The sequence below is a fragment of the Malania oleifera genome, chromosome 4, assembly GCF_029873635.1.
Source record: "Malania oleifera isolate guangnan ecotype guangnan chromosome 4, ASM2987363v1, whole genome shotgun sequence".
Lineage (NCBI taxonomy): Eukaryota > Viridiplantae > Streptophyta > Magnoliopsida > Santalales > Ximeniaceae > Malania > Malania oleifera.
The window spans coordinates 109,691,909-109,836,087 of NC_080420.1; the positions used below are offsets into that span (position 1 = coordinate 109,691,909).

Below are 144,179 nucleotides of genomic sequence, written 5' to 3' on the forward strand. Positions count from 1 at the left end.
ATGATATTAATGACCTTTATATAATCAATTAATTACACTACAACTAATAATTTACAAGTTAAACAACAACAATAACAATAATAATAATAAGCTATTCACTTCCTACACTGGAAAAGTTTTTTTTTTTTTTTTGGGGTACCCAAGGGACCAACTGTTGTTCAAATGTCCTATTATCAAAGAACATCCATGAAAAAAACGAACTCTTAAGATGTCAAGAAATTTTAGTAAATAGTTGGAGGGGCTAAGCTGAATTGTTTCTCTTGATATATAAAAGCAAAGATGGAATCATAAGCAAACTTATACTAGCTACTGTCATCTACTTTGTATGAAATAAGAAAGTCTATACTATACTTCACTAATTTAGAATACTAAAGAGTTGTGGAAAATAATTCAAGATGTTAAGTTAACATTGTTGTTATATTGTTGTTATTATTGTAGTTGTTTGCTGCTAGGAATCACACTATGTCAACTACTTTGTCCTTCAATCATGGCCACCTGAGAAGAAACAAATAAAATGGCTTGAAGGACTCAAGTTGTACTTTAAGAGATCACTTAAATTCCTAAATTAAAGAAGGGGAGATTCAAATTACAACAGTAAATGTGAATGAATGAAAATGAGATGCTTACCTTCCCTGTGATCCCCTTTTTATAGTAACGAGGACAAACATTTCTTCACCTTGACATTTATGAGGTGCCATTATGTCTAAGGGGGGTTACACGCAACTCATGGGTTGCTAATAACTCATGGGTGGTTAGACAAACTATCAATTGTAGCCATCATAACTGCATTAGGGATAATTGATTATTAAGTTGGAGTGATGCGAGATATCCAATGTTACCCAGGGCCGATCTTGTGACTGCCCGCCTCTATGTACCTATTTGTCAAACTTAGGCGTCATAGTTTTGGTTGTATTAATTATTATTATTCAACTTGAAAATTATTTCTTGTAGTGCAATTAATTGATAATATAGTGATCATTAATATTATTATTTTTTATTATTATGAATAATAATTATTAATATTATACACATATTATTATGTGTTATATTTTATTATTATGTTATTATTATACTTTCTTTATAAATATTTTTTATTAGTTAATATTTTTAGTAATCCTTTATTTTTCATTTTTAATATTATACACATATAATTATATTAACATAATCATTCTACTATTGTATATGCACATAGTACACATATAATTATACATTATAGATACATGCCCATTATCTCCTCTTTGTGCTGCCCCCCACCCCTCCCCATTACACACACACACACACACATATATATATTATCTCCCTCTCCCCCACTACTACCTTACTCCCCGTCCCCGAATGCGGTAAGGTACTCATTAGGCATTCCTTCTAATAGCTCAATCCTTTCGTCATACTATTTTAATTTTGATTTAAGAAATTAATTGAATTTACTTAATAATACTGTTTAGCTTTCCATATCGTTATGGTTTTAACAAAAAAAATATTTATAGTTGATTAATACCTTTATACCGATTCTTTCATGTAAAATTTAGAATCTATTAAATAAATAATATTAAATTAAAATTAAAATTTATAAAAATATTAGAAGACCTACTAACTAAATACAAAAACATACTTTTCAATTGTGTAAATTGAAATTTTTCTATAATCGTACCTTTCATAATAGATAGGCTATAAGATCACCAAGACACTAAATACAAAATCATACTTGTCACTTTTCACTTTTCACTTTTCACTTGTGCCATTCAAAGCTCATGGTGTCCACGAGTCCACATGAGAACGTGACACCTGGCATCCCTATGCTTACTTCACCAATCCCCTACACGATTCCCATGGAGTCCCTCCTCTTACTGCACCTCCATACTCACCAATCGCGGCATCACCATCACCGGGGGGCCCCTGTGCCCCACGCCGCACAAGCAGAAACGACATTGACCTTCTGTTCTTTTCGTTGAAGAGAAACTCTCTAGTGACTTTTCGGAGTTTTTACAGGCTGGATGTGCGATTATTCAATTGTTTAATCAAATTTCTTCTCTCATTGCGCACTAGACTTTCTGTCTGTTTCTATTTTCAATTGTTTCATCATTTTAATCAATCGCTGCACAATTTTCCATTATTGGGTTTGTGACATTGTCGTCAAATGGGTTCTATATATAGAATCCAAAGAAATCCAAACTGAACCCACAACCCTCGTCGGCAAACCGCATTCTCTTTTTCTCTTGCTTCACTGATCGTTTTCACTATATATAAATTTAGCTGTTCAATGCATGCGAACAGCATTGCTTGACACGCTTTTATTTTCCAGTTTTGTGCATCGTGGTTGCGTTCTTTTTTCTTTTTTATTTCTTGATCTTTTTCGCAAATGGGTGTTGTTGAAATTTCGAAGAACTCAACTACGATTTGCGCTCCGTTGATGAGTCAATCCGTCGAGCAGATGGTCAGTGACATGTACCAGGCAAAGGCGCAAGGCGCCGATGTAGCTGAGATCAGACTGGACTATATAAAGAACTTCCAGCCTCGCCGAGACCTTGAAATCCTTCTCAGAAATAAGCCACTGCCGGTGATAATCGTTTATAGGTATATAATAACTTCGTGTACAGTTCTTGGAAGTTTCTGCTTTGATGGAGTTCAATCTAGGGGGGTTTTAATTTAGTTATTGGGATTTGAACGGTATTTGGATTTCATTATTGCTCATAGGCTGTTGTTAATAGCGTTCTAGTCTTGGGGTTGACCATCTAATTAAGATAGCGCTTTGGTACTTAAGCGGAGACTGGTAGAGAGGCAGATTTATTATCCAAATACTGTAATGTGTTAAATCAAATTCCTTAAACCAGTATCCCATACCATTAGTAGGTCCATTGGTTTCCATAGCTTATACCGACCCCAACCAGGATACTACGCGGGTTATGAATTTGGGAATGAGGCAGTGTCGCGCTCAGATAATGAGGATGAGGATGTCATAGGAACAGAGATGAGAAAATAAGACAATCCTTGAGAAGCTTAAGTGTCACGTGGCATGTGAGGGAGTGTTTAATGCTTAAGGACCTAAGATTTTGATCTATAAAAGAATCAAATGATCTAGGTTGATTACAGTGAATATAAACAGAGGAAGGAAGAGAAAGAGGAAGGATGAGAGTATTGAATCGGTTCTGTTGGCCCAAGTACTGACTCAAGGGGGAGGCGGGTGAGTTAGGTTGATGTCAACTAAATTAATTTGCTCAAACGAGAAAGTTCCAACAAGTATGGCATAAATGATGCGGAAAATTTAGGATAGAGACAGGAGAGACAAAACATTATAGTGGTTTAGCCTAAAGGAGTCTGCGTCCATTCCTTAAGGAATCACCATGAGATTTCTAATTGTCCCAACATGTTTCACGGTAAAGATAAAATCAAGCTTATGTTAAAGTTCTCACCAACTACTAAGGAAATACTCCTCATGCAAGGTTTTTAAACACAATACAAAGACTACCTATCCTCGCGCATTGTTTATTTGAGTACAGCAATTCACAGAGTCCTATTATAAAAAATATTCTGCTTGCAAAGGACTCAAGTCCTGTTACATGAATTAACCTTACAAAAGGTTTATTATGCAAATGTAAGCACAAGTCAAAAACCTGATCAAGCTCAAAAGTTGAGTTAATCGTTTGTTTGCACGGCCACTCTCTGCATTATAGCCATTGGATAGACAAGGCAGAGAGTGCCTTCCAACATTCAATTGGTCAATCCAAGAACTATCTTCAAAATAAAACTTCAACACAAGAATGGAGATTTAAGGTGCTCCAATAATATAATTAAAGTCTAACTTAAAAATAAGTAAAATCAAATAAAAGATATTGACCAATCAAAAACTTTTCCAGATTGACTAGAAATATTCTATGGCATAATTAGATCGTCTCCTTGATTTAGGCAAAATAAGTACTGGAAAAATAAATGTTTATGCAAGGAATTAAAATCATTGGCTGATAGAAATAGAATCAAGCCTAAAGTCAAAGACGGTCCCCTATGTGTAAAGTTTCCACTTTCCACCAGCCATTAGATTTAAGACTAAGATTGATAGAAAAAGATTCAACTTGATTGCCCAATAGAAGTGAACTTCATTAAAATTTGGGATGTTTCAAGATATTATGTTCGAGCCTTAATAAATGTGACTAAGCAACATTTCATGATAACATAAAACTAAGGTAAACCAAAGCAATTTCTAAATTGAAAGGAGTAAAGATGCACAAGACTAAGATCAAATTAAGCACTTTCTGAATTCAAAAAATTATCTAATATTAAATGCTTGCAAGTTTATACTATTAAGTACATAGAAGTATTGGATTTGGAATCATCAAAAAAATTTTGGTTGAAAAAGAAGAGTATTATAAAGAAAGAATGTATAAGATTGGAGAATAAGAAATCCTCTAATAAAGAACAAAATAGACAAATTAGAAAAACCAAAAAATAAATATGAACAGCCAACCAGTCCCGCTGAATTGGAACCATCGAAATTAATACATAAGTTCAACATTCATCCCCTTTTGATGATGACAAACCCCCTTCTAAATTTGGTCATGGAAATTTGATTCGACAACAGGAGTTTCATGAGAACTATAATATATTTCAAATTTCCATATAAGCCTAAAATTTCCAAAGTCATGATTTCCTCCTTTTTGACCCTATGGGTAGGAAAGTACTTGTGCCCTCAATAAGACATAATCTGTTATCTCTTCGATTTTAATGCTTCGGTTGATTTAGGTATTTTTTTGATAAGTAGTAAGGACTGCTTCATGGGCTTGGTTGTCAGTAAGGTTTCTTCAGCGTTTAAATGGTGGGCATTATTGGACTGGAAATAATTGGAATGCAGATTTGGTTTTAAATTCAAGGGGTTTTGATTTTTATGAAAGGAAGTGGATTGGAAGGAGGAACACTAAAGGAATTATTTATGGGCCTAGGGGTATAATGCTCATAGATTGTTTGGACAAAGCTTTAAGCAATTGGTGTGATACCCATCCCCTTTAGGCCACGGTAAATTTAAATTACTTTGATAAATTTGCATTGTCTTTTTTGCTTTGTTTTGCATTAAACAAGTTCATACTAATCATGTTATTCATTATTTAAGTTGTGTTAACTGATATTGGAAATTCTATTTGATTTATTAGTGGTAGGAGGGGGCTTAGATGAAAGGAAATTATGAGGGATATGCTAAAACATAAACAACATAAGAGTTGGGGCGTAGAGATTAAAAAAAAAAAAAAGAAAAAGAAAAAAGATGGAGCATGCTGAAACCAGGTGTTACACATACACGCTACAAACTAGCAGCAGCCACCTGGCAGCTTCATAGACCAGCAGCCGACACCTGTCAGAGAGATGGCAGCGCTGCAGGACCCTTGTCGCCACCAGCTGCTGCAGTCCTGCCATGTTTCCAGTCTAGAAGGGGACATTTGGAAGGCAGCTGGCAGCAAGTAGCTGCTGTCTTGACCATTCCAGCCCTGCAAAGCAGCCACAACACACAAAATACCACAAACTCTTGCTCTAAACCCAAGTTCTGGAGAGAGAGAGAGAGAGAGAGAGAGAGAGAGAGAGAGAGAGAGAGAGAGAGAGAGGGCTCCCCATAAAATTCAGAAGGAAACTTAGTTTGAAGAAGCTGAAAATCAAAGTAGGTGTATTTTTTGTTTATTCATCTGGGGGTTTTGGGTATTGAAAGGGAATAGGGGGTAGAAACTTGCATAGAATTGCATCCTAGTTAGAGAGATTTAAACTTGTTATTTCTACTTACTTGATATGGCTACACCTACATATATGTTCCCTTTGGTTACAGTGGCTGCATATTTAGTTTAGTTGGAAAATTTTCATGTGATAGATATTTGTCTTGTAAGGATGATGGTTTTACTTGCTATGGCATAGCGTGTGTTTGTGTGCTGATTGAATTGCTATTATGTAAAATAGCTGACACTTTGTGAACTGTTTGAGGCTGTGATGTTGTGGGATTTGAGCAAGTAGGGATTGTGTCTCCACTGGGTGAAAAGCCCTTCCCTAATCCTAAACCTCTAGAGGATACTTCTGCATTAAGGGATGGTTGACCAAGCTGCAATTTGGCAGTTGTTTGAGATAAAATGTGCATTTAGTTGGGATGGTGTTCTTATGTTGACAAAACAAAGTGGAAATGCATGCTATTTGGATGTTTTGTGATGGTAACTTTAGATGAAGAGATTGCTTAGAATAAAAAGTATGTTCATGCACCTTATGATTATGCATGCATATAAGAAATCATATCTTAATTATTGAAATTCTTATTTGAATAAGGGGGAATTAAGAATGTCTACTGAGCTCGTTGTTGCTCACCTTATTCATTAAGAATTTCAGGTTCGAACTGAAGGAGAGCTCCACTTGTTAAGTTTTCCAAGAGACTGTCATTTTTGACATGTATTACTGTTGATAGGAAGGTGATAGAAATACTAAGCATGTGTTTTGTTGGTGGTTATGTATGAAAAACTAGGAAGTGTGAAAAATGTTGTATGTAAAATACAACCCGATGTAAAGAGCTTTTCATTGGAAGTAAAACGTTTTTTGTTGCTTTATGAATTATATGTATGTATCTTGTATTTTCGACAAGCATTCACTCTTAATGGGTCTCTAACTTGTTTCAAATGATGATTTTGTAAAATAAATTCTTGCCTAGGCCTAGTGCCTCCATCGGATTTCAGATGAAGTCACAGCCGGTCATGTGCCATAAATAGGGACGTGACAGTTTGGGGCTTAAGGGATTATGACTAATGATAGATCTTTCGGTTGAAACTTTTGTAGTTTTTTTCTTTGGAAATTTTGCCAACTCAAAAGCTCTCTATAATATAAAGAAGTGGGATTCAACATTCTTAATATTTTTTTAATCACTCAAGAAATTGGAAATTTCGTAAGATTGAGACGAACAATTCTTGTTCATCTAGAATCCATGAAAACATCACCTTTTCTCTTTAGATATATTGTTGCCATCTAAGTTGTCGCCGAGATTTGATTAATGAGGAAGTATTTTTGACACTTCTTGATCCCCTTGGTATATATATATTTTGGATAGCAAAATTTCCACGAAAGACTAAAAATGTGTAAAAGATGGAGGATATGGCATGGTTTGCAAAACAAAATAATTACAATAATTTTGCCTTCCAATCCCTTCAAAGATTGGACAGCGATAACTCGCCCAAAACCCTTAAAGAGTGAGCCTAGAATGAAGCAAGAGAAATAACTGCCAAAGCAAAAGAGAGAAGTCTTCTGATCCTTGAAAATTGTTGTATTCCTCTTGGAGCAATAGAGTCTAGAAGGTGGGATACAGTACACAAATCCATAATGGCCTCCCTCTTCCACTCTTCCCAAACCTTAAAATCTCAACATAAAAAAATCAGAAACATTTTGCGAGGTCCCACATCTTGGAAAAATTAAAAAACAAAGCATTTTGAAGATGTCTTGGTACTCAGCAATGAAGAAAAGGTGTGCGTTAGCCTCATTTGACTCCTGGCGCAGCATAGAAACATTTGGGCTGCGGGCCTTGGAAGGTCTCCTTATCTGTAGCAAGTCATTTGTATTATTGTTATTGAGAGCCAGAGTCCATGAATCTTAAAAGGAACCTTTGCCTGCTAAACAATTCAAAGGACTAGGACATAAATGTTTTAGAAGATAAGTAAAGAAAGACTTAGAAGACAAAGACCATGAAGAATCCCCAATCAAAACCTAGACATCTCTCTCGTAATAGGAATAGAAGAATCCAACACACCTGGTATGAGAGTAAGTTCATCAACCTCTCTTTCATTCGTTCATTGAAAAAATGGAAGTCCCATGAAATAGAATATGCAGCATTGTGGAAATGTGGCATATTTGCGGTCTTGTGGGGATTATAGTTGGAGCGTAATGCACAAATTTTTATGGGAAAAAAGTTAAATTGGGTACTAGTGTGGGAAAATATTCAGTATATGGCCTCTTTGTGGGGTGTCAGGTTTGGAATTTTCGGAGGTGCTAGCTTTTCAGATTTACATAGAGATTGGAAGAAGATGCTGGCTTGATGCTTCTTTGCTCATTCTTGCTTTTAGTTTTTTACTTCTTGTTTGTCCTAGAATTTTCTCAAAAGATGTTTTATCCCCCCCCTCTTGTAAATTCTTTCACTATCAATGAAGTCTTCTTTTGTTTTTGCTTTTGTTTTTGTTTTTTGTTTTAAATGATAATGCTAAATAATTAAAGTAACGGGTAACACTGCCCTTGAAGTTGGAACATTGGTGTCTTATGCTCCTAGCTTGGTAAGGTGGAATTCAAACTTGTAATGAGCTTCCGCACAAGTTTCTTCCAAACAAAGCGACTATCAACTTCAATGTGTTTCATCTGCTTGTGGAAGAATGGTTGGGGGCAATATGAATAGCAACTTGATTATAACACATCAACTCCATTGGCTATTAATGTGGGAAACTAAGCTCTTTCATTATGTTCTTTAGCCAAACAAGCTAACATATAGTGCTATGAAACAATTGTCTAACTTGGCATTTGACTAAGCCACCACAATTTGTTTCTTAGTCTTCCAGGATACCAATTACCAAATTACCATCAATAAAAACACAGTATTCGGTTTTGGATCTTGTACTGTTGGAAAGTGACCTAGCCTAGCATTGTCCCAAAACATGAGTGTGACCCCAATCATGATATAAAAGACCTCTCCCAGTCCATCTTTGAGACATCTCAATATACAAATGACTGCAACCACTTGTTATCGGACTCAGAGAATAAGAAAGTGGCCCACACTTGCTGTGAAAGATATATTTGGCTGAGTGACTGTTAAGTATGTCAATTTTTCAACAAGTCTTCAGTATCCTCTAGGTTAATCTACAAAAAATTGATCTCCATACAAGATTTGGATGCTTTTATACCCAATAATTTCAATGGCCTTATATCTTTCTTTGGATATGTCTATTTTCATCTCTGCAGTTCCATTTTGTTGTGGTGTGTGGGAAGCAATATGACTAATAAAGCATGCTAGAGTACTCATATGGGTAATGAATTGGGTGCTGAAGTACTCCTTAGCATTACCATAACAAAGCATGCGATTGGTGAATCAAACTAAGTCTTTATTTTGAAAGAAGGGATAAAAGTACAAAATAAAGCCAACTTTGATGCAACATAAAAAGGCTTACTGCCTGTTCAGTGACTTGAGAAGCAAAACATGATGATGCTTTCCCAAACAAGATTCATGGTCAAGACTGGACACAAAACTCAAAGTAAGAACCAATTGCGCAAACTTTTTCAAAGAAGTATGACCAAGGTGACAATGGATTTGAAGAGATGTAGCGGCATTATTGCATGCAATAGAGTAATATGGCAACTCAAAGTATTAAAGCCCACCAACCTCATAACCTCCACCAAACACACTCGTCCTCAAATCTTGAAGAACAATAGAATCTGGAAATAAGGTTACAAAACAATTCAATGATTTCTAATCTTACTAATTGATATGAGGTTAAAAGGGAATTTAGGAATATATATAGTAGTGGATTCATTAGCAAGGGTAACTTGAGGTAAGTTTTTTATATATTCGAAGGTAGAGAAAAAGGTGGTTATACTTGTCATATGATCAATGGAAGCAGAGTCTATGACCCAAGGACTAGTGAGAGAGATTCTACAATAACAAGCCTTAAGTCCCATTATAGGGGTCGGCTATAAGAATCCTTTTCCGCCAATTTATATGATCGAGGGCATTTTCTTTGCGTAACTTAAGATCTATTAAGTTCTGTCTCACTAGCTCATTCCAATTTATTTTAGGTCTACCTCTTCTTCTTTTAGCACCATTTACAATGACTAGCTTGCTGCTCCTTACTGGTGCACTAGTTGGCCTACGTTTCCAATGCCCAAACCACCTAAACTAGCCCTCCCTTATTGTATCTTCTATTGTTGTTATACCTAACTTATTGCAAATACGTTCATTCCTTAATTTATTCATTAATGTTATACCACTCATCCACCTTAGCATGCACATTTCGGCCAATTTCACTTTTTGAATGTGTTTTTTCTTAGTTGCCTAACATTCTGATCCATAAAGCATGATTGATCTTGTACCCATCCTATAGAACTTTCCTTTAAATTTTAATGGTACTCAACGATTGCATACATGCTTGACACACTCCTCCATTTTACTCAACTTGCTTTAATTCTATGTAATAGATCCTCTTCAATTTTCTCCCTTAGCTTGCATAATAGATCCAATATTGAAGTCTATCAATGCAGTTGATTTCTGGATGATCAAGTTTAATCTTGTCTTCAATATTCCTCCTTACATGACTAAAATTACATTTCATATGTTTTGTCTTATTTTTACTTATCCTAAAACATTTAGACTCTAAAATTGTTCTCCTAAGTTCCAACTTAAATTTTACCCACTCTTACTTTCATCAACCAAAACAATATCATTTGCAAACAACGTACACCATGTGATTTCCTTTTGGATGTACCTGGTAAGTTCAATAATCACTAAAGCAAGCAGATAGAGACTTAAAATAGAAACTTGATGCACATCTATTGTGATTCGAAATTGTCTAGACTGTCCTCTTGTAGTCCTAGTGCTAGTCGCCTAGTCATTACTCTATCATACATATCCTTAATGATATCCATATATTTGATGCATAGTGCATACTCCCTTCTTTTCTAAAACCCACCATAGAACTTCTTTGGGTTACTCTATCATATGCTTTCTCTAAGTCAATAAAAACCATATGCAAGTCCCTCTTCTTTTCTTTGAACTTTTCTGTTGATCTTCTTAGTAGGTAAAAAGCTTTTGTTGTTGATCTCCTAGGCATAAAAGCAAATTGATTTTCAGAGACCTTCATATATATTTTTATTTTTTGTACAATTACCCTTTCTTAAAATTTTTTCTCACGATTCATAAGTTTAATTCTATGATAGTTATTACAATGTGAAGAGACGCTTGTTGGGTGGGATGCTTGATAGCGTGGGAACCTCAAACTCTCCTTTGAGACACATTGTATGCTGTTCACCAGTGGCTGAACAAGCAGGGGTGGAATCTGTGATTACTTATGAGGGAAACATACTCCTGAGGTTTATGGACTCTATCCTATCACCCACAAACAAAATCAATCGCTGATGCACTGATATAGCAGTGATACTTCACTAATACAGCCTCCAAACACATCACAAACACACTGATACAGCAGTGGCAGCCCCAATTACCAGAAGCAAACAGCCTCTAACAGCAGTAACAAAGTGCTGCTAGTGAAGAACTATGAAAGTTGGATCTTGGGACTAAAATCCATGACCACGACTTGATATCATGGTTTATAGAGGATTTCAAAACATGTAGGAACAAGTGGGATGAAAAACAAGCCTCATGCGCTGGTGCGTGGGGCTGTCAGCCTTCAGCCAGCATATGAGGGCCACCTGCGATGGGATTTCTGGAGGCTTCAGATCCGTGGTGTCTGTGGGCAACTATGATGCTGGTGTTTCAAAAATTCAAGGGGGTTATTATGGTTCTGAACTGGCAGTGCTATCCTGAAATTTTCCTGCATCTGGATGTGTTTTACGTTGATTGCTGAAGCTGTTTCAGGTATGTGGTGGTGTAAAGAACATGCAAGGACTATAGGGTTTTAAGGCTTGGTTTGCTGGTGGCTGCGGCACTTAGGGTTAAGCTCTTGGGAACCTGCGCTGATACCATGTTGGGACTGTTTAGTAAAAGGATACCATATTTGGAAAACCTAGAACAGTGAATAGGTTTCCCTCTCTATTTAAAATGTGTGCCATGTACACTATAATGACCATCGTACCCTTACTAGCTCATGCTTACTAGCATATCAGTAACACATAACAATAATGCTAAATAACAAGTAACCAGTAACAAATCCCACTGTATTTCCAAAAACTTACCCATCTTCATTAATTTAATCACCATCTAGTCATTGACCCTCCCAAATCTAGTTTTACGAGTGAATCTCCCCTATAGCCCAAACACTCAAGACAAACCATGTGCAGTCCATTTCGCTGCCTCCAATGAAACCCTAACTGGAGATTACATACTGAGTTTCTCTCTAACAGAATCATAAACAGACCCTTTCCCAGTTTCTCTAGTCGTACATCAAAAAATTTCCTTCAAGATGAACAGTATGGCAAATACAATTGTCTCTCATGGTGGACAATAGCCATGGCTAAACAAAGAAGGAGAAGGGAACAAATCTTTCAAGAGAGGAGAGGGGGGATAGTGAGAACATCACCTCTTTGTCTGTGGCTGGTAATAACAGCTCGTTTGGTTTCCGGAATATCTATTCCTTGGACTAAGATGGAATATAGTGAAAATTTTGAGAATGTAGGTAATAGCTACTTTTTATATCTTCCTAATTATTTCATTCAGCATGTAATAAGAAAGGAATAGACATTCTCATGTCGAAAAAAGTGAATAGTTAGTCCTTGTTTATCCCTTGTTATGGGACTCATAGAAAGTTTCACATTGTTATTTGATTTATGATATCAACATAAATTTTTGTATAATTAATTGTAACTAGCCTATTGTAATCAATCTATTCTTAGGAATATACAATCTGCAAACCATTTGTAAGGTATATGCCCTTTATACTTGAAATTGTTGAACAGCTTGATGTACATGGTTGCCCATCTACTAACTGCTGAAGCTTTTAGGTACAGTGTTGTCTTAACAAAGTATCAGAGCTCTAGCTGTAGGAGATCCTGGCTCCAACTCTTCTTATCCATGTTCTTCCCTGTTCCATCCATTGTGGGGCACTTGTTTTGTTTGTGTTCATTTCCTTGTTCAAGTTCATTTGTTTGCCTCTTCTTGTGTGAGATGGGGTCACACATAAGGGGGAAACATTTAATAGCTTAATATAAATTATTGGCCTACCATCCAAGAGCCTATGATTTTAGGTAAAGCGGCGACATAACCGTAATTAACTTGCAGAAATTATATTTTCTTGATGATTTATTTTGTGGCTGATATATTAGAACCAATTATATGATTGATTCCTATCATTTTCGCTTGCCCGACATTTGTGAGATCAGAAAGTTATTACTTTCTGGCTCTGGTGGGTGCAACATCATACTGCTTGTTATGCTTGTCATACTTATTTAAAGTTCTCTCATATTTTTCCTGATTGGGCGTTTGAAGCTAAAGTGATTATTAAAGGATAATTTTCCTCATTCCCCCTCTTAAATTCACTCTGAACTTGCTACAGTAATTTCTTTGCAGGAATTATTTTATTCCTTTTCAAGTTCAAAGCTTGTATGGTAGGTCTCTTGGGTCACATTGGGTATATTGTTAGATTTTGTTCTTATCATCCATGTGCAGATATGTTGTAGTGACTGGTGAATCAATTGTCTACCCTTTCCTGTGTAACATTCATGTTTCTTTTCATTGTGATCTGATAGGCATCTCTACCTAAAAATCTATGTAACTGAAGTTAATAACTAGACATGGGATGAGGAGAACATGCAAAAGTTAAACTATGAGAATAGTGTGGACAAAGCATGTAAAGAATGACTTGGCATTGGTCATCTCTTCTTATTTTTCTCCTCCTTTGTGCTTGCTGTAACTGAGCTGCTTACGTATCCTAGGAAAACTAATTATCATTTTATAATTAATTTCTGTAGGACCCTACTTAGCAGGATGGCAAGCTTTATTATCTTTTTTATTGGATTGAGGCGACACTTTTTCTCAGATGATGAACTAACCGGCACATTTCATAATTTAGAAAACACTGTGACTGTTGTAGTATAGATGTCTTGCAAGGTTCAAATATCAAATTTCAATTAAGTTAAATTTGTGTCTCCCTTTCCAGGCCAAAACAGGAAGGTGGTGAGTATGAGGGTGATGATAATTCTCGTCTGGAAGCACTTCATTTAGCGAAAAATCTGGGGGCCGATTATGTCGAGTTTGAGCTTAAGGTAGTGCTTAAATATTATTTTTGAAAATAACTGCATAATTTGATTGCAGCATTTGAAATTATATTCCCTCATATTCTTCCAAATATTTGAATTTCTTGCTCTCTTCTAAGGCACTCTTAACTACTTAACAAGAACAAAGATCTTATTGTGTATAACATAAAATTTAAAATTTGTGTTGGTAACTGTTTGAGTTGACAGTACTTTACTGGCTATAGTTTGCAGTATACACAGTCAAAAGGAAAAAAAGATGTTCAATGTCAGTGAAATATTAGTGAAGTTCTGAAGATATGTAGTATAAATGTACCGTGTTTTTTCTTGTCGCTTTTCAGTACATTAATGAAGTGCATTAAGAATACTTCCTCGAAGGTCCATTTTCAAGCATCATTTACAAATTCTTTTGTATTTCAAGTTTTCATTTGGTTTTGATATGAAAGGGAGCCTGGGTGCAATGGTAAAGTTGTCGCTGTGGGTTTTGCTGAGTGGAAACAGCCTCTTGCTTTATGCAAGGTAAGGCTGTGTACTATAGACTCATTGTAGTCTGCCCTCTCATTGGACGCCGCATATGTGGGAGTTTTGTGCACTGGGCTGCATTTTTTTTTTTTTTTTGGGTTTTTGATATGTGGCTATCCTTTTCAAAATTTGCTATCCTTTTGTATTTTAAATTTTCTTTTGGTTCCAATGAGTGGTTATCTTTTTCCACAACCAAAATTTACTGTATAGTGCTTCTATATATATATACTATAATAGGCATACCACTCGCATTATATATGTCAGTTTGACATTGACGATGGATACACGAGAGGACTTTAAACTCTACGATTCAATGAGAATTATTTATTTATTTTTGCATGGGGTCTAAGAATGTCTTTTCTAATGTACAAAACAATATGGATGAAGTATTTTTTTTTGGATAGAAAAGGAATATGAGAAAAGGTTACAGAAAAGAGGGCAAAAAGTCCTCAAATGTAAAGAGTGAAGAAAAGAATAAACACAATCAGCTCAATAATGCTTCCCAATTGTAGTTTACATCCTCAAAGCAGCAACCTTTGAAACAATCTGCACATGCCAAATACTGGACCCTGTCCCAACTTCAATCTAGTGAGTCTCTTTCCACAAAATATTTGAGCATTCTGCTGCAGTGCATTGAGGCACTTCTTTGCATTGTAAGCAAGTCATTTGAACCAAATTCCCTTTAAAACAGCAAAAAGAGAATCCATCTACAACCTCATGACATCTGTACCCTTCCAAAAACCAACATAAGAAATGCTCAAAACTCCTCAACTTCAGACACACCCGAACGTCACCTAGAACTCCAAATAATCTATACAGAAGTCCCAAGCTAATGAAAATTGTAGAAACAAATGGGGAGCATTCTTGGAATACTTCCACAAAAAAAGCACACATCTGGAGACAAAGCCTTAGAAAGCATATTACTCTGCAGCAGCTTGTTGCTGTTAGCTTTATAAAGTGCCACTAGCTAAATGAACACCTTTATTTTAGGTGGGACTTTAGTCTCCCATATTTTCTGATAAAGAGAAAATAACACATCAGCCATAACCAGGTGTCGAAACTGAGCTCGAGTGGCCCCCATTTGGTTGCCAAGAATTTTTGGTGAGTAATATAAAACAAATAAGTACGATGAAACAAACCGTTGGTTCCCTTACTTACCCTTTTTTGTTTATAAAACAGAATCACCACTTCATTTTAGTTTTTGAAAAGGTAAAATAAAATAAAAATCTTTTTTAAAAAGAGATTTGGTCGAGGAGTACCATTGTGAATAGGGAAGATAGACTTTTAAGCTTTCTTTGAATGAGGTTTAAAAGATCTAGCACCCTAAAGCACCCATTCTAAGAATGTTTACTGCACTCATCTTATGTGAATGTTTGTGTCTTCCATTTTGAAGTTCAAATTTTGAGAAAAATGTTGGGAATTAGTGAAAAAAATCGACTTGCAGCATATGCTGGTTGACCACTTGCAGAGGGCTGGTTGACCGCCTACTGCAATTTCCTTTTGTTGTTAATTTTTTTAAAAATTAAACTTTTGGCCCTTAACCCCTTTTGAAAAGGTTTTCATAGAGTTTATACAGAGGCCTTTGCCCCGAAACTATACTACTTTCATACCCTTTCAAAAACGTCAAACATGCACACAAAAACAAAGTAAAGAGAAAAGAAGAAGAAAGGAAAAACTTCATTTTTAGAAGTTGTGGCTGAGTCCACCAAAGTAGATTGCCTACATATCCTTTATGGGGGAATCAAGCCACTTGTAGTTCACCAAAACATTTTCAAAAAGAATTTTGAGTGAACATTTTGTGTTGAAAAACCCTCTGTTTTTGGTTAGAAAACTTTGATTTTTCAATGAAAACTCTATAAAACAGAGATTAAGATCGAGTTAAACTTTAAGAAGACTCACTTTTCCAATCCTCAAGCCACTTCATGTGATTACTTTGAAAAATGTTGTTTGCTTGTTTAAACTTGAAAAAGTTGTGGATTTTTTGTTGGGAGAACCAAAAACTCGCTTTGAAACTTGACTTAAAAAGTTTTGTAGAACATCCAAAAGCTGCATCATGGATGTATGACTCCAAAGTTTGGTGTGGAATTTTGGAAAAATTTAAAAACTCATGTGAAATCCATTTGAAACCATTTTTGAAATTAAACTTGGTTTTTTATGGAAAAACCATGAAATCTTCAGCAAATTAACACTTAGACTCGATCAATCACACTCCAAAGAATGTCTAGACTCAAAAAGATATGAAATCCTGAAGAAAACCAAGAGAAAATGCAAAAATATGTACTCTCAGGATCTGGCGGTTAACTGTTCCCCCAGAGGGTCAATTGACAGTCTAGCAGCTCAATGGATACATTTTCAAACGTAGAGGGGGGGATCGACCGCGCCTGTAGGCCGGTTGACCATGTGCATGCAACTTTTGAGAAAACATGCATTTTTTGAACTTTCAATCATATATATATTTTTTTCATGAAATCAAAATTCTAACATGCTCTAAACATCCCTAGCATTCATGATCTACATATGGAAATATAGAAAACATGATGAATTGAACCTTAAAAAACAAACATGCAAACATGCTTTTTCATGCAAAACTCAAATTAACACTTGAAAATGAATGAGATAGAGGGTTATAGTACTGACATTATGTTGCAGGAACCTTTGTAGATCAAGTGAGGGTCTCTTTGTATTTTACACACCCCAATTTGCAAATGAGAATGAATGAGAGAAGTATGGTCTCTCTATTCAATCTTCCAAAAAACCCCTCTATTCTATCTAAAGAAGATGAAAAAAAACTTGTCTTTTTCTCTCTCCTTACCCCCCCTTGGACGTGTACTCTTCTCTTTCTTAAGAGGTCTATTTATAGACCTGCAATGGGATGGAGAGAAAAATCCATTTGAATTTGAATTTTGAAAATTCAAATTCAAACTACCAACCACTAACTACCTACTGTCATAGTTGTTGCTTGACATGTGGCTACTCTAGAACACGTGGCATGTCTTGATCCCTCAACCAATCACGAGTAGACAAGTCAAAAATTCAAATTTTTTCTGGATCAATTGCCTACGGGAGCTAGTCAACCACTTGTGGTGGCGCCAAATGGTAGAAGAAGAAAAGGGGCCGGTTGACTGCCCGAAAGTGGCTAGTCAACCACCCTACGCTGCCTTCTATTCCTTTGTGTTTTTTGACTTAATTTTTCACATATTCAACTTGGTCAAAAAATGGCTATCAACACCAAGTGAGTAAGAAAAGGACTTAAATACTGAATCCAAAACGCACTTCCTACCATCACTCCTACTAGTGATATGACTACCCTCTTGCACAACAAGCAAAGAAGAAATCTCCTCCAACCCACAATCATTATAGTCCCTTCTAAAATGAAAATCCCATTAAAAGGAGTCGCCATCTGAAATTAAAAAGGAGGAAATTACATCATTACAGAGAGAAGAAAGATGATACAAATGAGCTAAGGAACAAGACAATGTAGAAAACCCTTCCCCACCCCAAACTTTCTCCTAAAAGCAAATGCAGAAACCTTTTCGACTCTTCCCAATTGGAAGTTTGTGAAAGGAAGAAAGAAAGAGTAAACTTCAAAAAATGAAAATCCAAGAACTTGTGGTGAGCCTTGTGGATGAGCATCGAAGACCCAATTAGCACCATCCATCCCCTGCAAGCCAAACTTAATCTTTTGCTTTGATATTTCATAGTATTATCTGTTTTTAAGTTTCTTTTTTCTGGTTTTTTCCAGAATTTTGATGGGAGATGTCTCATTCTCCTCTTTGTAAATTCTTCTCTTTTTAATGAAATCTCTTCTTTTGCTATAAAAAAAAAAAATTAAATGCAGAACTCAAAGTGGGAATTAATTGTTTTAACTTTTCTAATGAAGGATGATCAAGGTGACAATGGATTTGGAGTGTAGTAAAAGTAGTGCATGCAATAGATGGAAATAGTGATTTAAGGTGCTAAAAATCCACCAGTTTCACGTCCTTTGCCAAATGTATTCCTCGTCATCAAATCCTAAATGACTTGTTAGAAAAGAATTTTATTGAGCAGCTCATGGGTTTGGTAATCTTGCTAATTGACATAAGATTGAAGGGAAGCTTGGGAATATACAAAGCAAAAGAAATAAACGGGAGCACTGTGTGGATGCTTGTTGGAGACTATTGAGATGAACAATAACTTCAGATTAAGGGTTTCGAATGTAGCCAGTGCTGCTCAAATGCTGGCCTAGCAGTGCTCCTGGGTTTTCTTTCTTGTGAAATGACTTTCCCTCCCTCTCTCATGAATCTCCCTAGGGTTTTGAATGTAGCTGACACTGCTACAACGCTGGGCTAGCGGTGCTCCATCGCTGATGCTATACTACGATCATTTTCTGTCATGCAAAAAAAATCTTCATATCTCTCATATTGATATGGTGCTCTGTCATGTTGCTGGTAGATTTAGATGGTGGGTGTTCATTCAGTTCAGATCGAAGGGAAATCATTCGATATGAGATTGGATAAAGGGGGTAAGGTGGCAGCACTGACGTTCTTGAGAAGAATCGGCTATGCAATCGATGGGTAGTACTTTCATCGGATGCTGCAACATGGTTCTTGCGGGGATTTTTGTCTCTTGATGCAAGGTCAAGCAAGAGTGTTTAAAGTTCTCAGGTTGGTCTTGCTGAATACTGGAATGTGATACATGTGACAAAGGCAGGCAAGTTCTTGGAATTAGGGCATGGTGGCGAGGCAGGAGATACTATATATTTGTTCCTGAAGGGTGCAAAGGCGATGGATGGCTTCGATTTGGGGAAGAATTCAGTGCCCTGGGAAACTCTCTTCATCCTGTCACTAATGGTGTGGTGAGTAATAATGATTATTCATGAGTCAGGTAGTTTATGGTGCCTGTGTGATTTCCAAGGGTAAGCTTGGAGGTGGTGTGTGTTCATTGTGGGGGGAAGATGCAAGAAGGGATGAGTCCAGTGGCGGCTGAGGGGCTGAGTACTCTGGTAAAGATTCTGACTGAGGGGCTGAGTCCAGAGGCGGCGGCTAGGCTTGCTGCTTTTGCACGAAGGAGTGATGAAGATTGGATGAGTTGAGCTTGGGTCTTTGACAATAATGTTAGACCTGGGCCGGCTGTTTGAGGGCAACATAGGCCTTTTAAAGCAGATGATGGGCCTTTTGTTTAAGAAGGCCTAAAATCAAAATTTTGATCTTACTTTGGGCTTGTTTAATGAGAAAGAAAGCAATCTGGTTAAGCCTCAATTGGGCCAACCCAAAAGCTTATTCCTACTGGTTTTTACAGTTAAGATAAAAGTCAGGCTCCCAATCTGAATGCTGCCCATAGTCCTTCTAAATCCTGTGAGGCGGCAGGATTTCAGCTTTCTTTGGAGCAGAAGCAAGCTGTGACAGCATCAGTGACAGTGACTCAATCGACATCAAAGCAGACCCATGGTGGTCAAGAGTATAGAGGGGTAGCTCTGATAACATAAAACGGGAGGTAGGAATAGAAAGGTTAGTTTCTAAAGATTTTACTAATATTATTGAGGGTAATATTTTTTCCTGCTCAGAAGAAGTATGCTAGTGGGCAGGATTCTGATAATGAAATTGGGGGAAATTCATCTAAAAATATTAATTATTGTGAGAATGAAATTCATAATGAAAAGGTGGGTTAAGCGTAGTGGAGGAGCGTATTGGTGAGAGGGCTAGTATCTGCAAAGATAGTAAGAGATGGGGGGACGGTTTGGATGATGATAGTGCAGAGTAGTCACTTCGATTGTGATGGGGGCTTACTTTTGGATCAAGTTTGGGATCAAGCATGGTTATTCTTCTGATTCTTCTGCTGATCATCTCAGGGATTTATTTTATGTGAGGCCTCCTCCTTTAGAAGCCTTGGGGGCAATTAATATTTTTGAAGATGATGTTCCTAAAGAAGAACATAGGGTAAAGGATGGAATTCTGTTTTTTATGCTTTTTGGTTTTCTTCTTTTGTTTTCCCTGGGGTTTCCCAGACTTTGTTAATGAAATCCCTTTTCTCCTGATTGTACATTCTTATTCTATCTAATGAATTTCTTTTGCTATAAAGAAAAAGTCAGTCTCACACACTGGTGGGATAATGTTATATGAATGACCTATAAAAAAATTATTATGTTATGCAGCTTATGCCATAACTTTTATAGTCTTGGTTGTAGCAGGTAAGGTTATATAAATTTTTTGACTTGACATGCAACTTGGAGGGGCCCAGCTATAATAAATTACACATAATACTATAAAAGAAACTAAAATATTTTAGAAGCATCTCAAAAGTCAAAAGAGTTGTGGGGACCTTGCCCCTCCTTGCGTGAATGAAACTCCGTCAACTGGTTGAAGAGACAGATTGAAAGAGAGAAGGGCTGCACAGAGGAAGCTATTTAAGAGCGAGGACAGTTCAGGGGATCCAACCCACTTTAATGCAAATAAAGAAATTCAATATTTTTGTCACTTAAATCTTGTTAGCATGATAAACTAAAAAAAGATGTGCAAATCTTAGTTGAAATTTTATTGCCATGGTTAATTCAAACAAAAAGGTATGTGCATCTTAATTAATGTGGCTCTCTAATAATAATCTGAAAATATTATTTAAATCTTATTTGCACAATAACTCAAAACGAAAAATATATGCATATCCTAATGCAAATTTTATCTCCATGGTTAGTTCAATCAAAAAATTATGCACATCTTAATTAATATGGCTATCTAATCATAATCAGGCAATTTTTATTAAAAAAAATCATAATCAGGCAATTTTTGTCAAGAATTTGAATTGGTCAACATTGTGGGGCATGGGCACTTCACCAAATTAGGAAGCTGAGTTGGAGAATTTCCTGTTGACTCATTTAATTTACATGTGGCCACACTGCGTGGTATCTATGTCAGTTGATTGCAAAGGAAAACTCTTCTCTTTCATCATTTTAACAGTTGAAAATATCCACAAAAAACACAATAAAAAAATGTAATGGTTTGTGCACAATTTTATTCTATTTTTGGTTGTTAATCTTGGCTGATTTGCTCTTGAATCACTCTAGGTACTCCTAAGCCTGAAAAGTAGGTATGCTCTTTTTTGTTAAGACATGAATAGTCATTCAGCAGTCAATGGTGAACTTTGACAACTGGCGTCAAGGCTCACTTCTTTCTTTATCTCCTTGAAAATATTTAGTGGGTGTAGATTATTCAGTGCATTTTTTGATACAGGCGAGAAAATTTTCGGGATACTGCTTTTTGCAGTCTGTAATTCGTATTAAATTCATTCAAAAGCAAGAAATATCTTGATGACTCCTGTTCTGTTAATGATAACCACAAGAAGTGCCTTGTTCAGTTTCTTTTCTAGACTTATAGTATTATCATCCACTTTTGTGTTGCAACATATTTATTGGGAAAAAAAGTTCCAGAGATGTTCTTTTTCTAGATGTTTTCATGGCCCAAAGATTTAGTGTCCTGTACTTGACTTGTATGGTATCATTATGCAGGTAGCTCTCATAGGAGAATGCAATTCAAATCTGCATAGTGGCAGTAAAATAATAGTCTCATCCTATGCGGATGGTGTGATGCTTACAAAAGAATACCTCAGCCATCTTGTGGCACAATTGCGATCTAGTGGAGCAGATATTGTCAAACTTGTCACTAGTGCAACTAATATTTCAGAAATAGAAAGTATTTTTCATTTGCTGTCACATTGCCAGGTATGAGGTTTGATTATGGAACTTCACTCTCTTTGTTGTATCATGGAAACCTTAAGGTTGAAGTGACAAAAGAAGTTAACAGTAGAGATGTGGTATTATTTAATAATTAACGTGAACAAATAACATGAATGAATCATATAATATTTATTTCACTTTTTTTGAAGTGCAGAAATTTCAATAGAAAAGAAAATTGACAAATTAGCATATACACTAAAATCTTGCGTTTGGTTCATATAATGCAGCAAGGTGAGAATGGAGTTGCATAGGAATAGACATTCCATTCCCACGGTGACATTGGTGAAGATTCATTCATTGTTCCATGTTGGTTGGCACCAACTTTTGTAAATTGTTATGGTTGTTTTGTTCTCATCCTCTTTTCATTTCCCTAATTAAGCATGATATATATACTTAGTTATGGATTATGTGGACCATTACTGTTGTTGGCACCATATTCTGTCTTTTGATAAATAAAATGAAAAATTATCAGAAAACACGTAATTAAAGATTTTTCATTTAAAATATTTGCATGTGGGCCCACATGCGTATGTGTACACTTATGCACTGGGGCTGAAACGACATTATTTCAGGTATTAGTGAATTAAAAAATACAGGTGTGTGTTTGCGTGTGCCCCATATGCTGCTCATGCAAAGGCATGTTTCCCACGCATGTAACATATGCGTGTGTATATATATATTTATAGAAAAGAAACTTTATTCAAAGGAATATGAAAAAGATACAAAAATAGAGAACCAGCTGCCCTCAAACAGAACAAAAAAAGAAAAAAGAACATCAACTTAATAAAGCCTTATTTGGTCTATTGCAACATCTTGGAAACAGAAAACCTTAAAAAGCATTGTAAGACCAAAGAGAAGCTAAATATTAGATTTCTGCCCAAATAAACCCCACTGAAGTCCTCTTCCCAGTAAAAACTCTTGCATTTCTATCCAACTAAATACTCCACAACACTGCCCCAAGAGCACATCTCTACAACCTTTCAGCATCCTTGCTTCTTCTAGAAACCGGCAAAAGAACTACACAAAAGAGCTTCCACTGAATTTCGGACAAACACATGATTATCCAAACACCCAAAGAGAGAATTCCGTAAGTTCAAGGCAAAAGAACAATGAAGAAACAAGTGAGACTAATTCTCTGAACTACTACCACACACGTCTGGCAACAAGACTACAGAAGGTCTCCTAGTATGGAGCAGATTGTAGGTGCTAACTCTGTTAAGGAACACCAGCCAAAAAAACACCTTAATTTTAGAAGGAACTTTAACCTTCAAAACACCCAATAGATAGGAAAAACTCGAACTAATCTCTGTTAGATAAGAAAAGAAATGTTTACAAGAGAACTGCTTCGAAGAATCCAAAGACCAAACTCCAAACTCTAGCATCACTTCTACTGGAAAGATGGCTACTTTCCAACAAAATGACTAAAGAGTACGACGAATCCACCTCTCTACATTCAAATCCCTTCTAAATTGAAAATTCCAAGAAAAAGAATCTCTGTTGGAAACAAGAAAGGAGGAAATAACAGCATTATGACAGCAAGAAAGACGATATAACCAAGAAAAAGAAGATAGAGCTGATCTGGTTGTCCACCTCACCCCCCACCCCCCAGCAGGTGGGAACCCAAGGATCTTCCCAAAACCTAATTGAAAGTGATGGTGTAGTCCCAATAAGAGGGGGGGGGGGGGGGGGATGAATTGGGTATTTTAAAATTTTAATGTGTGGAAACTTGATTAATTTTGAAACTTAACTATCACGTGTTCTCACTATTTTAAATTAACACAAAATTATAATCAGCGAATGGCTATACCAATGAGCAATCCTAAATATATATAATTGAAACACAAGGCTTATTTTATTCTAGTAGATTAATATAGGTGAGTAGATATTTAACCATACAAATATAAATCTAGTGTTTAAACAATGAATATGTCAATACCAAACAATCTTCAACATCTTTAACCAAGTATATATCCTTCTTGTATTTGAACAATTAGTCAACTAAAGTGAAATTATCTCAACCAATTAAATCAATTCAGAATTTGCAATTTCAGCTGCGTTTGATTTTCAAAGGAAACTTAGACCATTCACAATATCCACAAATAACTTTAAATCATTCACAATATCTTCAAATCAATCTTAGCATTCAACAATTCCCAAATCAATTTTAATTTATGCATAGCAGATAATAATCAATTTATAATTACATTAATGGAAAGAAGAACACCCAGATTTTTTACAAGGTTCGGTGGCTTGCCTACGTCCTTGCCTCAAGCAACTCGCTGTGAGGATTTCCTTTACTCTCTCCATTCAATAGGTGGAGTTCCCTCTCTCTTTTTAGTAGGTAGAGGTACCTCTCTAGCAAGAGCATCCCTCCTGCTAGGCAATGATTCTATCCCTGAATCATCAAGTTACAATAAGCAATACAGCAGATTTTCGTACAAATAGAATACTCTCTAAGAAGAGCAAATTTGTACAATATAGAATCACTAAAAAGCTCTCAATAAGAAGATGTAATGAAGCTTAGAAGAATTCTAGGGTTTTCTGGACTGAGATATTTGAAAACGAAGAGCAGAACCAGATTTTGAATTTCAGCAAAGAAGCACGGCACACAGCAGCTATGAAAGATGAAAACAATATGTTTTTTATGCGAATTGGTTGCCCTAATACAATTAGGGTTGCCCTTAAATACATAGGTTTGAAATCTGACCATTTTCTCAAAGCTTGGAAACAATATATTCTCAAAACGGAAAGAAAGCGCGCTGTTTAAAAACTCAGCCATGAAACTTTGGTTGCCCGAGCTTGTGCCTTGGTCGCCTGAACCATTGAGAAATAAAATTTCAAAATAGACAATAGCACTTTGGTCGCCCGAGCCTACGCCTTTGGTTGCTTGAACCTGTTTGGTTGCCTAGACTATCAGTCCGGTTGGCCGAACTTACACTGTTTGGACTTTTTCACTGGCAGTACTAGTTTGGTCGCCTGACCCTAGAGTCCAGTCACCCGAACACACTAATTACAGACCAGTTTGTTCAGTTTGTTGTGAAATTCAATGTTCTTTATTTTAAAACTCATTTGTATTCTTTTGAAACATATTTCAACTTTGAAAAGACATTTTCCGAGTTTTAGAAATAGGTCTCTTAGTCCAATTTTATCCTAAGAGCTTCATACACAATCTTAGCATAGAGAAGTACTTACATGAGACTCCTAAAACAATACATATCAAATAAAAGTTAAGTCCTCATGTTCTTGAAGCTTTACCTTCATCCAAGCTTTAGCCAATCCTCATTTAGCTTTTGTTCCTCATGGCTTTTAAGCTTTAAGTATAATCCAATGTGCTTGTGAGTTATGATACCTGTAAATTTACTTGAAGCACAATTAGAATCCTTAGTTTGTTATCATCAAAACAGAGATGAAGCCTTGTTAGGCCAACATTCTCCCCCTTTTTGATGATGACAAATAAGGAGCAAAATAATAGTAGCCTTGAAAATGCTCTCGCTCACAATAAGCACAATCATCAATTAAGTAAAAAATTCAGTATTCTGCCCCTTGTGAAAATATGAGTACTAGTATGTTTTCAATATAAACATATTTTCAGTAGGAGTATATTGTCAATACAATCAGCACATTGTCGATTTTGCTTTCGGTTCATTTTACTCATATCAAGTCCAAATTTCCCAGTATAGTACACACAGCAAGTGCACATACATATAGTTCTAGTTCTCTCAATATGTTGTTCAATGCATAGAGTATGTTTTGAGTTATTCTCCCCCTTTTGACATCAGCAAAAAGGATATGCAAGAACATATACATACCATGCAGAAATTTTTCAAACATCTAGCATGCAATTTACAAGTATGACATCATTCCTTATTTATCATGCAGTTCACAAGTGTGATCTCATTCAACATTCAGCATGCAGTACACAATGATTTCATCATTCAATAGTCAACCTGCAATTCACAAGATCAGTATTGCTCAACCACAAAAGGATAATGATTTCAAATAACATAGACAGCAATATATACATCCATCATGAAGCTGTTTGGAAAACAAAAACAAACAAATATATACAACCATAGTTATAATGTTTCAAGGAATTGTTCTTAGCAACAAACAAACAACTCTCATCAAACAACTCTCATCTACTCTTCCTTAATGGCATCGTCACCATATAAGCTTCCTTCCTCCTCGTCATCGTCTCCTCTTCACTGGAACTCGCTACAATGGGAGCTTTTCCTCTAGATGAGGAACCACTACCTGTGTTGCTTTCAATGTGAGCGAGTCGCTGATCAAAGGAGCTAAAGCTGGTTTGGAAGGTCTGCTGAAGTGCATTGTACTTAGTTTCTATATCTGCATGAATTGTACTATACTGCGCATCCATATCCCGACGATAAGCAAAAAACCAAGCAGGAGCATCCGTAGTAGCACTAGACTGAGCAGGTGGTGCTTCTTGGGGTGGATCATTCCCAAGTTTAGGTTCATTTCCCGCCTCCACTTGTACATTATTTCTTGGAGGTGGATGGTTGGGGATCCAACCAAGTACACCACCATACTCATATCCCATGAGCTTTAAGGTGGTTGATGTGAAGTGATCTGAAGTTTTCCTTTTGACAAAAAGAGTGGAAGTTTGAGCTAGACCTAGGTGCTCAAAGATTAGGTTTAAAATCCCTCCATAAGGGAGTATAACCCGTCAAGTCTCTTCTTTGGCGATCATCCATTTTAGTATAAGTGTGGGAAGATTCAAACGCTTGCCTTTGTAGATACAGCACATAACGAAATAGTCTAAATAAGAGATATGGTCTTTGGACCCACTCTTAGGTAGAATGTTGTATGTTATAAGCAAGTGTATAATCTTTGCTTCTAAAGTGAATTACTTATACGATGGCGGATGACCAAACTGACTTTGCTAGGTTAGGGCAATGGCTTTGTCCATTATTTGGGTCGTATACATATCACCTTGGCTTCCTAAATTGGCATAAAATAAATGGACAAGGTTCGGATAAACCCCTTTGGGGTGATAGGAAACAGAACGATCCCAACCTAACATAGCAAACATCCTAAGAATATTTGGAAAATGTGTTTCCATGAAGTTCATTTCTAAAATCTTACCGAGAACAGGTTCGATAGTACGAAGGTGTTCATTGTATGTTTTCCTTGCCCCGGGAGTAACAAGACATCGTGTGATTTGCTCTGAGTCATCTGAACATAAAGACTTGTTTTTGTTGGCTGTTTGCTTTGTATTTGGCATGGTTTAGATTCTCAAAGCAAAGAAAAACTAAGAAATTTGAAGTAAAGTAGCAAGATCTAGGTTTTGATTCAAAGTTTTGGAGAGAAAACAAGTGGGAGAAGGCTCGAAGAAGGAAGAACGAAGCTTCAGATGAGAGAGAAAGAGGGTTTGGGCGGCTAGAGTTCTGAAAGTTAGGTTTCAAAAAACACCTTTTATATCTGCGATGTTCGGTCACCTGAACTAACTTTGGAAGTTAGAAACTCAAAAGATTATGCGTTCGGTTGCTCAAACTTATATTGGATGTTAAAAGCTCGAACACAGTTGGGGTTCGGTCGCTCGACCAATACCCTCAGGTCGTCCGAAGTGTTGAGAGTTTTGAGTTACTTAAGATTTAGTCCAGAACTCTCAACTTAACGAGCTCCTTCTTCTCAAATTATTTCCCGAGCATGCAAATCTAATTCACATCTTATTGAAATAAAACGGTCCTCTTGAAGAGGTTTCATGAATATATCGGCCCATTGTTCATTTGTGCTCACAAATTCAAGAATGATATCTTCCTTTTGCACATGATCTCTAAGGAAATGATGTCTTATGTCAATATGCTTAGTCCTTGTGTAAGATATTGGGTTTTTGGATATGTTTATGATGCTTGTGTTGTCACACTTTATAGGTACAACCTCATAATCCAAATTAAAATCTTTGAGTTATTGCTCCATATACAACGCTTGTGCACAACAACTACCTGCTGCAACATACTCAACCTCAGTAGTAGATAATGCCACAGAATTTTGTTTCTTGGAAAACAAAGATGCCAGAGATCGTCCTAAGAAGTGACATGTACAACTTGTACTCTTACGATCCATTTTGCACCCGACATAGTCCGCATCAGAGTAGTTGATCATTTCAAGTGATGTATCTTTAGGATACCATAAACCTAAGTCTATAGTACCTATCAAATACCTTAAAATTCTTTTTATAGTAATTTGATGTGATTCTTTTGGTAATGCTTGAAATCTAGCACACATACAAACGTTGAACATAATGTCTAGTCTATTGGCTGTTAAGTAGAGCAAACTACCAATCATAGCTCAGTAGTATTTGACATCTACCGGTTTTCCTTGCTCATCTCTATCAAGACTAATAGACGTGCTCATTGGGGTTCCCAATGCCTTGCCACCTTCTCTGTCAAACTTCTTGAGCAGGTCTTTTATGTATTTAGATTGGTTTATAAATGTTCTATTTTTAGCTTGTTTGATCTGAAGACCAAGAAAATATGTCAGTTCGCCCATCATGCTCATCTCAAACTCATCTTGCATGCATGTAGCAAACTCTTTGCATAAATTCTCATTTGTAGCACTGACTATGATATCATCAACATAGATTTGAATGATAAACATATCATTGTTCTTAGTTTTGATAAACATGGTACTGTCCATTTTTCCTCTCAAGAAACCATTTTCTAACAGAAAGCCGCTCGATTTTTCATGCCAAGCTCTAGGAGCTTGTTTTAATCTGTATAGGGCTTTTGTTAATCTAAATACATGGTTTGGAAAATGGACGTCTTCAAAACCAGGAGGTTGTGCTACATATACTTCTTCATTTATGTAGCCATTAAGGAATGCACTTTTCACATCCATTTGATATAGTTTGAATTTTTTATGGGATGCGTAGGCTAGTAGCATACGAATTACTTCCATTCTAGCTATAGGAGGCAGGAGCATAGGTTTCCTCAAAATCAATGCCTTCTTTTTGATTATAACCTTGTGCTACCAATCTAGCCTCGTTACAGACAACAATGTAGTTTTCATCCTTTTTATTCCTATAAACCCATTTAGTGCCAATCACAGAATGATTATCGGGTCTAGGAACTAACTTCGAAATTTTATTCCTCTCAAATTGATTTAATTCCTCTTGCATGGCTAACACCCATGAATCATCGTTGATTGCATCATTAATGTTCTTAGGTTCCTCTTGAGATAGGAACACACAATGATCACACAGGTTCTTTAGTGAAGATCTAGTGGACACCCCTCGTGACAGTTCACCAATTATTTGGTCCTTAGCGTGGTTCTTCACAAATTTCCATTCCTTAGGCAATTCAGCTTGTTCTAGAGAGTCATCATTAGATGGTTCTTTGGTTTCAATGCTGTCATCTTTGATTTCATGAATTGCTAGTTCTTCTAAACTCTTTCTTATATTGAGATCATCAATATCATTAGTTTTAGAAGAAAATGGATTAGTTTCATCAAATACGACGTGTATGGATTATACAACATATAATGTTCTTTTGTTGTACACTCTAAATGCTTTGCTATTTAGAGCATATCCTAGAAAAATTCCTTCATTTGATTTTGCATCAAATTTTCCTAGATCCCCTTTATAATTTAAGACAAAACATTTACATCCAAATACATGGAAGTATGAAATGTTCGGTCTCTTTCCTTTCCAAAGCTTGTAGGGGGTTTTATTCAGGTTAGCCCTAATGGAGACTCTGTTCATTACATAATAGGTAGTGTTCACCGCTTTAGCCCAAAAGTATTTAGGTAGGTTATGCTCATTTAGCATAGTCCTAGCCATTTCTTGTAATGATCTATTCTTTCTCTCAACAACTCCATTTTGTTGAGGTGTTCGTGGTGCTGAAAAGTTGTGAGAAATTACATTTTTGTCACAGAAGTTTTCAACATCTTTATTTTTAAACTCTCCACCTCTATCGCTTCTTATGTGTAAAATACCTTACCCTTTTTCATTTTGAAATTTCTTACATACGTTGGTGAGCATTTTACAAACCTCATCCTTGGAGGATAAGAATAACACCTTGGTGAAGCTAAAGTAGTCATCAACTATGACGAATGCGTATTGCTTTCCTCCTACGCTTTGTGTTTTAGTGGGGCCAAACAAATCTAGATGAATTAATTCCAATGGTCTTCTAGTGGAGATCTGTTGCTTCTTTTTAAAGCTTGTCTTGATTTGCTTCCCAAGCTGGCAAGCATCACAGACTTTGTCTTTTGTGAACCTTGTGCTGGGTAAACCCTTAACTAAGTTCTTTCTAGCTAACTTGGATAACAGGTCCATGCTAGTGTGTCCTAATCTCCTATGCCATAGCCTACTGGATTCATTTATAAAACATTTTACATCTTGAGATACCAGGTTTTCAAAGTTTATGCAATATACGTTCTCAACTCGGTTTGCAATGAGTAGTATTTCATGTTTTTCCATGTTTTCAACTATCCATTTGTCCTTCTTAAAGATTATGTCAAAACCTTTATCACTGAGTTGACTAATGCTAAGGAGATTATGCTTTAACTCTTCAACTAACAACACATTTTCAATTATTAAAGAGGGTCCCTTACCGATTTTGCCGATGCTGATAATTTTACCTTTAGCATTGTCTCCAAAAGTGACATGTCCACTTTGCTTTAGGGTTAACAACGTAAACTTGGACTTATCTCCTATCATGTGCCTTGAGCATCCACTGTCCAAGTACTACTTGTCTTTCAAAGGGGTGGACCTAAAACATACCTACAAAAGGATTCAAGTTCTTACTTTAGGTACCCAAACCTTCTTAGGTCCTTTTAGGTTTGTTTTAGGTGTTTCTTTGAATCTCCACACCTTTTTGGTTTTAGCATGTTTTCTTTTAAATGGACACTCAAATTTTATGTCCCTTTTTCTTATACAAGAAACATGTGGTGTGTACGTATGCATTGGTTGAGGAGGTGCTAGCATAGTTTTTAGAAGCTTTTACAAAATACCCCATGTAAAGGTTTTTTTTCTTCCTGTTTTCTATTCCATTAAATCCAATGCTTTCTTTGTCTAAGGACATCTTTTGAGACCTTACGAGTTTGTCAAAATTTTCCTTTCCTCTTGTGAAGTTGTAGATGATTTTAGATTGATCTTCTATTTTTCTTTCTAGACCGGTTATCTTTAAATCTTCCTCATTTTCACAAGTGGCCTGTAATTTCACATTTTCTAGTTCTTTTGTCAACTTGTTGATCTTACACTCGAGTTCAGCAATATATGAGTCCTTTTCCTTTTCAACAAAGTTAGTTGACCCTAGTTTGTTCAGCATTTCATTTTCGCCTTTTAATGTGGTGTTTCTTTTGGACACCCTAATAAATTTTTTATGCAGTATAAATAGCTCTGTTTGTATTTAGTGTAAGATGGCATGCTTTCACAAGATTCATCATTGGATTCAATGAATGAGTTTGAGTAAGAATTTACCTCATCATTTAACACCATGAAGCAGAGGTTTTCCACTTCCTGATCACTCTAGTCGCTTTCCGAGCTGCTTGAGCTGGAGTCATCCCAAGTCGTGGCCTTCATTGCCTTCTTCTTTTTCTTCTTAGACTCTTTCTTGAGTTGTGGACAGTCAGGTTTTATGTGACCTACCTTTTTGCAATTATAACATGTTGGGGGTTTTGCTTTAGTTTCTTTCTTGCTAGTTTCTCCTTTGTCCATTTTAGATCCTCGAAATTTTTTAGCAAATCTCTTATTCTTTTTAAAGAATCTACCTAGCCGTCTGGTGAATAAAGCTAGGTCATCATCATCCATCTCTTCATCTTCTTTGCCACTTGAGCTTTCCTTGGAAGCTTTAAGTGCAATGGATTTCTTAGATTTGCCAACTTTAGTTGATCTTTCATTAATGGTCATCTCGTATGTGAGAAGTGACCCAATGAGTTCATCTAAGGTTATGGCTTTTAGATTCCTACCTTCAGTTATAGCTGTGGCCTTGGGTTCCCAAGCAGGTAGAAGTCGATTTTCCTAATCATTTCGTAAGTTGGGTAGTTTTTCCAAAGTGCATTTAGGGAGTTTATAATGTGGGTGAACCTAGTATACATACTCGATATAGATTCTTCTATGTTCATCCTGAAGGCTTCATACTCACTGGTGAGCATGTCTATTCTGCTATCCCCAAGGTCTTAAATTTCAATTTCGACTCAAATTTCAAAGCTCTAAATGTACTGAAATTTCGATTTCAATGTCAATTTCGATTTCGATTAAAAAAAAAATGGAAATCAGTAGTAAAGCATGGAATTCTTTGTGAAACTTTAGAAATGGTTAACAAACATAATAATGTAAGTTTTAGGACTAATATATTACAAGTTAAATACATCATGTTGTGTATGAAGTGGAAAAGTTATAATATAGTATGTATATCAAACATATTTGTAAGATAATATACAGTTAACATATTTAGCTAATACAAATGAAATTCATAAATCATTTAAATGTTACTTATTATACAAATATTGACAATTTAGACATAAATGGTTAAATAAAATGCCGCGTAAAGTTTTTTTTTTTTTTTTTTTCATATAATTTCAAAAGCATTTGTAATAATATTTTGTTTCGATAAAAATAAATAAAATAAATTAAGAGAGAAATTTCACTTCACTCCTAAATATTATATTTGAATTCCAAAGACATTTCATTGTATAATTAAATTTTGACAAGTTTTGCTGAAATTTCAAGATTTTGATAAATTTTGGGATGATTCGTTGAGATTTTGATGGAAATTGTGCAAGACGGAAATCGACTACCATTTTGATTTTGAGGGTGACAGAAACCGGAAATTTTGAGGAAATTTCGACAATTTCATGGAAATTTAAGACCATGACTATCCCTAACATCTACGGTTCCCTCATAGGTTATCTCTAGTTTTTCTCAGATTTCCTTGGCAGTCTTACAGCCCATTATCCTATTAAACTCATTTGCGTCTAATGCACAATAGAGGGCATTCATTTGCGTCTAGTTTTTGACTAGTTTATCTGTAATTGTTTCGTGTCAGTCTCATTCATTTTGTTTTCTTCCTTAGGAATTTCCTTGTTCTCAATACTCTTAGAAGGAACATAGTTCCCTTGGATTACGACTTTCCAGACTCTCCAATCCATGGTTTGTAAGAATATCCTCATTCTTTGTTTCCCAAAGGTGTAATTTACATTGCAAAAGATTGGGGGTCTAGTGGAGGATCGTCCTTCACCGAATGGGGATACATTTAGGTTGACCATTGTGATCTTTGTGCAACTACCTATTAGGATATGTTACAACCTATGCTCTGATACCAATTGAAAGTGGTGGTGTGGTCCCAAGAGGGGGGGTGAATTGGGTATTTTAAAATTTTAATGTGCGGAAACTTGATAAATTTTAAAACTTAACTATCACATGCTCTCACTATTTTAAATCAACACAAAATTCTAATCAGCAAATGGCTATACCAATGAGCATATTAATCTTGTGTTTAAACAATGAATATGTCAATATCAAACAATCTTCAACAATTTTAACCAAGCATATATCCTTCTTGTATTTGAACATTAGTCAACTAAAATGAAATTATCTCAACCGATTAAATCAATTCAGAATTTGTAATTTCAGCAGCCTTTGATTTTCAAAGGAAACTTAGACCATTCACAATATCCACAAATAACTTTAATTCATTCACAATATCTTCAAATCAATCTTAGCATTCAACAATTCCCAAATCAATTTTAATTTATGCAAAACAGATAATAATCAATTTATAATTGCAGGAAAGTAAAGAGATTGAGGGAAAGAAGAACACCCAGGTTTTTTACAAGATTCGATGGCTTGCCTACGTCCTTGCATCAAGCAACCCGCTGTGAGGATTTTCTTTACTCTCTCCGTTAAATAGGTGGAGTTCCCTCTCTCTTTTAAGTAGGTAGAGATACCTCTTTATCAAGAACACCCCTCTTGCTAGGCAACGCTTCTATCCCCGAATCGTCAAGTTACAATAAGCAATACAACAGATTTTCGTACAAGCAGAATACTCTCTAAGAAGAGCAAATTTGTACAATTTAGAATCACTAAAAATTCTCAATAAGAAGATGTAACGAAGCTCAGAAGAATTCTAGGGTTTTCTGGACTGAGATATTTGAAAATGAAGAGCAAAAACTAGATTTTGAATTTCAGTAGAGAAGCACAGCGCACAGCAGCTATGAAAGATGAAGACAGTATGATTTTTGTGCGAATCAGTTGCCCTAATATGATTAGGGTTGCCCTTAAATACAAGTTTGAAATTTGACCGTTTTCTCAAAGTTAGGAAACAATATATTCTCAAAACGGAAAGAAAGCGCGCTGTTTAAAAACTCAGCCGCGAAACTTCGATCGCCCGAGCTTATGCCTCGGTCGCTCGCACCATTAAGAAATAGATTTTCAAAATAGTTAGTAGCACTTCAATCGCTAGAGCCTACGCTTCCGGTTGCTTGGACTATTAGTTCGGTTGCCCGAACTTACACTGTCTGGACTTTTTCACTGACAGTACTAGTTCGGTCGCTTGACCCTAGAGTTTGGTCGCCCGAACACACTAGTTATAGACCAGTTTGTTTAGTTTGTTGTGAAATTCAATGTTTTTTTATTTCAAAACTCATTTGTGTTCTTTTAAAACATATTTCAACTTTGAAAAGGCATTTTTTGAGTTTTAGAAATAGGTCTCTAAGTCCAATTTTATCCTAAGAGCTTCATACACAATCTTAACATAGAGAAGTACTTACATGAGACTTCTAAAACAATACATACCAAATAAAAGTTAAGTCCTCATGTTCTTGAAGCTTTATCTTCATCCAAGCTTTAGCCAATCCTCATTTAGCTTTTGTTCCTCATGGCTTTCAAGTTTTAAGCATGATCCAATGTGCTTGTGAGTTGTGATACCTGTAAATGTACTTGAAGCACAATTAAAATCCTTAGTTTGTTATCATCAAAACAGAGATGAAGCCTTGTTAGGCCAACACTAATATGGTTATTTTTTCCCAATTGAAATACAATGAACGGAATAAAAGAAGGATAAACCTAAGAAATGTACCTCCAAAGACTCAAGAGAATTTCTAACACTCCAAATAGCATCCTACCCATTAATATGTAAACCATGTTCACTTTTTAAAATAGTTCTAAAGAGAATTCACCTCCAAAGGAAGCCTCTACAACCATTTATCCAAAAGAGAGGTGTTTTTAGACACCACATTACCAAGATGCAAGATCCAATCCACCTTCTTCTTTAGATTCACAGGCCACTTCCCACCTGACCAAATGATCTCTTCTCTCTCCAACACTTGACCAAAGATAATCCCTCACAATCCTCTCTAACATATGAGCTACCCCTACCAAGATCCTAAAAAATAATAAAAAGTATAGCGAGATAGTAAAAAGGTTGCTCTGAATAAGATTCTACCACCCAAGGAAAACGAGGCTCCTTTCCACCCATCCAACCGCTTAGCCACGTTAGACACCACCAAATCCCAAAAGGCTGATGAGCGAGGCTGAGCTCCCAATGGAACTCCTAATTAGATCAAAGGCCAGTTAAACACCCCAAACCCAGCTAGGGACTTCAACTCCAAAACCTTCTTAGGCATAACATTAATTAGATCAATACTTTTCTTCCCCATATGAACTCTAAGCCTAGAAAATAGTTTTAATGAAAGAATCCGCATGTTCATCTAAAAAATAATAGTATCATCTTCAAATTACAAATGAGACACAACAACCTTCTCCTTCCCCACATTAATATATCTCAGGCCCATGATCAGCATGTGTATCTATCATTCTACTCAAAACATCCAGCACAAGAACAAACAGAAGGGAAGATAATAGATCCCCTTGCCTAACTCCCTTAGAGGAAGAAAGCCAAACTTTCACCTGCCCATTAATAACTATTGAAAATTCAGCAGACAGCCCCTAACCCAACTCCTCCACCAACATAAAAGCCTGTGTTCTTTTCTAAAACGAACATCCTCCAGTACGTCATTGACATAAATATAGCATCTGCAGCCTGCCTACCACAAAAAAAAGAAAAAAAGAAAAAAAAAAAAGCACTTTGAGCAAAAGAAAATGTCATTAAGGACAGAACTCAGCCTCCTAGCCAGCACTTTATCTACGATCTTATATGCACTAAAAACTATAGGTCATAAATCATAAACCTGAACCGATCTATTCTTCTTAGCACTAAAGAGATAATAGTGAAATTCATCCTCTTCCCCTATTTACCATGGATGAACTCATAAAAAAAAAAAAAAAAATCATTAAATCCCCCCTCATCACTTCCCTACCCTATTGAAAAAAAAGCTATATTAAACTCATCAAGCCCAGGAGCCTTATCCCTATCATGACTAAAAACTATTGCCCTAACCTCTTTTTCCTCAAAAGGCCTTTCCAACCAAGACAACTGAACATCCAAAATAGGATTCCACTCGACCCCTTCAATTGTTAGTTTAGTCTTCCTTAGTGAATAAAGTCCTAGAAAATCGGTAAACTCTTGAGCTATCAACCTCTTATTTGACACTATTTGGCCCAACCTTAACTCCAACTCTCTAATATAATTACAGCTGTTATGCCCATTAGCCAGCTTATAAAAGAATTTAGAATTACAAGCTCCCTATTTAACCCATCTAAACTTAGTTTTCTGCCTCCAACTCCTAACCTCCTTAAGAATAACACACTCTAACTCATTCTTTTCACTCATTGTTCTCACTCTCTCTCCTCCTTAATCTCATTACTATCCAACACTCTACTCAAAATGCTTCCTTTTAAAACTCTAACTTTTCCACAGACCTCTAGATTCTCCCTTTTTAAGGCCTCTTTCAACCCTTAAGTTTCCTTATATACCTTCTTTGACAACACCACCACAATTACTCCTGAACTCCTTAACTAAATTAAGAAAAACAGTATGATCCAACCAGATATTCTCAAAACCAAAATGGACTAGGATCCTATCAAATTGTTCTAGTAGGCCTTCTTTTGACCACTTTCATATCATGTTGGAATCAAGAAAGGTTTCTTCAGGTCCTCCTCCTTTTAAGTTTGAAAATATGTGGTTGGATCATGATTCCTTCCTACTCTTGCTGAGGATTCTTAAAATGAGGATGTGGAGGGGGGGGGGGGGGTAGGAAATTTTTAGATTCATGAAAAAATTGAAGAGGTTAAAAGAGAAGTGAAATAATTGAATGAGGACGCGTTTGGAGATTTGAGGTTTTGAAGGGTTAGTATTTTAGGAGAGTTGGCTAAGTTAGATTGGAAGGAAGAAGATGGTGTTCTCACTAGAGGAAGAGATGAAAAGGGTATCTTTGAAGAATGAATTGGAGGAGGTGATTTTCAAGGAAATGAGAAACTGGAGGTAGAAGACAAATTTTAAATGGGTCAGAGATGGTGATGTAATTCTATATTTTTCATAGGATAGCTAATTGGAAAATGAGGAAGAATTTGATTGGGGAGTTGGAATTCGATCAAAATCAAATTGCTTCTAAAGTCACTGTGTTTTCTTCTAATTTGCATTCCAAGGAGGATGATAGTAGACTAATGATTGAAGATATAGATTGGGGTTGGAGAGACCTTTTGAGGAAGAGGAAGTGAGAATCACTATTTTTGGGATGGAGATAAGCTCTAGGGCTTGATGGGTTTAATATGGCTTTTTTTTTTTTTTCAAGATTGTTCAGAGGTGGTTAAGTATGACTTGCTTTAGGTTTTTAATGAATTTTATGGGAATAGGATTTTAAGCAAGATTTCAATTCCTATTTCATAAATTTGGTACCGTAGAAGAATAAATCCTATTAGCTTAATTTCCTATTTCATAAACCATCACTAAAGTTTTAGCTAACAAATTGAGTATGGTGTTTGATATGACTATCTCTAAGGCTCAAAGTGCATTTGTGGGGTCGAAAAATTGTGGATGCCAATTTGGTTGCAATGAGGTTGTTGAAGATATTTAGCGAAGGGAGAAGACGAGACTCATTTTTAAGTTGGATTTTGAGAAAGCTTATGATAAAGCGAATTGGAATTTTCTGTATAAGATTTTTGTGAGAAGGGGTTTGATGAGAGATGGCGGCATTGGATTAGAGGCTGTTTCCATAATGTGAGCTACTTAGTTTTAGTGAATAGCAAGTCTAAATCTTGGTTTAGGCTATGAGCATGGTCTTAATTTTCACGAAATTGTTGAAATTTCCATCAAAATTTCCACTTTCCATCACCCTTGAAATTAAAGTGGTAATTGATTTCCATCTTACATAATTTCCATCAAAATTCCAATGAATCATCTAAAATTTATCGAAATCTTGAAGTTTTAACGAAACTTGTCGAAATTTTAACTATAGAATGAAACTGCCCTTTGTTGTTGAAAAGATTATTACAAGGGCTTTTGAAATCATATGAAAAAAATTAAATTTACAAGAACATTTTATTTGGCCATTCATGTCTAAATTATCTTTATTTGTATAATAAATCATACTTAATTTATTCATGAATTTCATTTATATTAAACAAATATGTTTTATATACATTATCTTGTAGATATGTTTAATACACATGCTATATTACAACTATTGCACCTCATACACAATGTAGATGTATTTTGTTTGTAATACATTATTCCTAAAACTTACATTGTTGTGTCTATTAATAATTTCTAAAGTTTCATGAAAAAATTCCATGCTTTACTGCTAATTTCCATCATTTTTTCAAATCGACATCGAAAATTGAAATTTCCTTCGAAATTTCTATACTTTAGAAGTCGAAATCAAAATGTAAAACCTTGGCTGAGAGGGATTAGGTAAGGTGGCTCTCCTTCTCGGTTTTTGTTTGTTCTAGTGGTTGATATTTTGAATATAATGGTGGATAGGGCTATGGATAGAGGTTTAGTGAAAGGGTTGGTGGTGGGTGCAAAGAGGGTCAATGTCTCGCACCTTCAGTCTGTTGATGACACTATCTTGTTAGAGGATCATGGACCCTCCTTTTTTGAATATTTAGAGTCTCTTCCACGTTTTTTAGAAGGTTTTTAGACTTAAAATTATAGGGAAGAGCAGTGTCACAACTATCAATATGCTTAACGAGAGTGTTAGGGAGTTTGTGGTGGTGGGCTGTAGTGTTTTATATTGGCCTTGGTTGCTGTCCTATCTAGGGGTTCGTTTGGGGGATAACCCTAGATTTATCAATTTTTGGAATCCTATTGTGGAAAGGATTTCTTCACTTGACAGGTGGAAAGGTGCTCTCTTTTTCTCTGTTTGGTAGAATTACGCTCATATATGCTTGTTTAGTCTCCCTTTATACTTTCTTTCTATTTGTAAGATTCTGATGGGATTTGCTCGCAAGATAGAGAAGATAATGAGGGAATTCTTGTGGTTGGGTGTAAGGGGCTTTAGGAATAATTTGCTAAGTTGGGAAATGGTGGATAGGTCTAAGTGAGAGGGTGGTTTGGGTCTTGGAAACTTAGTGTATAGAAACACAGCTCTTCTAGCTCAATAACTTTTGCAGTTTCTACTAGAGAATTCTTCCTTGTGGTATAAAGTTGTTAAGAGTAAGTATGAACTAGACGAGAATGGGTGGGATACTAATTTGAGATTTGGATGTTCTTCAAAGAATTTTGTGGAAAGCTGTCTCACAGAGTTATCCCCTTTTTATTCTTCATATTAAATTCCTGGTGGGAAGGGGTAGTAATTGTTAACGGAACAGCAAACAGCAAAAGCCTTGCCATCTTCTTTCCTTATTTCAGCCCACAATTATGTCCTTATTTCTCCATTCATTATTCTGTACAGTTAGTATATATTTTTGACAGATTATAGTTTACATGTATAGGGCTTGACAGATTATAGTTTACATGTATAGGGCTAGAATCATGCTAGAACTTATTTTCTTTCCATGTATAGCATTCTTGTAAAGTCTATATAATATATAGAACTCAAGGCCAAACTATTCGGCCATTTACACAATACTTTGAATATGGTATCAGAGCCAGCCAAGCCGACTACTAATTTTTTTCTCCCCAAATTTTTTGTCTTCTCGGTTTCGGAGGTGTCTCTCGTTTCTGTGGCTGTCATGGGTCTATTCTCTTCTGGAATTTTTTGGTTCTCCGTTTTTCGGTATTTCTGTGACTGAGTGGCTGTCAGAACAGCTTTCTGTTGCTGTTCTGGTGCTTCTCTATCCTTGTGATTCTTGGCATGGCAGGTTACTTGGTTCGCGATTTGTTATATTGTAGGCAGGTCGATTGGAGCAGCTTTCTGTTGCTGTTTCTGGTACTTCTCTGTCCTTGTGATTCTGGCACAGCAGGTTTCTTGCTTCACGATTTATTTTTCAGTGCAGGCAGGTTGATCTTGGTTTTCTTAGTACTTGCATTGATTTATTATTTTTGGACTTCTCGATTTTCTGGTAGAATTTTTCTTTCGGCACAGTCTGTTTTTTTGGGCTTCTCGATTTTCTCCTTTATTTTGCGTGGACTCCGCACCCATGTGTGCCAAGTTTACGGGCAACAATTATTCTATGTGGGCTTTTTAATTTTGAACTTTTCCTTAAGGGAAAATATCTCAGAGGTCATATTGATGGCACAGATTGTGCATCCAATCTTGATAAATCCAAGCATTCATCGGCTTGTCCTTCATGGGCTGTGCTTGATGCTCATATTATGTCTTGGCTTCTTGGCTCGGTTGAGCCACATATTGTCCCCAACTTGCAGCCTTATTGCACCGCTCAATCTATGTGGACTTACTTAAAAACAGTGTATCATCAAGATAACGGTGCCCATCGTTTTCAGTTAGAGCATGCGATTGCCATGTTTCAACATGACAATCGTTTCATCCAAGACAATTATTCGGCATTTCTGACTCTTTGGAATGAATATTCTAATTTGGTTACCACTGATGTTCCTGTTGCCTCTCTTTTCATTATTCAACATCTTCACGAGCTAGTTGTTGTGATCAATTTCTTATGAAACTCCACCCTGAGTATGAATCTGTTCGCTCTTATCTGCTGAATCACTCTCTTGTTCCTTCTCTTTGATGTTTGTTTTGGTGGGTTACTTTGTGAAGAACAACGGCTTAGTACTCAAGTTACTTTGATACATTCTCATGGTAGTTCAGGGTCCGTCCCTATGGCTTATGTTGCTTAATGACGAGGACCACCTGCGCATTCTAGCACCTTGCAGTGGTTTTGCTGCAAAGAATTTGGGCTTATCATTGCTAATTGTTCCAAGAAATACTGCGCTTATTGCAAGAAGAAGGGTCACATTATCAAAGATTGTCGTATCCGCCCTTAGAATTGTCAATCCTAGGCATTTCAGACTTCTGTTATTGTACCCCCCACAGTGACTTTTGCGGCCCCCAACTCTTCTTCAGGTGACTCCTCTGTTCTTGTACCTCCTGTAGCGAATTACTCACTCAAAATGGTGCAACAGATGCTAATTTTGGCATTATCAACAATGGGGCTCCAAGGTAACAATTCTAATAAACTTTGGTACGTGGACTTGGGTGCCTTTAATCACATGATGAGTAATCTCACTACTTTATGTCATGTTCGGCCCTACGCTGGTCAATATGCTATTCAGACAGCCAATGGCAGTTCTTTGCCAATAGCTACTATCGGAGATGCCTTTTCTAAGTTCACAGATGTGTTTCTTGCTCCTCAGCTTTCCACAAATCTTATTTATGTTGATCAATTAGTTGATAACAATTGTGCTGTTAATTTTTCTAGTGATGGTTGTGTTGTGCAGGTCCAGGTAACGAGGGAGCCGATCGCGAAGGGACCTAAAGTGGGGCGATTGTTTCCACTACTTTTGCCTGTTTTTGCACTTTCTCTAGTTTCTTCTATGAAGTATTTTGCTTGTAATAATGTTTCCGATCTTAGTATGGTGTGGCATTGTCATATAGGCCATCCCAATACTCAGATCTTATCTCATGTATTGAACTCTGGTTTACTTGGTAATAAAGAACGTTCTTCTTTATCTCTTGAGTGTGCTTCTTGCAAACTTGGTAAAAGCAAAACTTTTCCCTTCCCTTTGCATGCTAGTGGAGCTTCTCAGTGCTTTGATCTTATCCATAGTGATGTTTGGGGACCTTCCCCGGTTAGTTCACAAGAAAAATTTAAATACCATGTGACTTTCATTGATGATCATAGCAGATTTACTTGGGTCTACTTTCTTCGCTCTAAATTTGAGGTTTTTCGTACTTTCACTGAGTTTTTAGCGTGTGTTGACAATCAATTTTCTGCTTCTATTAAGACATTACGCACAGATTCCCATGGTGAATATTTGTCTACTGAGTTTTAGGCATTTTTTGCTTCTAAAGGTATTATTCATCAACGCTAATGTCCTGCTACTCCCCAATAGAATGGAGTATCCGAACGCAAAAATCGTCATCTCCTAGATTTGGTATGTACTCCTTTGCTGGAATCTTCTGTTCCATCCATGTTATGGGTTGAGGCTCTGAAAACTACTACTTGATTAATCGTTTACCTTCTCAAGTCCTACTCATGGAGTCTCCATATTTCCGCTTATTTGCTAAGCAACCTAGTTATAATAACCTCTCGTACCTTTGGTTGTGTATGTTTTGTTCATTTACCTCCTCATGAGCGACATAAATTATTTGCTTAATCTGTTCGATGTGCATTCTTGGGGTATAATGTGTGTCAAAAAGGAATTGTTTGCTATGATCCTACATTACATCGTACACGCATTTCTAGGAATGTTATTCTAGAATGAGATAGCTTTTTGTGGAAATAATTTTCATTAATCGTAACATAGGTACAGGTTTGTATAAATAGATGTATAGCAGAAGAATAGAAGGAAAGAACCAAGAAGGAAAGAACCAAAGATGATAACTTCTAAGGAAACTAAATATTCTAGGATATTCACACATTTACATCCAAGATTCTCTCAAAAAAATAGGAAAGTTGACTAAATAGATTTGAAACTTTCCAACACTCCCCCTCAAGCTGGCTTGAAGATATCTTCCATGACTAGCTTGCTAATGAAGTTTTCAAACTATTTATTCGGCAGTCCGTTTGTCAATATGTCTGCTACTTGCTCAGTTGTCGAGATATATGGCAGATAGATTACTCCCTCATCTATTTTCTCCTTGATAAAATGCTTGTCTACCTCCACATGTTTAGTTCTATCATGAAGAACTGGATTGTGAGCGATAGCTATTACAACTTTATTGTCACAATACAGTTTCATTGGTAGTGAATTAGTAACCTTTAATTCTTCTAGCAACCCTTTGATCCATAGTGGTTCACAACATCAAAATGCTCGAGTCCTGGTGAGTGCATAAATTGACTTACCACGCTTGTTACAAAGGCTATGTGTGATGCCCCGATTTTCGTATAATTTTTTTTTCCAATAATAATAAATAATTACACGTCATCCACAACACCCACAAATCGGCTGCGTCAACAATCCTACTATCATTCATACGACCAGACCCGCATTGGGTACCGGGTAAAAAGTATTTTATTATACAACCTAACAACGGAAGACAGTATATACATATCAGTCAGAATACAATACCGAGAGTATCAATATACACATATACACAATACTATCTCATACCCGAAAAAAAAACAATGCAACCCTAGTCCAAACTCACCCTGTATATCAGGGTTCCAGCTCCCTACTATCACGGAGCTCTATCACCCGGTCGGTCTCTGTTCCCTGAAACAATTTAGATAAATTGGGTGAGACACATCTCAGTAAGAAGGAATAAAGTATTTACAGTGTGTGGCCATATGAGTTCAATTATAATACACTTTACTTTTCAAATCATTGTTTCATCTGAGAAAATACACTGATATACACATTCTCATAATCATATAGATATACAACACAAGCTTTTATAAGCTTTAAAATCATTTCTCAAATTCAATAATTTCCAACACATATTTACCGCGAAGTTCCTGAGAATAGGGAAGATTACCCGCCCATACAGGTAGCTTCCCTCTGCCCTAACACGTTATGCAAGCATGTATGACCACATCTGATACCTATCATGGCACTCACCTTACTCAGCAAGCCCTTAGGCGGAGGGTCTCACTTCGCCTTAAATATGTATATTATCAACTCACACGGTTCCATTTATCAATTTTATCATTCTTTATTTCTCAATTTCCATTCTTTTTTTCATTTCTCATTTTAGCCAATTTTATCATTCTTTCACTTTCCATTTTCATTTTACTTTCCGGTTCATGAGTATCCTTGGTATCAAATACCAACATCGCGTTTGTAACTCATGGCCACCTGGAGGATCTTTCTATCCACGCCATGCTTCCCCCCATGGTCAAGGTTGTGTGGCCCGAAAGCTGGATCTAACCGCAGTTGGCCAACTCGGTTAGATCAAATATCATATCACATATCGCGTCTGTAGTACAACTGACTTGCCTATAACCCTGATCCGGACTCTGGGGGCCCAACAACCCTACAAAATGGCTCAGTCGACTATCACGCCACACGCTCCAAGAGTTTGTGTGGTTGCACTAACACCACTAGCAACGGTACTGTGCTCAATATCATAACCATCCAACAGGGTTTACTACCACATACCAGCAATCATTATGCGGTATTGGCATTTCATCAATCATATTCCAGTATATCACAATTCAGTTTAATATAAATATTCTCATAATTTTCTGTGCACATTTCATCATCTCATAATATCATATATCATAATTTCACGTATTTTTCACATTTTCCCAAAATACTCATATCAACAATTTGTACAACTCATTTTTCATGCAAATAATTTCCACTCACAAATAAATACGACATTTCATTATTTTCTAATATCAGAAATTCACAAAATCTCATCTTTCAAGCAAAACATTTATACTCACATATAAATACCATATTTCATTATTTTTCACTAATCACATCAATAATTTTCATTTCAGTATTTTCTCAAAAATTACTCATCGTTATATTTCACACTCCAAAATATCACAATTTAAAATTACTCAAATGCCACACAATTTATTTGATATTTATATCATAATAATTTTCAGACAAAATATCATATGCTCATTTTCACATATTAATTTGAACAATAATTCTAAAAATGTTGCTATAATTTATTCCCCTTACTTGACTTACAGCGCTAGAATCCCAAATCTTATGCCCTTGGCGCCCGAAATTTCACTGCTGCAATTTGCATTTTCCCGAGATTAATTAATCTATTTCTCCAAAATAATATCCATCTAACCTTCCCTAAGCTCCATACACCTCAAATTAATATTTAGACTAACATTTAACAGCCCCACTTAATTTTTCTGAATTTTACTTGCAGGTCCCAAAATTACATCCGTGGCGCTCACTCGGGCCCTAAATTCCAGAAATCCTACTTCAACTCCAGATGCTCAACATTTTAGCATTTCTAAATTAATCCTAATTAATTAAAAATAAGTCCCTTAATAACTCCTGTACCCCAAATTTGGGGTTTTGCCCACGACGACCCCACGAGAATTTTGTCCCGCTAAACTTGTAGAGAATCATTCCTAGATTCTCGTGGTGGTGTCTGTTCGTCGATTGGGCTTATATTTTGCAAGAAATTAAAGAAAGAGGGGAAATTGGCCTAGGAGATACGTCTACGCTGCTCCTACCACTAATCTGCTCCGGTAGAATTGACGGCAGCGGAGAATGGAGTCCAGCGGTATCTTCCGATTTTCGATCGGGCGAAAATCCGCCACGTAATTGAGGAGAGAGGGAGAGAGAACGAGAGGAGTCAGAGAGAGAGTTCAGAAAGAATCTTGGGGGGGGGGGGGCACTGCACCAATTCTGTAGACACATCCTGAAGCTTCAAGCTTCAGGATGGTTAGATATATATATGTTAATATAATAATAATAATAATAATAATAATATTTAATTAATATTAATAATTATATATTTTATTAATAAAAATAAAAATAAATATTAATTATTATTTTATTATTTTTTTCTTTTTTTTAAATCCGATTAATTTATTATTATTATTATTATTATTATTATTATTATTATTATTTTTGGAAATCACTCCACTAATCTTCTATATCGTTTTTTGGGGTTATTACACTATGTTAGGACGGGTATGAGAGAGATAAAGGAGTTTCCCTACTAATCTTTGGTATTGCTCTCTGTTGATCACTTCTTTAGCCTTAGCTGGTTGGAGTTTTATGTTCGTCTCTATAGGTGTTTCTGCTGCTTTGCACCCTAGCAAACCTTTCTCCAAGTAAATCAAGCACATACTTGCATTGAGAAGCAAAAATTCCTTTCTTTGACCCTGCAAATTCCATACCAAGAAATTACTTCAAGTTGCCTAAGTCTTTGACCTCAAATTCATGGGCAAGGATCTTCTTTAACCTCTCTAGCTCATCATCACCTGTCATAATTATATCATCTACATAGACAATAAGGATAACCATTTTACCTTCACTCGTGTGTCTATAGAACATAGTACAATCGGCTTGACCTTGGTTGTAGCCATGACTCTTTACTACCTTGCCAAAGCGTTCAAACCAAGCTCTAGGAGATTGTTTGAGTTCATACAATGATTTCCTCAATATGCACACCTTGCCTTTGCTACCTCTCTCTTCAAATCTTGGCTGTAGATCCATAAAGATTTCCTCCTCTAAGTCTCCATTTAAGAAGGCATTCTTCACATCTAGTTGATATAAGGGCCAGTTAGAGTGAGCTGCTAGAGAGAGCAACGCACGGATTGATTTCATCTTGGCTACAGGAGCAAATGTTTCCTGGTAGTCAATTCCATATGTTTGAGTGAACCCCTTCGCCACAAGTCTTGCTTTGTACCTTTCTATACTCCCATCAGCCTTGAATTTTACTGTAAATACCCATTTATAGCCAACAGTCTTCTTCCCCTCCGGTAGGTCACCAATTTCCCAAGTGCCGTTAGCAATTAGTGCATCCATCTCTTCTTGAACAGCCAATCTCTATTCCGGGTGATCTAGTGCTTCCTGAATGGTTCTTGGAATAAAAAGATGAGAAACATTTGAAGTAAAGACCTTATGAGAATCAGAGTCTATGATAGGATAGATGGTTGGAAATAGGATGTGTGGTACAGGTTCTAACTCCTTTCTTAAGGGCAATGGGCAGGTCAGGATTAGAAGAATTATCAAAATAAGGATCTGGAGAAGAAAAAAGTACCTGGAGTATGTGAAGGAGGACCAACTTGTGTAGTTGATGATGATTGGCCTTGCTTTGGATTTGAAGATAGAGCTCTATTATTCTAATGGTTTCTTCTTCTGGTATAAACATGAAGCTCAGATGAGGGAATATTTGATAGTACTTCTCCCCCTGTTTGTGAATCAGGTATGCCTTGTATAGGTAGACTAGGATTTCCATTATTTTTGTCAATTAAAGTATCGGTTTCCTGACCCTTTAAAGAGTGGATGTCAATGTCAAGGAAAACATTTGGAAGAGACTTGGAGGTTTGCCGGAACTCATCTTCAGTTTCCTTTTTCTCCCCTTGAAGATAGTTATGGCCAAAAAAGGGCTGGTTTTGAATGAAAACAACATCCATACTGATATGAATTTTTCTAGTCAGAGGGTTAAAACATTTATACCCTCTTTTATTAGGAGCATATCCAAGGAAAACACATTTTTCTGCCCTAGGATCAAGCTTGGATCAAATATTGGTAGGTATATGAACAAAAATAGTGCATCAAAACACTTTTAGTGGTAGGTTTGATGTTATTCGACATGTAGGAAACTGTTTTTTTAGGCAATCTAAGGGAGTGATGTATTTTAGCACTCGAGTAGGCATCCTATTAATGAGATAACATGCAGTTAAAATAACATCACCCCATAGATATTTAGGAACTTGAATTGAAAACATTAGGGCCTGTGCAACCTCTAACAAATGACGATTTTTTCTCTCAGCAATGCCATTTTGTTGTGGGGTGTCATGGCAAGTAGATTGATGTTGAATACCCTTTGTTGAAAGAAATGTTCCTAAACATTTGTTAAAATATTCAGTACCATTATCAGTTCTAAGGATACTGATTTTTGTTTGGAACTGGGTTTCAACCCTATCATAAAAATCCTGAAAAAATTTTTCAACCTCAAATTTGTCACTCAGTAAGTACACCGACCAAAAACGTGTATGATCATCAATAAACATAACAAACCATTTCTTACTTTTTTTCTTACCAAAAGTAGTAGTGATTTTTGAGAGACCCCAAACATCACTATGAATTAAATAAAAAAGTTTGGAAGAATGATAGGCTTTTGATTAATAAGTGCTTCGGTGACTTTTGGATATGTGGAAAACATCACAATGAAGAGAGTTGCAATCCAGTTTTTTAAATAAGCTAGGAAACAAATGTCTTAAATAGAGAAAACTAGGATGTCTTAGTCTACGATGCCAAAGCATTATTTGTTCACGTATCGAAACAGAACTAGTACTACTACTAAAACCCTGAGCTTGTTTATTGTTGAATAAAGTCTCATCGACGTAGTGGAGTCCATCAATCATCCTAGCATTGCCAATCATCCTCCTCGAGAGTTAGTCCTGAAATTCACAATGGGAATCAAAGAAAATGACACAACAATTAGAATCCCATGAGAGTTTACTAACAAATAGCAAGTTACAAGCAAGTTTAGGGACGTGAAGGACAAATTTGAGTTCTAGTTTTTCAGAGATTTGGACAGAACTTTTCCAGCAATGGATGAAAAACTTCCATCTGCAATTCTAATCTTTTTATTACCAAAACAAGGAGAATAAGATTGAAACAATTGTGAGGTACTGATCATGTGATCAGATGCACTAGAATCAATATTCCATGGTCCAAGATTTAAGCAACAAGGGTAGGCACTAGAGTTATCACCTGTTTGGGCCAATGAACTAGTAGGAAGACCAGAGGCAGGAATAGATTTCAGTAGTTGAAGAAGATGATCCACCTGCTCACACTTAGGAAATTAGCTTCATTGGCTTTAGGGACTGCGTGATTGCTGCCAAAGGGTCCATATTTCTTGCTCTTCTAGTTTGCTGACTTTCCATGGAGTTTCTAGCAATTTTCTTGAGTGTGGCATGGCTTATTGCAATAGTCACACCATACTCGAGACTTATCTTCCAACCTCCTTTGATTAGAGTAAGGCCGCTATGCATAAGTATTGGCAGTAGCCAAATCTGTGTTACCAACTTACCAGTAGCATGAGGAGCAGGATTATTGGCAGCAAGTAGAGCAGAATTTTCCACAGTCTCATCCTCCTTTTTCTTCATCATCACACTCCTTCGATGATCTTCTCGTCGTACTTCAGAAAATACTTCCCCGAGTGGGGGTAGAGGCTGTCTCCCTAGGATTCTTCCCCTTACTTCATCAAACTCATCATTAAGTCTAGCCAAGAATTTAAAAATTCTTGCATTCTCCACCATCTTCTTATTGTGATTGCAATTAGCAGGATTTTTCCATTCATAATCATTGAATAAATCCAGATCTTGCCATAGGCCCTTAAGAGCATTGAAATACCTTGTTATACTGCCGTATCCTTGGTAAGTATTACTGATCTTTTGCTGCAGTTCATAAATCTGAGAGTAATTCCCAAGGTCAGAGTACATTTGACTCACATTGTCCTATAGTTCCTTTGCAGTAGAATAGCACATGTAATTAGCACTAATCTCTTCATCCATAGCATTCATGAGCCATGCCATCACCATGGAATTTTCAGCATCCTATATAGCATAAGATGCATCTGTCTTCTCGGGCTCCTTAGCTTCACCAGTCAAGTACCCTATCTTCCCTCTTCCGCGAATATAGATCCTTACAGATTGTGACCACCGCAGGAAGTTGGCCTCATTCAATCGTATATTGGTAATTTGGACAGAGTAAGGTTCCAAATGGGTAGGTCTGGTTTCAGGTTTGGTTTTGGGTTTAGCCATGGCTACAGCAAAAGAAGAGATTAGGGTAGAGTTGAACAAGGATGAAAACCCTATAGAGATTAGGGTCAGATTGGAGCCGCCAAGGGCAACTTAGGTTTGCACAAGGCCAAGAGCCAGACCTAGCTCTAACACCATCTAGAATGAGATAGCTTTTTGTGGAAATAATTCTCATTAATCGTAACATAGGCACAAGTTTGTACAAATAGATGTACAACATAAGAATAGAAGGAAAGAACTTAGAAGGAAAAAACCAAAGATGCTAACTTCTAAGGAAACTAAATATTCTAGGATATTCACACATTTACAGCCAAGTTTCTCTTAGAAAAATAGGAAAGTTGACTAAACAGATTTGAAACTTTCCAACATTTATTTTCTTTGAAAATCAACATTTATTTCTTGTGTTCTCTGTGCCCTCCTCTTCTATTGTGATTCTCCCCTCCTTTGAGGAACTTTTATTGGATCCTCATCAAGTCAGTTCTCATTTTAAACTAGGTATTATTGTATATACGCGATGCTCCTACCCACAGTCTCTTCCGGTGGCTCATCCGATATCTGATCCTACCACGCTCCAGATTCAGTCAGTTGTAGCACCTCCAGAGCGTTTGGTACATCGCTCTCCTCGAGTGTCTGTACCCCTGGATAGGTATAGGTTCCTTCTTCCAGTTATGGAAATTCTGTTTCAGCTCTTACTGTTGCATTGTCCAATATAGATATTCTTATATCCTACTCATATGCTGCCAAGCATGATTGTTGGTGACAAGCTCTGCAGGAAGAAATTGCTACTCTGGAGGCCAATCACACCTGGGACATTGAGCCTTGTCCTCCCACCATTGTTCCTCTGGGTTGCAAAGGGGTTTACTCAGTCAAGGTCTGATCTGATGGAAGTTTGGATCGTTACAAAACTCATCTTGTTGCACTTGGGAATAATCAGGAATATGGTGTCAATTTTGAAGAGACCTTTGCTCCCGTGGCTAAGATGACTACTGTTCGTACGATTCTAGCTATTGTTGCTTCCAGTGATTGGCCACTACATCAGATGGATGTCAAGAATGCTTTTCATCCTGAGGATCTTAAAGAGTGTATTTATATGAAGCCACCCCCGGGCTTGTTTCTTTCTTCGACTTCACATGTGTGTAAGCTTTGTCGCTCTCTTTATGGTCTCAAACAAACTCCGAGGGATTCCGCACCACTTTATTACAATTTTCATTCAAGCAGAGCAAGTATGACACTTCATTGTTTCTTCGGAAATCAGACATGGGTATTGTTGTTCTTTTGGTTTATGTTGATGATATTGTGATCACTGGTTCCAATTCCGCTTTACTTGCTCAGCTCAAGACTCATCTCTTAGAGTCCTTTCATATGAAAGATCTTGGGTCTCTCACATATTTTCTCGGTTTTGAGGTGCAAGTCCCTCTGGTATTTCACTCAATCAACATAAGTATGCTAGTGACTTGGTGGCTACAACTGGCCTTCAGGAGGGTACTTCTGTTGATACTCCCATGGAATTAAATGTCAGGCTTTGCAAAGAGGAGGGTGCTTACTTGCTGATACTAGTTTATACCGGAAGTTGGTGGGTAGCCTTGTTTATCTCACCATTACTAGACCGGACATTTCTTTTGCTGTATAGCAAGTCAGCCAGTTTCTTCAGACTCCTTATTATGTAGGATCATACGCTATGCTCAGGGCACTTTTGCCCGTGGTTTATTCTTCCCTGCAAGCAATTCTACTCGCCTTGTTGCTTATAGCAATGCTTGTTGGGCTGGTTGTGCGGATACACATCATTCCATCACTGGTTGGTGTGTGTATTAGGTGATGCATTGATCTCTTGGAAGAGTAAGAAGCAAGATAGGGTTTCTAAGTCATTGATGGAATCTGAATCTCAGGCAATGTCTCTTGCTTGTTTTAAAATTATTTGGCTTCGAGGTTTGCTTGCTGGGCTAGATTTTTTTGAGACCGATTCTACACCTCTACATGCCAATAATACGAGTGCTATCCAGATTGCGGCCAATCCTGTCTATCATGAGCGCACGAAGCATATTGAAGTCGATTGTCACTTTATCCGTGAAGCATTTGAAGCTCGTGTTATCACCATTCCACATATTTTGACTGAATTACAAATTGCTGATATCTTCACCAAGGCTCTCACTCGTCATCAACATTGCTTCCTTAGTAGCAAATTGATGCTTGTTGATCAACCCGCATCAATTTTAGGGGAGCTGTTAATGAAACAGCAAACAGCAAAGGCCTTGCTGTCTTCTCTCCTTATTTCAGCCCACAAACCGCAAAAGCCTTGCTGTCTTCTTTCCTTATTTCAGCCCACAATTATTTCCTTATTTCTCTATTCATTATTCTATATAGTTAGCATATATTTTTGATAGATTATAGTTTACATGTATATGGCTTGACAGATTATAGTTTACATGTATAGGGCTAGAATCATGCTAGAACTTATTTGCTTTCCATGTATAGCATTCTTGTAAAGTCTATATAATATAAAAAACTCAAGGCCAAACTATTCGGCCATTCACACAATACTTTGACAATAATATCCACGTATGGAATGATCCTTGGTTGGGGAATGTAATTTTTTCCAACTCTTTTGCTCAGCTTCTTACGCCTGAGTTCAAGGTAGGATGGTTCATTTCATCTTTTATTGATGATCCAAGTGGTCCTCTTCTTTCTTGGGATTTTCACTTTCCTATGTCGTTGAACGTTAGGGAGTTGGTAGAGCTATCCTCTTTCCTAGTCTTATTGAATAACTGTTGATTTTCTTTGGAGGAGGATAGTTAGTCTTGGTATTTGGATCCTTTAGGGATTTATTCTTGGATAACTTTTTGTGGATTTTTGACTAATTCATCTTTTCCTCTTTATAGATCCATTTGGAAGGCCAAAGTTCCCTTTAAAATCAAGGCTTTTATTTGGTCGGTTGCGCATGATTGAATTAATGCCAACAACTTGTTGCAGGTCAGGAGACCTTTGAAGGCTCTCCCTTTCTCTCTCTCTAGACGTCATTGGTCTTTGTTTAATCGTTCATAGTCTGCATTGCATCTTTTTATACATTGTGATTATGCTTGGAGGGTATGGAATAAGTTATGTGGTTTTTTAGGTGAATGTTGGTGAGTTCAGAGGTTGTGGAGGACTTTTTGGTAGTTTCTTCTGTTGGTTTTGGTAGGAAAAAGGAAAGGTAGGACTCTAGAAATGTGCTTTATTTGCAGTATTTTAGGGGTTGTGGATGAAGCATAATACAACAACAACAACAACAACAATAACAACAACAAAACCAAGCCTTAAGAGGCACTAGGTGGGGCGGCTACATGAATCCTTTTCCGCCAATTTATGCGATCATGGACAATTTCTTTCGAGAAATTTAGGGCTGTTAACTCCTTACTCACTATCTCATTCCAAGTTATTTTAGGTCTATCCCTACCCCTTCTACTATCCCTCACAATAATTAACTCTCTCTTCCTCACTAGCGCACTATGTGACCTATTTTGCAAGTGCCCAAATCATCCGAGTCGTTTCTCCCTTGTCTTATCTTCTACAGGAGCTATGCATAACTTACTACAAATATGTTCTTTTTTTAATTATCTTTCAATGTTATATCATTCATCCATCTAAGCATTCTTAACTCAGTAACTTTCAATTTTTTGATATATTGTTTCTTAGTTGTCAAACATTCTGATCCATATAGCATAGTTGGTCTTATAGCCGTCCTATAAACTTTCCTTGTAATTTTATGAGTATTCTACGATCACAAAGCACACTTGAAGCACTTTGCCGTTTTACCCAACCTGTTTTAACTCTATGCATCACGTCCTCTTCAATTTCTCCTTTAGCTTACATGATAGATCCAAGGTATCAAAATCAACAAGTGCTATTTATTTCTACTTCATAAAGTTTAACTTTGTCTCCTATATTCCTCCTACTATTATTGAAATTACATTTTATATATTCTATCTTATTTGTAATATCGTAAAGTCTCTAGATTCTAAAGCTTCTCTCCATAATTCTAACTTAACCTCTACATCATCTGCAAACGACATGCACCATGGAACCTCATTTTGGATACTCCCAGTCAGTTGATCCATCTCTAAAGCAAAAGGTAAGGGTTTAAAGCAAATCCTTGATGTACACCTATTGTAATTGGAAATTCTCTAGTCTCTCCACCTATAGTCCTTGCACTAGTCATTACTCCATAGTACATATCCTTAATGAAATTAGTATACCTACTACATACGCCTTTTTTTTCTAAAACCCACCATAGAACTTCCCTAGATACCCTATCATACGCTTTCTCTAAATCAATACATACCATAAGCAAATCACTCTTCTTTTCCCTGAACTTTTCCATTAATCATCTTAAAAGAGATATAGCTTCTGTAGTAGATCTCCTAGGCATAAAACTAAATTGATTTTCAACTACCTCTCCCCACAGCTTAACCGTATGACTCATAAGTTTAATTCCACGATAGTTATTACAATTTTGAATATCTCCTTTATTTTTGTATGTAGGTATAAAAGTACTTTTCCTCCATTCATTTGACATTTTCTTAGTTTTTATAATTGTGTTAAATAAATTAGTTAACCATATAATTCCATTATCGCCTAAGCATTTCCAAACTTCAATTGGGATGTTATCTGGTCCTATAGCTTTTCCATTTTTCTTCTTTTTTAGTGCAAACTTAACTTCGTTAACTCTAATCTTGCGAATAAATCTCATATTTTTTTTTAATCTTTTCCGCATTTATCAATTTGAAGTTTAAGCCTTCTATTTGGTTTTAATTAAATAGCTTACTAAAGTAACTTCGCCATCTTTCTTTTATGTCTTCTTCCTTAATCAAGACAATATCATTGTCACTTTTTATACGTGTTACATAACTGAAGTCCTTACTTTTTCTTTCTCTAGCTCTAGCAAGTTTAAATATATCTCTTTCTCCTTCTTTTGTATTTAGTCTATCATACAAATTATTAAATGATCTATGTTTAGTTTCACTAATGGCATTTTTTGCATCTTTTCTTGCCTTTTATATTTTTCAAAGTTATCCATGTTTCTACATTTTTGCCTTCTTTTAAACCAAATTCTTTTTGTCTTTACAATTTTTTGAGCATCTTGATCCCACCACCAACTTTCTTTGCTATTTGAGAATCTTCCTCTTGACTCACCTAAAATCTCTTTTGTTGTTTTTTAATAGAGCTAGCTATCCTACTCCTAAGAGTGTTTGTGTCTACACCATCCTCTATAGTTCAGTCACTATCTTTGATCATTTTATCTTTGAATTTAATTATATTTTCTTCCTTTAGGTTTCACCATCTAGTTCTCTTACATTGATTTATTTTATCCTTTCTCTTCCATTTTTTAATGCATATATCTAAGACTAAAACTTTTGTTGTGTGGTTAAGCTTTCACTTGGGATAACTTTACAATTTTTACATGATAAACAATCTGCCCTCCTAGTAAGAAAAAATCTATTTGACTTTTATTTTGTCCATTTTTGAAGGTTATTAAGTGTTTTTGTCTCTTCCTAAAGCAAGTATTCATTATAATAAAATTGTATGACATAGCGAAGTCTAAGATCATCTCTCCAGGCTCATTTTTGTCTCCTTATCCATATCTCCCATATATCCTCTCATAACCTTTATTATCCCTTCCACTGTTTCCATTCAGATTTGCTCCTATGAATATTTTCTCAGTCCCTGATATGCCTTGTATAAAACTTTCCATATCTTCTCAAAATTATCTCTTAATATTTTCTCATAAGTCTACTTAAGGAGTATAAGCACTAATGATATTTATTATCTCTTGACCTACGACCATTTTGATTTTTATAATTCTATCCCCTACTCTATTTACATCTACAACACTATCTTTCAAGTTTTTATCTACAATAATTCCTACCCCATTCTTATGTTTTTCTTTTCCAGTATACCAAAGTTTAAATCTTGATTTATCAATTTCTCTAGCTTTCTACTCCACCCACTTAGTTTCTTGAAGGAAAATTATATTAATTTTTATTCTAATTGTGTCCACAATTTTCTTGTGTTTACCCGTAAGTGTCCCTATATTCCAAGTTGCTAATCTAATCTTAGTGCCCTAAACTAACTTTACCCGCTCACATCCTAAATGATGCGGGAATTCTCACCTATTTAATAGTGTACTTAGGTGCTGACACGTTGCGTATATGATCGATGCCTCTATATGATTCGAGCTCTCTGTGAATGATGGTGCCCAAGAACTAACTCCTTTTATACCTCCTAGTGTGAAATTTCTATTTTCTTGGATTTAGAAGTAAATAAAGGACTTCCTATTGCGGGCAAATTTTTTGATGAGGTTACCACCAGTTGTGAAGAAATCACAAGACTCAATGAGCGCTCTGAGCGACTCCTTCCCTTCAGTTGCAGGTTTCTCTTTTATGCATATCATCTTGTAAGATCAGAAAGGAGTTGGCACAACTCATCACATCACCACAGATTTACTATCCATTCTTGGACTGAATTTTGGTTTTGTGGTGACTTAAAATATGACAACCGATTTTCTTCTACCAAAGATAGGAGATCTACCTGGGGTGCACATACATATTCCTTCATGAATTGTAAGAAATCACAAGCGGACACGAAAGGAAGACGAGGTATTTGGTGACTTAGGGGGTCAATAGTGAGGATGAGGATAAGGTACATTTGGCTACATTTCTGATGACTTGGTTTTGCATTTGTTTTTCCTAGTGAACATGGTGGTTTTATTCAACCTGAAACATTTAAAGTAGCATGCTTGATGGCTAGAGGTGTTCGCTTTCTAGTTAATATTTATAATGGCTTGAACCATATAGCTAGTTTTGAGGAGGGACTCGGGCAATGTTTAGCAGTACTCCCATGACATTATTTGTATGTGTGGATAACATCATATTTTAAGGTATATAATGAATCCAAAAATGCCCCATCCACTCCTTGAATCTATCGTTACGGATGTCAAAATCAATGTAAAATCTCTGTAGTGATTAGAAGTTGAGAAATCATCCAACAATTGAGTGGATTTTCTTGGCGAGCTACATGTCTGATTGAGTCTTCAAGGGTATTACTTGTTGATGCAATCAATGCTCAAGCCAAATTAGAGGACTTTGAGTACATAGTGAACTTACACTCCTGCTTCCTAACTTTAAGGCGAGGTAACTTTTTTCAGTGGAGCCTTATAGTCCTCACCACTTTAGCAAACAATTTGGGTATTGTCAAGATATTCCAGGAGAATTGACCAAAGATATACGAACCGCAACACTTCGGGAACTGGTTTGACTATGGCTATGTAGCTTGTTTAGCGGGCCATCTTATGAAATAATTATTCCTTAATTTATTCCTCAAGATGATTGTCTTCTGATTACACGATGATTTGATTGATGCTGGAATATTGCTACTAAGGAATACTTTCAAAATAGTTTGTTTATATTGAAATATAGTGGACATGCTGATTTTTCGTATCTCCGCCACATAATCGCAAAAGCAAATAAATATCCAACCCTTGATGATATAGAAAGCTCCAACATTAAAGCCAAAGGTGTAGATGATATCATTGTAGATACCCCTTCACAAACATACGATTCTCCAGAGAAAAAGAGTTAATTACTCTAGAGGTGCCAATCATGAAAATGGTGCGTTCTAATGTTAAGTCAAGTCTCCCTGTTCATGATGGTAGTGGTCATGGTAGTGACTGATGCAATCCTCAAAGGCTAAAAGAACTAGATGGAAGTTCGTCTCCAGGGAAAGCTAAACGTGTCATTGATTACAAACAGAAAGAGAAAGCCTTGCTAATGATTCCCATTATTGAAGCTCATATAACCAAACCTCGATCTATTCGACCAAGATGTAATCATAAATTTTATTTATTTTTTTTTTCTTTTTTTTTTTTGTTTTGTTTTGTTTTCAATTTATCACAAACCATACTCATCCCTTCATACTATACATATATATATATATATATATATATATATATTTTACTTCTCACCATTATCTCCGATGATGATGATGCTTTGACTATTAGAACATTTTTGGATAGAGGAAAGGAGAAATAGGCAAATGAAGATGCTTTGCCTAACTTGTAGTCTCAAGGAATGAACCCTCAATAAGTGGAGATTCTACAAGGAATACAACCCAGCTGGAACCATTGACTAATCAGCAGCCCAGGTCTTTGGATCAGGATTTGCAACTATGCCTTTTACACTTGTTTCATCACAACCACTTGTTGCTACCAAGGTCTTAGATTTTGATTTCAATTCAAAATTTTGAAGCTCCAAAAGTACGGACATTTCAATGGAAATTTCAATTTCGATGTCAATTTCGATTTCGATTTGAAAAAATAATGGAAATTAGTAGTAAAGCATGGAATTCTTTGTGAAGCTTTAGAAATGGTTCACTAACATAATAATGTAAGTTTTAGGACTAATATATTAAAAGTTAAATACATCTATGTTGTGTATGAGGAGGAAAATTTGTAATATTGTATGTGTATCAAAAATATTTGTTAGATAATGTGCATTAAACATATTTAGTTAATACAAATGAAATTCATAAATCATTTAAATATTTTTATTGTACAAATAATGATAATTTAGACATGATTGGTTAAATAAAATATTGTTGTAACTTGTAAGTTTATTTTTTCATATAATTTCAAAAGCACTTGTAATAATATTTTGCTTCGATAAAATTAAATAAAATAAATTAAAAGAGAAATATCACTTCACTCCTAAATCTCTCATTTGAATTATGAGGAAATTTCATTGCATAGTTAATATTTTGACAAGTTTTGCTAAAATTTCGAGATTTAGATAAATTTCGGATGATTCATTGAGATTTTGCTGCAAATTATGCAAGATGGAAGTCGATCGCCATTTCGATTTCAAGGGTGACACAAACCGAAAATTTTGATGGAAATTTCAACAATTTCGTGGAAATTTAAACCATGGCCAAGGACTTAAATTTTGAGGGAAATTTCAATGGTCTCAATTTACGGAAATTTTGATGGAAATTTCGACTTCAATTTTTGATTTAAAGAAATTTTGATTTATAGTAAATGATGGAAATTTACAATAAAACTTTAGGAAATATTAAAATATATGATTATGCTTAATATGGTATCAAAATGCATTAAAAAAATGCATATATGAAAAGTGAAAGATTTTTTAGAAGAAGAATAACCATTCTTATTGAATTTCAAGAGACATGATTACAAGATAAATAGTAGAGGAAGGCCATCAAATTAGGAAGGCCACAAAATCAGCAAATCAAATCACCACAAAAATCAGCAAATCAAATCAGCAGATCTCTAGGCTAGAAAAAAGTAAACTGAAACTACTAGAACATGAAATAATAATTTCAGATTTAAAAAAATAGAATTTCCTAATTTATTCCCTAGAAATCCGATACCCCCCCACTCAAGTTGGAGCGTAGGTATCTATCATGCCCAACTTGCTTACAAAAAACTCAAAATTGGGTCTGAAAAGTCCTTTGGTGAAAATATCGACTATTTGTTGAGTAGTAGGAACAAAAGGCATGCAAACAGCTCCATTATCAATCTTTTGTTTTATGAAGTGTCTGTCAATCTCTACATGCTTCGTGCGATTAAGTTGTACTAGATCTTGAGCAATACTTATGGCAGCTTTGTTGTCACAATACAACTTCATTGGCATGTTCACCGACATTGGCAGCTCTTCAAGAATTCTCTTCAGCCCTAGCATCTCACAAACTCTGTTAGCCATAGCCCTATATTCTGCCTCAGCACTACTCCTTGCAACCACATTCTATTTCTTGCTTCGCCATGTAACCAAATTTCCCCAGATATAAGTACAGTATCTTGGCGTGAATCTCCCTTCAATAACTGAGCCTACTCAATCTGCATCAGTCTATGCCTCTATGTTCTTCTGTGTGGTCTTCTGGAAGAGTAAACCCTAGCCTGGTGTACTCTTCAAGTATTTGAGAATTTGATAAATTGCTTTAAGATGTTTATCGTGGGGTGAATGCCTAAACTGGCTTACCAAACTCATAACAAAAGCAATATCGGGCTGTGTATGTGATAAGTAAATTAGCTTTCCCACCAACTTTTGATACCGAGTTGTATTCACTGGATCACCTTCCTTGTCATCCCCAAGTTTTTGATTGGGATCTATTGGAGTGTCTACTGGCCTACAACCGCTCATCCCAGTCTCCTTAAGGAGGTCAAGGTCATACTTCCGTTGGGAGACAACAATCCCTTTCTTTGACCAAGCAACCTCCATTCCAAGGAAATACCTCAAAGATCCTGAGTCCTTGATCTCAAATGTTGATGAGAGGGAAGTCTTCAATCGGTTCATCTCAAAAATGTCATCTCTAGTGAGAATTATATCGTCTACATACACAATCAGTATCGCTATCTTCCCATCCCGTGAATGTCTTATAAACATCGTATGATCACCTTGCCCTTGAGTATACCCCTGACTTTTAACAAACTGAGTGAATTTCTCAAACCAGGCTCTTAGTGATTGTTTTAACCCATATAAGGACTTCCAATTTGCTGGTTTACCATGAAGCTTCCAACATGTCTCCTTCGTATGCCACGGTTTTTCGCAATGCTCGCACCATGGTTTCTTACGCCCATTGAGTTTTGTAACCGTGAGATAAAGGGCTGAATTCTGGGAATAGTAATCAACAGATATAGATTTGGGAGGAATAGTGGGATTGGGTGGAATGGTTTCGGAAGTTCCGGAAGAGCCGGTGGGATTTCTTTGGGGGGCGGTCATTGCCGACTTATACGACATCATCAAAAGAAAAGAGCATGAGGCTCTGATACCATGAAAGATTTTTTAGAAGAAGAATAAGCATTCTTATTGAATTTCAAGAGACATGATTACAAGATAAATAGTAGAGGAAGGCCATCAAATTTAGGAAGGCCACAAAATCAGCAAATCAAATCACCACAAAATCAGCAAATCAAATCAGCAGATCAAATCAGCAGATCTCTAGGCTAGAAAATAGGAAACTGAAACTACTAGAAACTGAAATAGTAATTTTAGATTTTAAAAAATAGAATTTCCTAATTTATTCCCTAGAAATCTGACAAAATTTTTTTGGTGTGTATTGGGTATTAAAGTGCATATCACAAAGCAAGCTATGAAGTGAAGAACATTAAGATGATTATAAAGTTCTGGAGCTATTCCTTTGATGATTTAGGCCAACAAATTTATCATTTTAAATAACTACATTTTCAACAAATATCATACATTTAATGATCTAATACCCACATGGAGTTTCTTGGTGGCTCAAAGTCATCTCTCCTATCCTTATCATTGAGATTTTGAAATGACATATATTGTTTACAATAATAACTCAATGTTGTATAATTTCCAAAATATTGAGTATATGTGTACATGTGTTGTTCATACTCCTCTATAGTCATCTAATCCATGGCAAATTCTACTCGGCCAAAAAGATCTTCTTGTACTAGGATGTCTTCTTGCAGGTTCTACTTGCTATGTATGTCCATAGGATTGCTTTGCATTTGTATGCTGGCCATACCCATAGGTATGTGGTTGCCAATTTCCATATTGTCATGCCTGCTCATATGCATACGGAAATGGTTGGCCATATGTTGATTGTAAGGAACTATCCTTTGTAGATTGATAACCACTATAACTATTGGAGTCATGCTTTGTTTCTGTGCTCATAGGTTCCAAACTAAGGGAAAAAGTCTCCTATTCTTTTTGATACATCATCGCTTTTCCCTTTCTACAATTATACTTCTAGTCAATTGGACACGTTTCTCTTTGTAGACCCTCATCTTCTAGTTGAGGAGGATGTTTATATTGCACTTTTGGTCTATAATCTTGCTATCCCTCATTTCCTCCAGTGAAGGATGACCAAGATGACAATGAATTTGGAGAGGTGTGGTAGCAGCAATGCAGGTTGCAAAAGGAGATAGTAGCTTAAAGGGATAAAGCCCACCAACTTCACGCACTTCACCAATTGTCTTCCTCTTCTTAAAATCTTGAATAACCACAAAATCAAGGAAGAATGTCACTGAACAATTCATGGATTTAGTAATCTTGCTAACAGACATAAGATTGAAAGGAAATTTGGAATATGAAAAACCGGAGGAAGAAAAATAGAAGAAGTGGGATATATAGTCTCAATTCCCTTGACTGTAGTGGAGGATCCATCAGCAAGAGTAACACAAGGTAAATTTGCAGGATATTGAAGAGTGGAAAAGAAGCTAGGTATACTTGTAATATGATTAGTGGCAGCGGAGTCTATAACCCAACGACTAGGACGAGAAGTACTGGATGACTGGCATACTGTGGGATTGCCAATTTGGACAGGAGATGCAATGGGAAGAGAAGCTTGTTGTGATGCTTGATACTATTAGTGTTGGAACCTGGAACTTGGAGTACTCTTCCTTTGACATGGATACAGTACATTGCCCTCACTCGACCCCAAAGGTGTGGAGTTGATGGTGGCTACATTGGCTACCCCCAAAGGTGTGAAGTCAATGGTGGCTGCATTGGCAACGCGTGAGGGTCTGCGGTGGAGATCCCAACACTGCTCAATAGTATGATTATTCCATCCACAATGAGTGCACTTGTGAGGAGTACCTTTACATCATTTGTCTCTACCACCATGACCACTCAAACCACCTTGATAACTTTTGCGGTTGTGTGGTAGAGAACTAGAATCACCTTGTGTAGCAAAGGCTGTCCTCTCAGAGGCTGATGCAAAAGCAGGAGAATGCGTGCTAAAGGAAGCACGAAGGACACGAGAATAAACATTGGCAAATGATGGAAGCTTGGCACTACTAAGGATCTGGGACTAGACTACCTCAAACTCTGGTTTGAAGCCCACTAGAACCCGAAGGACTGTCATTTTCTCCAACTGCTTTTGCATCTCACGAAGGTCGGCAGTTATAAGTTGCTTGATGTTAAGCTCCTCATGAATATGCTTCAGCTCTCCAAAGTAATTTGCAAAGCTCCTATCTCCTCGTTGTAACTAAAAGTACTCCTGGGACAAATCATACATACGTGTACTATTATTGGAGTATAGAAGCTTAGCATAATCCCAAATCTCCTTGCACATATCTAGATGCATACACATTCATGCAATCTGTGGCTCCAACGAATTCCACAAGAGGGAAACAATCAAGGCATCTTCTTCAATCCACACTTCTTTTCTCTTCTCATCAGAAGGATCATATTGGAGCAAATGGTTAGATTTTCCTAGCCTTGCTTAATAAGCCCGAACAACTTTAGACCATTGAACATAATTCTTTCCATCCAACTTTTGAGTCTGTGGCAGCGATGTTGGAAACATATTAATTCGTAGACTCCATCCCAACACACAAACTTACAGCCACACCAATGTCTAATAAGAAGCACAATCAAAGCTAATCGGGACAATCACAAACTATGTGAAGCACCGACACAGCCACAGACGAGGTAAATGACTCTCCTATTGTTATAGCACTGACAGCCTCACAACTTGACTTCCGAACACTGCTACTGCTCCAAGAAACTCACAAAGAAGCGTTTACAAGCACCGAACAGAAATTAATGGATTACCGCGAGTGCATGGTCTAAAAGGTTGGATTTTAACAAGAAAACAGCTTGAAAATATTTTCTAGAGAAGGAATCAAAACATGGCAAAGGAAAAAAAAAAAGTGTGGCCGGAAGCTTGCTTATGCACTGGCACGTGGGGTCGGCACTGCTGGCAATTGGCCGACTTATGGCATTGTGTGGGACCTTTTCCTACAATGAGGTTTTATGGGAGTAGGCTTCAGAGGTTTCTGTTTTTGGCTCTATGGTTGGTTTCATGAAATAATGAAAGGTGGAGGTGGATCTAAGAAGGGTAGAAAAGAAATTTTGTGGTGGGATCAAGATGTCCAAAAAGCTGCAAGGATAAAAAGAATTTGGTGTAAAACATGGCAAAAATGTAGAAACATGGATAACTTTGAAAAGTATGAAGAAGCTAGAAAAGATGCAAAAAACGCCGGTAGTGAAGCTGAACATAGATCATTTAATAATTTGCATGATAGATTAGATACAAAAGAAGGGGAAAGAATATATTTAAACTTGCTAGAACTAGAAAGAGAAAGAGTAAGGACTTAGGTAATGTAAAATGTATAAAAAGTGAGGATGATATTGTCATGGTTAAGAAAGAAGACATAAAAGAAAGATGATGAAGTTACTTTTAATAAGCGATTTAATGAAAACCAAATAGAAGGATTAAACTTAGAATTGACAAATGACGAAAAGACTAAAATATGAGATTTATTCGCAATATTAGAGTTAACGAAGTTAAGTTTGCACTAAAAAATATGAAAAATTGAAAAGCTACAAGGCCAGATAACATCCAGATTGAAGTTTGGAAATGCTTAGGTAATAAAGGAATTATATGGTTAACTAATTTATTTAACACAAGTATAAAAACAAAGAAAATGCAAGGTGAATGGAGGAAAAACGCTTTAATGCCTATATACAAAAATGAACGAAATGAACATTGAAAGATAAATTAAGAAATGAACATATTTGCGGTAAGTTAGGGGTAACCCTTGTAGAAGTTAAGATAAGGAAGAGACAACTCAAATGGTTTAGGCACTTGCAATGTAGGCCACATGGTGCACCAGTAAGGAAGAGTGAGTTAGTTACTATGAGGGGAAATAGAAAGGGTAGGGTTAGACCTAAAATAACTTGGAATGAGATAGTGAGTAAGGATTTAATAGCCCTGAATTTGTTGAAAGAAATTGCTCATGATCGCATAAATAGGTGGAAAAGGATTCAAAGCTTGGTTTTGTTGTTGTGTTGCATATAATGTTGTATGAATATCATGTAAATTGGTGGAAAATGATTCATGTAGCCGACCCCACCTAGTGGGGCTCAAGGTTTGGTTTGTTGTTATTTTAATGTTATATAAACGTTATAGGAACTTAGCTTTTGTAAAATATAATGTGTTTTTATTACATAGATGTGCACACATACATATTGCCAGTGTCATGTACTACATTTTATAAGACTTCATATGCCTGTTCTGGGTCATGTCATGCCCATGCCCCAAGTCTTGCCTGCATGTTTCATAGCATTTAATTCAGAAGGAGATAGCAGATGGGCAGAATGCAATTTTAAACATCATCAAACAAAAACTGCAATCCTCCCTTCTCACTGAAGTGGCTTAGCTTTTGTCAAATATAATACAATAAGGAAATCTTTAGGAAAAATCAGAATCATATAATTGTAGTGTCTGAAAAAGATGGCAAGATTTTAGTGTCAGTCATTCCTTTGAAGTGGTTCTCACACTCTTGCCTGTGTCTGCAGATACCATTAATTGCTTACTCTTCAGGGGACAGAGGTCTTATAAGCCAGCTACTCTGTCAAAAATTTGGTGGTATTTTACTTTATGGATCTATTGAAGGAAATTCAGTGCCTGGTCTGCCAACTTTAAACAGCCTGAGACAAGTTTATAAAGTTGAGCACATAAATGCAGATACTAAAGTTTTTGGGCTTATTTCAAAACCTGTCAGCCATAGTAAGGGCCCTATTCTGCATAATTCTACATTCAGACATGTGGGCTATAATGGAATATATGTACCAATGCTTGTTGATGATCTCAATGAGTTTTTTAGGGTCTATTCAAACCCTGACTTCGCTGGTTTCAGGTATGCTAAATGGTGCTCAAAATTCCTTTAGAAATGCATTGTGATAAAAATATTTCATTTGTATAGATGGGGAAACCAATTTTCACCCATGCCCATTTGCTCACCTATATCCATCTTTAAATACACAACCATGGGTAAACCATATTAATTATGCAGGTCATAAATGGGCCAGCATGAGGGTGAGCCTTGATCCACTCATAAGGTGGTTATACTCAAACCAGAAGGTGATAAGGTCAAGTCATGGAAGCAACCACTCTTAATTATTTAGGTATGTCTATGCCCATCATGCCTTCTTTAGACCACTGATATGGCGTGGGAGCCTTGCCCATCAGGCAGTGTTGCATATAAATGGGTCATCCTACCCCATAATCAGAAGAGTCGGTGCAGGTCAACCCACATCAACCCCTTACCCACTCAAAGCTGAATTAGAGGCACGTACAACAAAGATGGTGTTGGAGAGAATGCCTTCGGTGTTATCAGTGGTGATTCTAGCTATGCTATCTACAAGATCAGAAGTGAGAGTGGTCAATGGACTCGCAAACAATGCTGTTGGCCTCATTGTTGACTGCTGCAAGACAGTTTGGTTTTCCATGTGGAAGGGGAAGAGTGGAGCACTGTTCATCAACTGATGCTTCCAGGAAGCAGTTGAGAGCTCAATTTTTTCAAAGAACCCAATTCCTCCTCCCCTTCTTTCTCCTTATACTTCTTTCCCATTTCCTTTTCAAATAAATATGTTAAACTAGCATTAGTTTCTTTTAGTATAGGTTTGTACTTGTTTTATTTGTTCAGAGATATTTTTGCCCTTGGGAATAGTTACATAAGGGTATGACTGATCTGAGAGTCCTGTTTCCTGCTGTCCAACTTTATTCCCTACTTTTCCTCTCTCCTTTACAATTTATCTGCTCCTAGACCTGGTTGCATTGATACTCAGCCTACCAGGTTTGATTACTCAGGATTATGGCATTGTATTGGAGCAATCAAAACATTTAATTCTGAGTGATCTGATTGTTGTTCAATGCCTGTCTTCTTCCCCCTCTCTTTTTCTTTCAATAGTTCTTGAATCAGAAACCATCTTTCTGGATTGGAAATTGTTTATGCTTCCTTTTTCTGCTGTTCAGTTGCATCATTTTTCGGTGTTTGGCATGATTGTTTTTCTTTTTTTGATGTGAAAGCAGTCTCTTTTCTTTCATCTTAGGGCCTGAGATGGTCAATTGTGATGTATCCCTGTATTTGTGGTGGTTTACTGATGCGAAGGCAATCATATACTCTCTAATAGGCTGCTGTTGCTATTTTGAAGTTTCTTTGGTTGGTCATGGCATAATGATTCCGTTTTGATGTTTTTCTGATGCTGTGCATCTGTGGTTGTTTGCAATCATATATCAAGTGCTTAAGTTTTTTATTTGTGTTCAATCACCATATCTCCTGTTCATGCCTGCACTTGCCTCCTGGTTGGCCCTTTGTTATTGATGCGGCTCTTTTGAGTGCCTGCAATTATTGGTTATGAATTGTGATATACTCCGTTCTCTGTGATTGTGGCTAACTTTGGCAGAATTGTTGGAGGCTGCTTCTTGGAGTACTGAAGTGCTGTTGCATGCTGCTGTGTTCTGCCCACTGGGTTCTGGTGGTTTGTGTCCTTTCTGGTTCCTGCTGGTCTTCTTTGCTGTGTAGTGGTTTCTATTGATTGGTTTCTATTGATTGGGTAGCATATTTTGTGTCGTGTGCTGTGTTGGGTGCTGTTGTTATGACTTCAATAGATAATAGTTCATATCATAGTGTCAATGCAAAGATTACACAGCCTTTTGGTTGGCTCTGCCAACTTTTATGGTTTCGAGTTGTAAGGATCTACATTGATGCAAGACGCAAAACTAAATATTGGTGCAGGATCCCCCACCTTGTGACTTAAAAGATATGAATAAATGAAGACAATACTATTCATTTGTGGTGAGGATGTCACCAATGTGATGTTGGACCAGACTGCTGAGGACACATGGAATGATCTTTGTGAAAGTTACTCCAAGAATAAGAATCAAACACGTTACTTGACTCATGAGAAGTTCTTTGAGTTTAACAAAGGCAAGTGGATCTATTTGCGAGTACTGCGGTATTCTAAAGGTTATTTGGGAGGAATTAAATATCTACCAACAAAATATTGAGATGCCTATGAAGCTACTGGCAAAATTTTTTACTCCTACATTTTTGGCTGAGTTGATCCTGGTCCTCAAACAGTTTGTTAGACCGATGACCTAGCTCCTCCTGTCAAGATAGTTCGGCCATGGATGGTGTTACCTCTCATCGTGAAGAATGCAGCAAAGTCTAGGAAGTGGTATTGGGGGTTCTACTGGAGGTTCAGGTCTTGGCAGTTTTCTTGTTTGCACTAATTTAGGCAAGGAAAACCATGTCATTGATTGTGATCTTCATGGAGAACCAGTGTAGGCCAAGTCCTTTGTTGGTGGTGATCTCTCACCCTTTTTATTACATATTTGTATTTGTTTTATTTTGTCCTCAAGGACATGTGAATAGTGTGGCTGGTTTTGGAGTATTAGCTCTTAGACTGGGAAACAAAAGCAGGGAAAAAGTTGGCCAGCAGCACTCAGGATTCACAGAGCAGCCGTACAGTTGAAGTACATATTCCTGAGCACAATAATACCTTGAACAAATAAAACCTTATACTAAAACAACTAAAGCTACTTTGCCTAAATCTTCTCAGAAAAAAAATACTCGATCCATATGTTTCCTACCATCCCATTTTACCGGTACACAAGAAAAGCATATTATAGTTATAATTTGACCAAGCTACAATTTGAATTATTTTCTGTTTCAACAAAAAAAGGTGCAAATTTCATTGTTGCTCATTTTTTGCAAGTATATGACTAATTTATGTCTGATTGGATGAGATGGAAATTTTTAGCTTTTATGCTTCCTCACGTGAAACAGTTGTTTTTTGGGCCCTTTTCTGTCATTTTTACTCAGCCCATTTAGGATTGGTGTTTTATTTCTAAAATATTTTTTTAACCTTTCCTCTCTGTAAACCAGTGTTGGGATTCCGTACAAGGAAGTTGCAACTGGATTTTGTGATGAAGTTCATCTGCTTGCTCAGGTGCGCATAATTCCATGTTAAATTTCAAAAGTATGAGTCTGGATCGATAGTGTATTAAAGTATATTAAATCAAAACACTGTAAAAGGTTAAATCTGCACCAGCGTTTGAAGTGTCTGCCTACTTAATAGAATAAAGCAGTTTTCAGTAGATAGTGTACTGGAATTAGCAGGCAATAACTTCTGGGATTCTGTTATTCTTTGGCTTTTCTATTGTTATGGATATATTCGTGCTTCAGTTTACTGAATAAACTGCTCTCTGGACCTTGGTGTGATGATATATGACTGGTAACTAGACAATTTGGAAAGCTTGTACTGGAATGCAGCTGTGCAATGTTCTATGCATGGTTTTAAAACCCAGAACAGACTGGTCAGTCTGACAGGTCAGACTCCGGGTGATGTCACAAACAAGTTATGGCGCAAACAGGAGCCAACCCGGGCGAGTTGGTTTAACATGGTTAGACTCACTAAAAAGGAGAAAATTAAGTATTGCAAATTTTGCAAGCCATAGGTGTTGAACCTGGGCCCTCCTGTCAGGAGGAGCAGTACTTCTCTAGCCACCTAGATAGCACTTTGTGCTTCTTTAGTCAATGGAAATATATGTAATCAATGTATTCATATATACTTATGTTGAGATTTTTGATTAAATGAATGACCTAGCTCATTAGATAGGTCTCTCCCTCTATTTATAATGCATATCAAATACATTATGATGGCCATAATACCCTTACTCTCACTAATTAACATAACACTAACAAACTTAATAATACTAAAAGACTAAAATAACCATTAACACTCCCCTCAAGCTGTAGCGTAGATATCATATGCTCCTAGCTTGTTAAGAGAGCACCCTCCAAAGCTTTGGCAAACAAATCAGCAAGCTGCATATCAGACTTCACATAAGTGGTAGTAATGAGCTTCTGCACAAGTTTTTTCCAAACAAAATGGCAATCAACTTGAATGTGTTTTGATCGCTCATGGAAGGCCTGGTTGGAGGCAATATGAAGAGCAACTTGATTATCACACATCAACTCCATAGACTGAGAATGTGGAAAATCCAATTCATCAAACATGTTCTTCAATCAAACAAGTTGACATGTAGTGTGAGCTAGAACCCTATACTCTGATTCAACACTTGACTTGGCCACCATAATTTGTTTCTTACTCTTCCAAGAAACCAAATTACCACCAACCAAGATACAGTATCTGATTGTGGATCTTTGGTCAGAAGGTGGCTTGACTCAATCTGTCCGTATTTCCCTGAATATAAGTGTGACCTTGATCTCGGTATAAAAGGCCTATCTAGGTGCACCTTTGAGATTACTCAAGATGCAAATTTACTGCATCCTAGTGATTTGTCCCCTGAAAACCCAAGAATTGACTCACAATACTTGTTGCAAAAGATATGTTTAGGTAAGTGACTGAGAGATAATTCAACTTTCCAACAATTCTTTGCTATCGTGCAGGATTAGGCAACAAATATATCCCATATCTGGCACTAACTTGCTGTTAGGGTCCATGGATGTATCAATCGGTTTGGATCCTAATTACCCAATATCATCCAAAAAATCAAGAACATACTTCCTCTATGACAAACAATTCCCATACGAGATTTGGATACTTTTATACCCAAGAAGTATTTCAATGGCCCCAAATCTTTGCCTTGAAACTTAGTCTGTAGAAAATGTTTAAGGCTTTGAATACCTTGATCATCATCAACTGTAATTACAATATCTTCCACATATATAGCACGGATTCTGCTTGATGAAGTATGATGATAACACATAGTGATCCACTGCACATCGTCGAAGGCAAACGCAAGTACTACAACACTGAATGGACCAAACCATGCTCTGGGAGACTATGTCAAACCATATAGTGCCTTCTTGAGCCGACACACTAAGCCTGACTCGCCCTAAGCAACAAACCTACTTGGTTGCTTCATATAGACCTCCTCCTTAGATCACCATGCAAGAAGGCATTCTTCATATATAATTGATGCAGAGGCCAGTGACAAGTGGTGGCCAAGGAGATGAATAGACATACTAATGTAAGCTTGGAAACTAGGGAAAAAGTGTTGGAATAATCCAAACCTGACACCCGAGTATAGCCCCTATGAACAAGACGTGCTTTCAGACGAGCCACATAACCATCAGGGTTGACTTTCACAATGTATACCTTGCGACAACTAACCACAGATTTGTCAGGAAGAAGAGATACCAATTCCCAAGTATCGTTGTCTTGTAAAGCATTCATCTCTTCAATCATGGCATTCCTTCACCCAAAGTGAACTATGGCTTCCGAAAGAGATTTAGAAAGGGCAGAAGATGAAAGAGTAGTAATAAAACAATAGTAGGAGGGTGATAAAAAGTCATAGGAACCATAGTTGGAGATGGGATGTTGTGTGCATGTGTATTTTCCTATCCAAAAAACAATGGGAGGACCAACATCATGGGGAATATGATCATCAAATGAGGAAACCAAAGAAGTGATGCAAAGTTGCACTGTAACAATGATATCCCTTTTGAGTATATAAGTAGCCCAGACCGGCACATTTTATAGCATGAGGATCCAACTTATTCACCCCAAGAGTTAGTTAATGAACAGAGGACACACCTGAATATACGAAGAGGTAGAGAGAATAATGTTGAATTAGGAAAGAGAATAGAGTAGGGAATTTTACCACTAAGAATGGAAGGCATCTTGTTGATAAGATAGCAAACAGTAAGTACAACATCACTCCAAAACACATTACGTACATGCTGTTGAAGATCTTCCGCATATGGAAAGCTACCATTCTCGGCAACTCAAAATATAGAGCGTGGCTAGAATCACAATTAGTGTGTCCTAAATTAGACTTGCCTTATTAGCTATAATTTCCTAAAATTAATTGTATAGAGTGTGTTGATTTCTTTCTATTTATAGGCACCTAACTTTATGTATAAAAGCAGGAGTATGTAATGATGTTATACACAATATAATACAAAAAGTCTTCGTTAGTTTTTTCTGCTTGGTATCAAAGCCTAAGATTCTTAACACTCTAGCCTCACATTACTTAAAAAACCCTAGCCACACATTCCATCCCTGGGAAAACCCTAGTCACCATTAGCTTCTCGAGCACACAGACTCAAGCTGAGAAAGAAGTTCAGTCGCGACCTCCTTCTCAAGCAAAACCCTAGATGCTGCACGTCCCTACCCACCTGCAAACAGAAACCTCACAAATCATCATGTCTGTTGACAGTAAACATCTCGTGTCAACTATGCAATTCAACAACCTGTATGATGAATCCAACCTCCCGATGGTGTTTGAGAAGCCGAATTCCACCAATTATGTTAATTGGGCACAATCAGTCAAGATGACCATTAGAGGGAAGTGCAAGTTGGGATATCTAGATGGCTCTAAGGAGTAGCCAAAAAAAAAATGAAGTTGCAGTAGAGAGATGGGAAGATGAATACTGACAAGTGTTAGCTTCGCTGATCAACACTATGCATCCAAACATTGGGTGTAAGTTGTAACTACCCTTTCATGAAGAAGAAAAGCAATCTATGGGTAGTTGTGAAAGAGGAATTTTCAAGTGGAGGTTATGATGGCTCAATGTATGAGTTGGAGAATCAGATCCAAGACACTAAACAAGGTGATTCCGATGTTAACTTCTATTTTAGTTCTCTAAAGGGATTATAGATGTAATTAGATTATTATCAAAATTTAGAACTTGAGAATACTCATGTTCCAATTAGAGTTACTCGCCTTGTGGAGAAGGGTAGGACGTATAAATTCTTGGCTGATTTACGATATGAATATGGTAATGTGTGCTCCATGGTGATTTGTAGAACTCATTTTCGTTCCCTTTGTGAAGCTTTCTCGATGGTACGAAGTGAAGAGAGCAAAAGAAAGGCCATGACTACTAAGGATCGGAGTGGAAAATCCGTGGCTATGGCAGTCAACAGAGATCGTAGACCTCCAAATAAGAGGAAGAAAGGGGACGACAAGGACAATCTTTGGTGTGACCTATGCTATAAATGGAGAGATACTATTGACACTAGTTGGGAGATACATGGAAGGCCAGGAGCTAATAGAGATAAAGGTAAAAAGGTGAGTAAAGCACATATGGCTGAAGGTGCTCAACAACAGGAGGAGACTGAGTCAGCTTTTACCAACAAGCAGCTTGCAAAACTAATGAAGTTACTAGAAATCCATGCCAAGACTACTAACTCCATAGGGGTTGGTAAAACTTTCTATGCTCGCTTTACTACTTCAAATAACTATAACATAATTTAGGAGCTTCAGACCATATGGTAGGAAATAGCTCTATTTTTATCTCATATATACCTAGCCCTAGTAACCATAAAGTTGAAATTGCTAATGGTTCAACATCGGTAGTTGTAGGAAAAGGAATAGTTTAGTTTGGAGGGAAACTGACATTACCTAATGTTCTGTAGGTGCCTCGACTATCAGCAAACCTAATCTTTGTTCAAAAGTTATGCAGGCAACTTAACTGTTAGTGTGTTTTCTGAATTTGATGGTTTTTTTAAGGATTTGACCTTAATGTAGAAAAGTGGCTTGGGTGAGGAAGAAAATGGGTTGTACCTGGTGAAGATGCACAACAGGCACCAACAACAAATACTATCCACAAGTTTTCATGGAATGCAATGACCTGGTGATCCTCCTGAACCTTATGAGACTTGGTCATCCATCTTTTCTTGTTCTTAGTAAAATGTTTCCTAGCTAACAAAGCCCTATGATGTATCCTAGTTTCATTGTTATACTTGTGAATTAGCTAAACATCATATACTGTCTTATCCTTCAATTACTAATAAAGCATCTACTCCTTTTTCAGTTATTCATTCAAATGTGTGGGGAGCTTGTCACATATCTTCTGTCTTTGGTTATCGTTGGTTTGTAACATTCATAGATGAGCACACTAGACATATGTGGGTGTATCAGATGCATGAAAAATCTAAGGTTTTTTCACTGTTTGTTATTTTTTTACAACATGATCTAAAATCTCTTTGACACAAAAATCAGAATAATTAATAGTGACCAAGGTAGAGAATATGTCAATAATGACTTAAAACATTCTTTACCGAAAAACGCATTATTCCCCATATGTTGTGTGCACACACCTCTCCGTAGAATGGTCTGGTAGAAAGAGAAAAACAGCACCTTCTAGATGTCACTCATAGCTTACTCTTTAATCATAAAGTTCCTAAGCATTTTTGGGGTGATGCGCTCTTAATTGCTACCTTTCTTATTTGTCGGATACCTTCTAGAGTTTTAGACTTTGAATCTCCATTGGAAAAACTTATACATATGATAAAGTAAGGTGCAAGTGATTTTAAGGATATGTCTATTTTTCCTCTCTACAACCCCATATTTTTAAGTAGTGCCAGCACAAAATGATTGATGAAAAATACCAAACTGAGTCTTATAAGTAGCGAATTGAGTATTGAAATGCTCTTTAGCATTATCACTCCAAAGTTTTCGAACTAGCAAACCAAATTGACTCTTTATTTTAGAACAAAATACACGAAATTTATGAAATAACTTAGAACAATATTTTATTAAATATAGCCAAGTCATCCTTGAATAATCATCCACAAAAGTTATAAAGTGCCTGAAACCCAACTTGCACACAACTTTACTAGGTCCCCAAACATTAGAGTGAACTAACATGAAAGGGCTTGTAGCCTATCTATTACTTTATTGACTTGGGAAGCAAAAGGGACACGACAATGCTTTCTTAATTGACAAGACTCACAATCAAGACTAGACATATAACTTAAATAAGGAACTAGATGTTTCAACTTTTCAAAGATGACCAAGGCAACAATAAATTTGGAGAGGTGTTGTAGTAGTAGTGCAGGCAGTACAAGGAGATAGCGACTCAAAAGTGATAGTCCATTAGCTTCGCACTCTCTACCAATCATCTTCCTTGTATTCAAATCCCGAATGACCATAGAATCAGGGAAGAATATTACTGAACAATTCATGGATTTGATAATCTTGCTAACTAGCATAAGATTAAAAGGAAACTTGGGAGTGTACAAAATTGAAGGAAGAGAAATAGAAGAATTGAGATTTATAGTCCTAATTCTCCTAACAATAGTGGGCGATCCATCGACAAGAGTAATATGAGATAAGTTTTCAGGATATTGGAGAGTATAAATGAAATTCAGTATACTTGTAATATGATCAATGGTAGTGGAGTCGATAACCCAAAGACTAGGACAAGAAGTACGGGATGAAAGGCATGTTGTGGGATTACCTGTTTGGGCCAGAGATGCAATGGAAAGAGAAGCTGTTTGTGACGCTTGATACTGTTGGAACTTGGAATACTCTTCCTTTGACATAGATATATTATATAGGTCCCTTTTGGCCTTAAGGTGTGGGGTCAATGGTAGTTGCATTGGCTGCCCCCAAAGGTGTGGAGTCAGTGGTGGCTGCATTGGCGACACGAGAAGGTTTACCATAGAGATCCCAACATTGCTAAGTAGTATAATTACCTTGTCCACAATGAGTGCACTTACGAGGAGTGCCTCTATTGCATCTTGAAATCAGAATGGGTTTTCTATATTTCTTGAATGAATTATTTGTACAAGCCGATATTATACTTATTTATTTGTACAAGCTGATACATTATACTTATAATACAATCAGGTATGCTAAAGATGGAAACGATCTCCTAAAATAATCTCTCTCAATAATAGACAATTATCTACATAAATATCCCCTAAATCACTCCAAGACACTCGGGATTTCTACACTCCCCCTCAAGTTGGATCGTAGATATTGATCATATCCAACTTGCAGATGAAATCATCAAAACTCTGTCGGGCCAACCCTTTGGTAAAGATGTCTACTATTTGTTCCTTGGTAGGAACATAAGTCATACAAATGGTTCATTCTTCAACCTTTTCTTTGATAAAGTGTCGGTCCACTTCTACATGCTTAGTTTTGTCATGTTGAACTGGATTGAGAGAAATACTGATGGCTGCTTGGTTATCATAATAGAGTTTGATAGGGAATTTCACCGTGATTTGTAGTTCTTTTAAAAGTTTTTGTAACCACAGTCCTTCACATATCCCTTGTGCAATTGCCCTGAACTTAGCTTCAACACTACTTCGAGCCATTACATTATGTTTTTTAGTCCTCCAAGTCACCAAATTTCCCCTTACAAAGGTGCAATATCTGGTGGTAGTCCTTCTATCTTCTGCTGATGTTGCCCAATCAGCATTTGTGAAAACTTCTACTTCCTTGCTTTCACACTTCTTAAAGAAGAGTTCTTTGCCCGGAGAACCCTTGAGATACCTGAGTATCTTGTCCATAGCCCCTAGGTGAGTCTCCTTTGGTGAATGCATGTGTTGGCTTACCACACTTATTGCAAATGTGATGTCGGGTCTAGTATGTGATAGATAGATTAGTTTACCAACCAATCTTTGATACCTTTCCTTTTCAACCGATATTTCACAGTCTTTAACTCTCTTTACTTCTTCAATGGGGGTTTCACTAGGTTTGCATCCAAGCATGCCAGTTTCAGTTAGGAGATCAAGGATATACTTTCGCTAAGAGACACTGATGCCCTTTTTTGATCTAGCAACTTCCATTCCCAAGAAGTACCGCATTTGTCCCCGGTTTTTAACTTTAAACTCAGTAGTTAGGACTTTCTTCAATATTTCCATCTCCACCGTATCATCTTTAGTTAGGATTATATCATCAATATACACAATTAGAATTGTTTTCTTCCCACTTTCAGACTATTGGAAAAACATAGTGTGATCTGATTGCCCTTGTCGATATCCTTGGTTCTTTATCACCTTCGCAAATCTGTCGAACCTTATTCTAGGAGATTGCTGGAGTCCATACAAGGACTTCTTGAGTTTACATACTTTGTTTTTTTTACCTTTCTTACTGAAACATGGTGGCATCGTCATGTAGATTTCTTCTTCTAACTTGCCATTTAGAAATGCATTCTTAATGTCAAGTTGCTAAAGTGGCCAATCTAAGTCGGCTGCCAAGGACAAAAGAACCTAAACTGTATTCAATTTTACCACCGGTGCAAACGTCTCCGTGTAGTCAATGCCATAGGTCCGTGTAAACCCTTTTGTAACAAGACGGGCTTTATACCGTTCAATTGTCCCATCAGCTCTATATTTCACCGTGAAGACACATTTGCAGCCCATTGGCTTCTTCCCTCTCGGAAAATTCATAACATCCCAAGTTCCATTCTTTTTTAGGGCCCGCATTTCCTCCAAGATGACTTCCCTCCGTTTAGGAATCTCCAAGGCTTCCTGGATATTCTTTGGAATTTTTATCCTGTCAAGGTTAGAGGTAAAAGCACGACACCCTATAGACAGAGTTTTATAAGATATGAATTTTGAAATGGGATGGAGAGTACATGACATAGTTTGTTTTCTAAGAGCAATGGGTAAATTGATGTCATCAGGTGCAGACTTATCAGAAGGAAGCTCATGGCCATTTGGATCTATTACCTAATCAGGATTTGGCGTGGACTCATGGTTGCTTGGAGCTATCACCAGTTTCAACTCTCTTGGCGCCTCAGATATGAGATTCTCCCTGTTCTTTGATTTTGGCTTCCTTAAGTAAACAAGTATCTCCTTGTTATTTTGTTTTTCTGCATCTCCCTCTGAGTTTAAGTGGTCTTTTGTATATGACAGATCAGGGAATGGTGTAGTGGTGCTGACAGACTCAGTGTATGGTACAGATTCATCAACAGAGAAATCAAAGAACCAATCTTCACTCCAATTCCCCCCTTGAAGAGAGGGCTTTCGGATGTAAGGAGTGGTTTCAAAGAATGTGACATCAAGGCTAACAAACAATTTTTTACTGACAGGATCATAACATTTGTAGCCTTTTCGAGTAGGAGAGTAACCAATAAAAGCGCATTTAATGGCACGAGGTTCCAATTTATCCATATTGTGAGCATGAAGATGTAAAAATGCAGTACACCCAAAATTTTTTAGGGAGATTTTGGAGTTGAGCCGAGAGTTGGGAAAACATTTTTATAATTTTTGGAGAGGAGTGGCAAAAGAAAGAACCCGACTAGACATTCTATTAATGAGATATATAGTTGTTAAAATGACATTACCCCAAATTTTTTTTTTTCATATTTGTAGTGAACATCAATGCCCGAGATACTTCGAGAATATGCCTATTTTTGCGTTCGGCAACCCCATTTTGTTGAGGGGTATCGACACAGGAACTTTGATGGATGATTGCATTTTATTGAAGATAATTTCTCAAGATATTATTGAAATATTTTGTACCATTATCAGTACGCAAGATTTGAATGTGAGTTTGGAATTGTGTTTGAATCATGGAGTGGAAATTGATAAAAATAGATCGGACTTCAGTTTTATCTTTCAACAGGTAAACCCAACAAATACAAGTGTGATCATCAATAAAAGTAACAAACCATTTTGTGTGAGTGCGATTAAGAGAGTAGGAGGGGCCCCATAAATCACTTTGAATCATAGTAAAAGGTCTGTATATTTTGTATGTGAATTTTGGAAAGGAATTACGTTGGTGTTTTGCAAGTTCACAAATCTCATACTGAAAATCATAAGACATCTTATTTGAACAAATGGAAGGAAATAAACGTCTTATGTATTGAAAATTTGGATGACCCATCCTAGAATGCCATAACAAAATTTCACTATCCCTGGAAATAGATGCAAAATCACAATTAGCAGTTTGACATTGTTCACTCATATTCGCCTCCTTAAAGTAGTAGAGTCCTTCACACTCCTTAGCTCAGCCAATTGTCTTCCCCGATGATAGTTCCTGGAAAACATAGTGAGAGGAAACGAATTTAGTGGAGCAATTGGAATCTTTTGTCAACTGGCTAATGGATAATAAATTGCAAGACAACCTAGGGACGTGTAGTACAGATTCTAGAGTTATAGAGTCAAAGATTCGAATACTCCCTTTGCCTGCAACAAATGAGAGTGATCCATCTGCAATTTAAACTTTCAAATTTCTAGCACAAGGTGAATAGGATGAGAACAGATGATAGAAAATCAGTCATATGATCAAAGACACCAAAATCAATTATCCATGGTGATTTGTAATGAGAGATGGTATTTATGGCTGTCAAAAAATTACCTCGGTGGGCTAAAAAACCAGATGGAATATGTGTGGAAAATTGACTCGATGCTTGAATGATAGAGAACATTTTATAGAGTTTCTCCAACTGTTCTGGATTGAATGCACCACTTGAAGTGGAATTATTATTTTTTGCACCTTGTGGTTTCTCGGTTGGGTTATCAATAGCAGCTTGGTAGCCACAATTTTTGGGATTCCGTCTTGACTTCCAATTTGCGGGCTTCCTATGTATTTCCCAACAATTATCTTTTGAGTGGCTCGGCTTGCGGCAATGCTCAAACCAGGGTCTTCTTTTCTGCCTTTTTTGGCTTGTCCTAGTAGGAGTTCCTTTTGAAATGAGGGCAGACATTTCAGGTCCATTGTTTCCGATTAGAATCGGCTCCTTCAACATCACTTTGCGTCTATTCTCCTCTCTCCTCACCTCCGGGAAAACTTCTCGAGTTGAAGGCAGAGGACATTGGCCGAGAATCCTCCCTCGCACCTCGTCTAAGTCTTGGTTGACTTCAGCCAAAAATTCGAAGACTCATTCATTCTCGAGTTTTTCTTGTATCAGGCATTGTCTCCAGGGCATTCCCATTCTTCCACAATGCTCAGGTCGAGTTCTTGCCAGAGATTCGTCGTCTCCATATAGTAGTCAGTGACTTCTCTTTCTCCTTGCCGCATCTGCCATAGCCGAGTTTTGATCTCAAAGATTTGAGAGTAGCTTTCACTGTCTGAGTATGTCTCTCGGATAGCATCCCAGATGTCCTTCGCCGACGGTAGGAACGGATAGGTCTTGCCGATTGAAGGTTTCATGGAGTTCGCCTGCCACACAGTCACCATGGAGTTCTCGGACTTCCACTTCTGCATAGCTGCAGCGTCAATTGAGGCGGGCTTCTTCTTCTCGCCAGTAAGGTAGCCTAACTTTCCTTTGCCATCAATCACGAGTTTGATTGACTGAGCCCATTCATGAAAATTCTTTCGTTTAGTCTCTCCACCGAGAGTGGGAAGGACGAGTTGTCTAGCCCATTCGAATTCAAGGTGGAGGTGGCTTCAGTCTCGCTGTCAAGAGCTTTATAGGTGCTCGACCCTCTGCTGTTGAAGGCTCCTTCTGCCATCGTTAACTAGGATTATAGAAACCGTAGCTTTGGTACCATGAAATCAGAATAGGTTTTATGTATTTCTTGAATGAATTATTTGTACAAGCCGATATATTATACTTATAATAAAATTAGGTATGCTAAAGATGGAAACAATCTCCTAAAATAATCTCCCTCAATAATAGACAATTCTCTACATAAATATCCCCTAATCACTCCAATACACTCGGGATTTCTACACATCCATCTTTACTGCCACTACCACTCGAACTACCTCAATAACTTTTGCGGTTGCTTGGTGGAAAACTAGAATCACTATGTGTGGCAACGGCTGTCCTCCCAGAGCCAGATGCTAGAGCACGAGAATGTGTGCTGAAGGAAGCATGAAGGATGTGAGAATAAACATCTATAAAAAATGGCATCTCTGCACTACTGAGTATCTAGGGCCAAACTGCCTCAAACTCAAGTTCAAACATGCTAGAACCCAAAGAACTGTCAATTGGTCCTCAACTTTTGCATCTTATGAACATTGGTTGTTATAGGTTGCATGATGTTAAACCCTTCATGATTCCATGAATAGGTTTCATCTCTCCAAAATAATCTGCAATGTTCTGATCTCATTGTAACTGAAAATACTCCTCGGATAAATCATACGTATGTGTGATGTTACTAAAGTAAAGGAGTTTGGCATTATCCCAAATCTCCTTGCATGTATCTGGATGCATGCACATCCGTGCAATCCGGGGCTCCATTGAATTCTAGAGGAGAGAAACAATCAAGGTATTTTCCTGAATCAGCACGTCTTTTCTCTTCTCATCAAAAGGACCAGAGAGCAAGTGGTTAGATTTTCCAAATCTTCCTAAGTAAACCTTAACAGCCTTAGACCACTAAACATAATTCTTTACATCAAAATTTTTAGTTGTTATCTATGGTAGGGATGATGGAGACATGTTTTTTGGGATTCATAGACTCCATCTCAACACTCACAGACCAGCAACCACACCACTATCAAACAAGAAAAGCAATGAAAAAACTATCTAGGACAACTACAAACAACGTGAACCATCGAAACAACAAATGAGGTGAACCACCTATGAATTGATATAACACTGCCACAGCCTCACAAATCAACTTATGAACATTGCCACTACTCCAATAGACTCACCAAATAGCCTTTACAAACACTAAACAAAAACTAATGGATTACCACGAGTGCATGATCGGAAAAGGTTCAATCATTGAGCAAAAAACATGCAAAATGGCTTGATCAGATGGTCTAGGGAAGGGATCAGAACATGCGAGAGGGAAAAATTAGAAAAAAACAGTGGCTTGAAACACTCTTTCGTGCTGGAACATGGAGTTAGGATTGCTGGCAATAAGCTGGCGCATGGGGGCGCGTGGGGAGGTTTACAGTGATGGGATTTTGTAGGATTATGATTTGGCTATATGGTTTGTTTTGTGTTTATAATAATTCAACTCTTCATCAGTTGAGGAGTAACTGATATGAACAATCACTTGTCATGATTCTAAAACCCTAACCTAAGAGCCTTGAAGAGCAAGTCATCTTGGTAGCTAGAAAGGGGGGAAAATGGCGTTGGCCCTATTTGTCTCTCTCTCTTCCCCCCACAATACTAGTCCTCTTCCCCTCTTATGCGTTGGCTGTGACGAAGTTTGATTTAGGGTATGATGAGGCGAGCGATTCAAATTGAAGGAAAATCCTTCAATCTGCATTTGGACAAAGGTGAGGGCAGTTCGTCTCTGCTCATGGGTGAGAAGAATGCTATTCACAATAGATGGGTGAGGTTATCAGAAGAGGCTTTTGCATGGCTTGTCGTAGGGGTTATATGTTTTTGGTCAGATAGAGAGGGGTTTTCAGAGTTTTCAAAAGGATATTACAAATTGTTGGTTGTCGATTAGGTGGATGAAAGTGGGAAAGTTCTTGGAGTTTGGGTTGGGTTCTAATCATAGGAGGTTTTTTGTGTTCATTCTTAATGGCTCAAAAGGTGAGGTATGGCAAAGCTTCATTACTGTTTTTTGTGACTTGGCAAAGGTGATACGAAAAGATTTGGGTGAAATAGTTATAGACAGGTTGTGCTAGAAGGTAATATAGTTGGATGCGAGGCTCATAATATTCAAGACCTCCTTGGAGATCAAGTTATGGCGGTCGATAAGCAAGATAGGTGTTGTAGGTGTGGTTGTATGATTCAAATAAAGAGGTTTGAGCTTCTGAAGTTAGTAGTAGTCGATCAACTAAAAACCAAAGTTGTTCAATAGGTGAAAAATATCCACACAGTCCAAGTAACTAGGGTTTTGGAAGTGGCATGGAAGCTAATAGAGACGCCTAGGGTTGTGCTTAGGGAAGACGAGATAAAGAATATTGGGCAAGGAAGTTTTGCTTCTGTCTTGGACCTAGGCCAGGTAATTAAAGGAGGAGTATTTTCCCTTTTAACTAAGTTGGGCCAACTTATTGAAAAGGCCTGTAGTATTGAAAAACAAATTGGGCCATCATTTGGAAACAAAGAAGGTTTCAAATCATGGTGGCAAGTCATGCTAGAAGGTAATATAGATTGAGGCGAGGATCATGATTGTCAAGCCCTATTTGGAGATCAAGTTATGGCGATCGGTAAGGAAGATGGGTGTGGTGGTGTGGTTCAAATTTACAGGTTTAAGCTTCTGAAGTAAGCAGCAGTCAATCAACCAAAAACCATAGTTGTTCAATCAGAGAAAAATATCCACATAGGCCAAGTATGTAGGGTTTCGGTAGGAGCATGGAAGCTAACAGAGACAGCTAGGGCTGTGCTTAAGGAAGACGAGACGAAGAAGACTGTGTAGGGAAGTTATGTTTTCATCTTGGACCTAGGCCAGGTAATTGAGCAATAGTTTCTTGTTTAACTAAGTTGAGCCAACTTAATGAAAAGGCCTATAGCATTGGCAAAAATGAATTGGGCCATCCTTTGGAAACAAAGGAGGTTTCTTCTGAGTTGGGTCACTCTTAGATGGACCATTCATTTAAACAGACCCATTGTATGAATAATGTGGACCAGTCCCAAAAGGCTGCTGTAAATGTTCAAAGAAATGTTTATATTTCTTAATTAGAGCCCAAGAGGATCCTTCCAATGGAGTTTCTAAAGACTGAGGATGTTTGGTTAGGAGTGATGGATCAGAAAGAGAGTACTTGTGTGAAGATGTTATGAAAGGATCCTCTTTGCTAGAGCAACACTTACCATAAGTTGGAGGTTAGCTTGAGGAAGAATAGAAGTTTGCTGCATTTCAATCCTTGAATTTTCCCTTTGATTAGTGTAGGCAGACAAGGTACATAACAACTTTGCTGTCATAAAAGCAGATTTTGAGTACAAACCATACCCTACAATGTTCAGTTTCAAAGCAGACTCTTGATGGCCTAGAGAGTTTGCCATATTCATAAAAAGGAAGCAACAATACTAAAAGAGTTAAAAAGAAATAGGCGATGAAGGAAGGTCCTGTTTTAAACAATTATGGAGTTTTGGTTGATGATTGTGTTCTAGAGCAAGAGGATGTTGCAGCAAAGTTTACAAAGGTCGTGGAGTTTTAGGTAGGATATATGTTGCCTTAGATATTAAGGCAAAGGGATCTAAGGGTCCCAAGGTTTATACTCGTTAGAAGATTGCCTAGATGGATGCGGAAATGAAAAAAATGTTTAAAGAAAAAAGAGAGCACTTTGGTGAGGTAGTGCCAAATATTTTAAGAGGAACTTAGAACGAGAGTTAATTATTGTGGAAGACATAAATGCTAAGAAAAAGACGAGGACTTATTGTGATGGGGTTAGCAAATGATCGTCAAGAGTACCATTATTGCCGGTTTGTTCAACATAATATAGTGCTAACCTATTTGTTATATAGGTTTTATAGTGGGGAACAGGAATGACTAATGGGTGGTTTTTGCTCTTCCACCATCTTGGTAATATACTGGGTTGACCAGATCATGTGGAAGCTCCTCTGGATCAACATTATAAAAATAACACATATTATTTCTTGTTTCAACCCAATGGGAAGCTAAAAGGTGAGGATCTACGAATGAATTTTCTTTGAAACTTCTAATCCTTTCACAAATGGGGAAGATGTTGACATATCTCTCTCCTCCTTGAGTTTGGACCTCAACCTTGAGATAGAAAGTGACTAAATATGGAAATCTTGTCATGAAATCAAGCCAATTTACCCATTCTTTCAAATTACTGTACTATCGGGGCCTTTGCCTTATGTTTGGGGGGAAAGTGTATGTCCATGGTTTGTGTAAGACCATAGCAATATGGTACGATTTGGCAAGATACCAAAGGAGAAGAAAGGCCTCTTTAGGGAAATTAATATAAGACAAGGTGGGTACCCAGAGACCATTGAGGTAGGGACAGAGTGGGTTCTAGTCAAGATATTTAAGTGGGGCATCAACCAGAGCATATTTGGAAAGAAGAATGGAATGGAGCCAACCAAACCATAGTTGGAAAGAAGAATGGAGTGGAGCCCTTGTATCATCTTGGTATTTCCCTTTTCAATGGTATGGTAGAGAATATTATCCTAGATATCACTAGGGAGACTTTGGATTCTTTTGGTGAAGCTGGATGAACTTGTAGAAGATGGGATGCCATGATGAAAAGAGCTTGGAGGTTTGTTGATCTTGAAAGGAAATCACTAAGGACTTTGTGCTTTCCTTTGATGTGCTTCACCTCAAATTTATGCTGTGAGAACCAGTTAGCCCATCTAAGAAGTTGTCCTTGTGGGAGGATCTTTTGCTTCAGTTGTATCATCCTTGGAAAAGATGACTTATCCATTTTGATTGTAAAAGTATGCCCAATTAGATGGAACTCAAAATTTTCAATCCCCTTTTTTGGCTCCAAGATCTCTTTGAATGTGGAGTAATACTACAATTTAGATTCATTGAATGCTCCACTTTTGTATCCACAGACGTGCCTAGTCCTATCTTCTTTTTCTTCAACTAGAGCTGCACCCCAGTATTTTTCACTTGCATCGGTTTCCAGGATTCTTTTTACCTGGTCAGGAATCTGGAGAGGTGGCAATTGCATGGCCATACCTTTAAGCGACCTTATCACTTTGGTGTGTCTAGATTTCCACGGGGGCACATCTTTCTTTTTCAATGGTTGATGCAATAGCACCATATAGACTGCCAGTTTGGAACAAAGTTTGCCATGTAATTGACAATACCAAAAAATTGTTGTAGTTTTGTCATCATCTGTTTGTCTGTAAAAGTGCTAAGTTGTGTTGCAATGTGTGGCTGTAGTTTGTTCTTTCCATGGATTATCTTCATCCTGAGGAAATCAATTGCTTCAACACCTAGTATCATCTTCTTTTCTGATAGCATGATTCCATAATGTGCAACAATCTCCATGAATTGATTTAGGAGCTTAGCATGGGATGTTGTGTCCTTTGAAAGCAGCAGAATATCATCAATGTAGATCAGGGCATTATGGAGAATGAGTTGGAAGATCAGAAAGCCATCTCCCTTGAAATATGGGATCAAGGCCTGAGATGCCAAAGATGCTAGATCAGGTAGGTCAATGGAAGTAGCTGGCGGTCTGATCATGACCTTCTGATCTTTTGGAAGTGTCGATGGCTCCTAATGTGATTGAGTCGTCATGGTGGGAAAGACATGTTGAGAGGGTGAGCTTGTCAGAGATTCTTGATCCTTGGGGAAGGAGATGAGGACATCACCATTCTTCTGAGTTTTATAGACTAGATCATGGAGGATGACTAGCTTGGGGATCTGATGCAGCTGCTCATACTTGGTCTATCGGCCATGACCAAGTTCGGCCACAAGTGGTTTGACGTTGATTGTACTTGTAATGAATACCTTACTGGTCCAATGTATGAGTCTAATGAAGAAGTTAGAGGTAAGAAAAAGAAGAACAACCCACAGCAGAAACTCAAAAAGAGATACAAAGACGGAGATTCAATAGTCGGTTTGTTAGGAGAAGCATCAGGGAAATTTGGCGACTATGTCAAATACGAAGGAAAGAGGACATAGCATGGTGACCTTCCCCAAGTTAACATGTTGAGACCTTTAAACTATGATGGTGATTTTCCACCATTAGAGTACGAGGATGTTAGGTCTTGAACAAAACACTCCTGGTAGATCAGAGATCCAATTGTCGTCAACCCAGACGGATATACTAAATAGGTGTCTCCAACGGAGGCAACTTTTAATTAGCAGTTAGAAAATGCCCTTGCTCATAATAGAATGCTACAACAAATTGTTAACCAGAGGGAGTTGGATAACAAAGTGGAGAACAAGTTCAACATAACATCCATCCTCTTCGATAAATGCCAGAATCACATCCAGAGGCTGCATGAGGAACTTATGCAAATGATCGAGCACATGTCAGCATTCTCTCGTGTTTTCAAAAAGAAAGAGGCAGAAATGCAGCACCTTAAGGCTCAGCTAAATTCTCTAAAGCAAAGCCAGCAGCAACAACATAGACAAGCAAGGATTGATCCTCTATTTCCACCATCCTCTTTGGCTTTTAGCTCTCCTAAACCAATGTATCAGCCTATGCAGGAATCCTTTAGAGGTAGTGACTCCTTTCTCCACCTCAAAAAAAGGCAGCACACTCCAATACCAGCCTAAACCCAGAGGGTCGAATCAATGGCAGCCTCCACTACTTAGAAGAAGGACAACCAAAAGGAGAATCAAGTGATCCCGATTGAGAGCCGCATATTGGAGTTTTGGAAAAAGAAAACCCTATCTCCAAGCTTCTCGCTAAGATGGCTAATCCCTCACAACCAGAGAAAGCCCCAAAAATAAACACTTACTATCATGATGGATGATGATTCATCTGAGGAAGAGATACAACCTCCCAAATCCACAATGATGACCCAACCATCCACCCATAGATTGGAATATGACAATCCCATAGATGACGAAGGGATTGACGACAACATCAATCTGTTAGAAAACACCTCATATGCTAGTCCAATGCAAAGTTCGAGTAGTTCAAATGGTAATGGACCAAACATTTCATTAGAAGGAATACCTCCAAATCAGTGGAGGAATAAAATCCTCAAACTCCACGCCTAGTGCACAGTAGAGCTTATGAAAGAAGGCCTAACGGAGGTCATCGGAAGGGTTGTTTCTAAATTTGTCGAAAGACTTTGAATCTAGTGGATAAACTCTGAAGATTATAGGCACTTGCAGATTTTGCAAGTTTCAAATCTTGATGTTTTCATATCCACAATCCTTGAGGAGTTTTGTGGTGCTTGGGAGGATCACGTTACCCAAGCCAGAGAGGAGTACATGAAGATAAAATATTGCTCACTAGAGGTGTACAAAAATTACCGAAAAATAAAAAATCGGACTAAAACCGAACCGAAATCACAAGCGGTTTGGTTTTTCGGTATTCGGTTTCAGTTTTGGTTCAAGAAATTGGAATTTTCAGTTTCGGTTTCATAAATATAATTGAACCGAAAAACTGGAAAACCGATTTAAATATAAATTAATATAACTAGTTTGTATGAATATATGATTGATCCATTATACTAGTTGTAGTAGGCTGCACCACATTGGATCCAATCCCTTAATAGAAGTGAATCTAGGGTTTCTTCTTCTCAGTTCTCACTCTCATATCTCAATCTTAAGTTCTCACTTGATCCCCTTTGCAAGTGCGGCTTTGCCTCTGCGCTGTGCCGCTGTCGCCTTACTGCTCAGCCTCCCTCCCCAGTTCCCACTTGGCCAAGTCAACCACGGTCACTTTGCAGTCTGTAAATCGAAGTGAAAGCCTCCAAGTGTCCAACCTTGCAAGCGAAAGCCTCGTTCTTGGCTTTTGCTGGAGGCTCGAGGGCTCTTCTTTGCTCAAGTCCCTCCCTATTCGTCGGACATCTTACCCTAGCACACGCGACCACCTCCTGTTAACCTCTCCTCTATTGAAGGCTTAAAGGATCTTCTTTGCTCAACGTGAGTCACTTCCTCTTCTCCATCTCCTTAGCTGTTTTTTACATTTTCTAGTTTGGAACTACTATAGTGCCGAAGCACAAAATTGATGTTCCACTATTTAAATGGTCAAATGCAAAATTGATTGTAATGTTCCAATGTTCAAAAATCATAAAAGGGGAATTGCCCAAACACAAGAAATGCATCTTCAGAACTGAAATAATCGAAATCGAACCTCCCAATGTTTCATTCTCTAGGGGATAATAAGTTCAGTTTGGTTTCGACTTAGGCTTGGCAATATTAAAAACCGCAAAGTTCGATTCGGTTTTTGGTTTTGCCCACAACCAAACCATTATGAACTGATTACATCCATACTGCTCACTCAAGAGAAAAGATCTAGAGAAGCAGTATAATCTAGTGTCAGAAAGATACTACACTCTGCGGACTAGATGATATTAACCTAAAGCAAGCTTACCTTAACAACTTGCCAGATCCAAGAGGAGAGGAAATTCTCCGAGAGCTTCAAATGAGCGGGAAAAGACTTGAAAGCACTTCTCTTGTTAAACTGTACCAAAGTGCTATTATGAATCTAGATGCACTCTGTAGAAAGTATGATGTGTACAGAAGAGTCCATAAAGCAGGCATAAAGATAACCGAAGAACGCAAGAGGAAGGATCTCCTCATTAAATGCAAATGCAAAGGAAACAGGAAATGCTCCTATCCAACAGGAGAACGAGAAGATGATTATCTTCCTAGAAAACCTAGAAAATAAAAGCACAAGGAGAAACACTAGAAATATTTGAGAAAAAAGAAGCATAAGAAAGATTTAAAGGACCATCGATGTTACATCTGCAATCAAAAGAGGCATTATGCAAAGAGGTGCCCTCAAAAACACAGAAGAATCAAACGAATTCAAATGCTACATAAAATATCAGTTTGGGATTTAGATGATGACATCAAATCTATTTTCTCTATTGATGATCAACAAAATGAAGATTCCATCCTTGCTTTTCAACAATGTGAGTAGATAGACTCTTTAGATGAAGAATATGAAGATTTCAAGACCTATCAAGCTGATTTAGATTTGGAATGTTCCCATATCCAGCCCATTAACAATGAATGCTACCCGATGGCATCCATAGAGGAAGAGGTTCACAACCTCTATTCTATCCAAGAATCATTGTTAGCACAGTTCAAGAAAGGAGACTATAATTCATCCTCTGCTCCAATTTGGGTGTTAGTCGATAAGTACTCAAAGCCAATCAAAGTTATTGCATTCTTTGACACAGCTGCAGCATGTAGCTTCCTAAATCCAAGCATTCTTCCGAAAGATAAATGGAAGCCATGTAATTAAGGTTTCAAAACGGCAAATGGAGAACATTTCAGGTTAGATTAAAGAGTGTGCCGATCATTGTTAGCACAGTTCAAGAAAGGAGACTATGTTTCATCCTATGCTCCAATTTGGGTATTAGTCGATAAGTACTCAAAGCCAATCAAAGTTATTGCATTCTTTGACACAGTTGTAGCATGTAGTTTCCTTAAGCCAAGCATTCTTCCGAAAGATAAATGGAAGCCATGTAATCAAGGTTTCAAAACGGCTAATGGAGAACATTTTCAGGTTAGAATAAAGAGTGTGCCAACCTATATTAAGCTTCACCCAGAATGCTTAATCAAGTCTACATTCTTTGGGTCAAACCTTCCAAAAAAGGATATCATCATTGGGTTTGACATTATTCAGCACTTAAACAATGTCCAAGGGATGAAACAAGAATTAAAGTTCAGGTCATATCTGTTACAATGGACTAGGACCCCTAATCTCTTTTAGATCACTCAGTCTTTGGAAGAGATCAAGGCCCGGTTAATCTAAGCAAATTGTGCGGATAGCCACAATGGATTTTTAAAGAAATGTTCAAAGCCATTATGGAATAATCCAGAGTCCTTTCTGAGCCTTCCCTTCAAGAAAAATGAAAATATCAACCCGACTAAGGCAAGTCATAAAGGAATGAATCTAAAACACTCATGGTCTTAAATTTCCACGAAACTGTCGAAATTTCCGATTTCCGTCACCCTCGAAATCAAAATTGCAATCGATTTCCGTCTTGCATAATTTCTGTCGAAATCTCAACGAATCATCCGAAATTTATCGAAACCTCGAAATTGATCAAAACCTCGAGAGTGAAGTGAAAATTTTCTTTTAATTTATTTTATTTATTTTATTGAAACAAAAGGTTATCACAAGTGCTTTTGAAATTATATGAAAAAAATAAACTTATAGTAATATTTTATTTAGCCATTCATTTCTAAATTATCAATATTTATATAATAAATAATATTTAAATGATTTATGAATTTCATTTGCATTAATTGAATACGTTTAATGTACACTATCTTACAAACATGTTTGATACACGTACTATTTTACAACTTTTCCACCTCATACAAAACATAGATGTATTTAATTTGTAATATATTAGTCTTAAAACTTATATTTTTATGTTTGTTAACCATTTCTAAAGTTTTACAAAGAATTCCATGCTTTACTACTATTTTTCGTTTTTTTTTCAAATTGAAATCGAAATCGACATCGAATTTGAAATTTTCGTCAAAATTTCCGCATTTTTGCAACTTCGAAATTTGAGTCGAAATCGAAATTTAAGACCTTGAAAACACTATTCTCTGGCCTAGAATGAGCTGACCCAACTGCAAGAAGGACTCATCGAGCCAACAAAGTCACAATGGGCTTGTGAGGTTTTCTATGTCAACAAGAGGGTTGAACAAGCTCAATGAAAAATCAGACTCATCTTAAATTATCAGCCCCTTAACCATTTTCTTGCTGATAACAAATTCCCATTACCAAATCGGGCCAGCTTATTCTCACAATTATCAGAGGCCCAAATCTTCTCAAAATTTGACCTGAAAGCAAGCTTTTGGCAATTGGGCATCCATCCAAGTGATAGACCCAAGACACCTTTTTGTATACCCAATTTCCACTACCAATGGATTGTTATGCCATTTAGGCTTAAAGTGGCCCATCCATCTTCCAAAGGGCAATAATTAAGATCTTCTAACTCATTCTCCATCGTATCTTGATCTACATTGATTATATTCAGTTGTTTTCAAAGAATACAACATCTTATGCTGAGCATTAATTCATGGAGATTGTTGCATGTTATGGAATCATGCTATCAGAAAAGAAGATGATAATTGGTCTTGAAGCAATTGATTTCCTTGGGATGAAGATAAGCTAAGGAAAGTATGAACTACTGCCACACATTGCAACATAGCTAAGCACTTTTCCAGACACATAGATGACAACAAACCAATTGCAATAATTCCTTGGTATTGTCAATTACATGGCAGACTTTGTTCCAAAATTGGCATTCTATACGGCGCCACTGCATCAGTTATTGAAAAAGAAATATGTGCCCCCATGGGAATCCAGACACACTGAAGCGATAAGGTCACTTAAAGGTATGGCCATGCAATTGCCACCTCTTCTGATTCCTAACAAGGGAACAAGAATCTTGCAAATCGATGCAAGTGACAAACACTGGGGTGCAACTTTAGTTGAAGAAAAGAAAAAAAGATGGGACTAGGCACGTTCGTGGATTCAAAAGTGGAGCATTCAAAGAATCTGAATTGCATTATTGCTCCATATTCAAAGAGATCTTGGCGGTAGAAAGTTGGATTGAAAAATTTTAGTTCCATTTTATTGGGCATACTTTTACAGTCGAAATGGATATGTCATCTCTTCCAAAGATGATAAAATTGAAGCAAATGATCTTGCCGCAAGGAAAACTTCTTAGATGGGCTAATTGGTTCTCACAGTATAAATTTGTGGTGAAGCACATCAAAGGAAAGCACAATGTCCTTAGTGACTTCCTTTTGAGACCAACAAACCTCCAAGTTCTTTCCATCATGGCATCCTCATCTTCTTCAAGCTCATCTAGCTCCACAAAAAAAATCCAAAGTCTCCCCGGTGATATCCAAGATAATATTCTCTGTCATACCATTGAAAAGGGAAGTACCAAGATGATTCAAGAGCTCCATTCCATTCTTCTTTCCAACTATGGTCTCATTGATGCCCCACTTAAATATCTTGATTGGCACCCATTCTATCCCTACCTCAATGGTCTCTGGGTACCCGCCTTGTCTTATATTAATTTCCCTAAAGGTGCCTTCCTTCTCCTTTGGTATCTTTTCATATCATACCGTGTTGCTATGGTCCTACACAAACCATGGACATACGCTTTCCTTACAAATAGAAGGCAAAGGCCCCAACAATACAGTTATCTGAAAGATTGACTTCTGTTTTTTAAAATTAAGGAAGAATGGGTAAATTCGCTTGATTTCATGACATGATTTCCATATTTACTGGTCAATTTCCATCTAAAGGGCAAGTTCCAAACTCAAGGAGGGGGGAGATGTGTCAATATCTTCCTCATATGTGAAAGGATAAGAAGTTTCAAAGAAAATCCATTCGCAGATCCTCTCCTTTAGGCTTCCCACTGGGTTGAAACAAGAAAGAATATGTGTTACTTTAATAATGTCGATCCAAAGAAGCTTCCACAAGATTTGTTCAACCCAGTACATTACCAAGATGATGGAAGAGCAAAAACCACCCATTACTCAGTCCTGTTCCCACTTCTATAAAACCTATATAACAAATAGGTTGGCACTATATTATGTTGAACAAACCAGCAATAATAGAACTCTTGACCATAATACCTTTACTAATTCTCAGTAATTAACATGACACTAACACACTTAATAATACTATAAGACTAAAATAACCATGAACAACTTATAAACATAAGCATTAAACACAAGTATTAAATGCATATAAATATATATATATATATATATATACAAACTAAATTTTAAACTTTTTTACCTTAAATAAATTCTCACTTAGAATCAAATTCTCATACTCTTATTCAATTTTCTATATCAATTAATTAAACCTTAAACTCTTTTACAATCTATAATTTTTTTAATGATTGAATCAAACTCCTCATTATTATTTAATATCTGCTTGACTTTTTTTAATAAATCATTATTTGCTTGACTTTTATTAATAATGATCATCGTCATCATTATATATAATATATATTTTTCTAATATTACTTGTTCGACTACCAATTTGATCCATCAATTTGACTAGTTTGATTGACCTAGTGGCTTCACTGGATTGGTCATTGGTCTAGGTTTTAAAACTATGGACTTCTATAACTCGACCTTCAAATTTTACTGCTGTTGAAGTATTGGATAAAATGGAAGACTAATCACAATAGTAGGTCTCTAGCTTCTCTCCCTTTATTTGCACAATATATCTCAAGTACATGGCAATGACCATAATACCCTTACTAAATCACACTTACTAACATAACACTAGCACTGATAATGCTAAATGACCAAAATAACCATTAACACTCCCCCTCAAGCTTGAGCTTAGATATCATGTGCTCTTGGTTTGTTACAAATGATTTTAACATGAACAACCCACAAGGCTTTAGTGAATATATCAGCAAGCTGAAAATCAGACTTCACACGTATGGCAAATGAACTTCCTGCACAAGTTTCTTCCAAACAAAGTGGCAATCAACTTCAATGTGTTTTGTTTGCTCATGCAAGATCGGATCTATGATAACCACACCCTTTAAACAATGGTAAATTTAAATATTTTCATAAATTGCATTATTGTTGCTTTTTCTTTTGTATTGAATGAGTTGATTTTTATGCTAATTGATATTGGAAATTTATTAGTGGTAAGAGGGGCTTAGATGAAAGGAAATTAAGAAAGTCCATGTCAAAATATAATAACTTAAGAGTTGGGGCAGAAAAAGAAAAAGAAAAATAAAAAAAGGGGGGGGGGGGTGTATGCTGAAACCAGGAGGAGACACCTGGTATATAGGTGGTGACACTGCAGAGCCCTTGTTTCTAGCTTATGCCATGTTTCCATCTGAAAGGGGCACTTTTGGAGGACAGCTGGCAGCGAGTTGTTGTTGATCCACTTCTAGGCATGCATATAAGGCTTACCAGCAGCAACTCAATATACAATTAAGTTCGCTGTAAACTCTAGCTCTAGGGAGAGAGAGAGGGGGGGGGGGGGAGGTAGAGAGAAAACTCTGCAGAAAATCAGGAAATTCGGGAAAATTTACAGAAAATTTATAGGAACCTCAAACTAAAATTGAAGAAGCTGATACTCAATGTAGGTAATAATTTTCATTTATCCATTGATGGTTTTTGGGTATTCAAGTAAAAAAGGGTAGAAACTTGCATGAAATTGAATATTAATGAGCGATTTAGAGCTTGTTATTTTCTAACTACTAGATATAGCAACACATAGGTTCTCCTGGGTTTTCACTGCTTCATATTTTTGTTGGTTCGAAAATTTACATGTCATGGACATTGATCTCGTAAGGAAGATAGTTTTTTTCCTATGACATAGCTTGTGTATGCATCAATTGAATTGTTTTTTTTGTGAATGGCTAGCACTGCATGTGTTGTTGTGGTTGTCATATTGTGAAATTTGAGCAATTAGGGATGTCTCTCCCTCAGGACTCAAGAAAAAGGCCCTAACCTGTAGTAGGTAAGCACTTGTTTAAGACAGCACTACTATGATGAAATGATGTTGAAATGCATGCTATTTGTCTGTCTTATGATGGTAACTCTAGATGAAGAGATTGCTTAAAATAAGGAGTGTGTTCGTGAAAACATTACTATGGATGCATATAAGGAAATCACTTGCCGAGTTTTCCAAAAAGATTGCCATATTTTGACATGTGCTGGGAAGGCATAAAGCTTGTGTTCTATTGGTCAACATATTTAGTCTATAGAAAGTGTGAAATGTTGTCTACAAAGTGTGGAATGACGGCCAGCAGTGTGAACAACGGCCACGATTGGTGAATGACGGCCACCTACCATGGTGGGTGAGCCACCACCACCTACCATGAGATCTTGCCACATGCTAGAGGCTATAAATTGAGACCCCCCCCCCCCCCCCAACTGAAGCTAAACTACGTATCTCAACTTCAAGTTGTGTCCTCTTCTGTTTTTCCATATTTTATTCTTTGTGTACATGTTAAATAGGGACCCGAGTATGTAAAGAATACACAATTGAATATACAATTGATTCATTCTCATTCTCTTCATGGTATCAGAGCTCGGATTACTCTAAAACCCTAAGCAATCTATGGCTGCCCAAAAAGGAGACAGCCATGAGTCCAGTCAGTCGGCAACCCAAGAAGGAGAGTCGGAGATAACCTCCTCCATGGGCTCGGCTGGCGTATTCGAGAATTCCCCACTCCATCTTACTGTTGAAAAATTCAATGGTAAGAATTACATAGAATGGGCACAGTCAATCAAGCTTGTTATCAACAATAAGGGAAAGCTTGACTTTCGTTGGCGACCACCTTCTATCGATGCAGTGGCATCCCAAAAATGGCGGTCTGAGAACTCCTTGATAACGTCATGCTTGATAAAATCTATGAGGCCAGCCATTGGCAAAACGTACCTAATTCTCCCGACGACAAAGGACGTGTGGGATGCGGTGCATGAGACATACTCCAATGCTGAAAATGCTTCATAGATTTTTGAGTTGAAGACGCAGCTATGGCAGATGAAGCAAGGAGATCGAAAAGTCACGGAATACTACACTGAGATGCTCGGACTTTGGCAAGAACTCGATCTCAGCTGCAAAGAGGAATGGGAATGCATGGGTGATAGTGTATGTTTCAAAAAGAAGATGGAGAACGAGAGAGTATTCAAGTTGTTGGTAGGGCTGAACCGAGAGCTTGACAACGTAAGGAGCAGGATTCTAGGTTGCTAGCCGCTGCCCTCCATCTGAGAAGTCTTCTTTGAGGTTTGGCGTGAGGAAAGTAGGAGGAACGTGATGTTGAAGGAGCAAAACAAGTCTAAGCCCTAGGCATCAGCTCTTATAACCCGTGGGCCTCATACTGGATCCAACCCAAAACAGTCCAAAAGGCCCTATTGTGAGCATTGCAAAAAAATGGGCCATACTAAAGACACCTGCTGGACCTTACGTGGCAAACCCGCGGATTGGAAGCCCAGACAGCCCAATAAAGCCCATGGTCATTAGGCCTCCACTGAAACCCTGGCAAAAAAAATACCCATAGAAGCCCATGGCCCGACAGCTTCTAGTGGGGGATTTAATTCCGACTAACTTGCGAAAATATATGAGCTATTTTCCAATTTCCAAGCCTCGGGTCAGTCCGCTAATACTATGTCATCTGGCTCTTTAGCCCACAAAGGTACTGTTTTGACAGCCCTTATAACCAATCCTCATTTTACCCCCTAGATTATTGACTTTGGTGCATCTGACCATATGACCGATGCTCATCAGTTGTTTTCAACATACTCACCTTGTGTCGGCAATTTAAAAGTCAAAATTACATATGGGACTCTATCCCCTATCGTTGGCAAAGGGAGTGCTTGTATTTCTGAATCTATTACTCTTGAATCTATCCTCAATGTTCCTAATTTATCATGTAATTTGTTGTTGATTAGTCAGTTAACCAAACAGTCTAATTGCTCAGCTAAATTCCTACCCTCTCATTGTGTCTTTCAGGACCTATCATTAGGGAAGACGATTGGCAATGCTAAGGGATGTGATGGGCTCTACTACTTCGACAAAGCTAATGTGAATGGACCGTGTCCTCCTATTGTTTGTAATTCCGCATCTAGTCCTAGGGAAAGTGAACTTTTGTTATGGCACAAAAGGATGGGACATCCTAGTTTTCAGTATTTGCATCACTTATTTCCTTCAATATGTTCGAATAAAATTGCCTTGGATTTTCAGTGTGAAGTGTGTGAACTTGCCAAACACCATCGTACTACTTTTCCTAGATCTCAGTATAAACCATCCATGCCATTTAGTTTGATTCATAGTGATCTATGGGGACCTTCGCATACTCCTAATAGGACCCATACAAAATGGTTTATTACTTTTATTAATGATCACACTCGTCTGTGTTGGGTATTTTTATTGACTGATAAAACTGAGGTTCGATTAGTCTTCATGAATTTTCACTCTATGATACAAACCCAATTTCACACAAAAATCCAAATCCTTCGTACTGACAATGGTACTGTGTATTTCAATCACTCCTTGGGCATGTATCTTCAAGAGAATGGTATTATCCATCAAAGCTCTTGCGTTGACACCACTCAACAAAATGGGGCTGCTAAATGGAAAAATCAACATATCTTTGAAGTTGCTCGTGCCCTGTTGTTCACCTCTCACATGGCAACAAAATTTTGGGGTGACTCAATTTTGACAGCCACATACCTCACTAACTGAATGCCTAGTAGAGTCCTATCGCTTGCAACTCCGCTCCAAAAACTTCAAGAGACTTTTCCCAATTCTAGGCTCAACTCACATCTTCCGCTTCGTGTCTTTGGGTCCACTGTATTTGTCCACATTCATGCTCCCAAGTGAAACAAATTGGATCCTAGAGCACTTAAATGTATCTTTCTTGGTTACTCTCCCACATAGAAGGGTTACAAATGCTATGACTCGATCCCTTAGAAACTCTATGTTAGTCTGGATGTTTCCTTCTTCGAACATACCCCCTACTACTCTCTTCAGGGGGAGTCCTTGAGTAAAGCTCGACCCTCAAACTCAGACTACTTCGATATTACTGTTTTCGAGACCACTCCATTCCCTATATCTGCTCCTTTGCCTAGTATAGAAGGAAACTTGAGCTCAGGGGGAGATGAGGAAATACAAACAAATAGGGAAACACTTGTCTACTCAAGGAGGCCAAAATTGAAGTCCAATGAGACACTCACTTCCGACGCACCAAAAAGTCAGAACTGGTGATAGTTCCAACTCCTCATGAGTCCGACTCCAATCCTGACTAGGTAAAACATGACTTACCCATTGCTCTTAGAAAACAACATCGTTCATGTACTCTCCACCCTATCTCAAAATTTGTATCTTACAATGATCTTTTTGCCAAGTGTCGTGCTTTTACTTCTAATGTTGATAGAATCCAAATTCCTAAAAACATTCAAGAAGCCTTGGAGATTCCAGAGTGGAGAGAGGCAGTGATGGAAGGGATAAGGGCATTAGAAACGAATGGAACTTGGGAGGTGATGACTTTGCGAAGGGGGAAGAAACCAGTGGGCTATAAGTGGGTGTTCACAGTAAAGTACAAGGTTGATGACACATTAGAACGATACAAAGCCTACCTTGTGGCAAAGGGGTTCACTCAAACATACGGTATTGACTACATCGAGACGTTTGCACTAGTAGCAAAGCTGAACACTATACAGGTTCTCTTGTGCCTGGCAGCAAACCTTGATTGGCCACTCCATCAATTTGACATCAAGAATGCTTTTTTGAATGGTGAGCTAGAAGAAGTGTTCATGACGCTACCACCAAGGTTTTGCTAGGAGGGAGAAGAAATTAGAGTGTGTAAATTGAAGAAATCCCTATATGGACTCAAGCAATCACCAAGGGTGTGGTTTGATAGATTTGCAAAGGTGATGAAGAATCAAGAATACCAACAGGGGCAGTCGAATCACACAATGTTCTTCAAACAATCTAATGAGGGAAGAAGGACCATCCTGATTGTGTACGTTGATGACATCATTCTCACTGGAGATGACATAGGAGAGGTGGAGAGACTGAAGATCTTAACCACAGAGTTTGAGGTAAAAGACCTGGGTCAAATGCGGCATTTCCTGGGAATGGAGGTCGCCAGATCAAGGAAGGGAATTAGTGTCTCCTAAAGAAAGTATGTACTTGACCTTTTAGCTGAGACTGGCGTGCTTAGCTGTAAACCAATACTCCTATTGAGGCAGGAAAAAGAACGGAAGATGTACGAAAGCTTGTGGATAGAGAGAGATATCAGAGACTAGTAGGTAGATTGATCTACCTCGCTCACACTTGACCTGACATTGCTTTCGCTATAAGTGTGGTCAGTCAACACATGCACTCACCAAAGGAGAGTCACCTAGAAACAGTACATAAGATTCTCAGATATCTGAAAGGCTCTCTAGGGCGAGGATTAATCTTCAAGAAAGGTGACAGTAAGAAGGTAGAGATCTACACATATGCAAATTGGGCTGGATCAGCATAAGACAGAAGGTCTACTACCGGCTATTCTACCTATGTTTGGGGAAATCTAGTAACATGGAGGAGTAAGAAGCAGAGTGTGGTAGCCAGAAGCAGTGCCAAGGCTGAATTCAGAGTTGTTGCATAGGGGATGTGTGAAAGGCTATGGTTACAAAAATTTTGGAAGAACTACACATCACAATAAAGCTCCCCATCAAACTTTATTGCGACAACAAAGCCGCCATTAGTATATCTCATAATCCTGTTTAGCACAACAAGACTAAACATATAGAAGTGGACAAGCATTTTATAAAGGAGAAAATTGAGAAGGGGACAATTTGCATGACCTATATCCCTACAAGAGAACAATTAGCAGATATTTTCACTAAGGGATTACAGAGATGTAGCTTTGAAGAGTTTATTTGCAAGTTGGACATGATCAATATCTATGATCCAACTTGAAGGGGAGTCTTGAATGACAGCCACGTACCATGGTGGGTAAGCCACCACCACCTACCTTGAGATTTTGCCAAGAGCCAGAGGCTATAAATTGAGACCCCCCACCGAAGCTAAACTACATATCTCAACTACAAGTTGTGTCTTCTTCTGTTTTTCCATATTTTATTATCTGTGTACGTGTTATATAGGGACCTGAGTATGTAAAGATTACACAATTGAATATACAATTGATTCATTCTCATTCTCTACACAAAGTGAAGTGCAATGCAAATGTTTTGTATAAGTACAACCATGATTATTATACAATCTTACAATCTAGACTTGCCTAATCAAACAAAATCATATAAAGGAAGAAGAACTTTTTTTTTTAGTCAGACTTGCCTTCTTCTCTAGGGAAGGAAGAAGAGCTCCTACGATCCAGACTTGCCTAACTCCCCCTATGGTTGCTCCATATAGACCTCCTCTTAAAGATCACCATGTGGCAAGCATTATTCACATCCAACTATTGCAAAGGCATGTCAGAAATAGTGACCAAGGAGATAAGCAAATGTATTGAGGCAAGTTTGTTGACCAGGGAGAATATGTCTGAGTAATCCCAACTGTACACCAAAGTACATCCTTAAGAACAAGATGGGCTTTTAAACAAGCCACAGAGTAGAACTATCAAGATTTATTTTCATAGTATATACAGAACGGCAACTAGCTACATATTTATTAGGAGAAAGATATATCAATTTCCAAGTATTATTTTCCTGAAATGCATGCATATCTTCAGCCATTGAAGTCCTTGATCTAGAGTGGACTAAGGCTTTAGAAACAGATTAGGTAAGAGTACTAACAAAACAACAATATAAGGGTGACAAGAAGTTATAGCAAACAAAGTTAGTGAGGGATGCTGTGTATAGGTGTGTATACCTTTTTGGGCAGCAATAGCAGGATCAACGTTGCTGGAAATGGGATCATTGGATAAACAAACCAAAGGTGTAGCAGTACAAGATGGAGGGGACTCTTCTCCCTTGAGTCATGGTTGTGAATACACCTTTAAATTAGGATGACCGAGGCAACGAGAAGGACCCATACTACATGGATACACAAGTGGATGATTGGTGGAGATGATAAACCAAAATCTTGAAGATTAGGTAGAATTGGAGATTCATTGAGGTCAAAGGCACTCAAAGAATTAAGAATATTATTGTGTAAACTGAAAAAGGGTAATATTGGTAAAGACCGTAAAAAAAAGTAATGCAGAGTAGGGCTATAACAATGATATTCCTTTTGAATACACAAGTGGCCAAAAAACACATTTTATAGCCCGAAGATCTAACTTATATAACTAATGAACAAAAGACATGCACTTGAATACACGAGGAGGTAAAGAAAACAAAGGACCATTTGGAAAGAGAATGGAGTGGGGAATTTTACAACCAAAAAAAGAGGATGCAGTTTTGTTGATAGGATAGCAGATAGTGAGCACATCATAACTCCAAAACACTTCAAGAATGCACATCTGATAAAATAACGCGCAAGTGACTTCTAGGATATGTTTGTTCTTTCCTCTTTGCAACTTCATTTTGTTGTGGAGTGTGGGTACAAGATGACTAATGACAATACTAAACTACATCATATAAGTAGTGAATTGGGTTATGAACTACTCTAGCATTATCACTCCAAAGCATCTGAACTAGCGAATCAAATTGAGTCTCTATTTTAGAACAAATGACAGGACAAATATGAAATAATTTTGAATGATTTTTTATTAGTAGAGCCAAGTCAACATGGAATAATCATCAACAAAAGTTACAAGATATCGAAAACCCAAATGGGACACAACCCTTCTAAGACTCCAAACATCACAATGGACTAACATGAAAGGGCTTATTGCCCGTTTATTGACTCAAGAAGCAAATGGAACATGATAATGCTCTCTGTAATTAAGACATTGAATTGAAAGTAGGAACTAGTTGTTCTAACCTTTCCAATGAAAGATGATCAAGGTGATAATGGATTTGGAGTGATGTAGCATTAGGTGCGTAGGCTATAGAAGGAGATGGCGACTCAAAGTGGTAAAGTCCATTAGTATTACATCCTCCCCCAATCGTCTTCCCTGCCTTCAAATCCTAAATGACCACAGAATTAAGAAATATTCGTTCTGAATAATCCATGGATTTGGTAATCTTGCTAACTACAAAATATTGAAGGGGAATTTGAGAATATATAAAACAGAAGAAAGAAAAACATTGGGAGTGTGATTTACTGTCCTTATTCCCTTAACCACAGTTGTAAACCCGTCAACAAGGGTAACATAGGGTAAGCTTTGAGAATACTGGAGAGTAGAAAAGAAATTCAATATACCCATGGTCTTAAATTTCCACGAAATTGTCAAAATTTTCGTCGAAATTTTGATTTTCGTCACCCTCGAAATCGAAATGGCAATCGATTTCCGTGTTACATAATTTCCATCGAAATCTCAAAATTTTAGCGAAACTCGTCAAAATTTTAACTATATGATGAAATTTTATCGGAATTCAAATGAGAGATTTAGGAGTTAAGTGAAATTTCTATTTTAATTTATTTTATTTATTTTATCGAAACAAAAGATTATTACAAGTGCTTTTGAAATTATATGAAAAAATAAACTTAAAGTAACATTTTATTTGACCATTCATGTCTAAATTATCATTATTTGTATAATAAATAATATTTAAATGATTTATGAATTTCATTTGTATTAACTAAATAAGTTTAATGTACATTATCTCACAAATATGTTTGATACACATAATATTTTACAACTTTCCTACCTCATACAAAACATAGATGTATTTAATTTGTTATATATTAGTCCTAAAACATATATTATTATGTTTGTTAACCATTTCTAAAGTGTCACAAAGAATTCCATGTTTTACTACTAATTACGGTTGTTTTTTCAAATTGAAATCAAAATTGACAGCGAAATTGAAATTTCCGTTGAAATTTCCATACTTTTGGAGCTTTGAAATTTGAGTTGAAATCGAAATTTAAGAACTTGAAGATACCTCTCATTTGATGAGTAGCAGCTGAATCAATAGCTGAAGGACGAGGGAAAAAAATACTAGACGACGGGCAAGCTGTAGAGTTACCTATCTAAGAAAGAAATGCAGTGGGAAGGGAAGCTTGCTGGGATGCTTGATACTGTTGGAATTTGGAATAGTCTTCCTCTGGCATAGATACAATACACTGATCCCCAATCAAGCCCAACAATGTAAAATCTATGGTGGCTGCATTGGTGATGCGAGGCAGCTTATCATGAAGATCCCAAGGCTGCTCAATTATATGACTCTCTGACCACAATGAGTGCACTTGCAAAGAAGGTCTCTACCTCGTCCATATCTTCCACCACGATTACTTGAACCACCTCAAGAACTTCTGTGATTGTTTGGTCAAAAACCAAAATCACCTTATGTAACGGAAGTGTCCTCGGCTCCTATCAAAGCCGAGGGTTGAAACACTAGATACAAGGGCTGGGGAATGTGTGCTTGAGGAAGCACGAAAAGTGCAAGAATAAATATCAGCAAAGTATGGAACTTGTGCCCTATCAAGAGGCTATGACCAAACTGCCTCAAACTCGAGTTTCAAGACCAGTTTGAACCCAAAGAAGTGTCATTAGCTCTCTTTGCTTTTGCATCTCGCAAACATCAATCGTTTATGGGTTGCACGATGTTAAGCTCCTCATGGATATGCTTCATCCCTGCAAAGTATTATATGACACTCGTGTCCCTATTGGAACTAAAAGTACTCCAGGGTACATACATCTAATGTCACTATAATATAAGAGCTTGACATAATCCCAAATATCTTTGGATACATCTATGCAATTTCAGGTTCCATCGAGTTCCACAAGAGATAGACAAACAATGCATGTTCCTAACTTATCTCCCTTCATCATCAAAAGGCCCAAATTTGAACAAATGATCAGATTTCCTAAGCCTGTGAAATAGACCCTTAACAGCCTTAGATCACTTAACATAATTCTTTCCATCCAAATTTTCGATTGTTATCTATGGCAGCGATGAAGGGAATTCTTGGGATTCATGGGCTCCATCCTGACACTCACAAAAATGATCAACAACAAACAAGGTGAATAGCTGGAACAGCTGGAACAACCACAAAGAAGGTGTGCCGCCAAAACAACCCTGAACAAGTCACCGAAAAATTAATATAACACTACCACAGCCCCAAAAAACTAACATACGAACACTACCACTACTCCTAGAGACTAACTGCTGACCGTTATAGTACCAGACAACAACTAAAAAATTGTCACTAATGAACGATTAAAAGGTTGGATCTTTGAACAAAATTCATTACCAACAACTTGATATCATTGTCTACGGAAGGATTTAAGTCATTCTGGAGGAAATCATAGCAAAAACAGGACAGGAGGATGTCTCAAGCACCAGTGCATGGGATTGGAGCTACTGGCAGTTGGCTGGCGTGTGGGGGATGTGTGGTCTTCTCTGTGGTGATATTTCACTGACTTATAGATTGGAGGTTCTATGACAGCATGACTATATATGGGACAGGTTTTGCAAAACATGAAGGGGTTCTTGAGATTATGAAAAGGGCAGCGATGTCCAGGAAGTTTCCAGTGACTGCTTAAATGTGGTTGATCCTCCTAGAATGGCAGATTTGCATGGGATGATCAGGTTTAATGTTTGGTTTGGCAGCAGGTTTTAGGTCGGATCTTGATCTGATACCATGTTGAAGTATTTGGTAAAGCGAAAGACCTAATTACAAAGATAGGTCTCCCTCTATTTAAAATATATGTCAAGTACATGCTAATGACCTTAGTACGCTAATTAACTCACTTATTAACACAACAGTAGCACATACTAATGATGCTAAATGACCAAAATAATCATTAACAACTGCAAACTCAAAATATATTTTTCCCAGCTTGTCCACCTGAATTTATACATCTTGATGAGGGAAAGCAATGGCATCCAATTTTTTAAACCTTGATCTTGATGACCTGATAGGTTTGTTATCATGACATGAACTCACGATTGTAGAATATTTCATCTGTAATGTTGATATCTTGACAATTCAATGAACTTTTGTGTGGTGCTTCAGCTTATAGGAGCTGTTAATACTATCATAAGGAGGCCTAGTGATGGGAAGCTGGTTGGTTACAATACAGATTGCGAGGCTGCAATAACTGCGATTGAGGATGCTCTGGGAGGTACTGGATATGACACTGCGGTTTCTCAAAGAAATTTATGTGCTAAATATTGTTGGCTGTTGTAAAATGCCACAAAATTTTAGATGGCTTGATGCTTATGACCTTGTAAACTATTAGGATGTGCAAATTTTTCTGAGAATAAGTTGCATGTATAAAGAAAATTCAAATCTATAACAATGAGCCATTGGTCAACATTCTAGAAGTTGATCGAAAAAGATGATCGTAGTTCCTTGAATATTATGCAGAAGATTTTCAACTGTATGATGATTGCCATTTACCTAGATCAACTTCTTTATTGCTTTTCGATTTATGCTTTCCTACAAATTCAAGCACTGTGGCTATTACACCAAGGAATTGTGATTGGGAAGTTTCCAAAATGTGGAACACTAGTGATTGTATGTAATAGAGATATGATATTGCTGTTTATAAAATTACCTAGTATGTTAGCTTGGACTCCAGATGAATGAACCAATTGAAGAGGAGCAAAATTGCAAATCTTATAGTTTTAATGAGTCTCTACTGTAGACACCATGACACTACAATTGCCTCATCATTGTATTCTGTAGCTGTTTTAGTTTGTAAATTTTGACCATGCACACTAAAAGAAGCCTACCTCTGAATTATTACACTCCATGCCAACCTACATTCTAAATTCCTGATCCGTTCCATGTGTCGATACTGATCCACGTTCCATGTAACCTGGATTCAACATTTATCGTTGTACCCTTGAAATGAATGTCATAGTTCTTTTTGAATTGGCTCGCATTGTCAATATTTGATCACTCAAAATATCACTAATTAATATTTTGCTCATTCATTGTCTCACAGTACGGGGACTTGCTAGTGGGGAATTGCCACTTACTTCTCCCCTCAAAGGGAAAATGTTTGTGCTAGTTGGTGCTGGAGGTGCAGGAAGAGCACTGGCATTTGGCGCCAAGAGTAGGGGGGCAAATATAATCATTTTTGACATTGATTTTGGTAAATACTGAAAGTATCTTTCTGTAGAATGCTTTGAATCTTTTTTCATTTTTCTTCATTATGTTCTAAGGACCAAGTCTTGTATCTTATTTTGTTTGTGCCTCTTCAGTGCATTGGGCTACCAATCATCATGAGTCATGTCACGGCTTGGAAGAGGTGGCTTTGTTTTTGCAGTTGGACAAACTAACAATTTTATTATGCCTCTTAACTCTTTTTTTGCTAATCAAATAATGAAACCACTTTTCCATACCTTGGTGCATCATGCTATGATTGTTGCCTAATGAATTAAGGAAATCCTTATGAAGTTGGATCCAAACACTTCAGCACTTCTTAACTGTCTCTCTTGTTCTGTCAAGAAAGATAGAGCAAAGCCCCTTGCTCGTGCTGTTTCCGGTGAAGCTCGACCTTACTCCGATATAGTTGATTTTCGGCCAGAGAAAGGCGCACTTCTTGCAAATGCAACACCTTTAGGAATGCACCCTAATACAGATCGAATTCCTGTTGCTGAGGTCCTAACCTCTACTTTCATTCTGAAGGGAAGAAACTGTTGTGTCTGTGTGTGTCATTCATTCTTAAGACCCTTTGCTTTTTTCAGGTGACCTTGGGAGATTACTACCTAGTCTTTGATTCTGTTTACACACCAAGGAAAACTAGACTGTTAGAAGAAGCTGAGGCTGCTGGAGCTATTGTTGTGAGTGGAGTGGAGATGTTCCTTCGGCAAGCAATTGGCCAATTTAATCTTTTTACCGGTGGAGAAGGTATGTATTTATTTGGATTTTATTTGCTTTTGTATGTCTGATTGTTTTATGAATTTTACAGGCAGGTTAATCTGTTTTTTACTCATGCCTGTCCATAACAGTGAGTGAACGAATTTGTTAGTGGACACTGCACCAATTGGACCGTTGCAGTAATCTTGAATATAGAGCTTCAACTGAAACAAGATAAAAATCACCACATTAAACAGTGGGATTCCACATTTCTACTATGGGGTTAAAAGTTATCTGTTAGATTATTACTTTACCTTGAAGCTTAAGCTTTTAGGTTGTAGGCCTATGATGTATATCAAGCCTTAACACTCCCCTGCATGCACAGCCTGAAAGCTTGTGGAGAGATAAACACATGGTAGGTAACATTCATTACAGGGAAAACAAAATTTTTTTAAACACCACGTAATAAACTCAGGCGTCTAGACTAGAACCCAGTACTTTCTGATAATCAGCTCTGATACCGTGTTAGATGACCATTTTACCTAAAAGCTGAAGTTGCTAGGTTGCGGGCCAACAATGTATATCAAGACTTAACATCTTGTGTGGTCAATGTTGGGTATTTATGTGATAACTGTACCCTTTAGGCCAAGGTAAGTTTAAACTACTTTAATAAATTACGATGACCTTGCTTTGTTTTGCATTAAACAAGTCTGTACTAGCCATGTTATTCATTAATTGAGTTGTGTTACTAATATTGGAATTCCATTTGACTTATTAGTGGTAGGAGGGGCTTAGATGAAAGAAAATTATGAGGATATGCTAAAACATAAATAAAATATGATTTGGGGCAGAAAAAAAAAAGGAGGATGGGGCGTGCTGATATCAAGTGTGACACCTGGCAGCACTACAAACCAGCAGCAGCCACCTGGCAGCTTTGAAAACCAGCAGACGAAACCTAGCACATGGATGGCAGCACTGCAGGACTGTTGTTGCCTGCAGCTGCTGCAGTCCTTTTCCAGCCTAGAAGAAGACACTTGGCAAGCAGCTGGCAGCAAGTAGCTGCTGTCTTGACCCTTCCAGCCTTGCAGAGCAGCCTCAACACAGAAAATAAAATACGACAAACTCTTGCTGTAAAACCTAGTTCTAGAGAGAGAGAGAGAGAGAGAATCTAGAAAATTCTGATGGAAACTTAAACTAAGTTTGAAGAAGCTGAAAATCAAGATAGTTGTTCTTAATTTTCATTTATTCACCTAGGGATTTGGGGTATTCAAAGGAAATAAGGGTAGAAACTTGCATAGAGTTGAACCATAATAAGGCAGATCTAAGCTTGTTATTTCTAATTACTTTGATATGGCTGCATATATGTTTTTTAGGTTATCATAGCTGCATATCTTGTTTAGTTGGGAAATTTTCATATGTTATATGTATTCATCTCATAAGGATGATTGTTATACTTGCTATGGAAAAGCTTGTGTATGCATATGTTGAATTGATGTTGTGTGAAATAGCTGGCACCATGTGTTGTTGTGGCTGTGATATTGTGAAATTTGAGCAAGTAGGGATTGTGTCTCCCTTGGGTGAAAGGCCCTAAACCTCTGGAGGATATTTCCATGTTAAGCGGTGGTTGGCCAAGCTGGAAGTTGGCACTTGTTTGAGATAAACTGTGCATTTAGTTGGGACAGCATTGCTATGTTGAAAAAAAAAAAGAGTATAAATGCATGTTATTTGGATGTTTTGTGATGGTAACTTTAGATGAATAGATTGTTTTGAATAAAGAGTGTGCTCATGCATATTGCTTTGAATAAAGAGTGTTCATGCACCTTAAGATAACGCATGCATGCAAGAAATCATTTGTTAAGTATTGAAATCCTTATTTGAATAAGGGGGAAATTAAGAATGTCTACTGAGCTTGTGGTTGCTCACCCTATTCCATAATAATTTCAAGTTCAAATTGAAGGAGTGCTTCGCTTGTTAAGTTTTTCAAGAGACTTCCATTTTTGACATGTATGATAGGTTGACAAGAAGACAATAGGAATACTAAGCATGTATTTGGTTGGCGGTTATGCATGTAGACTAGGGAGTGTAAAAAATGTTGTATGTAAGGTACAACCCAATGTAAAGAGCTTGTCACTGAATGTAAAACATTTTCAGTTGCTTTTTGAAATATATATATCTTGTGTTTTCAACAAATATTCACTCTTAATTGGTTTCTAACTTGTTTTCAAATGATGGTTAGAAAAATAAATTCTTGTCTAGGTTGAGTGCCTCCATCGAATTTTAGACAGAGTCATGGCCGATCATGTGCCAAAAAAACAAGGACGTGACAATTTACTCTAAGCAATTTTAATAAACAATGGCAACTAATTACACATGTTGGGTATCTGTTAGTCTAAACTATAATTTCAAGTCAATGAATCATCAATTGTAGACTCACAAAACCATTATATTCCATTGATTTTCCTTTCTTAATAACACCCCGGTCCCAACTTATGGCCCGGGTGTTATTGTAGTGACGTCTGTGTACCTGATATACTTCTCAACAGATATATACGTAGCGGAAAACATAAACATCCATCAAACTATTACCAGAGTTCTAACTGCCTGATAGATACATACAGCTATTCCAACATCCATATACAATACAGTATGAGATTCAATGCATCCTCGAGTCTTACAATATCTTACAAGTTCTGAAAACCTATAACATAACCTACAAAATTGAGCTCGTGGAGGCGCTCACTCAAAAACAGATCGCTACCCTGCCCCAGTCCTTGCTAATCTCAACCTCGACAAGGACTTGAAAAGACAGTTTATATGATAGGGTGAGACACCTCTTCGTAAGGGACGATTAAGCTAATAACAGTGTGTGCCAGCATGCTTTAAGTGTTTAACAAAAACATAAACATATATAATCATCGTTTCTGTAATTATAAAATACGTAGCCCATTTTCATCATATGAAGAACCCCATAGTATATAACAACAATTACATAAATGTACAGATATGCAGGATAGGACACGCCCTCAAACTCTATACCATGTATAAATTCCCACAATCGGGGTTGACCACCCCTACTGTCTCAATACAGCCTGGGTACACGATCAAAAGGCAAACTCACTCTAAGACCGCCCCGACTGTCTCAATACAGCTTGAGTTCATGTAGATCAAAAGTATGGTGCCCTCATTGGCAACGGATCCGTGCCTACACTATCAGTCCCCAGGGTTCCTAAAGCATATTATGCAATTTAAGCAATTTAAACACTCTTTTGAAATCATTTCACGAAACACATCATTACATAAAATCCGGCCCGTAGCCATCAAATAAACTTCCTACATTTTCACAACAGTTCCAGTATTTCACAACATCAACACCTGCCACAGAGTTTTCCACATTCGAAAACAACCCGAAAGTAAATGTAAACAGTTAATATCACAGTACGGGTTTTAAACAACAAAAACAACATTTCCAACCGGTGAAAAGGTTCGGAATGCAAGTACAATATTCTAAAAATATAACATTTGAATTTGACCAGTTGGTTTTTGAAAATAAAGCCGGTTTACCGAACCGAGGCCCGGAAACCCTAAAACCGCCGTAACTTGATATCTAAAAGTTAGTTCAACATTTCAATTGATTCATATTGTATAAATCACTGTATTAACATAACCCCCTTACTTGCGTGTGAATCGGAGTTCGAAATGACCCAAAACTCAAGCCCTAGCTTTCCGAACCCTGAACCTAAACGGTTCAAAACAACGGCACGAAAACCCAGAAACCTAATACTTGAAGAACAAAACTTCAGTATAACCTCGTATACTACAGATCTATCGGACCAAAAGCAAAAACCAAACCTTACCTTGATTTTCAGGAAAAACTCGAAAATCTCCGAAATGAAATTTTGATCTGTAGAATCTGTAGAGATTCCTTCCCTGATCCATGTAGCAACGTTGGATCGTCGATTCTGGCAACATACGGCCCGGAAATCTTAGAGAGTGAGAGTGGAATTCGTGTCTAGAGAGAGAGAGAGAGAGAGTTTATAAAGAAAAACCTAACTTAGCCTTTGAGTAATCAAAATAAATATCTCCTCCAAGATATTTATATATAAATATCTAAAAATATCTCCTCCAAAATATCTATTTATTTATTTATTATATATATATATATATATATATATATTGATCGGGTTACTACAAAATTGCCTAGAATAAAGAGTGTGTTCATGCACCTTATGATCATGCATATAGGTAAGAAATCCTGTGTTAAGTATTGAAATCCTTATTTGAATAAGGGGCAGTTAAGACTGTCTACTGAGCTTGTGGTTGCTCACCCTATTCCTTAGTAATTTCAAGTTCAAATTAAAGGAGAGCTCCCCTTGTTAGGTTCTCCAAGATACTACCATTTTGACATGTATTACATGATGGCAGGAAGACAATAAGGATACTAAGCATGTGTTCAATTTTGGCGGTTATGTATGTAGACTAGGGAGTGAGAAAAATGTTGTATGTAAAGTGTGGCCCAATGTAAAGAGCTTGTTGCTAAATGAGAAATGTTTTTAGTTGCTTATGAAATATATGTATGCCTTGTGTTTTCAACAAGTGTTCACTCCTAATTGGCTTTTAACTTGGTTCCAAATGATGATTTGTAAAACAAATTCTTGCCTAAGCCTAGTGACCCCATTGGATTTTAGATAGAGTCAAGGCCGGTCACGTGCCAAAAGCCAGGGACATGACATCTTTACATTGGGATGTACTTTACATACAACAATTTTTCACTCTTCCTAATCTACGTGCATAACCACTAACCAAATACATGCTTAGTATCCCTATGATCTTCCTGCCAAGTTGTGCCAACCTATAATACATGTTAAAAAATGCTGTCTCTCGGAGAACTTAATAAGTGGAGCTCTCCCTTAGATCAAATCTGAAATTATTAAGGAATAGAGTGAGCAACCATAAGCTCAATAGGCATTCTTAATTCTCCCTCATTCAATTAAGGATATCAACACTAACCAAGGTCTTAAATTTCGATTTCGACTCAAATTTCGAAGCTCCAAAAGTATGGAAATTTCGATGGAAAATTCGATTTTGATTTGAAAAAATAATGGAAATTAATAGTAAAACATGGAATTCTATGTGAAACTTTAGAAATGGTTAACGAACATAATAATATATGTTTTAAGACTAATATATAACAAATTAAATACATCTATGTTTTGTATGAGGTAGAAAAGTTGTAAAATATTATGTGTATCAAACATATTTGTGATATAATATACATTAAACATATTCAATTAATACAAATGAAATTCATAAATCATTTAAATATTATTTATTATACAAATAATGATAATTTAGACATGAATGGTTAAATAAAATGTTACTCAAGTTTATTTTTTTCATATAATTTCAAAAGCACTTGTAATAATCTTTTGTTTCAATAAAATAAATTAAAAGAGAAATTTCACTTCACTCCTAAATCTCTCATTTGAATTTCGACGAAATTTCATTGTATAGTTCAAATTTCGATGAGTTTCGCTAAAATTTCAAGATTTCAATAAATTTCGGATGATTCGTTGAGATTTCGATGGAAATTATGTAAGACGGAAATTGATTGCGATTTTGATTTCGAGGGTGACGGAAATCGGAAATTTCGACGGAAATTTCAACAATTTCGTGAAAATTTAAGACCATGGTTACCACAACAATGCAGGAGTGCATTAAAAAGAACCTTACTAAAGATCCAGATCTAGTTGCCCAAAACCTCATAAAGTTGGCAGAAGAAGGCAAAGCACGCCAATTCTAGTTAGATCTCTCGAGCTTACCTAGAGAAAGCTTCCAACGGATGAAGAAGTTGCATTTCAACGTGGTTGACTTGGTGTTTGTTAAGCTCCATCCTGAACAGATCCAGTCACTACGGCGTTAAGATAGGACCAGTCCCCATCTTGCCTAAAGTTAGGAAGGCCTCATACATGGTTGATCCTTCGACTTGGATGAAAGTGCATCCTAAAGTAGAAGTCGGTCAACCAAAGCACCATTGAAGACAACGTAACCTAACAAAAGAGAAGGTGAAGTCATCTTTGCAAACAAAGAATTGCATCATCAAGGAAGAAGAGGCATGACTTCTTAGTGAAGTGGAAAGGCCTTGGAAACGAACAAATCAGCTGGATTTTAGTGGAAGACTTGCAACAATTCATGGACAAAGTAGAAGAGTACCCAGCATTCGAGTCTACAAGGACGTTGATCACATAAGTGGGGGAGAATGTCACAAGACAAGCTTGTTCTGGGCATTATGCTTGCCTACGATCACTTGCCTTGTGGGCATAAGATGGTTTACCATCATGTAAATAGTAGTATATTTTTTATGCTTTGAGTATGTTTAAGCCTTTGTGTAAAGTGGGAGTATGATTCCTTGGACAATTTGATGTTTCCTAGTGAGTTAAAATTGCATATAAAGCTCTTTAGAGGAGAGTGAGTGTTCATTAGTCTTGTAAAACTCAATAGCATTCGTTAAACATGTTTAGCCTACTTGCCTCCCTCACTAGAAACATGTTTCTTAAGGAATTGTTGTTTATGAATTTAGGTTGCTTCAATGTTCATCGCTTGCTTGCCATTTGCTTTCATGAATTGCTTACTACTTCTGCTTACTTCTCATATTGATGCAAAATGTGTTCTTATGGTGATCCATGGTAATCCTTGGATGACTGGTTAAGCAAGAGTGCTCTAGCTAGTGTTGCATGGCCCTTCACAAGGTTTGAAGTGTTTGGTTCATGACACTTTGAAAGCTAAGGGATTTCTCCAATTGCCAACCCTTAACCACACTTCCAATCTTAAAGAGTTTCATCAGTCTAGATCATTTTCTCCATGTGTCACAAGGTAGTCCTAGACCCTCCCAAGATGTTCAAGAGAAAACTCAAATTGTTAAGGATAAAAAATCAAATATCATAAATGCCCATGCAAATTGCTGTGTTATTGAGTATCATGACTGCATAAATTATTTGCATAATACTAGTGCGCAATTTTTTCATTATTCTCTAGAGATAAGTCATGACTCTTTTCATAATAAGGCCTTAGACTTGTATTTTGTGACCTTAAACACCATTGATGCCTCTAGGACAGACATGGACCTTGACTTGTTACCAAACTTGGTTATTGAATCTTGCAATTGTCAAAAATTTTGTGAATGGCCGAATGAATTGGCCTTGAGTTCTGTATATTATATATAGACTTTACAAGAATGCTATACATGGAAAGTAAATAAGGTCTAGCATGATTTTAGCCCTATACAAGTAAACTAAATATACGCTAACTGTTCAAAATAATGAATTGAAATATAAGGAAATAATGTGAGCTGAAGTAAGGAAAGAGCTTTGCTGTTTGTTGTTCCGTTGACAAGCCCCCTCAAATTGATGCGAGTTGATCAACAAGCATCAATTTGCTACTTAGGAAGCAATGTCGATGACGAGTGAGAGCCTTGGTGAAGATATCCGCAATTTGTAATTCAGTGGAAATGTGTGGAAGAGTGATAACACGAGCTTTAAATGCTTCACGGATAGAGTGACAATCGACTTCAATATGCTTCGTGCGCTCATGATAGACAGGATTGGCCGTGATCTGAATAGCATTCATATTATTGGCATGTAGAGGTGTAGGATCGTCTAAGAAAAATCTAGCTTAGCAAGCAAGCCTCGAAGCCAAATAATTTCAAAGCAAGCAAGAGACATTGCCCGGTATTCAAATTCCGTCGATGACTTAGAAACTTCATCTTGCTTCTTACTCTTCCAAGAGATCAATACATCACCTAAGAACACACACCAACTAGTGATGGAGCGACGTGTATCCGCACAACCAGCCCAATCAGCATCGCTATAAGTAGCAGGGTGAGTAGATTTGCCTGCAAGGAAGAATAAACCACGGGCAAAAGTGCCTTGAACATAGCGTATCTTCCTACAGACAGCAGCCAAATGAAGATGACGAGGAGTCTAAGGAAACTCTCTGATTTGCTATACAACAAAAGAAATGTCTATTTTAGTAATGGTGAGATAGACAAGACTACCCACCAACTTTTGATATAAACTGGGATCAGCAAGTGAGTCACCCTCCTCTTCACGAAGCTTGACATTTAATTCCATGGGAGTATCAACAGAAGTACCCTTTTGAAGGCCAGCTGTGGCCACCAACTCACTAGCATACTTATGTTGATTGAGTGAAATACCTAAGGGACTATGATTCACCTCAAGACCAAGAAATTATGTGAGAGACCCAAGATCTTTCATATGAAAGGACTCTAAGAGATGAGTCTTGATCTAAGCAAGTAAAGCAGAATCGGAACTAGTAATCACAATATCATCAACATAAACCAAAAGAACAACAATACCCATATATGATTTCCGAAGAAACAATGAAGTGTCATACTTGCTCTGCTTGAATGAAAATTGTAGTAAAGTGGTGCGGAATTTATCAAACCAGGCCGTCGGAGCTTGTTTGAGACCATAAAGAGAACGACGAAGCTTACACACATGTGAAGTCAGAGAGGGAAACAAGCCCAAGGGTGGCTTCATATAAATACACTCTCTAAGATTCCCGTGAAGAAAAGCATTCTTGACATCCATCTGATGTTAATGGTCACTCACCGGAAGCAACAATAGCCAGAATCGTACGAACAATAGTCATCTTAGCCACAGAAGCAAAGGTCTCTTCATAATTGACACCATATTCCTGATTATTCCCAAGTGCAACAAGGCGAGCTTTGTAACGATCCAAACTTCCATCATATCGGACCTTGACTGAGTAAACCCATTTACAGCCCAGAGGAACAATGGTGGGAGGACAAGGCTCAATGCCCCAGGTGTGATTGGCCTCTAGAGCAGCAATTTCTTCTTGCATAGCTTGTCGCCAACAATCATGCTTGGCAGCGTGTGAGTAGGAAGTGGGAATATCTAAATTGGACAATGCAGTAGTAAGAGCTGAAACAAAGTTACCAAAACTTGAAGAGGGAAGCCCATACCTATCCAGGGGTACAGACACTCGAGAAAAGTGACATACCAAAGGCTATGGAGGTGCTGCAACTGACTAAATCTGGAGCGTGGTAGGATTGGACATTGGATGAGCTATCAGAAGAGACTGTGGGCGGGGGCGCCGCATATACACAATATCTGGTTTAAAACGAGAACTGACAAGATGAGGATTCGAAAATTGCTCCTCAAAAGAGGGGAGAATTACAGTAGGAGAGGAGGGTACAGAGGACACGAGAAAGAAATGTTGATTTTCAAAGAAAATAACATTCCTAGAAATGCGTGTATGATGTAATGTAGGATCATAGCAAACATATCCCTTTTGACACACTTTTTATTCCAAGAATGCACATCGAACAGATTGAGCAGATAATTTATGTCACTCATGAGGAGGTAAATGAACAAAACATACACAACCAAAGGTACGGAGGTTATCGTAACTAGGCTTCTTAGCAAATAAACGGAAATAGGGTGACTCCATGAGTAGGACTTGAGAAGGTAAACGATTAATCAAGTAAGTAATAGTTTTCAGAGCCTCAACCCAGAACAAGGATGGAACAGAGGATTCCAGTAAGAGAGTACGGACCACATCTAGGATATGACGATTTTTCCGTTCAGCTACTCCATTCTGTTGGGGAGTAGCAGGACATGAACGTTGATGAATAATGCCTTTAGAAGCCAAAAATGCGTGAAACTCAGTAGACACATATTCACCACCAGAATCTGTGCGTAATGTCTTAATAGAAGCAGAAAATTGATTGTCAACAAATGCTTAAAACTCAGTGAAAGTATGAAAAACCTCAGATTTAGAGCGAAGAAAGTAGACCCAAGTAAATATGCTATGATCATCAATGAAAGTCACATAGTATATAAATTTTTCATGTGAACTAACCGGAGAAGGTCCCCAAACATCACTATGGATAAGATCAAAACACTAAGAAGCTTTACTAGCATGCAAAGGGAAGGGAAGAGTTTTGCTTTTACCAAGTTTGCAAGAGGCACGCTCCAGAGATAAAGAAGAACGTTCTTTACTACCTAGTAAACCAGAGTTCAATATGTGAGATAAGATTTGAGTATTGAGATGGCCTAAACGACGATGCCACAGCATTCTAAGATCTAAAACATTATTACGAGCAAAAGACTTATTAGAAGAAGATGGAGAACGTGCTGGAACAAGCAAAAGTAGTAGTAACAAGCGCCCCACTTTAGGTCCCTTCACGATCGACTCCCCTGTTACCTGATCTTGCACAACACAACCATTATTAGAAAAATTAACAGCACAATAATCAACTAATTGACCAACAGAAATAAGATTCGTGGAAAACTGAAGAGTAAGAAACACATTAGTAAACTTAGAAGATGCATCTCCGATAGCAACTATTGGCAAAGAACTGCCATTGGCAATCTGAATAGCAGATTGACCAGGGTAGGGCCGAACATGACAAAAGGTAGTGGGATTATTCATCATGTGATTAGAGGCACCTGAGTCCACATACCAGAGATTAGCAGAATTGTTACCTTGGAGCCCCATTGCTGAAAATGCCGAAATTAGCATCTATTGCACCATTTCGAGTGTGCAGTAATTTGCTAGAGGAGGTGCATGAACAGAGAAGTCACCTGAAGAAGAGCTAGGGGCCGCAAAAGTCACTGTGGGTGCCTGGGCTTGACGATTCTGCGGGCGGATACGACATTCTTTGATAATATGACCCTTCTTGCAATAACAGGAAAATTTATTGGAACAATTAGCAGCAATATGTCCAAATTCTTTGCAGCAAAAACACTACAAAGTGCTAGAATGCGCAAGTAGTCCTCGTCGTTGAGTAGCATAAGCCACAGGGACAGACCCGGAACTACCATGAGATTGTGCCAGAGTAACTTGAGTACTAAGTTGTTGTTCATCACGAAGTAACTCACCAAAACAAACATCTAGAGAAGGAACAGGAGAGCGATTTAGCAAAGACGAGCAAACAGATTCATACTCGGGGCGGAGTTTCATAAGAAACTGATCACAACAACTAGTCTTGTGAAGACATTGAATAATGGGAAGAGAAGCCAAAGGAACATCCGCAGTAACCAGATCAGAATATTCATTCCAAAGAGTCAGAAACCCCGAATAATAGTCTTGGATGGAACAATTGTCATGTTGAAACATGGCAATCGCATGCTCTAACTAAAAATGACAGGCACCGTTATTGTAGTGATATACTATTTTTAAATAAGTCCAAATGGATTGAGCGGTGCGATAAGGTTGTAAGTGAGGGACAATATGTGGCTCAACCGAGCCAAGAAGCCAAGACATAATCCGAGCATTAAGCAGAGCCCATGAAGGACAAGCTGCGGACTCCTTGGATTTATCAAGATTGGGTGCACAATCCGTGCCATCAATATGATCCCAAAGATTTTTTTCCTTCAAGAAAAGTTCAAACTGAAAAGCCCACATAGAATAATTGTTGCCCGTAAACTTGGCACACAGGTGTGGAGTCCATGCTAAATAATAGAGAAAATTGAGAAGCCCAAAAAAAAAAAGATTGTGCCGAAAGAAACAGACCACCAGAAAATCTAGAAGCCCAAAATAAACAACACATGTACAAAGAAAAACCAAGAACAACCTCCCTGCTCTAAAAAATTAAATCTTGAACCAAAAAACTGCACTAAAAATTAAATCTTGAACCAAAAACCTGCTGTGCGAAGAAGATAAGTACCAGAAACAGCAACAGAAAGTTGTTGCCTGCTTGCTGAGAGTTACAAATAGCAACTGAAACTGGAGAAATAAGTGGCAAACTAGAAATCTGTTGTGCCTGCTTGCCGAAAGTCACAAACAGCAACAGAAACTAGAGAAATAAGTGGCAAACTGAAACCCGCTGTGCCTACTTGCTGAAATTCACAAACAGCAACGGAAAATTGTTGCCTGCTTGCCGAGAATCACAAGGACATAGACTGGAGGAATAAATGGCAACCCAGAAACCTGGTGTGCCAAAAGCCATGCAGCCACAGAAGTACCGAAAGAACAGAAAAAAATTCCAGAAGAGAAAACAAAACCACAACAGCCACGAAACCGAGAAGACAAAAAATTTAAGGGAAAAGGAACCTAGCAGTCAGCTGGCTCTGATACCATGTCAAATATTTTGTGAATGGCCAAATAAATTGGCCTTGAGTTCTGTATATTATATATAGACTTTACAAGAATGCTATACATGGAAAGTAAGTAAGGTCTAGCATGATTCTAGCCCTATACAAGTAAACTATAATCTGTCAAAGCCCTATACATGTAAACTAAATATATGCTAACCGTACAAAATAATGAATTGAAATATAAGGAAATAAATGTGGGCTGAAGTAAGGAAAGAGCTTTGCTGTTTGCTGTTCCGTTGACAGCAATGAACTTCAAGATGGGTTGCCAACAACTAGGAAAGATATTTTTGTCAATGACCCTTGCTCAAATGGCTGGTTGCTCCAGAGTTTGTTGGAAATTCTTTAATCATGGATCCTATCGTTGAAAATCTCCGTGAGATCATTTCTCCTCAATCAAGTGAACTTGTGCCTCATCCCTCACATCTTCTCCCTCCACATCTTTCTTAACCAAATCTAGTGCAACATTGTCCATTTTCCTAGAATATGGACTGAATGCATATTTACTTGAGCTGCCAATAAATTTGGTTATTAAATTGATTTCTTCTTTGGAGGACTTGTTTTTATCAAAAGACATTGCATCTTTCTATGCTACTTGCAGTTGGAGGTTCTTCTAGATATTCTCCAATGGTGATTGACAATGCCATGCAAATCATGCCTCCTCTTGATTTTCCAACATGTTTGACTTTGTTCCCACTCATGGAGTCGAAGCTAACTATGCCATTGCAGAACTCAAGGTCAAGTTCTCTCTAGTAAGGAGAGTTTGATGGAGAACTACCTATGTGGTAGCTAGGATTTTTAATTTAGTTTGGGAAAATTTCTTGTTATTTTAAAATTTTAGTTAGTTTAGGATTATTTTGTGTATTTTAAGTACTCAGGGGTTATTTATGTGATATTGTGTTTTGTTGGGTTTTTTTATGTTAATGTGTTTTTCAGTTAGTAGTGGGTATAAATACTGGGTTTCTAAGTTATTTGGACAGTTATCAGATTTGAATCCAGATTTCCAGTTCAATTTCCGCCCTTCCCCCCTTTGTGCAGCCCTCCGCCTCTTCTCCTCCTTTCATTTTCTTTTGTTCTGTTTTATTATGTCCATAAATTCTTTCCTCTTTATTCTCTGTTCTTCTTCTCCTTCTCTTCTTCTCCTCTTCATTCTAATTCTCTGCCACAACTCTCTCTCTCTCTCTCTCTCTCTCTCTCTCACTCTCTCTCTCTCTGATTTCTGAATTTCTCTTGCTGTCCTACTTGACAATGTTTAGCCATATGTTATTTTTCCTCACTTCCCTCAAATATGGCATGGAAGCCCTCATGCATCGGGTCTTGCATATTACACAACTGTGAAGTTTGAAGTTATTGTTACTTCCAAGTAATTCCACTTAGGTGTGACTTATCTGTACTGCATCATTAATTTGCTGTTCCTGAGTCTAAAAAGGAGGATTGGCTCTCAACAGTGTAAAACTCAGTCACATCTTATAACAAATATCATGAATGTTGGCTGCTGATAGCTTTTTTAATTGGCTTAGAGATTTGAAGTGAATTTGACTTGTCTATTCAGTCAGCCTTTGTAACTACATTGATATTATTCATTAGATGTGTGTTTAAAATGGTTTCATGTGCTTTAAATAAGCTTGGGTGTCCTTGAGTTCTGATTATCCAAAGCGCTCACTGTTCGTGCACCATTCTGTTTGGGATGGAGGGAGCCCAACAACTAGAATTGTTACTTTCATATTTTGCCAAATGATTGAAATAAGCTCATTTGCATCACCTTCACTTTTCTCGCAGCGCCAGAAGAATTCATGCGGGAGATTGTATCGGCCGAGTTCTAACACAATGCATCATGCAACAAATGTCGTGCTACTGACGAAGAAATATTTATACTTGGTTTGCTCATTGATGTTGCAATGAAGTCAAGTTCCATGAGACCATTTCCAACTAGAGAAGGGCAGTTCATGTTCACAACTTTATGCATGGCGTGTGTACCCACAACTTCATCTCATTTCTTGTTCCAAACATTTCTTCGCCCATTTCCATGTTTGAAACTGGGATTGATCTCCACTATGAATGTCTCCTGTTCATGCTTAAAATAATTTATCATCTTAATATCTTACGAAAGTGTATATTATTGTGTTTTTAGAAGGCTTCAAGTGTTTGTTGCCAATTTTTAGTTTTCTCATTTCACTGGCGCGAGGAGAGAGTAGTCAAGGCATCCGATAATGGAGATGTAAGAATCCAAATCTGTCAAATCACTCATATTATAATCTATCTTCTGCATCACAAGTCCTCCCCTTCCATCATTCATCTTATGTTCTTCATGTAGTATTTAAACTATATGAAATTTAATAATATAATTCAAGTATAACATAGGGTTAGCATTTGGTTGGCATGGTTAACAAAGAAATTTCAATTAAAGAATCTTATGAACTAAACCAAATCAAAATTCCATAAACCCAACCCAAAATTGATCTAACCAAGTTTTTGTTAAATTGGTTGACCAATATTAACTAATTTAATATCTTAATATACATTATATATATAATGTATAAAATTTTATATAGACACACACACACACTAAACGGTTATATCAATTAATTATGCATATTAAACCCCAAAACCAAATCGAAAACTAAAATTTGAAATTCAATGAAAATAAAATTTGTATTGAACCAAATAAATTTGTAACAAAATAGAACCAAACAAATTTACTTGATTAATTCAATTAATTTGATTTTGATTGAATTATGCTCACTCTAACCATACCCCTTGAACCGCTAACCAAATTGAAGTTTCAATTCATTGGAAGTGTAAAACTGTAACATAATCGTTCAAACGATTTATCGATCCAATCATTGGATCTAATTTTAAAAATTTTGAAGTCACTACCAATTAGAATTCTTTTTATCTTATACTATAATTGAAACATAAATTGTTTAAGTTCAAACTTCAATAAGTCATATAAATTTATAAATTATAAATTAGCATCCAAAATAAACTTAAAAACATCCACTTGTGAAATAAACATAAATAAAATCTATAATCAATGTTTGAAAATAACATAAAAGTAACCAATCCATGTTCTAAATTGTTAAAAAGATTTCTTTATATAATTATATGTAATATATATTTTTATATATAATATATCAATTTGGTGTGGTTACCCATGGTTATTGAATGGGCCAAACTTAAAGTCAAATCGGTAACAAAAATATTTGAAACTCTAAACCAAAATCAAATAAAAAATTTTGGTTAACTAAATTTTCAGCCTGATTTAGTCCAATTTTGCAGTTAAGTTTGACTCTCTTGGCCACCCAGATAAGAAGAATAATATAAAAGAATTACTTAAAATATATGCATACTCAAATTCATGCCCTAACCCTCAAATCATAAACTTTCAAAAAATAAAAATAAAATCCAACACTTAGTAATTCAATTGATTGAAATAATGGGGGCAAAATATGATCTCCAATACTACTTCCATTTTGCTAACAATTTATTATTTCAAATATAAAACAACACTTTAGGATTTGTTAATGTCCAATCCACACCAAAATGTAGGAATAAGATGTGGAAAATGCTGCAGTACTGAAAATGTTTCAAGGCACGTTATAATGTTATTTTCCTTAAAAAAATTTTGCCCTCACCAGATTGGTGTGTATTGAATCAACAAATACGTTTTTAGGATACAATGAAACCCAGATTATGATATGATATCAATTTATGTTATACACAAACGAAAACTGATCACAAACACCCTTAGAATAATTTGAATAAATTTTCTGGAATTTTATTTCTACAGATAATAGAATCCAAAATTGAAAAAAATATAATTTGAGGAAACTTTATGTAAGGAAAAGGAGGAGAGAATGATGAATTTTCTTGTGTATTTCATGGAGTTAACCCTGTCTTTATATAGACAAAATCATGCCTTTTCCGAAAGGTTGCATCTGTTCCAAAAGGTTGCATCCGTTTTGAAAGGTTGCAGATTCGACTTGGTTGCACCCAGTGTTGACCTGGTTGAGATTCTAAGGATTTCATGTTTAGACAAGGGTACCGTCAACCAGCTCACACCACTTGGTCGCACCACTTAATCTTAAAAAATATAAGATTAATTTTTAACCATTCGATCACGATCAACGGTCGCGATCTTGCAAAGTGCAAAGTGCAAAGTGCTTGTGCACCAACTAAATGTGCCACTCCCCTACAGCCCACGCCGTGTGCGTGTGCGGACAGTGCGAAGCACCATCCTAGGATGTATTAGAGTACACACTAGCACTTTCTCTTAACCAATTTCAAGAGATTATTTCACATTGACATTTATTAATTACCTTTCCTTTTCCACTTTTTTCACTATGGGACAAACCCACATAACATTAAATGCTTTAGAAAATTTATCAAAGGAAGATTTTGAAAAACCCCATAAAATCGTATATTTTATAAAATATTTCAACACAAAATAGTAAGGGTGATTTGGGTTTCAAAATTAAGACTTTTATGAGAATGAGGTTTTCTTAAAACTTGCTCATGGGAGAGGGGTGAGGATGAGATGCTTATTGTAACGACCCAAAAATTCATACCATTTTTTTTTATCTATATGTAAGCTATATAACCATATTACTCTGATACCCCTGATAACATCTACTATGACATCTCGATTCCCGAAGTAGGCACCAAGGAATCCCTGTTCATAAGATAACACACCTATGCAGCGGAAAACATAAAATCTTACAACCATAATTACAATACCAAAATCCAGTATTTTCCAAAACATTTATATACATATCTCTCCAGTATTCTCCACTAGATCATCTAGAATCTACTAATAAATACATCCCTAAAAAAAGCATTTACCCTATAGTCAGGGCAATATAAAATATCCCCTTTATCTCTGAGTCTGATCTGCTCGTCTAGTTGGATCACCTGAAATGCGTTAAATAATTGAGATGAGACAACTCTCAGAAAGACGAAATATGCTATTACTAGTGTGTGGCAACTGAGTCTACATGAACAATATACTTTTAATCAACTGAAATTGAGATAACATGTAAATAAAATACAATATAACTCACACCTATATGGTTTAAAATACAACTGTTTCTAAACTTTCTATTTAATCATACTTTTAGTATCTATAGGTATATCTGTTGTTTTTTGTAAAGCTGTATAATATACATAACCGTGAAACTTTCCTGAATGGATAACTATAAGTCATGATTTGACCCCTCATGATAGGGTTGTGCGGTCCGTAGGCGGGACTTAACACTGGTTAGCCTACCAAGATAAGTCAACTGAAAACCTCTGTCGTCAGATCAGCCGCCTTAACCCAGACTATTGGGGAGTCTGCAAGCTCTCTTAAGGCACGATCGACTAATCATAAAATCCACACACTATCTAAGATATGTGGTTGCACTCTGTACTGAATTAACTACGGTACCGTGCTCTGTAATCTGATTTGATCTATCAGGGTCTGATATTATATAATATTGTTATATATCTTACAAGTTTACTATGATTCTGTTCAACTGTAATAACCATGATTCTGTAAAACTTTATTAACCATAACGCTGCAATAAATTGATCTGTATAAACTGTAATAACTGTATGTTATGGTTCTGTATTATCTATATATCATGATTTTGTAATTTGTATATCATGCTACTATGAAAACTATATAACTGAATAAACTCTAATATTTGAATTAACTGTTTAAATCATAGTTTTTTAGAACACTGAATAGTCATAACTCTGTAAATAAAATTGTATAATCTAAGTATCATAATTCTATAAAACTATATAAGCGTAATTCTGTAAAAGTTGTGTAGAAATCTATACTATACCAATATTTATCATGTCACACAAATAAATCTCATTAACTATAATCTATAAAACTGTACAATTTCTTACTCTAGAAACCCATAAATATATACTACACTTTTACTAGTGATCGGTGCAAAATTGCAAATGCACAGTATCGTAGTTTTATAGTAAAGTGATGAGAAGAGTATCGTCCTCAGGGATTTGTGACTTACTTTTGCTAATTACCAAAATTATATTAATCTTGACTTTATTTAGAAAAGAAATTTAGATTTTTGTAAGTGCAAAAATTGAAATAAACTCAATTTAAAGAAAACTATTCAAATGAAAATTTAAACTGATTGCTCAAGTATCAAATTAATGAGAAAGAAAACTTCTAAAAAACCGATTTCACCTAATCTTTCACTATGTTTTACTCGTCTAACTAATAAGAATTAATTTTCTATGTTTGTTAGCAAATCTCAAATTCATCTAAAAGTCTCTTTCGATAGTTAATTGGAAACTATTATTGTTCATTATTAATATAGGAGTATGCAAATCAATAAAGTAAGAACACATTAAGACCCACGATTCTAGTACTATATAAGTTCATACAAGTCTTTCGATCTCTATATTTACTTATACTGAAGTATCCAATATATATCCTACAATTTCCCCTTTCGATAGCAAAACACAATATCAAAATCATTTTGTTAATAGCTAGTTAATTAAAAGTAATACACTCAGAATAAACTAGACAAACATAGAAGAAAATTACTTGTGAGTAGCATAGAAAAAAAAAAACATAGTTTGAAAGTACATTACATCATTTTCTTAAAATAAAGAAATTTAGTTTATGCTGAAAATAAAATTCCGCATAAACGAATTCACTATTTTTTTTTTCTCATGAAAAATAGAAGAAAAATCACATACAATCCCAGCCGAAGCCGAAGCCAGCTGCCCCTTGCTGGGAAGAACACCAAGAACTGCTGTGCGTCTCTCCTTCAGCGCTCCTCCTGAAGCCTTCAAAAGCCTTCCTTTATTCCATCTGCTGCGCACACAACCCAGCGACCAAAAAAAAGTCCACTGGCCTCCCAAAACTAAAGAGCAAGCCTTTCCTTTCTTTTTCTCCAAAAGCAAACCCTACTTTTGAAAAAAAAAAAAAAAAAAAAGTAAAAACTAAAATTTTGCACCTACAATTTTGACTTTTCAAAATGTTGTTTCAATGCTTTGCTTTATTTGTTCCTCCAAAATTATTTTTTTTGGTTTTGTTCTTTTGACCGAAGGTGTACACGGCCTCCCCTTTTCAAAGTCCAGCTGCTCATTTTTGTTTTTTTATTGTTTCATAGCCCCGCTCACGTGAATCTCACGGGTTCCCCACGTGCATGGCCTAGCTCCTTTTACATACGCGCATACAGCTCATGTATGCGGCCTTGCTTCGTATTTAAATTTCAAATTTAATTTTCAAAAAAAATCTTTTTTCTTTTCCTCAAATCTGCGATAAAATTAAATGACCGCAGTGAGACCTAAAATTAAAAAAAATAAATAAAATTATGTTAAAATTTAAAGTTAAGAAGTGATAAATTATTCTAATTTATGTCCCTCATTAACTAATAAAAAATTTCTGATTTAACTGATACAGCATATTTCCCTTACCTCACTGACTGGCAGGCCTGACTCTAACTTTATTGTTATGCCCACAACGTATCAAACTCTAAAATCCCAAAATAATGTACAATTCCTAATTTAATCAACCTAAACTCAAAATAATAGTTATACTCGCCTTTTCCCAGGTTCACATATTTCTTTTATCCATAAAATTCTAAACTACTAATTATTTATCAATGTTACCTGAGTTCCTAAGAAAATACCCGCTGGGATCCTCAACCTATGCCTATGGTGTTCGAAAACCCAAACCTTGAAATCACAGCACCCTAGTTTAATCAACTCAAACTTAAATATATTTCCGTCTAACACAATATTTGAGTTCAGAAAAACCTACTAATTATACAAACCCTAAATTAACCTACTTACCTTAATTTTGGGATGACATCTAAACTTCTAAAACCAAAATTCTATTCCACCTAAGTTGTAGAGAATTTCTCTGGGATCATCGTGGTAACTTCTGATCGTCGAAACGTGGTGAATTGGAGCGAGAAATGAAGAGAGAAGGCAAAGGATCTGAATTCTAGAGAGAGAAAATGGAGGGAGGAAGGTTTTCTCGCCAAAAATCTGATTTTTTGCGTATTTATAGATGGCTGGCCACGTGGCTTTGTCAACGAGACACGTGGACTCGTTGACGAACATATGAAGGAAATTCACTAACGAAGGTAATGAGTTCGTCGATGAACCAAAGGTCTGAAATTTTCTGTAACGACTTGCTATTTAATTGGGGTTTATATATATATACTATGACATTTAACATGCTTTAATACCATACTGGATTAAACCCAATCATCAACCTAAGTAGCGAGAAGCGGAAATCAAATAAAAATATCCATATATATAATTATATACAATACCAGAGTGCTAATGGGTTTTCCAAAATTTACATATATGACTATTTCCAAAATATCCTCAACTAGTGAGGGCTATACAAAAATACTTCCAAAAATATACTCACTCTCTATTGACAGGGCAGTACTGTGACCCCTCTATTTGCGAGCCTGATCTACTCGCCTACCTGGATCACCTGAAAAATAATTCAACACTAGGATGAGCCAACGCTCAGTAAGGTGAAATATGTTATTACTAGTGTGTGGCAAATGAGATACAATATTATGAAAATTTGTTTCTGTATAATAATGTATAACTGGATATGTAAATACAGTACAAGTAATAAAATCCACCACCCTTTCCATGTTACTTAACATAACAGTATTATAGATTACTATTCAAAATACTTCTAATGTACATAAGTATATTCCCTATTTCTGTAAATCTATATATACGTAATAGTAACTAGAAACTTTCCTTGTGATCACTGTGTGTCATGATTTAACCCCTCATAACAGGGTTGTGCGGCCCGTAGGCGGGATCTACAATGGCTGGCCGACCAGAGTAAATCACTATACTCCCTCAGTCAGATCGGCCACTCCTCAACCTATATCTGATGGGGAGTTTGTCCACGTTTAGGCACGATCGACCTACTACCTTGTATTGTCTAAATAGGTGGTTGCACTCATAACTGAAATATCTGTAGTTACGGTACCGTGCTCTATAACTGTATGGTCCAAGAGGGTCTGATACTATATAATATATCTCTATATACAACTATCTAATTTATCATGATTATGAAATAACTGTAATAACCATGATACTGAAATAAATTGTAACTATATTATCTGTATTTCTAAACTGAACTGTAATCTGTAAATCATGGTACTGGAAACTGTATAATCATGGTACTATAAACTATATAATTATGGTTGCAGATACCCTATTTTTGCCCTACCCAAATAGAAAGGGGTTCCATTTTATTATTATTTTATTATTATTATTAGTATTTTTACTATTACTTTCTTATAATTATTTTTATTATTTATTATTATTATTGTTATTACTAATTTACTATAATTATTTTGGATTATTACTATTCTTATTGTTATTACCACTATTATTTTTATTACCTTATTATTATTATTATTATTATTATTATTATTTTTATTCAAAATTGATACTTTATTATTATTATTATTATTATTATTATTTTCCTATGTTATTAGTACTTTACTATTATTTTGCTATTATCCTTATTTTCGTTATTATTATTATTATTATTATTATTTATTAATTATTATCATTATTATTATTTTTGTTATTTTTGCAATCATTATTATTATTTTTTTATTATATTATTATTATTATTATTATTATTATTATTATTATTATTATTATTATTACTATTGGTATTATTAGTATTATTATTATTAGTATTACTATTAATGATTATGATTATTATTATTATTATTATTATTATTATTATTATTATTATTATTATAAAAAAATAAAAACAAAAAAACAAAAAAAGGAAAGTTTATATTAGGGTTTTTTGGGGAGAGCCTTTAAAAAGGCTTGGGCGCTGCACACATGGGGGGGAGGAGGGCACACGGCCAAGCAGAAGAGCAGAGCCAAAGCAGGAAAAAAAAAATAGCTTCATCTTGTGCTTCTCCTTCTCCTTCTCCTTCGTCTTCTTCTTCTTCTTCTTCTTCTTCCCGAGCCCTGCACCACCGACTCGTGGCCTCGCTGTTCCAGCCATCATCTCCGGCAACCAATCACCGTCGCAACACTCCGCTGTCCTACCGCCGGTCCCCAGCAACCTCCACTTCGACCACCCTCTGCTCTATGAACCTGTTTCTCCAGCACAGGCCACCCCTGCTTCAGCAGACAAGCAGCCGACCACAACTCCACATCGCCATCCGAAGCATTCTGTGAGCCACCGGACCTCTGAAATCGGCCACCAACCAGCCAGGCCACCCTGTTCCGCTCCTCTTTCGCCAGACGTTGCTGCTGGTTCATCTCTGCTGCCCTCTCCCCTGTTCCAGCCACAGCAGCAACCACCATCACCGTCACCGTTCGTCAACTCCGCGCACAGGCCGCACCACCAGCAACAGCCCCAGACTCCCCTCTGCAACAGGTCGCCCGCCGTCATCGCCTTCTTCATCGCCCATTCTCTGCCCAGCCACCGACGCTGTCGCCGCCCATTAACTCCGGTGGTACCCCCCTACGGTAAGTCCCCGGTGCGTCCCTGTAAACACATGTGTATTTATGCTTATATATATATACCATATTAGTATTATTAGTTGTATATTATTGTTAATAATATTATTACTTATATATTATTAGTAATAATATTATTATCATGTGAATATCATTATTAATAATGTTGTTATATTATTTGTATATTACCATCAATAATATTATTATATGGTTTGTATATTATTTTTAATATTGTCATTATATTGATTATAAGGGTATTGTTATTATGTTGATTGTATTTGTATTAATATTGTATGATTTATATATTATTATTAGTAATATTGTTATGTAGTTGGCTCATTATCATTAGCATTATTATTATATTAATTATATTAGTATTATTACTATATTGTTTATATAGCATTATTGGTAAGATTATTATATAATTAGCATGTTACTATTATTGGTTATATAATTGTTAATTTATTAAGTATTACTATTAGATGAATTGTGTTAGTATAAATGTTATATTAATTGTACATTATTGGTAGTATTAAGTACATTGTTTATGTATAAATACAAGCATATTGTTTATTATTGTTAAAATATTATTATTATTATCATCATTATTATAATTAGCATGTTATTGATATTTTTAGGGTTTGATTGCCTCTATATAGATTGTTTATTAATTTTAGGGTTATGAGTGTTTCCATATTATTATCACATTTTAACTTTAGGATTTGTTATGTTTCCAAATTATTAGTACATATTTTTTAGGATTTTTGATTTATTTCCATTTTATTGCACGTTGAATTTTTTAGGGTTTGATTATTTCCATATCACTGTATATTTATTTTTAGGTTTGTCTAAATGTTATAATTTCGTCTTATTTGTTTCCATGTTTGGTTATATTTAACTTTTAGGGTTTTACCTATTGTCATGTTTCCTTTATTGTTAATATTAGGGTTTTGTTAGTGTTATGTCAAAGTTTTGATTATTTATAATTAGGGCTTTTGCCTGTATTTGTTAGGATATATTATTATCATATTGTATAGTTATTAAAATTATGATATATATGTATTATTAGTCTAGTAGTATTATTATGGTATAATATTAATATTTACATGTTATGGTATATACATTAAAGTGGTATTATAATATTGTATTGCTATTTATGTGTTATTAATATTATGAGATATATGTGTGTTATTATTATAGTAGTATTATTATTACAGGTTATGTATTATCATTATAATATATTAAGGCTATTATTTTCACATATTTCTGGAATTTTCAACTATATCCTATGTTTATATTTTGTATTGCGATATCCATTATTTCTAGTATTTTGGTATTATTTTAATAAGTATTTTTGTGTGGGTGCATCCCGATGATTTTATTGCGGGGGTATGAGCCTTCGGGCATCACGTACCTTAAGTTCTGAGGGAATATATATGTATATATTATATTTATTTATTTATTTATTTTTCATATGTATTTATAAATTCATAAAAAGGAGTAATTTAAAGACTTATTAGATTAACTTAGGGATAATTTCAAATTAGTTAGGTACCGCTCATAAGAACGGGCGCGTAGGGGGTGCTCGTACCTTTCTCTCGCGTAACCGAACTCCCAACCCCAACTCTGGTAACATAGACCCATTCTACCCCTAACAGGGTAGTAATCATGTGTTATAACCACACTAAAAGGTTAGTGGCGACTCCGACATTTTATATTTTTTTTGAAAATTAAAACACATTTTTAATTTCGCCGCCCGGGGCACACACGCTCTCGGGACGTCGCGACAATGGTACTATAAACTGTATAAACATGGTATTCTGTAAATCATATCCTGAAAATACTGTAAAACATACTTGTGTACTGTATTTATATTCTCAAGCCACACAATGATTTAATACATAGTATTCATAATTAATAATCTATTTAATGTCCTGTTGTGAGTAATAAACCAAAAAATATATACATTTTATACTGGAAATTATTTTAGAACTACCTAGTATAGCATATTTCCCTTACCTGATTACTGAAAAACCCCTATGGTATACTGGTCTAACATCCGCAGGGCCTCCTACACAACACCATGAAAATAATATTTGTCAGAACATAATATCAATATTTCTTTACCTACATCATTTCTTATAACTGTCAGAAGGCTAAAAATTAACTAAAAGACCTTACCCTGAATTTGGGATGAAATCCAACTCGATCCCACCGACAATCCGCCTTAGCAAACTTGAAGTGAATTTCGCCAGGAACGTCGTGGTGGCTTTAGATTGTTGATCCGGCGACTAGTGGGGCCAAAATCGAAGAGAGAAAGGAGAGAGACCGTAGGAGAGAGAGAGAGAGAGAGAGAGAGAGAGAGAGAGAGAGAGAGAGAGAGAAGAGAGAGAAGAGAGAGAAAGAAGCACTGAAATTGAATAAAAATCTAAGTTTGCACTATTTATAGGGCCAGATTCGTCGAAGAGACACGTCACGTCGTCGACGAGTCCTTAAGTAAATTTGTCGACGAACTTTACCCTTTGTCGACGAAATTCAAAGTAGCCCAAATTCTTCTCTCGGTATTTTCTTATCAACGAAGCCTACTACCTCCTTCTGTTTCTATTTCCATTTCTCTCCCTCATTATTATTTAAATACTATTATTCTTCGGGTCAGCACATTTTCCCCTCTTGGTATCTCTTCATTGACGAGACACATGTCCTCATTGACGGGTCATAGAAGGCAGTTCATCGACGAGCCGAGGACACTCGTCGATGAAGCCCTATGAATTTTCCTTTTAAAATTTCTCTTCCTTTTTTAAATTCATAATTTAAATCTTCTGGGTCTTTACATTCTCCCCTCCTTATAAAATTTCGTCCTCGAAATTTACTATTTGTACTATACGCCATCCTCTAAGGAAAATTTGCTACTTATTTTATTAATTACCCTCACTTATGGTGGAGGAATATCGTGGTTACATTTATGGTTCTAAGAGATTACAAGTATACATATAAAAGAAAATTCTCCCAAAGCTAAAAAAAACTACCTATTTTATGATCTATAATACAACTTATACATTAATTACCCAGCACTGTATAATCAATACTGATTTTATTGAACATTATTGACTTTATCTGAACAATTACCTTCATTTTCCTAACTAATACTACTCCCCACTAAACAGATGTGGGTACCGTTGTCGTATTTCCTCCTCAAGCTCTCATGATGCCTCTAATCTACTACATGATTCCTCCATAGTATTTTCACTAACAAAATTTTCTTGGTGTGCAACTCCTGTTCTTTTTTATCTAGAATCTACACTAGTGTTTTTTCATATGCTAAAGTATCTCTAAGTTCTATCTCCTTGTAGTTGATCATGTGGGAGGGATTTGGGACGTATTTCCTTAGCATGGAAACATGGAATATGTCATGAATCTTGGATAAAGCTAGTGGTAAAGTTAGCCTATAGGCGACTGAACCCACTCTCTCAAGTATCTTAAATGGGCCAATATACCTAGAGTTCAGCTTATCATTCTTCCCAAACTTCATAGCTCCTCTCAGCGATGCTACTCTAAAAAATACTTGATCTCCCACATCAAACTCCAACTTCCGGTGGCGAGTATCTGCGTAACTTTTTTGCCGACTCTGAGCTACACTAATCTTATCTTTAATAAGTCAGACTTTATCATATGCCCGCTGCACTAACTCTGGTCCCAAAACTCATCTCTCACCCATTGCATCCTAGTATAATGGAGAACGAAACCTCCTATCATATAATGCCTCATAAGGTGTCATCCCGATGCTGGCCTGGTAGCTATTATTATACACAAATTCAATTAGCGGCATATACTGGATCCAACTACCCCCAAAATACAACACACATGCTCGTAGCATATCCTTAAGTATCTGGATCATCCTCTCTGTCTGCCCATCATTCTAAGGATGAAAGGTTGTGCTAAATGATAACTGAGACTCCAAAGTTTCCTGCAAACTCCTCCAAAATCATGACGTAAATCATGGGTCTTGGTTTGAAACTATAAATACGCATGGGGTCGAATTATCTCCTGAATGTATAACTCTGTCAATCTATTCATAGAGTAGTTGCTTTAATCGGGAGAAAATGAGCGGTTTTCATCATTCGATCAACGACCACTCAAATAGCATTCTGCCAATGCAATGCCTGCGGTAACCCCGTAACAAAATCCATAGATATATGATCCCACTTCCACTTAGGGATGTGGAGTGGCTGCAACTGTCCCATCGATCTCTAGTGCTCAGTCTTTACTTGCTGGCACATCAAATACTGCTCCACGAACTCAGCTATTTTCCTCTTCATGCCGCTCCACCAGAAGGATTCTCGAAGGTCCTAATACATTTTAGTGCCTTCAGGATGCACCGTGTAAAGGGATCTGTGTGCCTTTTCTAGGATAGCCCTCCTAATCTTAGCATCTACAGGTATACACAGCCTGGTACAGAACCTCAGAGCTCCATCCTTCCCTTGTTTGTCCTGCACTTTATCTATCAGCTCTACCAATTCTGCTTCATTCCTCTGAGCAACTTTAATCTTCTCCTGCAAGGTAGGCTGTAACACCAAGTTGGCAATAAATGTCTAGTGAACATCCTCTACTAGATCCACACCAAGCCTCTCCAAATCCATCTGAATTGGATGCTGAATCTACACTGTTGACAATGCTGCTTCCACTAATTTCCGGCTCAGAGCACCAGCTACCATGTTTACTTTCCTTAGGTGGTAGCTGATAGTGCAATCATAATCATTAATAAGCTTTAACCATCTCCTTTGCCTCATATTCAATTCTTTTTGAGTGAAGAAATATTTCAAACTTTTATGGTAAGTGAAGATCTCACATCTCCCACCATAAAGATAATGTCTCCGGATCTTTAGAGTATACACTACTGTAGCTAACTCTAAATCATATACCGAGTAGTTGTTTTCATACTCTTTAAGCTTTCAAGAAACATAAGCAATAAACTTCCCGTGCTACATCAACACACACCCAAGTCCTTTTTGGGACACGTCATTGTATATAACAAATTCATTCTCTCCTGATGGAATAGATAATATTGGTCTAGTGACTAGGCCCTGCTTCAACTCCTGGAAACTCTGCTCACACTCATCAGTCCATTCAAATCTCACATTTTTCCTCATGAGTCGTGTCAATGGACCTGATAATCTAGAAAATCCATCCACAAAACGCCAATAGTACCCTACCAGACCTAGGAAGCTTCTGATCTCCTGAACATTCAGCGATCTCACCTAATTCACCATTGCTTCTATCTTACTCAGATCTATTGATATGTTGTCCCCAGAGATCACATGCCCGAGAAAAGTGACCTGCCTCAGCCAAAATTCACATTTCTTGAATTTAGCGTGTAACTTTTTTTCCTTTAATACCTGCAATACCAGCCTCAGATGATCCTTTTGCTCCTCAAAACTCTTCGAGTAAACCAGTATATCATCAATAAATACCATAACAAACATATTCAAGTACTAATGGAACACTTGATTCATTAGGTCCATAAACGCTGCCAGTGCATTAGTCAATCTGAATGGCATTACTAAGAACTCATAGTGCTCATACCTGGTTCGGAAAGTTGTTTTCGAAATGTCCTCTGCTTTAACTTTCACCTGGTGATATCCCGACCGGAGGTCAATCTTGGAGTTGACATGGGTTCCCTGGATCTGATCAAATAAATCATTAATTCTAGGAAGAGGATATTTATTCTTGACTGTCACTTTATTTATCTCTCTATAATCAATGCACATCCTCCTAGTCCCGTCTTTCTTCTTTACAAACAGAACTGGTGCTCCCCAAGGCGATACGCTAGGCCTGATAAACCCTTTTATCCAACAACTCCTGCAACTAATCTTTCAATTCTTTCAGTTTAGTTGGAGCCATCTAGTAGGGTACTTTAGATATCGGTGCTGACCTTGGTAGTTAATCCACGGCAAATTCAATCTCTCGATTTGGTGGTAAACTAGGTAATTCCTCTGAAAAAATATTTGGAAATTCTCTGACTATTGGAATATCATCTTGTTTCAATTCTTCATTTAGCATCTCCTTTATATAAGCAACATACCCCTAGAAACCACCCTGAAGCAGCCTCCTCACCTGAATAGCCGACACTAACTGTGGCGAGGCGCGCACACGTGACCCCATGAATATGAATTCCTACTCACTTGGGAGTTTGAAGATCACTTCTTTTTTATAGCAATCAATATTGGCATAATTAGTTGTTAGTCAATTCATACCTAATATCACATCGAACCCCTGCATGTCCAATGCCACGAGATCGGCTGGTAATACTTTCTTTTGAATGCTCACTGGATAATTTTTAAGTACCCTCCTATACCTCACTATTGATCCAATCAGCATTGCTACTGACAACTGTGCCTTAACCCCATATAATTTAACATATCTCGATGACACAAAAGAATGAGTGACACCTGAGTCAAATAAAACAACAACTTTATATGGTAAAGCAGTAATAATACCTATTACAAAGTCTCTGGCAGCCTCAGTGTCTCCCGACGTCAGTGTATAAACCTTTCCTAGAGTTGTGTTCCTCTGCTGGCCTCCTCAGGGTGCCTGATAACCATCTCGGAATGGTATGAAAGCTTATATGTGGGTTAGTGGTCCCTGACAAGGTCGAGCTAATTGACTGGGTTTCCCACATCGATAGCAGACGTTGTCTCATAGTCGGTATTCTCCCATATGTCTCCGGCCACACCTAGGGCAGGTGTGATAAGTATGCTCACCCCGGAAACCACAGTGTCCCTTCATCTGCCTCTGGCCTTCACTGTATCGGTCCCCTCTCCATAAACCCCGACTGGAACCTGCCTAAAAAGCTGGAGGCATGGGCCTCTTCCTCTAGCTCTACATTTTAGCATCCTTCGATATACTCTTCTTTACCACTGTGGCATTGTCTACAAGTTCATAGAAGTCCTACACCTTTAGAAGTGCCACCTGTTTAAGGATTTCCTGCTTCAAGCCCCTTTCAAACATTCTTGCCTTCTTAGTCTCATCTAGTTCAATGTAAGGAGCAAAACATGATAGCTCTACGAACTTCTCCGCATACTAATGAACTATACGATTCCCCTAAGTCAAATTCAAAAATTCTACAACCTTAGCCTCTCTGAAAGTGGCGGGAAAATATCTATCCAAAAATACCTCCCTGAACCGACTCCAGGTCATAGCCACTGGTATGGGTCTCCGCTCCTCCAATAATTTCATAGTCGTCCACCATCTCTCGACCTCACTTATCAACTTGTATGTGGCATAGAGAACCTTTTGCTCATCAGTGTAATGGAGCACCGTTAGTACTTTCTTGATCTTCAGTATCCAGTTCTCAGCAACTATAGGATCTGCTCCTCCTAAAAACACTGGAGGGTTCATCTTGGTAAACTTCTTTATTGTACACCCTCGGGCTGTAGACGGGCCTCTCTGCTCCCTGGAGCTCCATGCAATCTCAGTCATAATTTGCTGAGCTACGTTGTGTAAAACAGCATATGAATCCCCTCTATCCATGCTAGAAGACCCTGCACCATCATCACCGCTAGCGTGAATACTACTACTTCCAGGGTCCATCCTGTAACAATACCAAATTATTTTGAGAATCCAACATTGTGATGCTATTCTTACATTAATCTAACTAAGATATCCTCACATCACCTATCATTACTTTAAGGTATAGTCCTACCGTTTGGAAATAGAAACCAACGATGGTTTACTATGATTTTTCTGAAATCATCACCCCAAGAAAATCACGGAAACCACCCCGAAGTTCTTGCTTCCAGGCTATAGAATAGAACCCTGAATTCTTATCTTAATTTCCCAACATTAACTCACTAAAATTATGTTCTATCCAAATTTTTATTCTTCTCAAAATTTCATTCTTATATTCTGGTATTGTTTTTCGCTGTACACTAGAGTATACAAAACCTAGCAAACTAAGCTCTGATACCAAACTGTAACGACCCAACATTCATACCATTTTTTTTTATTAATATGTAAGCTATATAACCATATTACTCTGATACCCCTGATAACATCTACTATGACATCTCGGTTCCCAAACCAGGCACTAAGGAATCCCTGTTCATAAGATAACATACCTATGCAGCGGAAAACATAAAATCTTACAACCATAATTACAATACCAGAATCCAGTATTTCCCAAAACATTTATATATGTATCTCTCTAGTATTCTCCACTAGATCATCTAGAATCTACTAATAAATACATCCCTAAAAAAAACACTTACCCTATAGTCAGGGCAACACAAAATATCCTCTCTATCTCTAAGCCTAATCTGTTCGTCTAGCTGGATCACCTGAAATGTGTTAAATAACTTGGATGAGACAACTCTCAGTAAGATGAAATATGCTATTACGAGTGTGGCAACTGAGTTTACATGAATAATATACTTTTAATCAACTGAAATTGAGATAACATGTAAATAAAATACAATATAACTCACACCTATGTGACTTAAAATACAATTGTTTCTGAACTTTCTATTTAATCATACTTTTAGTATCTATAAGTATATCTACTATTTTCTATAAAGTTGTATAATATACATAACTGTGAAACTTCCCTGGATGGATAACTGTAAGTCATGATTTAACCCCTCATGACAGGGTTGTGTGCCCCATAGGCGGGACTTAACACTGGTTGGCCTACCAGGATAAGTCAACTGAAAACATCTATCGTCAGATCGACCACCTCAACCCGGACTACCGAGGAGTCTGCAAGCTCTCCTAAGGCATGATTGACTACTCATAAAATCCACACACTATCTGAGATATGTCATTGCACTCTATACTGAATTAGCTATGGTACCGTGCTTTGTAATTTGATATGAACTATCAGGGTCTGATACTATATAATACTGTTATATATCTTACTGGTTTACCATGATTTTGTTCAACTGTAATAACTATGATTTTGCAAAACTTTATTAACCGTAATGTTGCAATAAACTGATTTGTATAAACTGTAATAACTGTATGTTATGGTTCTATATTATTTATATATCATGGTTCTGTAATCTGTATATCATGCTATTATGAAAATTGTATAACCTAATGAACTGTAATATTTGAATTAACTGTGTAAATCATAGTTCTGTAAAACACCGAATAGCCATAGCTTTGTAAATAAAACTGTATAATCTGAGTATCATAATTCTATAAAACTATATAAGCGTAATTTTGTAAAAGTTGTGTAGAAATCTGTACTATACCAATATTTCTCATGCCACACAAATATATAAATCTCATTAACTATAATCTATAAAATTGTATAATTTCTTACTCTGGAAACCCATACATATATACTACACTTTACTAGTAAATTTTTTTTTTGATTTAACTGGCATAACATATTTCCCTTACCTCACTGACTGGGAGGCTTGACTCCAACTTTATTCTTATGCCCACAGCCTCAAACTCCAAAATCCTGAAATAATATACATTTCCTAATTTAATTAACCCAAACTCAAAATAATAGCTATACTTGTCTTTTCCCCAGGCTCACATATATCTTTTACCCATGAAATTCTAAACTACTAATTATTTATTAATGTTACTTGACTTTTTGAGAAAACACCCGCTATGATCTTCAACCCATGCATGTGGTGTTCAAAAACTCAAATCCTGAAATCACAACACCCTAGTTTAATCAACTCAAACTTCAGTATATTTCCGTCTAACGCAAGATTTGGGTTCAGAAAAACTTACTAGCTATATAAACCCTAAAATAACCTATTTACCTTGATTTTGGGATGGTGTCTAAAATTCTCAAATCAAAATTCTGCTTTGACTAAGTTGAAAAGAATTTTCCTAGAATCATCGTGGTAACTTATGATCGTCGAATGAATCAAAGCGAGAAATGAAGAGAGAAGGCAGAGGATACGAATTCTAGAGAGAGAAAACGGAGGGAGGAAGGTTTTCTCCCCAAAACTATGATTTTTGCGTATTTATAGATTGCCATCTATGTGGCTTCGTCGACAAGACCCGTGGACTCGTCGACGAACATATGAAGGAAGTTCGTCGACGAAGGTAATGAGTTCGTTAACGAACCAAAGGTTTGAAATTTTTTCCTCTCGGTATCTCTTCGTCGACGAGACACGTGTTCTTGTCGACGGGTCACAGAAGGCAGTTCGTCGACGAGCCCAAGGCACTCGTAGTCGAAGTCCTATGAATTTTCCTTTTAAAATTTCTTTTCCATCTTTAATTTCATAATTTAAATCTTCCGAGCCTCTACACTTACGGTCTTGCTTGGAAATTGGAAAATCTTAGGAAAAGGAAAGAGAAATATGAATGAATTCACTTTTTCATGTTTGTTTAATAAGCAAAGTAAGAAAAGACAATAAAAAATATTCCAAAACAATAAATAGAAATATGATTTTAGACAATATTTACATTTGATTTTTCTTCATTTATAACCACATTAAATAATTTTTTTGTTTTAGTAGTATTTAATACAGAGGAAAAATATTGCGAAAAATAAATTTCTTCCTTATTTTCCTTTTCTTTCCTTTTTCCAATCAAAATTCTTAGTACAAACTAACCCTATATGTTGTTAGACTCTTTCAGTCCTAATAATGTCAAGGTTCCTACAACAATTCCATTGTGCAAACAAATATGAGGATGTTAACAACGCATTTTTTAGAATGTTAAAAATGTCACAAACCAAATGCCTCAAAAATATTTGAAAAAATAAAAACAACCTAAAGCTAGAGACATTGAAGAGATCATCCCTGATTGAGTTGTCGAAGTAGGTGGTCAGCAACAATAATACTTTGTGAAATGAAAAGGGAGTTCAGAGAGAAAAGACTTAACACATTCAGCACATCAGATTGAATCTAAGATTCAAGATTTAGTTTTATAGATTTTAAAAATTGTATTGACTACCCTTAAGATTTAAAAATTTTCATACACTTCTTTTGAGGTTTGTAAAAAAGATGCAAACATCTCTCAAAAGATGTGTCTTTTTACAAAGGATGAAAGAAACTTACCTCCCTTAAATCGAAAAAAATAAAATAAATTAAAAAACAAAGATCTTCCTAAGGTTCCAAAATTTTCATTGACATTCTCTCAAGTTTCAAAAAACCCACAAATCTTCCTTGAGGTTTGTTAAAAAGATAAAAATTTCTCCTTAAAAGGCTTTTCTTTTTGGAAAAAACAAAGAAAGGTATGTCCCTTTTTGACAAACCTTAAGAGAGACTCCTAAAATTTTTGAAACTTTAAAAAAAAGTCTCCAGAATTTTTAAAATCTCAAAAAATGTTAGTGTCATTTTACCAAACTTTAAGAAAAGTTTGTGTCTTTTTATCAAATCTTAAGAAAATCAATGTCTTTTGCTCTTTTATATAATACAAGAAAAGATTATTTCTTTTTAACAAATCGGTAAATCCTTGAAATCTTGAAACTTCAAGAAATGTTCTTAAAATTTTTTAAATATAAAAAAAAAGGTCTGTATTTTTTTTTTTGGGTTAAAACTCATGAGAGGTCAGTATTGTTAGGAACCTATGAGCATCCATATCAAAGTGACACCAAATATTTAATGTGGTTCAGTCAATAACGACCTATGTTCACAGAGCACACACCAAGTATTCACTATCGCTAGAAAATATTACAACTCTCACACACTCTCTCTCTCTTCCTCCCTTCTTCCTCTCTGCTCTCTCTGAGCTTCTCACACTTTTGCACACACAATTACATCTTCCATAGCCCTCTATTTATAGGGCTTAGAATTTAAATCACAAATAAATAAAATCAATTACAAATGGAAGTTACAACAGAGAGATTAATGGAAAGATAAATTGCACCGCGTTTCTGTTTCAGCTCCTAGCTTGCAACGCGTCTCCAGCTGTGTCTCTTGGCTGTCTTCTGGCTCTAGCTCTAACAATCTCCCACTTGAAGACAGAGACGCCTCCTCAATCAGTATCATGAATAAATGATGTACTCAAAATGTGTCTTCAAGCATGAAGACCAACTGAAGTTGAACACAACTTCAGCTTCTCTGTAGTCACCACCTTAGTTAACATATCTGCCGGATTTCTACTACCTTAGATTTTTTCAAGTATCAACACACCGTCCTCTATTAGAGATCTAACAAAGTGGTAACACAATCCAATATACTTAGTTCTAGAATGAAATGCTAAGTTCTTCGCCAGATGTATCGCACTTTGACTGTCATAATACAAAACATTCCTTTCCTGCTTTAATCCAAGCTCCGTTAACAAACCCTGAAGCCAAATCATCTTTTACTAGCTTCTGTCACTGCTACGTAGTCAACTTCTGTAGTGGATAAAATAACAATCTTCTGTATCTGTGACATCCAACTAACAGCTGTTGAGCCAACAGTGAATATGTACCCGGTGGTGCTTCTGCGATGATCAATCTCACCTGCAAAATTAGCATCTACGAATCCTCAGATTTTCAAATCACTTTTTCTGAAACATAGGCACTTATCAATAGTACCATGAAGATATCTCAAAATCCACTTTACTGCTTCCCAGTGTGTCTTCCCTGGATTTGACATATATCTGCTAATAGCTCCCACTGCTTGGCCAATATTTGGTCTGGTACCAACCATAGAGTACATCAGCCGTGTTTTACAGAGGTTCAACACAAGTAGCGCCAAGGTTGTAAAAACACCATTGGTAGGTTATTTTTGTCTCTCAAAGAATCAGTCTCCCCAGAAAGATGAAGAGAAAGACTTCATGACTAAGATTCCATATGCCTCAACCGTTTATTGTTAGAGCTGGAGCCAGAAGACAGCCAAGAGACACAGTTGGAGATGCGTTGCAAGCTAGGAGCCGAGTCAGAAATGCGGTGCAATTTATCTCTCCATTAATCTCTCCGTTGTAATTTCCATTTGTAATTGATTTTATTTAATTGTGATTTAAATTCCAAGCCCTATAAATAGAGGGTTGTGGAAGCTGTAATTGTGTGTGCAGAAGTATGAGAAGCTCAGAGAGAGCAAAGAGGAAGAAGGGAGGAAGAGAAAGAGAGAGTGTGTGTGAGAGTTGTAATATTTTTTCGGTGATAGTGAATACTTGGTGTGTGCTCTGTGGACGTAGGTCGTTATTGATTGAACCAAGTTAAATCTTTGGTGTCACTTTGATCTGGATGCTCACAGGTTCCTAATAAGTGGTATCAGAGCCCAATTAGAGCAGAAAAGCCAGATTGAAAGTGATCCCGAAATTAGAGCTCTATTCAGTTGATCAAAACTGCGTTTTGAGGCAACCATCGCATTCAGCTCATTGAGACGAAGAGAAGGGTGCCAGTCGGAGCTCCAACAGAGTTCGGATGATGGCTTACGCGCCATCATGCGCCCCGTCGAAGTAGGATGCTTCACCACGCGCCAGTCACGCGCCGGTGACCAGTCCCTCACGCGCTGCACGTGTCTTCCTCGCTTAATCTGCCTTGACCCAACCCGGAAGGAACCTGACCCGACCCGAAACTTGACTCATACTGGATCAACCCAAGATTCGGTTCTTGACCCGGGCTTGACCTCCGCCTCAGCGCCACGTCAGCGTGCCACATCAGTAGAGACACCACGTCAGCAGGCCCAACCACGTCAGTTGCCATGTCATTAGTGCGCCCCACCCTTGCCATGTCAGCAAGTTTGACCAAACTTTGACTAAGCTTTTCGGAGTCGTTTTGGGTCCATTTTTTGAACGACTTGAACCATTTCTAGGGTTTTCGATCATTTCGAATCCAACCGCACTATCCATTTGAGTTAATTCCATCTTTAGATCAATGAATCGAGATGTCGAATGAAAAGAGCTCAAAAATCAAAATGTTCAACGGAAACAATTTCGATTTTTAGAAGATGCAGATAGAAGATTATTTGTTTGGGAAGGAATTGCACTTACCGTTAAAGGGTAAGCCAACATCCATGAACAAAGACGAGTGGGAGTTGCTTGATTGAAAAGCCCTCGGAGCCATCAGAATGATGTTGTCGAAATCTGTAGCATTCAATATCAAGCATATAACATCCACCAAGTCTCTAATGGATGCGCTCTCTAATATGTACGAGCAACCTTCAACCGCAAATAAGGTACATCTCATGAAAAGACAATTTACGATGAACATGTTTGCAGGTGAAAGTTTCAGCAGACATTTGAATAATTTCAATGAGTCGTCTGATCAACTCGCCTCAGTCGGAATAACATTTGATAATGAGATTTGGGCCCTACTGATTCTCAGTTAATTGCCTAAAAGTTGGAATGGTGTCATTACTGCCATCAGTGGCTTCGCAGGAAAATCGAAGATTGTGTACGATGAGGTCGTCAGCATGATTTTGACGGAGGAAATAAGAATGTAGTCAAACCATGGCTTCACTTCAAGTCCAGCCTTGAACATGGAGAGTCGAGGCAGAGGAAACAGACATGGATGATCAAACAACCGCGGCAGATCTAGGCCCAGACGATCTAAATCCGGAAATCCCAGAGGTACTTAGGACACAGGTTCCTAGAGCACAAAAGTTATTGAGTGCTGGAACTGTGGAAAGACTAGTCATTACAAGAACCAGTGCAGGAGACAGAAGAAAGAATTCGAGACGAGGGCAAATACAGAAGCAAATATTGCTTCCGAGAATGATGAGATGTTGATCTGCTCTTTAGAAAGCAAGCAAGAGTCTTGGGTCTTAGACTCCAGAGCCTCATTTCATGTCACATGCTGCAGAGATTGCCTAGAGGAGTACACACCAGGTAATTTTGGTAAGGTGTACCTTGGCAACGATCAACCTTGCGACATAACCGGCAAGGGAGTTGTGAAGATCAATATAAACGGGTCAGTATGGAAGCTGAAGGATGTCAGGTATATTCCAAACCTGAGAAAGAATTTGATCTCAAATAGTCAACTGGCAGATGAAGGATACACGACGAAATTCATTAGCGATGAATGGAAAGTTTCAAAGGGTGTACTAACGATTGCGCTAGGTAAGAAAAGCGGAACACTTTTTCTAACCTCCAATGCCTCCAAGTCTATTTCAGTTGCTGCAAGAAATGGCGACAATAACATCTGGCACCAACGACTTGGTCACATGAGCGAGAAGGGACTCAAAGTGATGCACTCAAAGGAAAAATTAAGTAATCTACAGTCGGTGCATATTGACACATGTGAGGATTGGATATTTGGGAAACAGAAGAGAGTCGGTTTCCAGACAAATATCAGTACCCCGAAGAAAGAGAGACTTAAGCTAGTCCATTCAGATGTATGGGGACCAACAACCAT

General features: G+C 37.0%; 1 protein-coding gene across 1 annotated transcript; it reads left to right on the forward strand.

The window, feature by feature from the left end:
* The first annotated feature begins 1,891 nt into the window (after window positions 1-1,891).
* LOC131153046 (bifunctional 3-dehydroquinate dehydratase/shikimate dehydrogenase, chloroplastic-like) lies at window positions 1,892-120,556 on the forward strand. The gene is made up of 10 exons (XM_058105070.1): window positions 1,892-2,574; window positions 13,803-13,908; window positions 21,896-22,108; window positions 65,288-65,628; window positions 68,662-68,725; window positions 104,493-104,601; window positions 105,430-105,579; window positions 105,940-106,088; window positions 106,175-106,337; window positions 120,203-120,556. The coding sequence occupies exons 1-10, from the start codon at window positions 2,360-2,362 to the stop codon at window positions 120,244-120,246; spliced, it is 1,554 nt and encodes a 517-aa protein (XP_057961053.1). The 5' UTR covers window positions 1,892-2,359; the 3' UTR covers window positions 120,247-120,556.
* The last annotated feature ends 23,623 nt before the right edge of the window (window positions 120,557-144,179 follow it).

Bases quoted from the DNA above. Each gene is read 5' to 3' on its own strand.
- LOC131153046 (XM_058105070.1), top strand. From the start codon at position 2,360: ATGGGTGTTGTTGAAATTTCGAAGAACTCAACTACGATTTGCGCTCCG. The intron at 2,575-13,802 runs GTATATAATAAC...CTCCCTTTCCAG, and splicing joins CCGGTGATAATCGTTTATAG to GCCAAAACAGGAAGGTGGTG. The intron at 105,580-105,939 runs GTAAATACTGAA...CTGTCAAGAAAG, and splicing joins CATTTTTGACATTGATTTTG to ATAGAGCAAAGCCCCTTGCT.